This window comes from Styela clava, chromosome 6 (genome assembly GCF_964204865.1).
Source record: "Styela clava chromosome 6, kaStyClav1.hap1.2, whole genome shotgun sequence".
NCBI lineage: Eukaryota > Metazoa > Chordata > Ascidiacea > Stolidobranchia > Styelidae > Styela > Styela clava.
The window spans coordinates 17,972,503-18,090,354 of NC_135255.1; the positions used below are offsets into that span (position 1 = coordinate 17,972,503).

Consider the following 117,852-nt stretch of genomic DNA (forward strand, 5'->3'; position numbering starts at 1 on the left):
TTTGCACTTGTATCATATGTCACACTTCTGCCATGTGTCACAATAGTACAACGTGTTCCACTTGTCCCACGTTTCCCATTTGTATCACGTGTCCCAACAGTACCACGTGTTCCACTTGTTCATCGTTTCCCACTTTGCCCATATGACGTAATTTTCTCCCGTGTTGCACTTGTCTCACGTTTCCCACGTATCGCACTTGTGTCATATGTCGCCCTTGTCCCACGTGTTGCACTTGTCCCAAGTGTCCATTTGTACCACATATCCCACTTGTCCCATGTGTCGCACTTGCCCGACGTTTCCCACGTGCCGCACTTGTACATTCGTACCACTTGTCCCACGTATCCACGTGTGGCACGTTGCCCACGTATCCCAAGTATCCACTTATCTCACATGTCGCACTTATTCCACGTGGCCACATGTCGCCCTTGTCCCACGCGTTCCACTTGCTTCACTTGTCGTACTTGTCCCACCTGTCCTACTTTTCCCACTTGTCTCAATGGGACAAGGGACGAGTGTCATTTTTGAGACACCCCAATTTCTTTAGTGATTTCTTACGCACATAATCAAAGAAATTTTAAAATAAATACGTTGACTTATGAACATTGTACATATATTGGACGGCTCTAATGCAAAATGGTTTTACGGCGAGACTGACGCTTGATTATTACCTGATAAGGAACAAATAGAAACAAGCATTAAATAAACATTGTTGTGCAATTATCAAGAGTGACTCCGGTATTGTTGAACTATTTGATATCGAGGAAAAAGTTCAATCCGATCGAATATTTTAAACAAGGCGTAGGAATTCAGGAGGCCAGTTTGAATCTAAATCTATTTTTGCACCGCCCTTCAAAAACGCTTTGCTCAACTTAAAGGTCCAACTCAACTCTATAACGCAAGCGAATTCTAATGTTCAATATTGTTATAGATTAATTTTTCGTTTGTTGACTATCATTTTGCTCAAACTTATTTCATTTCATCATACCGTGTTCAACTTTAAGATAAGCAATTATGAACATATTGCCTCCAACAGTATAATATTGCACTGTTTGCTAATAAATTACGCCAGTGAACCTAACTATCGATATCCTCCGACTCAGACTATAGAAGACTATTATTGAAAATGTTTGATCTGGATAAATCTCAAATCGGTCGTTAACAGAATTCCCCGATTACATTGATAGGAAATAATGTCTCAAAAATGACACTTGTCCATTGAGACAAGTGGGAAAAGTAGGACAGGTGGGACAAGTACGACACGTGAGGCAAGTGGACTTGAGATACGTGGGACAAGTGCAACACGGGGGACAATTGCGACAAGGACAATTTCGACATGAGGGAGAAGTTGTAAACGAGGGACAAGTGGAAAACGTGGTATTATTGGGACTCTTTATACAAATGGGAAACGCGGGACAAGTGGAACATGTGGTGCTATTGGGACACGTGATAAATGTGCGACACGTGGGATACATGGGAAGAGTGGTATGAGTGGACAAGTGGGAAACGTTGGACACATGATACAAATGCGGTGCATGGGTTACGTGGGACAAGTGCGAGACGTGTGACAAGTGGGATACATTTGACAAGAGCAACACATGGGAAAAGTGAGACTTGTTGCACATGGGATAAGTGCCACCCGTGGGACAAGTAAAATATGAAGGGATACGTGGAACACGTGCGACATGTGTGACAAGTGGGATACATTGGAAAAGAGCAACACATGGGAAAAGTAAGGCATGTGCAGCACATGGGATACGTGAGACAAGTGTGACAAGTGGGATACGTCGAACAACTGCGGACCTTGGCAAAAGGGCGACACGTGGAATACTTGGGAAAAATGCGACACATGCGACAAGTGCGACACGTTGGACAAGTAGGATACGAGGGACAAGTGTGACACGTGGGATATGTCGGACGACCTCGGACCTTGGGAAAAGTGCGATACCTGGGACAAGTGCGACACGTGAGACAAGTGCGACATGTGAGACAAATGCGATACGTGGGACAAATGTTGCACGTGGGATACGTGGAAAAAATGCGACACATGGGACAAGTGCCACCCGTGGGATAAGTAAAATATGAAGGACAAGTGTGACACGTGGGGCAAGGGCAACATGTGATAAACGTATGAAAAGTTCGACACATGGGACAAGTGCAGCACGTGGGACAAGTCTGTAAACGTGGGGGATGTGCGACAAGTGGGAAACATGCGACACAGGCCACACGTGGATACGTGGGACAAGTGGTACGAATGTAAAAGTGAGGCACGTGGGATACGTCGGACAAGTGCGTCACGTGAGACAAGTGGAATATGTGGTACAAATGGACACTTGAGACAAGTGAAACACGTGGGACAAGGGCGACATATGGCACAAGTGTGACAAGTGGGAAACGTGAGACAAGTGCAACACGAAAGAAAATTACGTCATATGGGCAAAGTGGGAAACGATGAACAAATGGAACACGTGGTACTATTTGGACACGTGATACAAATGGGAAACGTGGGACAAGTGGAACATGTTGTACTATTGTGACACATGGCAGAAGTGTGACATATGATACAAGTGCAAAACGTGGGATACATGGGTCACGTGGGACAAGTGGGACAAGTGAGACAGATGGGACAAGTGAGACACGTGGGACAAGTGTAACACGTGGGCAAGTGTAACACGTGGGACAAGTGTAACACGTGGGGCAAGTGTAAGAACTGGGGCAAGTGCGACACGTGGGTAAAGTGGCACGTGCGACAAGTGCGGCACGTTGTAAACGTGGGTCAAGTGCGACATGTGGTATGAGTGGGAAAGTGTGACAACTGGGATAATTGCGAAACATGTGACACGTGCGAAACGTGGAACACGTTCGGCATATGTTAAAAGTGAGAAGAGTGCAATACGTGGTGGTATTGGTACATTTGGGACCAGAGGTGAAAAGTCTACGCTAGGTGACAGTACCGAACAACAAAATTCACCAATAAGGGTGATTGACATCTGATTATCAGGACATTTCATATAATTTCAACTCGACTCCGACTTTTCTTTTAGTGCATCAAATAATATTATACTAACTCAACACAACTACAACCTTTTTAATAGTACCGGTACATCAAATAATATTATGCAACTATCAACCCGCTAATTTTGTATTTTGTAGAACTTAACAGTAGCCACTATGTGGCAACAATGAGCAATATTCTTTCTGGTATCCATGGCGACTAAATTGTAATTTCCGGCTTAGATTTGCAGACAAACGTTTAGATTCTTAGCCTTAGAGATATAGCTTGAATTTACTAATATTTGAGGCTCTTGGTATACAACAACTTGATTTCATTGTAAAAAGAAAGTTATTATTAGGATATGATACAAGAGATTTTATATGTCGGGTGGTGAGGGAAGCAAATAACACAGCTTAATCATATGGCCAACCGCAGTCTATAGTCCAGTTATCAGTTCATGTCGGCTGTGGGATTAGTTAGCCAGTGGGAGGCGCGGCGGTGTGGCTCAACGGGCTAAGCGTTAGGAATACGCTCGCCACCGCACCTCTAATTACTCTGCGTGGGTTCGCAGGTTCGAATCCCATGCAGGGATGGTTATGTGCGAGAGGATTGCTGGACTCCTCGCCGTCGTTGGGTGGTTCACGTAACCGCTGGTCGGTTACGGCTTCCTCCACCACCAAGTCCATGCTTCCGAAAACAAACAATACAGTAAAAACTAATCCCATACCCGACTTGGAATGGTAACCGGACGAGAGGCCGTGGTTCGCCATATGGATAAGCCGTCTTATCGGCTTTCCTCTCCCCCGGGATAAATATGTAAATCCTATCCTATCCTATCCAGTTATTCGATTTGGGTGCATGGACTTGATGGTGGAGGTAGCCCCAATTGACCAGCAGTTACTTGAACCAACCTATGGTGGGAGTGAATCCAACAATACTCTCGCACATAATTATCCATCACAAAATTTAAACCTGCAAACCTACGCAAGGTAATCAGTGGTGCAGTTTCGTGCATATTTCTAATGCTTAGCATGATGTGTCATACCGCCGAGCCGATTAACCAATTACGGTTTGTGATTAATTTCCTTACATGTTTTTTTCGTGTTTTTCTCAAGTTAGATTCTGTGATTGTCCCACCTTTCTCTGTTTATCTTATTATCTCATTCCAACCCAATAAAAACAGAATCGAAGAAAATAAATAAAATAATGGTGGGGCAATATCAAAGTAATGGATAATGATTTTGAAATTAACCCAGAGTTTGACCCAAATGTTTGTGTTGAAACACTTGAGATCATCATTATTTATAATTTATTTAAAAGGAAATATTTATGTGTAAATATTCATTTCCACTTATCAGTGATTGCAAAAAGCCTTGTTTAGAGTGTAGCTGTAAACCCAAAACACCACTTAAATGTTCAAGTGCAAAATTGGTTTACATTCATTCTAAATCATTGTAATTGCAACAAATTCATTATGTACACAAAATTTTGAAGTTTATATTTGATATCCTTATAGTTCCAGATTAAAAATAGAAAATTTCCCAGGCAACAGTGAAAATTTTGATAAATATTTGACTTTGTATAAAACTCTTTTTGAGCCAAGTGGTTATGCTTCAACTATGTTGGCATTGCAGGTTAAAAATGTTGGGTTTAAATCATTCACACTTTTAAATCGGAAAAATTTTCAAACTTTGTTATTGTAAATATTGTAGCTACTTATATATCAGTAAAAGATTGTACAGATTCTAGTTCTGTGTGAAAGGTTAAAATTACTCAAACAATTTCTTTGATTATGTGCGTAAGAAATCACTAAAGAAATTGGGGTGTCTCAAAAATGACACTCGTCCCTTGTCCCATTGAGACAAGTGGGAAAAGTAGGACAGGTGGGACAAGTACGACAAGTGAAGCAAGTGGAACGCGTGGGACAAGGGCGACATGTGGCCACGTGGAATAAGTGCGACATGTGAGATAAGTGGATACTTGGGATACGTGGGCAACGTGCGACAAGTGCCACACGTGGATACGTGGGACAAGTGGTACGAATGTACAAGTGCGGCACGTGGGAAACGTCGGGCATTTACGTTTCGCACAGTCGCAACCTGGGTATCGGGGTCGTATTTCGTATTTGCAGTGACACGTTCTGTAAGGACGTTTAATATTGGATCCCTTAATAACTGGGATGCTGAGTTGGCATATCAAGCAAACCACTTTTGAAATGCGCAAGAAAGAAAAATGTTTTCCGTCCAAGCACTTCGGAATACTCGACCCGCAACGCAAACTTCTCTCCGTTCCCGGACATTTATCTATTTCAAAAATTAAAATAAACCATTTTAAAAATACAACCAACATCAAGTAAACGACATACAGTTGACGCTACAAATCCGCGCCATACAGTCGCATTTGTGGAGACTACAATAAATTTATAATCAATTTTTGTATTACGCATTCAAATTCGGGACGATCGAGGGCCGCAAAAATTAGTTCGCGGGCCTCATTTGGCCCACGGGCCGCAGTTTGCCGACCCCTGCTCTAAAGCGACCATGGCACTGAAAATGTTGTGAACCGCAGCTATTGGCTATCTTTGAACCTTTTAAATTTACCCATGTTGTATTAAAGAGTTGATTTCTATTTTATCTCCAGATAAATGCAAATCTTTATATTTTATTTCATCGTCTAGTACTTTCATTCTTGTTTTTTGTTTTAATACCTCATACAATTGCAAATTCAGCTTCAAATAAAGTAAACTTGCAGAGCTGTTGATAAAAGTAAATATTTTCAAACTGTCATTGTGTTTTCAGAAGTGACGTCCTGCTGACCGAAGAAGAAACACAACAATCAGATAAAAAAGTGACTGAAGAAGTTGTAAGGCCAACTCAGCATTGTAAGTCTGCCATCTCAATAGAATCAGGCATTATTAGTGTTGGGCTAGGCTAAATGCTTGTAATTAAGAGTAAACATTTTGTAAGAAAAAAGAGATAATCTCTCGATTAGAATGCAAACTTCCGCAATGTTTTTACACACACAGCTCGTTGACGTAATTTTCTCCGAACAAAGCACTATACAAGTAGCCACTGATATTCATCGATATGTACAAGGTGATATTTATTCTCTCCTGTCACTCAGAACCAGGCACTATACAAGCAACTACCAATATCTATCGATATGTAAGGAGCTTCTACTATTTGGAAGAAGTGCAATCTTCTCAGTTCTGCCTTGCCTACTCATTTTAGTACACTTTGGGAGAGTTGCTTCCACGAAATTTCATTCAATTCACCCATGTCGAATACAAATCATTGCAGCAAAAAAAAATTGAATTTATTACCATATACTCTGCTAGAAACAGTAATTTTCTAACAATAACATTGAAAAGGATTTATTTTAGGTGATAATGTTTTTGAAGTATTTTCAAAGACATGAGTTACATAAACTCAGTTTTATGATTTTAGAATAATGCTGTTATTACATTTAATACCTTCCAATTGTAGCTAATTAGCTCAAACTAACTCACTACTTTATTTTTAGCTTTGCCACAAATTGAAAATGTTTCATCTCAAAGAAGTGCATCCGACATTCTTTTGACTTGAAATGAAGTATCTGACAGCAACGTTCTGTACAACATAGAAATCTTCTGCGATGATATGAAACTCGGAGAGACTCACACTACAGAGGTTCACAAGTATAGAATGAAGTCACCTTCACTTGGTAAAACATATCGCTTCCAAGTCTGGGCCAATGATGAATGGGGAAACTCTGGCTTCAAGACTCAATCAAAGAATAGTATAAAAGGTAACCTTTTAGGATTATGTAGTTTCTCCCTTTTTATGTCATAGACATCTATGAATACCACACATATACCTAAAATGAGCCATAAAGGGCCATACACTATACTCATTGTAATAATTCATTCCAGTTTTGCCATCAATTATTTATTTATCAACTATAACATGATATTGAAATATCAGCAAAGTCAGTAATTACTATATGCACTGAATTTCTTACTTTTCGTGCTTGGGATTTCTAACAATTGATCTATAGAAAGAAACACTTCCCACATTCTGGCTAATTAATCCCAGGTGTGAAGAAAAGCATGTTTTATGACATTATTCGAACAAGGTTCTGTACAAACAGCAATGCAAAAATCTGCAAACTAGTCTTGGGACATCTTAATCATTCTGGTTCAACAAAGTTTCTGGCACCCGGGGTTAGGATTTGTATTTTTTCAACTCCCTTTTTTTCACTAAGGGCTATCTGGTGTAATCTGTGATGCGAACATTATTAGGTTCAACACTTAAACCACTATTATTACAGCACAATAATCATTGACAAAATCAAGGCTCAATCCTGACAACAATGTAGTTAGAACCATATGAGTATTCAAAATTCAAAAGATAGAATATAGTTCCAAAATTATATTTCTTGTTTGTTTATAAAAAAAGCAACATGACCTTGATGACTGAGTACTATACAGTCAAGTTGTGTGTATTTTCAATTTCAAAATACATAGTTTGACAAGATCTCTTATTTGCCTATTTGTTACCAGTAAAAATATTTTTACATTTTCAGTCAAAAACATTGGAGTTGAAGGGGATACAATGAATCTTAGCGAATGCAAAGTTATTTTTCCGGATGGAACATTCAATAAACAAACAAACGTTTGGATGTCAGTTGGATTGGACAATTCAATATGCCCATCACAATACGTCGCAATCACACCAACACTTAACATCAGTGCAGAATCAACATTACGCAAAAATGCAATTGTACAAATGAAGTCATGGCGTCTCGAGCTGAAGAAAGAGGACATCGACATAATTCACTTCATCAACGCCACTGACTGGGACATTATCGAACCTGATCTAGTCATGCATGACAGAACTATAGAATTCCGTTGTCAAGAGTTCAGTCCAGTAATTGCCGCTATAAAACAATGGTTCTACGGCTCTCCCCCACCCCCAGTTCTCAAAGAAAATTTTCTTTACATCATGGATCAAAATCGATTCTGCATCACATTTTTTAATCCAATTGAACCTGTTGAAAGAAGCATAATTACATATTACGAGAGCCGAGATGCACAACCGATACCAACAAGATTCAACCAAGTAATTTTAAGGCATGGTGACGAAATTCATGTCAAACTACGAATTGACGGAGGGCCCGAAAATTTGCGATTTAATGAACCCAATGGTCACAATTTTTCTGTAGATGATGACTTCCTAAGAGCACACAGACATGACTTTGAATTTGAACTTCTTCCTGAATCACAGCAATATCCAAAAATTCTCATCAAATGTGAATAGGAAAAGAATGAAGATGAAATTAATAGAAAAGTGATTAAATTTACTTTTCCACTGAAACCTCCAAGTGAGTGGGAATGTAACTGTTGTTTTTCTCTGTATGATGCCTCGAGCAAGTTACCTTCATTCCATGTCAACTATGAAAGGGTCTCTTTGTCACAATTTAGATTACACATTACATAATTGACTGGTCTTAAAATCCCATCATTTTAAATGAGAAGTTCGTGCCCTGACTTTTTGTTTAATATTCTTGCAAGTTGTGAGAAATGTTTTACATTGGATGCACATTATCTTGAGAAAGATAATATATTGACCTGTGAGCAGCGTTTGATAAATCACACCTTGATTGATATCTACTTTTTATAAGACCATATATCTTTTTTTGATTATACTGATTTGAAAACAATCATTGGAATAAAATGTTTTTCTAATTACATATCTTTTCATTCTTCAATCATAGAACCCAAAGGACCTCCACCTGTCAACTTTGCCGGAGCAAATATTGAGAATGTGAATTTACCGGAGAGAGAAAATCAGAATAATCAGCAAGTGGTGAGATATGATTATATTTTCTTCTCATTTGAATACTTTTGAAATTTGAATTTGTCAAGTCCATGCTCTCAAAAACTAATAACTGGCTAACTAATCTCATACCCAACATAGACTGGTAACCGGCGGAGAGGATGTTATTTGCCATATGATTAAGCTGTCTTATCAACTTTCCTCTCTCCAGGGATAAATATGTAAATCCTATCCTATCCTAATATTTGTAAAATTTCAGCATCTTCTGGCATCTCCTTTTATCAAGCCTTGTTAAGAGGAAATGAACGTGAAGTGACTTATCATATTGATAGCAGAAATCAAACTTGTCTAATTTATAATTAGTGAGCTTTGGAAATGTTTAACATGGAGTTGATTGACATAAAGTTCTATTTAATAGTTACATTTTATGCTGATAGCAATCCCCATAGTATCCTCCTTGTAACTGTGGGATATTGGAAAACTTTTCCATATGAAATATTCTATCTCCATATTAATCTGCACTTTAAAACACTGTCAATAAAGATACTGGTCTATGTTGGATAGTAAAATTCATTTTTAAGGGGCAAAATGAACAAAGAGAACCTGGTGCAGTAGGTGGAAACCAAGCAAGAGAACCACAACTGAATGAACCACTACATCATGAAAGTGATTACGGTACGTGAAATGTTATCACTAAATAATTTTTTTTAGCTTTACAAACTTTATATCAAATAGAGAATCTACTAAAAATCTTTGATATACTTGGAATAAGTCTTGGAGTCATTTTGGATGAAATTCTATTTTCGCTGTGTCTACTGCGCAATGAGCAGTGACCCCTGAAATGTTACTATTTTTGCTGAAAACTAACCAGGTTTTTCCACAAGTTCGTCTGTAACAAATGATATTCAAGATTTGTGATTGTTGCTAGTCTGATTTGTTTTCAATTTCATCTGAATGAGCAATTTTTTTTAGATTCCGATGATCTTCGCTGAAAACTCCTTCAAAAGATTAGATGTTTCCTACACTGAACACATGAGCCACTGCTAAAATGCGAATGTAGAATGGGCATTTTGCATAATGCTTGAAGAGTCGTATTTAAAATTCCATTCCTCCAATAACCTGACTGAATGCCAAGTTATTCTGCGATCCGAACCCCTTCTCCTGCAACACAACATGGACATCAGGACATGCACATAAACTAAAGCGATTGAATATTGAAAAAATTATCTCTCAAAGACTGTTCTCTAAATCATAGGTTCTCAAAGTGCTCCGTACGGAGCCCCAGGGCTCCGCGAGAGAAACCCAGGGGCTCCGCGAGCTATTGGATTACTTTTAAAAAATACTGACTAATTTTGTAACTGTTCAAAGAAGCAATAACAGCTTTGATAAAATCTGACAACAATATAACCTCGAAATATGGCAAAGAGGCGGAATTAAAAAATGATATTATTTATAAGCAGAAGCGCGGCCAGGAATCTTAAGAGAGAGGTGGTTCAAAATTGGAATCGGAAATTTCCGCGCAACATTCTTCGCGATTAAAAAAAAGGATAACGAGATTTCTTTTGTGTTGCGAGATTTCTTACTCACGTTTGATTCGAGATTACTAAAATGGAATAATACTATTCTAAAATAACATAAAATATGTGATGAACTGCCAACTATAAATAAATTGGAGTCGTATTTTTGCGATCTTGGGATTTGTCAAACTTGATTTGTTCTTTTGCACTTATGATTAGTTTTAAGCAAGATATCGCTGTTTAAAAAATTTCAATGTCTGGGCAAAAAACGAACAATTGAAATTTATTTTATTGCATTCGGCTCCGTCGGTAGTTTCAGAATGAAAAAAGGTACATCGCGGATCGCGCGCACAATTGATTGCGTGCGGCTCTGTCGGTAGTTTCAGAATGGTAAGAAAGGTACATCGCGCGCACAATTGACTGTGTTTCGATTTTGCAGTTACTACGAAGAAAACCTAACATAACACCAAATGTTGTGATTTACAATGTCTATAAAAGCGTTTTCAATCTGAGGTGAGTCTGCTGTAACCAAACGTGTGATCTTCCATTTTAAGTTTTAGTTTTATTATTTTAGAATGCCGCTTCTCAATCAAGAAATTTGAGTTGCGGATTTACCTTTTTATTAATTATTATTTTTAGCATTTCGTCGCCGATGACTATAATATGGTAACATGTTTTTCACATTGAACTCATAATTCCCCACAAGAACAAAAAAGCAATTAACGGCGTCATTGTGTAACAATACATGTATATGCCGAGGGAAATTTTTGATTTAGGGAGAATAAACACCGGCGTAACGAGGTTTAAAGGTTCAAAAACATGCCATGCTGACAAAAAAATTCGGCGATTGTAACAAAATACAATGGCGCACGTTATAAGCGGCCTTTCAAGTCTTCTAAAAATGTCAAAAGATAAAAAATTCGACCCCTAATTTATTAATATGTTGTGTCAGATTTACAGCTTTAGTATATATAATTTATGTTTGAAATTTAGAAATAATTATGACTTGTATTAACCCTATTAAAAAGGTTTAGCATTTAAATTAGGTAAAGTACTTTTAACTTACTCAGGAATATTAATCTGAAAGTAACAATTTTAACATTTCTTTTGGGGCAATGAAAATATCTGTAAAATGAGTCTTTTGGGGTAGCCACTACAACTAGTTAAAAGAATGTCATATTTGGAAAATATGTCACCAAATCTTGATTTGCATGTCTGTTCAGTTGTTTCATACAAGTTCTTGTTTTCCGATAAATTTTTCCCTATTATTTTTGAAAATCAGAGAGAGTGCTGCATTGATGTTTTGGTTTTTTATGCACTATTTTTGGTGAACAACAACAAACTCACTTTGAGCTTTTACAGAACTTATTGTGTGTATTGTTTTCAGATTTCGAAGTTTTTTTTAATGTACCGGTATGTCAATCTTTTGTATTTACATCACATTTTGAGTATTTTTAGTTTCTCATGATTGCCAACTACTTTACTTAATCGTGCTGTATTTAAATCGTCATTTTCATTGTATATAGGTTTCCTTTGCAACTTCACATATTTTGGAATATTAAAAAAATTGAAAAAAAAACAAAAAATAAAAAATTGATAAAATATTTTTTAAGTTTTTGAGTTTTTTTAGTTTCTCATGACTGACAAATACTGCACTTAATCTTGCTTTATTTGAATCGCCCCCTAATTCTTCTTACTGTATATAGGTTCACATTTTGCTCAAATTTTAAAAATATAAAATATCAAAAACAAACCTTTTTGCAATGCCTATTGTAAATTTGCAACTTTTGTCGAGTACAGCAGATTTTGAAATTTTTTTAATATTTCCTACTATATATAGGTTTTCTTTATGACTCTATGTATTACCCTAAAAATATGAAGAAAAAAAAATAAAATAGCAAAATATAGAAGAAAAAATTAAACTTTAGTAGTAATAAAAAAATTTTATGTACTCCCTAGATTTCGAATAATAAAAAAAAATTGAAAATAACAAAAAACGAAAAATAGGATAAAAAAAAAAATTTCGAAGTCCCTCAGAAATAAAGGAGACTAATCTATTAGCAATGCAATGAGTCAAAAGCTACTGAGCTTCTAAAGTATTATAGTGTAGAATTACATGTTGGTAATTACTGATCGGCGTGAGATTTGAAGTACCCAAGGGAGGATTTTATGGATTATTAGCTTTTATTTTGATTTAATCGCCTAGAAAAAATAATTCTTGTTTTCTTATGAAATTGCATTGTTGTTAACCCATATTGAATGGTTTTCTAATACTGACTAAAGTAAAATTTTGCAAAAACAGTAAAATCATTCACATTATAAAAGAGCTAAATTCCATATTCTGATATTTTTCGCTCTCAGTATATTATATATCTCTTAGATCAGGGGTGTACAATCTTTAACACAGGAGGGCCTGATAGAAATAACTGGGTGAAACCGCGGGCCGCATCTTCATTTAACATAGTCTATCTGGTAGTTGCATGCACAAACATTTTGGTTATTGATCTTGTGACATGCGTTGTTTACACGAGCTGCCTGTTAAGGCATTGTTAAGTCATTGATAATAAATTGGACTCTGGCATCGGCTTCACAACGCAAAGGGATACTCGCATGTACCAAATTGAATTAATTAAAGCCGGCTTAGGACTTTTCGACACACTTTCCCATAAGAATGGCTTGAACTGATTCCAACCTCGATCGACATTGCGACGACTTTGCGACTTAAAAACTGGTTTCGTGGGCTGCACGTCATTCAAAATTGGCACTTCTACCAGGGTCGCACAATTTTTCCTTGATGGCTGCATTTGGCGGGCCGTAGATTGCACACTTGTCTTGGATAGTAAAATTTGCTGTTCACATGCGAAGTCTTAAACCTGATTCATTTACAGTTTAATATTGATAGCAGCAATTTTTGGCTGAATAAAACAATTTAATAATCTGAATGCTTACAGACTAGTGGACTAGTACAGACTTATCTCTTATTTTCCCTCTTCGATTGGGACTTTTGAATATGACATTGCGGATAAGACACCCGTTAGAATTGTTATTTTCATGCAAAGCTGCTTTTCCAATCAGTCTCATTGTTTTCATATATAAAGCGAACAGTAACCCATGATGAAATTCATTATTGAAATTGTCATTGATTTCTATATTCAATTGCTTGATATGAAATTTTCATTAATGTGAAAGTGAAACATTCATTTCATCGAACAATTTATGCTTTTAGGAACTAAAATTGGCAACATACAGCCTAACATAACAATTTGGCTTGCATACTCTGATAAGTCTCTCTAGTAAAAATATTTTATGATTTTGATTTTCTTCAATTGTGTGTGATATTTTGTGTCAATGCAGAAGCATCTGTATGATAAATAAGCAGTGTGGTATTCCCGGGCTCCATGCCAAAGACCCTGATTGTCTACAACAAATTTTTTGCGATCTCTATGTCTGTGATGGAATCTCATGAAGTATGATTCTGTGTGAAGGAATGGCTGAATTCTGGTAGGGTGGTTGGTGGTGTTAGAAATGCAGTTTTTGGCAGTTCGCCATGTTGAAAATTATCCATCGACTCTTGAGCAGTAATGAAAGACGGATTATTTTCTTGAAGCTCATAACAATAAGCAACAACAATCTGTGTACTATAGTCCTGTCTTCTAAAAGTTAGGACAAACCTCATTAGGCAAGGCCAACATGGTCCAGTAATCAATAATCAAATTTTTCACTTGGATTTTGAATGTATAGTAGCAATGAAAATAAAGGTTTCAATCAGCTTATTTGCAACTAACTTTGTTAAGTAGTTCACATTATTTGCTAATGGACTGCAAAATAGGATTTTGAATGTATAGTAGCAATGAAAATAAAGGTTTCAATCAGCTTATTTGCAACTAACTTTGTTAAGTAGTTCACATTATTTGCTAATTGGACTGCAAAATAGATTATTCTGTGGGGAGGGGGCAAAGTAGACATGATTTTTTGAACTCTTGTGTCGATACGATGCTATGTATACACACTGTACATAAATTCAAATGCGGTTAAACATGCGATATAATAGTGGGGCCGTGTCACTTTGTGTCGTTGTGAGGTTTCGTTTTATAGGAAATGTGATAATGCATGAAGTATGTTACACATGCAAAGTAAAGGAAACGTAAAATATGAAAAAAAGTCAGGTCTAATCATATGTCATTTAACCACCCAGAGATGCGGCTGTGATGGCGACTAGTCTATATATTTGGTCATCAATGCAACACGAGAACCAGTTAATGCAACTGTGAACTTCTGGCCTTACTAAGCAAAAGTACTCCAGATATACACTAGGTGGCATAGGGAACAATAAAATTTGCAAATGTGGCCTTTGAACTATTGACCTCTGACCGCAAGAACAATTTTCATGATTTCAATCTTTTCGATATGCTAGGAATTGTTAGTGGAGTGAATTAAAAATAGTGATCTTTACCATTAAATAGAATATGAACTATCAAACATGAGTTAATCAACACGACCCGCGCTAACTTAATATTTTGTAAAACTTCGACAGCCACTTGGTGGCAACAAGCAGCGTATCCATGACGACAAAATTACAGTTTCGTGTCAATAGCAAGAAATTTTCACTTGTGCATTCCTGCTTGCTGTAGAGCGTTTCAAAGTCACGCCTACTGTGAATAGATTAAAAACTAATTGAGGAGAGCTTGAAGCAGATTTTCGATTTTGTTCAACTTCTCGAACATTACATATGCCAACCTAACGTGAAAGTAGGAGTGAAAAATTGGGTACCGGTACCCTACTTCCATAGTATGTGTACCTGTACCAGGTTAGGATTAGGCCATGATTTTATTCCTATTTTCCTTATTTTAGTTCTATTACGAGTTCGTGGACTGTCTGTTTTAGCCAAGAGAATACACCCCCTACCCATAGGTTTCTGTCCCTTCACACAACTTGATGTAAAATAGGCGAACAGAGTTAGTCACCTCCATGTTGGTACACATACTTCTGTAACGCCAAAAATCGCCGTTCAGTGTTAAATGTCCAGCTTTGAAAAGGCTAATGAGTCACATAAGCAGGCAATAGTTTTAAAACTATCTCAATACAATTGGAAAAAAGGAGAACACTATCTGATGTTTTTGATATGCTGTTTAGGTTAATTTATTCCCAAAATTTGCTTATGAGATTTTTATTGCCCCACCATTCATTTTTGATCTGTATTCTTTGTTTGTGTTTATCTTAAGTTTAGGTGTACTCGATGCACCATTTGCTAGTACTGAAGATCTTGCAGGTATTGATCATTCCGCTTATTTTTAGTTCAAAATCCATTATAACAATGTGTATTTAGGCCATATTTCAATAAGTGGCATGCTGCAGTAAATATTTGTTGAAAATTCAGAAATAATTTACATTTTGAGCCATTTCTATAATATTTGTAATAAAATATTGCGTGTTTACACTGTCAAAAAGCATGACGATATTGACAATAGTCGCCCTATTCCTGATCCAAGTAACTATGGCTATAAAGCATAAATATAGCAGTCATTCGCGAGGGGCTTGAGATTCCAGTCACCATTATCAGAGTGACTTCTGTCATCTAATTGAAGTGACTTTGACCTTTTTCAACTAATCACCAATCAGGCTTTTTAAATCTCATGACTCGGCACGGTTTTTTTTTTGACTTCTACCCAGTACTTTATATATAAACCTGTGAAGGATTGTGAACACACGAGAATATTATTTAATATTGTATTTCACCAATAAACAAGCACAAATACCATTAGAATCACGATATAGTCGAAATATACATATAATTAATAATAATAATAACAAGATAAATATAGAAAGTAAAAAGTGCTGGATAAATTATTATATACATTCAAAATGATATTTTTACACCACGATTTGATATTATTGTGTATATATGTTTCTATATATAACGAACCGTTGACACTGTGTATTTTACATGTCCATAAGCGCAATATAATAGTGCCGTCTCGCTTAATACGATTGAAAAAATGTACAAACTGAGATAAAATGAAGTCAAAATATGCTTCGCCATGAATGCACCACAGTTGGAACATCCGCTAGATGGAGCTCGTCACACATAATGCATGCAATTTTCAAAATCATATTTTGACTGAATGACAACTCTTATTAAAAACACAAACAATTTCGCAACATCGCTGTCGGTAATTGTATTGCGATCATCTTCAGAGACTTATTACCAAGCCGTGCTCTGCGGACTTATTACCAAGACCCAGAAAATAATAAATAAAGAACAGAAAAAATAAAATAAAAATAATAAAATGAAGAGGATACGTGCATATGATGAGAGGCAAGACTGTGAAATCAAAATAATAATCCGGATAAACATTGGAGTCCAATACCGAGGTGCCGGATAACCGGCAAACTTACCTTTGTCGGGTTAAAGCACCGTTTCATCAACCAAAATAACGCGAGCCGACAAATAGATTCTGTTTCTACATACACGACGTGTGTGGTTGACTGTGCAGGTTAAAGGATCTACTTGTTATAGCATTCCTTTCCGGTCGACAAGTAGCGATTTCAGATTTTGTTGCAAAGAGTCGCGTTTTTTAAGGGCATAATTTCGATAAAAGAGAACTTCGAGATTAAGTAATGAGTGAAAAGGTTACTGTAACATGACTTAGCAAAAAATACTTAACTCTTTATGACCAAACTAGTTATTGCGATGAGGGATTAGGTTTTTCGGAAGGAAAAGGGTTAAACTTAACATCGCTGGTTTGTGTGCTTTTGAAAAGTTAATCCTATTTTTTACTTGGTTTTGTTGAAAGACGATTATTATCAACAATTTAGTCTAATGTCAATATTGGATATCTGCGGGGGGGCGTGATGAAAAGCATTGTGACCTAATAATAAATATTCTAGGGTAATATTTGGTAATAAAGTGGACTAATATGTTATCCATCATCGAATAGATTGTACTATCTTTCATTTTGAATATGAAATTAACCCTTTATGATTTATGATGTTTGGATGATAATTAGCCTCTGTTGATTTACGTCATTGGCGTTGACAGGGTTAATTTCAGGTGAGGTATTTCCACGAAATGTTTTTCAAGCCGAAATGAAATAAAATTAACAAAAAATGAGAGATAAAATAAAAAGGAGAGAAATAATAACTTAAAAAAGAAACAAAAAATCATGCTCCGAGCACAGCACACCGCGCTATTATTCCCGCGCCTTTTCAGTTTTCTATTATGACGTTAGCTATCACGCTCTCTCCGCGTGATCGGTACTGTCAGGTACGATTAGAGAATCATTATCGCTGAATTATCTTATTTCGGTCCATTTCCAGTCACGTTTTTTGAGGCATCGCCGCCTTAGGCGAATTTCTCGATCGTGTAATTTGACTAAAAAAATTCCCAGTACCCTACGCTTTATTGGGTATGGCACAGAGATAATTTGTAGCCGAATAAAGAGAACTTATCGTATGATTATGCTTGAAATTTAGATTTTAGATGGAATAGAAAATTTTTGGTCCGCGAACTAAACTTGAGGTTATCCGTGTAATTTTTGACTGGTAAACAAGTCAACTTAAAAAATAATAGGAAATTAAATAAATGAAAAACAAAATCCCGCACCAATACCGATCTGCTATACGCGCTCCACAAAGCTGTATTTTTCCATTCCAACATTAATATTTTTCTTACTAGCGCAGAAAATGTAATCTAGTTTACAGAAAACGCAAAACTTTTAGTATTCCACATTTTTCAAAGAAAAAAAAATCGCGCCTTTCGCCGTATTTGCACTACAGTGGGTCATATTTTCGCCGCATTCGTTCAATGTTACCAAACAATGCTTTTCTCGCTTCGTAATATGTCAGAATAATGCCCGTGTCTTTGATGTTAAAAGTAAGCATGAGAACTGTATTTGTCGCTATGTCGCCGCTATTTGTCGCTATGTTCGGTTGATGTCGGTATTCTCCAGCTGTTAAAATTTACTTAATTTGGATAGTATCGCCTTTTGCCATATGCACGTAACTACATATCCATAGTCAAAAATTATCAGACACATATTGAAAAAAAACACAAATATACATCTGTATATATTTGCGTGTTTTTAGCGTTTCGATAATTTTTGACACGGAAAAGCGCTGCCTGTATACATACTGTACCAGACAACGCGCCATTAAATGATTATGAACCCCCATGGGGTAATGAAGCAGATCCATACTAGACCCACTAAGTTACCCCACAGAGGTTACACTTAAAACTTGACAATCACCAAATAAAGATTAGTAGACATTTTTGTTAGTTAGTAAACATAGCGAAAAAAGCAAAAAACATACTTAAAAGTTCGACACGTTAATTTCCTATTATAGGAAAACTTAAGGCGTAACCCAAACATTTAGGTTACGATTCTGACAAATAGAGCGATGCCGCCGACCGACTCTCCACTTCTACAGTCTTCAATGACGTCACGATGACGTCATAACCGGAAGCTTTGATGAGGAAGGCGGGCGCCTCGGAGTTCACCCGTAGTATGACGAGTTACTTTCCGAATCAGAAAGAAGCATTTCCTGAAAAAATAAAAAAATAATTCAATACTCGAAAATTAAAAAGCATTTTATAATTGTTATAAATAATTTTTTTTTAAATGTTTCTAATTATATTATAATTACAATGATTTTTAAATGTTTCAACTTACCATAGGTGTCATATGGCTATATTTTTTCATCCAATCCACGCTGCGTTCACCGTTGGCGAATCGTCTTTGATTTCTGCCGCTGAAGACACTGCGGGGCGGATGAGGAGTGATTGAGTATTGTAGTTGATAGGGCTTGGATTCCAAAGTGCAAGATGTGTTGATCTCTTGTAGAGGAGATCTGGAATCGATTTGGAAGGATTTTCTCGAGTATTTCGATTGTGGAGGGGAACATATAGATTGGTGTTGGTAGAGCTGCGACGACGCGTTGTTCGAGTAATGTTGAGGGGAAGTAAACTGAGTATCGTCGAGTTGATTCTCGTAAGATGTAATCAAATTTCTCAAGTCCGTATCGATTGGACCATTTGCTGAAGACGTCATACACTCGTTTGTTGAACTAGCGTAGCCAGAATGAGCTGGAGAAAAATTTCCATGAGATGATGCTGGTGACGTCAAAGCATACGTGTTTGCTGACGTCATCGGTGCACCGGAGCAATCGATTATGTTGTTCACGTCACAATAAAAACTGTCCTCTGGAGAATGATTCATGACGTCACACTTTTGAGGCGAGCTCATTGGTGAGGGGTTAACTGGGAGGGGTGGGGAATGGGCGTGGTTCAACCGTGGTGGCTCATTGTTGATGTATACAGGAGAGTGGGATGGACTGCCTTGGGTTGGAAACCTTTCGTTCGTCCTGAGAGGAGGCGGGGATTGTTTGAATTCTTGAATATTAGGTTGGTACATGGCGACGTTATTGTTTTGGTTTGATTGACGAAGCATTGGGGATTCCAATGTGCGAGGAGAAGACGACGAATACGCCTCTGTGTGCATGGGCAGATCAATTGGTCTTTGAGCAATTGTGGTGTATTCCCCTCTATAATGATGCTCGGGATGTATCAGCGCACTCGTGTCGTTCAACAACGGAGGAGGCGGCATGTACATTGGGTGATGGATGGTTTCATGGTATGCTGAAGGGTGGATTCCACCATGGTACATCCCCTGGCCTGCTGCCTGGTATAAGAGATCTCCAGCTGTGTGGCGCCTCATCATCATTTTATTTGGAGGGGGAAGATTGAAAATTTCCATTCCTGTTGCGTAAGAGCCTGGACTAAGCGCGGTTGGAGTTAGAGAACTATCCATGGAAACGCCAAGTTTTCTTTTCAATTGTCTTCGAAGTAAGGATTTCGTGTCCATGTTGTCAGCGAATTGGGATGCCATAAGCATATGAGACATACCAGCACCTGGGCTTTGTGGGTGGCGACCGGTAGGGGACCCCATTGAGCTTGGAGACGCCATGCCAACGTCACTGTTGAGAGCTGTTGCTAGGAGACTTGAATTCGCTGCCAAGTAGTGCCGCTTGACGTCGCTGTAGTGATCCGGGAAGGGGAGGAGATTGTGATGGAGGCGATAATATGGGACTTCGTCTTCCCTAGAAATGAAGAAATATGAAAAATTAATAATGCTGTATTTCAAAACGTATCCTATCTGAGAGAAAATGAGGGAATTTGCAGTCATTGAGCCCAATAATTCGAAATTAGAAAATATAGAGGACAGTATATATTAGCATTGGCGGTTTTTCTAAGATGCGGGAACATGTTATTAGTGAATACAATACGTAAGGAAGCCGTTCTACAAATTTTGAATCCCACACTAAGTATTGCCAACTAAATACAAAATATATTAGAATTAGTGAAGAATACTTACTCAATGACAATGTAATTGCAAACGAATGAATTCGAAATTGCTTCTTGAGATTTTTCAGCCGTGACATCTACCCACACGAGTTCGCCATTTTTGTGTATCATTCTGATGACGCAAGCAAAAGCTGAGCCGTCTTCTTTAACTGTGGAAAATGAAATTAATATTTTTTTTATTAAATTAACTTGAACTTAGTCGAATTGAGACGACGAAATTGCAACTAACGTGTGCTATTAATTGGGTTTCTTATTTTACATCTATTTGTGTGAAGGGACTGAAACCTGTGGACAGGGTTGCATTCACTTGGATAACACAGACAGTCCCCGAACTCGTAATAGAAGTAAAATAAGGAAAATCAGAATAAAATTATGGTCTAACCTCAACCTGGTACATATACTACGGGAGTACCGATAGTTAAATATAGAAATATTTTGATAAAACTTACCAAATTTCATGTGTTGCTGACGGGCTTGGTTTAAATCTTCTGGAAAGATCCACTGGTACCAACTGGTATTGACTAGTTCGTCTGGTTCATAACCAAGGAGTGTAGCTGCATGGTTTGGCACTTCCAAGAATTTCATGTCGGGAGAATGTACTGCTTTGAATTCTGTGGGACGAGGTGTTGGGTGGTGTCTGACGTCAGTAACTGGCTTTGATTCTATTGGTTCACAAACCGCGAAGAAGGCGGTATCCGACCAATCATTGCTCATTTCTGGTTTGTGGTATTTGCCGACGACATGAACAATCTAAAATAAGAGATTAGGAACATTTAAATTTAAAAAGAACGAAAATACGCGCATGGCCTATCCATTTCAACTGGCTAACTAATCCCATACCAGACATGGACTGGTAATCGAAGAGGCCGTTTTCATCATATTATTAGGCCATCTTATCGGATTTCCTCTCCCCCTAGATAAATATGTAATTCAATCCTATTACACCCCGTGTCTGCGGGTATGTTGTTTGAATCCGAGATGTACAATGCCGACATTCTTAAGCCAGACGGCAAATTTATTTGGAGTGGTGGTCTTCAACGCAAAAAAATTCGGTGCTCGCGAAGTAATCGTACAAAGATGGCGCACAACCTGAATATAGAATGTGTACCAGGTGAGGGTCCAGGTTGTGCGTCATCTTGGTACGAATACTTCCGGAGCGCAAAATTTATCCAGTTGATGTTTCAAACGAAAGGTCATTTTTGACTAAAAATATCAGATCAGATGCTTATTTTTAGAAGGATTCAAGATATGCAAATAAGCCTTTTGTGAGTTTATAATTTTCTTTGCTATAATTCATTCCGAAATAGCTTATAAAGTTCAACATAAATGCACGCCAAGTGGTGTGAACTGGGGGCATTTTAAATAAGTAAGTTATCGATTCGTTGATCTGAATATCAGACTAAAATGAAGCAGACAAAAATAGCTTTTAGTATCATTCGCTTTTTCGGTGAAGAACCGAGTTGCTCGCAGAAGACCGGAAACGTATTCGCCAATTATTTGCAAATAATTTATGAGAACAAAACAATTTTTACGTCATAATATTGCGTGAAAAGTTTTACGCGATAAATCTTATTGATATTATGACGTTTCAATGCGTCACAAATAAGCCTTAAATTAAACTTCAAAGAACACGAACGGGTTTGATTGACGATCCTGAACAAACCAATATGAACCTGAAACAACGCCAAGTATTTATAAAGGTACTCCGGTAGTATGTGAACCAAGGTGGCGGACGCCGGAATGTAGTATGTGTACCAGGTTAGGGTTAGGCCATAATTTCAGGTACAAATACTACGGGAGTCACTTGGCTAGTCTCTGAACTCGTAAAAGTACTAAATAAGGAAAATTGGAATATAATTATGGCCAGACCCTAACCTGGTTCACATACTAAGGGAGTACCTTCATAAATATAATAAATAAACAAACCTTATTTTTCCACGATCGCATTTGTGTCTTCATGTATCGAGAAGTCGACATTCGGCAAAAGAATGATAATCTTCTTGGCTCACCTACAAAAAGAAAAAATTAACGTTAAATTCCCCTCTCATCTAACTTTTTCTTCGGCAGTATTGAATTGAGAGATTTCAAGTCTTTTGTGATCTCTATCTTAGGAAATTCCTGTCGCAAGGAAAGTCCAAAGTCAAAATCCATTTTTATATCGTTAATCGCCCATTCCAACTCTTTCATCAGTGCACTTTTTAGGTTTAGTTTGGTGCTCAGGTAAAATATATCGCATAAAATAATTTGTCCTACATTTCGAATTTCGTGATGTCAAGTCACGATGGCAAACAGATGAAATAATCAAGTTTAGTATGTGTGGTTACCAACTTTTAATACCTTTATTAGACAATTCCACTATGCGACCGATTCAAATTAATTCAAACTGTTTAAATAGCTGCTAGGATTAGGATTTGTATAGAAATCAGTCCCGCATAGGATTAATATGCGTATAATACAATGTAATTTCTTGAATCGAAACGGAAAGGGGTAATTTTGTGTCGTCGTATATAATAGCTTTTATCAGAGTGTCTTGAGTACATATTGGATATTTACCTACTACGAATTCATATTATGATTCATTTTTTTTTTATTCTGAAAGTAATTTAAGCCGAATTTTGGTTTGTTTTTCGATTAAAAGTTGCGGTCGTATCAGTTTCATGGTATGTATACATTACAATTTTAACTCGTTTCAACGCTTTTCATATTATAGTTGGTGCAGAGTTCTTGGCTGCGGTACCATACAGTTAACAATGTCTGAAATGTACTCTACTAAGTACTGATTAACATTTTATGTATTTTATAAGTAAACATAATAATTAACAAGTTAAAAAATAACGTGAGGTGTAATGTAACGGGTTAATGTGCAAGCGACGGAAATATCGCGTGAGAAGACGACAATGCAGTCGAATTCCATTGTTCGGTCACAGTCTTCTGCGTCATCTAATATTCGCTAACAAAGGCAAAAAAGATCGCGCCCATTGCTCGTCTGCAAAACGATCTTTTAAGATGGGATAACAGAAAAGCCCTTAAGCTGATAACATAAAAGAATTCTGGTCGAAAATAGCGTGAGAGAGACTAAAAAAGTTAAAACTATTCGGGTTTTGAATATTATGTGAAGTTATTTACGGTCGAATAAAAAAAACGAGAAATTTTACCATTTATGCTAAAGTTATCTTTACTGTGTAATTCTTATAGACTATATCAAAAATTTAAAATTTCTTACCGTTCTCAGACTGCGGTTGCATTTCGAGTTGGGATCTGATCATTTCATGGTCTTCTTTATCTATGATGTCATAAATACTGTCACCTTGACTGGCAAGTTCGACCTTGAAAAGAAATTTAAAAAGCTTAGTTTTGCGCCAAATTTCACTATGTAATAATCTATAGCCGAAAACGTTTTTGGCTTTGGTGTTTGAGATGAATGTGATGAATAGTGTTGTATGCTTACCACGGTATGTCCCAAATAGTCAAGGATGTTGTCAGACGAAAATAAAATCTTTCCTTCGCGGTTGAAAACAAGCAAAAATCCGGAGAGAGAATTGGCGAAGTCGCTTACAAGGCCTGCACTGGGATTACTGCCGCTGCCAATGCACTCTAAATAAAAACAAAATTTGAATAACACCACGTCGCTAGCGTACCGTAAAATTTTCAAAAAATTGCAGAAGTCAAATTGTCTGAAAATCACGAAATTTCGGGTCCGGAAAATTTCAAGCAATCCTTCAATGTCAGCAATGTCGAATTTTTTTCTATTTGTGGTGTTATCATGACGTAAAAATCGACCAGACAATAAAGTTCACAGACGCTGATTTTCTATATTAAACATGCAAAATCTTAAAATATATTTCCATATTTTAGTAGGTTTCAAATTTATCTAGAGACACCTGTAACCAATCAATCATAAAGACTGATGACATTTTACCGTGAAATCAATTTATATCACAACATTGTGACGTATACAATAATTAATTATGGAAGTTCTGTTACGACATAATTTTGGTTTGTTTTCAATCAATCAAATCTGTCAATACCTTGTTTGAGATGACTGTTATTAATGATTTTTGGTAAAATCAAAACTACTTCAATCGAGTGTCTGCTACCAATGTATGTAACATTAAAATGTATGCAACGACTTTTTCTCGATTTTAAATTGTTTTGCCTCTAATATAAACGAAAAAGATATTGAAAAACCTTTTTTTGTACCTTTCTTAAAAAATGTTGCTTTTCTGATGAATGTGTTTGTCAAAGCAAGAATTCCAAGATACGAAAGTCTCTCCCGGGAGCTCTTTTTCAACGGGAGTAAGTTTTGCAGTTCCCGAATTTCTGCGTTGATCAGATCTCGCCTTTTCTTTGAGAGAATTCTCGGCTCTGGGCCGTCGTTATTAGCTTGAGACATCTGAGCTTGGGGAGCACCTGAAGCCGGAGTCCAACTGTGGAAAATAAGCAAAAAATAAATGGAAAAGTAAGGTATTTGCAACTCTGTGATTGTTTTAAATTGTAGCGGAAAACTTTTTCTGGTGGTGAGTTAATTTCCTGACCAGCCAATGTCCTTTTTTCATTCGGAATAGATAATTTATTAGTTAATAATTTAGTTATAAAATTCGTAAAAATTTTCCGTTTTTAGGACAAAAATTATCTATTTCGATAAAAACCAGATTAAGTCGATAAGGTGTTAGAATTCTTACCCGTTCATAACAGACTGTGAGAATAAAATGCACTCTTTTTTTACTTGTATATTCGATTCTTTTGTGTTCATGACCGGGGGCAGTAACGCCTGCTGTTGTTGCATTACGTAGCTCCTAGAATACAAGAAAATTTACTTTTATTTTCGACGGAAAATCGTTAAAAATTGGATTACACAGAATTAAATGAATAACATATTAATTATAGTTTCTCAAGTACCTATGCGAGACATATTTATGACGTAACTATGACTCATAAATTATACGAATAAATATGATTGTGATGTCATTATAATACCTTAATCTCATTTTGTATCGAAAAGTCAACACTTACTAATAATCAAAAATTCTATTTACCTTGGTAATAGTGAAAATAAATAATTTTATACAGAAATTCCTGTGTCTAAGTTTCATAAAACTAACCCCCAACCAATGCGAATATTTCACCACTTAACTCAGACGCTTCATGTTTAATGTTACGCCCAGCGATAGATTTCTGGTATAGTCAATGAGGCGGATAAAGTATCGATGATGGACGAGACTCGGTTATATTTACTGAAGGATTGAATAGACGAACGCACAATAGCGACACTCTTAAGCGCAAATAAAAAGGGTTTGGCTTGTTTTATTCGTTTTGGGGAACTTATCGCCATTACGAGTGCTTTGAAACGCGATTTATATCTTAAGGTAGAAAAAGTAATATTCCAGTTTAAACTGGTTTGATCTGGGTTTGGGGAATGTTTATTATATCCCACAAGGGTGAATTGGATTACAATGAATTTAGCGTAATAAAACAATAAACTTTAATATTTTTTAAATGTATTTGGCTTGGAAATCTTTATAAATGATATAATTATACAAAGTAAAGACGTTGAAATTTTAATCATTTCCTAAAATTTAATCAAAAAATAAAACCTTATTTTAATAAATGGTAATTTATACATAATAACCTTAATTTTCATTCTAACAAGAGTCCGATGGCGTACAAGGCGCCAGAAATTCTTCGATAATTTTAACGAAAAAGGCATGTAATTTGCGCACCATACCTCAGCCGCCTCCTTTAATTAAAGCTATCGCCCGCGGGCAGGTCTCAAAAATAAGCTGACATCGAAAATTACTAAAAATTGCCTCGAAAACAAGCCCGGATCTAACGAAAAATAGGTTAAAAATCTATATTGAAATATTAAAACAAAATAATAAAATCAGAATAAGTCGGTCAATAACAACCTATGCTAAGTACGGCGTTGAAATTTTAAATTAAATTGAAGTCGATTTTTCTAGGTAAATAAAATGAAAATTCTAACAATAATCTTAAAAATACTTATACATATAACAATATTTCACAAGCAAATGAGTATCATGAAACTACAACTAATTCAGTAAATACAAGGTGTCCATAAAATCTTAAATTTATTTTAAATGGCAAAGGAAATTTATCCATTTCATATATTGTTTTCGCCCTCACAGATGTATTAAATGAAGCAAAAATACTTCAACAATTACTGAATAAAAAACAACAAATCAGGTTAAGATATATCGAGAACTGACTTCATAACAAAATTCAAATTGTAAAAGAATTCATGGACACCCTGTACTGTAAAACCGCCTAAGATCGTCGAGGGTGCATATAGCATATGCGGTGGTACAACGAGCCCTTTTACGAAAAAAATACCGGACTCCTTTTTTGCTCAGAAAAAAAATTATATCTTACCGTGGTTTACTATTTGGTGCCATGGTGTTTGGTACAGAACAACTTCCACGCAAAAATATAGACTCGTAAATATAAATAACTTAGTTTATCAATATTAATCTAAACAGCAGATCAATAAATATATAAATGAATGTTTCCTTATCAACTGTACTACAACTGTACTAATATATATCACTATATGAATAAGCTTCCCAAATCAGATCAATTGATCTGTATCACAAAGCGCTCGAGAAAACAGCACAACCGCGCCGCTAGAAGTTATTGTTGAAGTGCGGCGCCTAACTCCGTACGTATGATATTTAATTCCCTATTTTTTCGTCACTTCGGAGAACATCTCTCATACCCGACCGCTTTTTTATATTTTTTTATTAAACTGAAGATTTCAGTGAAACGTTATCGCTCGCTATTCGTTGGTTTATAGGTCGCCGGTACCTCGATAGCGTTTTTCTTTTTTTCTCTCGTTTTGACAACGCTCTCTCGTTTTGTTTTAAAATAAATTTTATGTCATCTGTGTTGAATAGTCTTTTTTCTATAAAATTTCCGCCTTTATGCCGACAAACTTGTTTTAAAATTTGTTAGCTTCTGATAAAACATACTCATAAAAGAGTAAACCTTATATTTTAGCTTAAGTACTATACACTATTGTTATAGAACTTCCAGTTGCTGGCATGACTCGGGACGCTCATTATCACTAAAGACAAAAAGTGACTCCGAACATATAAACCTCAAACTAACCACTAGTGTACTCAACGAAGTGATTGACTCGATTAAAGACTCGAACGACCCGCGACTCGATTTCAGTCGCGACCACCGCCATTTTAATTTTAGGCTGGGTTAGATTTCTTATTGCCCCGCCTTTCATTCCTTATCTTAGCAAGTGTTATAACTTTTTTGGAAAATACGGCGCTCCAGAAGTATTCGTACCAAGATGACGCACAACCTGACCAACCCTATCCTGGTACACATACTAGGTTCAGGTTGTGCGCCATCTTGGTACGAATACTGCGGGAGCACCTAAAAAACACTCTAAACAGATGAAGACGGTGCAATAATCCCAATCTAACTTATCGTATTCTAGTCCATTCGCGATGGAACAATAACATGCTGGTGCCCAGATCTCATTAAATATTTCGCTTGCGACACTAACAGCAAAAAATCACTTATGTACCTTAGTACCGTGGCTCCTATATTAGTCAAAATTTAAGGCGCTCCAGAAGTGTGTGTAGCGATATGGAGGTAACTAATTTCGTTCGCCTATTTTACATCAAGTTGTGTAAAGGCACTGAAACCTATGAACAGGGGGTTTATTCACTTGGCTAATACAGACAGTCCCCGAACTCGTAATAAAATTAAAATAATAAAAATTGGAGAATAAATTATGACTTAACCCTAACCTGGTACAGACACTACCAAATTTAAAGTTTAGCCGTCACTGCAATTATAGCTAACTTTAATTAAAATAAAACTACATTCCTCCGCGTAAATCCTGCTTATTACAATTAAATACAGAAATTAAAATATCATATATTTATACAAAAAACAATAGTATTCATAATTTATTTCAAATTTGCGATTTAGAGACTTGATTAGTTACGTCAGTTGTCCTCAATTTTCAAATTAGATGTAATTTTAGGAAAATAAATAGTTACTCATGATGTCACAAAAAATTTGAAAAATTCAGTTTGATTATATGACGCAAAAATGGGAAAATTTTCTAATCAAGGTATTCAGATTTTACAGCTAACAATTTCCTTATGATATTCTTTAACGTCTTTCAATTTATGTGTTTATCGTACAATAAATCCGAGCATGGAACTAATATTATAAAGTCTATTTGTGAGCGCGATGGTTTTAAGTTCCCACATGCTCACAATCATACACGGGGTGCTATAAAGTAGGGGCGTGCAACCTGCATCCCGCGGGCCAAATGCTGCCCGCGGAGAAGTGTCAATATCAAAAGGTGTGCGGTCCACGAAACGACTTTAATCTGGCAAGGCGAGTGATTTCAATCCCTTTGCATCGCAAAGGTTATACCTGAGTCCAATTTATTAGCTATTCAAAAGATGTTACCTCCAGAAGTATGCGCACCAAGATGGCGCACAACCTGAACATAGTATGTGTGTACCGGTTAGGATTCAGGTTGTGCGACATCTTGGTGCGCATACTTCTGGAGCACAAAAAGATCTTACAATGCCCTAACGACTAACTTGTGCCATGCTTCATAAAAGATACACAATATACTTGTTTATGTAGGGCGTAAATATATATAAACATTTAGCGATGCTTGATATACCTGCGTATATATGCGTAATCGACATTTTTATAATTGCCGTTTTAGTTTTTTATATTAGGACGGGATGATTTGAAAAAATTCATTGTTAGCTGAGAACTACGTAATTATACATCCGTAATTCGATTCCGTTTGGCGTGATTTCAACTTGAATAACCTGATAAGGGTTCAAACTGCGCGGGATTTTTGGGTTCCGGGGTTATTTCCCGCTTTGCATGCGCTTTTGCTTGTGTCGTCACAAAGTAATCAAAGTGTACCTTCCAGGTAACTTGTAGCAACTTTGTCGTGATCTCTGTGGTCACGGATTCAAATATGTTTCGATTTTTAGTGTTTCTTATATTATGACCTCATAGTTGGATGTTATGAATTTAAAACTTCCCGCCATTATTGCAAATCGATAAAACTTTACTGAGTTTGTATTAGGGGAATGCCACATACTTGACAGATTGTGAATTCTATATTTACTTGACCGTTCTAATTTTGTATAACTTAGTTTGAAATTTAAAAAGTACCAACGAAATTCGTAAAATTACCGGAAATATCGGATATATCAATTCCCACCACTGAAAATGTTTCATAAAAATGAACGCATATAAATGAAGCTTTTAAAATAGCAACAGGCAATACATGAGCTGTGGTACATGGAACCATGTGCTACTTCGTTTCAGCAGCAGAAAACATTATCAAAGGAGAAAACGTAAACTCAATAACGTTCAAATTCTAACCTAATTTACAAAATTTCGAACAGTTAATTTTGTTTCACTTTTACCTCGAAGTACTTTGACTGGAAAGACCTTGCAGTAAACGAAAGAATTTCACTTCTATTTAAAAAGTCTGTAATCACGAGTAAACACTTTAATTAAGACATTTTAATACAGAGTACGTTTCTACGAAGGCAAAATAATTTACGATGGAAAAGAATGTTCAAATTTTACTAAAATTTCTATGTTGCTAGAGATGAAAGCTGTTGGGAAATTAAAAGCCCGCTTCAAGGCTTTAATGAAATAACGACAATGAAAGTGAAGTCAAGATGCAAATCGCTATGGATTCTGAATTAAAAAATTAGCATTCGCGTGCATTCATCTTAGTGGGAACATTTGTCTCAGAGAGGGCATGGATTACCAAATGTTATACGGACACACAACATGAAATCCGATATGAAAATACCCTATCTATCTCTTATACATTGCGGGAAGAATATTGGCCGCTAAACCATAAGAATATATATTTCAATCTTGAGGTTAAAGGAATGTTTGAATTATTTCGTATGCCACCTGTGCTCTAACCACGTAGGAAAAAACGTCTTATCTGTCTTTTGTATTTCAAGAAGAAAAACGAGGATGGATAATAAGAATACATATTGCAATATCCAGGTTTGCTCGATAGAATGTTCCATGCTATTGCTATGATTTGGTTTAAAGGACAAGAATTTGTCGGTTTGACTTATCCCATGCAATTTTAATGCACCCCGATCCAAGCAACAAACATCCAGTTTACACGGGAGTTTTGTACCTTGCGACGCCAAGAAAGTTACACACCCAACCCGCCCAAAAAATTTTGTAACGGATTTTTGACATGGAAAAAATAGTATGCCAATAGCGACCATAAATATCATTCTTTTCAAGGCGCCACAGCAGATTTAAAACCAAAAAATTTACTAATACCTCAACATTGTCACTAATGATATAAGTAAGGGTTTTGAATGTTAAACGTTTGACGACCGCCGCAAATGGTAACATGCATCGCAGCTGACGTCTAACGTTACGCTTGGCGTCGAATCTATGTATATGATTCATGTGAAGCGTGCTATGTTTGATTAGCTTACGTAGTAACATGCATTAGTAAACATGACGTTAGAATTAGTCTCGTTACGTTCTTGCGATGTTCGGAACAAAAAAAAATTCTTAAAATTTTGAATTTCACCGCTGCTTATGACTCTTTCAATATCCAAATATTCTGAGAAAACGACTCAACAATGAGATAAATTATGACGTGAACAGTGGACCGATGACGCATGTTTACGCTAAATTAAATCACCTTGATCAATTAAACATGAACTTACGGTTTGGGAAAAATTTTGGCAATATTTTAAATACAAATGATTAATTAACTGACATGACATTGAAATTGTAATGAAATTTATTGAATTTGTCTAATAAAACATATTGTTTCCATATCGATGGATATATGGTCACAAGCACTGATTGAAGGGCGCCCCAGAAGTGTGCGGAGGTAACTAATTTTGTTCGCCTTCTTTATATCAAGTTGTGTAAAGGGACTGAAACCTATGGGCAGGGGGTCTATTTACTTGGCTAACACAGACAGACAGATTAAGGGATATTGTGATGTCATATAGACCGCAGATTTAATTTATTTCAAGAGCCACTACATAAGGTACTGCCGATCAAGTGCAATGTTTCAAGCGAAAACTTTTTTTGATAACTCAGGAATATCTCAAGAGTTGTATAACTATAGTAATAATGAGCAACGTTGCTTTGCATGGCATTAAAGGTGTTTTCCTAGTCTATCATGGAGCGTAAAGAAAATAGAAAAAGCACTTCAAATGAAGGCCAAAGAAAACTGAAATTCTTGTTTAATATTATTAACAGAAAAAACAGCAACAACGAGAAAACACTGCTCATATGAGCAAATAATAATCTTAGGATATTATAAGACAGAATTTAAATATTTATCCTGGGGGAGAAGAAACCCGATGAGACGGTTTAATGATATGGCGAACCACGGCCTCTCGTCCGGTTACCAGTCCGTGTCGGGTATGGGATTAGTTAGCCAGCTATTTGTTTCCTAATCTTATTCAGAAATCCGAATCTGACGTTACATGTTTTACAATGCTATGTAAAAGCAGCTACAAGTACGTAACGAGCGAGAAGTTTTAGATTTCCTTCGCAATTTTGACCAAACAGCGTATAACTATAGAAAAATATACATGGTGTCCATAAAGTCTCTTTACAATTTTGGGACTCTGAAGTATGCGTACCAAGATGGCGCACAACCTGAACTCAAGTTGTGTACCAGGTTAGGGTTCAGGTTATGCGACATCTTGGTTCGCATACTTCAGAAGCACCCAATTTTGTTATGAAGTCAGCTCTCAATATATCTTAACCAGGTTTGCTGTTTTTCATTCAGTTATTGTTCAAGTATTTTTACTTCACTTAAAATACATCTGTGAGGGCCAAAACAATATACGGTATCGATAAATTTCCTTTGCAACTTTAAAATTTTTTTCAAGACCTCATGGACGCCCTGTATTGCCAACCATATCAGATTCGATTATGGCCAATGTTGCAACATTAATAATAACTTATGATTTGCCAAGAAATTTAAAATGCGTCGATAGCTTCCGAATTGCCCTTTACTGGTTGTAATTAATGATAATAGTATGCAAATTAGGAAGAAATTTAATTTTGAACTAACTTGGCATTCAAATGGATAAATCATTTTGAATTATTGATTAATATACTCGACCGCCTGTCGCAGTATTTAAGATAATTTAAAATTAATTGAAAAGACTGATATTCTGTGGGAAAAAATATGGAAAAGTGCTACCGCGAATATGATAGGGCCAGTTTTGTATTAAAAAATTTGGATTTATACATGTTGTTCATAAAGTCCCGTTATAATTTCAATTTTGTTATGAAGTCAGTTCTCAATAAATCTTAACCAGGGCCATCTTGCCCGTTATTAAGTATTTAGCATTAGCGAATCGTTCATATCTAGACATGCTTATAAGCTAATGTCGTCAGCCGCACCTTCACCTGCCTAGATTTGTTTATCGATACGACCTTATTACGTCACAATATTTCGTATTTTTCAAACTTTTAATCGACAATGGATCTTCAACAGAACAACTGTGTATTGTTTCGCAATAAAGAGGGCTATCAGAACAATGAGATTAAAGTTCTTCCTGGAACAGGGCGTCGCTTGATAAACAAAGATTGATAAATTATCAAACAAATATCTGAGGCAAAATTTTGTTATCGGGAAAAAAATATGCAAAAAAAAATAGCAAAATTTATTATCGTGTGGTGTGAAACTTTAGATTTTTGATACTAAAAAGCTAGATTCTCAAAGTCACTTCCATACGCATGCCCTCAATTACCTTAAATCTTCATTTACAATAAACAATATGGGTATAGCTATAACCTGATCTGATATGTTGTCTTCTATACCAAGAGAACGATTAATCACTATTTAAATGCGATGTCCATGTTTGAAATGAACGGGACTCGAAATGGCGATATTCGGATCAGTACTTTGCTGCAGCGAGTCCAACTTTCTATGGACAGAACAAGGTTATCCACCGCATTGATATCTTTAGCACTAGTATTGACTATCAAATGGTTCGAATTTGTATTTAAACGACCATTACTAGGAAAGCTATTTCAGTAAGTATATATTGGTGATGCTATTTACACACGAAGTACGACTTTATTGCCAATTGATAAAAAAAAATATGAACATCTTGGCAAATATGACTCTTATATTTTGCGCAGAGCAATTTTATGTTTATATTATTTTCTTTGTATGTTAGATTGTTTTCATTTACTATTGAGCTAAATGGTCGTTAAGTGAATTTCTTCCGATTCTTCTGCTGATTTAAAATCGCTTGCAACAAGCAATGCAAGTTTACACATCATAAATGGCATTTGAAAATTTTGAAATTCCTATTCACCGCTTCATCTTTGTATCCGTGGGTTTAGTAGATGATTAGCATTAGTAAGAACTGTTAAATGTCTCTATTTGAATGACCGCCAAGGAGGATATTAAAGTCTGTCTGTAAATGGCATTTGCGCAGTACGACGTCCTTGCCGAATCAAGAAGCATATTTTGGACGTCTTGTAGCCATATATTTTGCGTGAAGCAGTATCTTCATTTTTATATTACGTTCTTTGTTTTTGAAGTCATTTCCACTTCCTTTTAGGTTAATAGTCGCTTCAAGTGATTTTCTTGCTCCGATTTAAAATCGTTTACAGCTATCAATGCAAGTTTATACATTATAAATGTCACTGCATCACATGCTGCCGTCACGAGACTTCGCGAGAAAATCCCGTCAATCTTTATCTCCGATAATTTTAGACTCAAATTTTCTTCCGTCGAAGATACGCCTAGAAATGTTATCACATGTTTTGCAGCCCGCAAATAAGGCAATTAAAGTGGCGCCTCGTTTTTCTACATTCAAGCATGATTCGTATATATTTCACATCTAACAACAGGGCCCGAGCATGGCCAATACAAAGTTAAAACGATGGTTTGATAGATAAAGGTTTAAGCAACTTGCCCTGGAGTTATATCTCGAACGTGTTTGCGAATTTTTAGTGCGAAAAACCACATTTTAAAAACAAACTACAGTAAAGGTATTAATTAAAGTAAATTTTAAGCCTTAACGATTATATTTTCCATTCTCCTATCAATCTTCGAAAGAGCAAACACTATTTTTACCAAGAATATGAACTTCATAAACAACAGTCGTAATAATCCTATTTGTGACGACATTTATCCAGATTTAGATTTCGTATACAATAAGGTACAATACGATAACATATTTTTCAAAAATGTATTCGTATGAATTAACTTAGCATTGAGTTTTCTTGGCGCATAACACGTTGAGAGGCTTAGAGGACAATATACGAAACCCCACTGATCACGAATATAAGCGTGTATATATATTATTATTGCTGGGTATTTTCGAATACCTGATGATTTCAGAAACTCATTGAATTTTTTTTTTTTCGAATCGAATTTTTGTGTATTTAAAAAAATAAATTATTTCCACGACTCGGAACATTCGATTGTCTTTGTGAAAGCACCTGCTGCCTATAATTTAATTTCAAAATGATGCCGTATTGAATGTCCACATATTGGATCAATTATAATTTTACATCCGTCAAAACAGAAAGTCGTTATAATTAACATTCATTTTCAGTTCAAAATTGTTTATTAATCAATTTTCAATACGGGTAAATAGATTGATATATAAGCATTTCGATTTATATGAATAATATGAATGCCAACCATCCAAAAAAATTTAGACCAGGGGTTTTCAAACTGTTATGAAGTCTGTGAAGAAGTTGAATATTATTTACGGAGCCCTGCAATAAATTTATAAAAATGGACATTATCCATTGGTACTTGTCATAATGTCATATTTTAATTACCGCCTTGTTGCCACATTTCGACGCTACCGTTGTAAATTTTAATAATGACCTTTTAATGCTTTTGTTGGACTTTAACAAAATAAGCCAAGTCAGTATTTTATTAAGTAAAAAAATAGAATTTTGTATGGTGCACTTCGAAAACTTATGACTTATGGCTTCAGGTAATGCCGAACTCGGAAGGATCTTGATCGTAAAAAACGTCGAATAAACAAAGTTTGTACAAAATCAATGAATAACTGCGAATTACTATATTATTTTCCGCATTTTTGAAAGTATTAAACTCCAAAGTTGCAAATTGTTTTAATATTTTGATAAATATTCTTTCAGAAATTTGACAGTTCAATTAATTGATCTTATGAATTGGGTTTTTCCCCATCTTAATGAGCGGCAGACAAGTTTCGATTTTTGCTTGCAAACATAAATTACCATGTTTATGAGTTTGTATAAATTATTGGCGCGGATTGCAAAAAGATTTATAATAATTAATATTAATAAAAAATAAAAATTGAGAAATTGGAACAAGTTTAAGATAAATTTCCAAGTTGGTGATTCCAAAAATTCGATTAAAAAAATTGTGCAATTGGAGCGGAATTCAAAAACAATTAAATCGCAGAATTCTGTTTTTTTTTGTGGGCGCGCGATGGACCATTGGCTAAAGCGTTACTAAAACAGAACGGTATAAAAATGATTGATTTCAATCAAAAAGCCATTGCAACTTTTTGGTTGAGCGTCACGGACAAATATGCATTGCTGTCAAAAAAAGCAATTAAAATGGTATTGCGTTTTATGTGCGGGGAAGCTTTTTCAGCTCTTACCAATATCCAATATGGTGACAAAATACAAGTGATAATTGCCGTAGAGTCGGACCTACGACTTTGCTTGTAACAAATTGCTCTAAAATGTAATAAATTGTGCAGTGAAAAGCAACCTCATCCCTCACATTAATGTCGTTTGTGTTGTAAGGTTGACGAGCAGTAAGGTTGTAAGCCTTTATGCATTATAAATTTGCTAAACGCGAAATCAATAAGAACTAATGAACTGGATGTTAACTCGAACATACGCTACAACACGTCACTATATTACCGCCGCACATGGAAAGCAGGTATTTTATTATAATTGCATGGCAAAATGCATGAAAATTGAAGAAAAATCGCTTTCTGTGTCGGTCAGTCTGGAAATAGGCCACAAAATAATGAAGGTTGGAAATCATTGATTCATAGATTTGAAGTCAGATTCATATTAAAATTGGTTGTTAGGGCTAAGATTTTTAATGGATACCCCCGTAGTATGTGTACCATGTTAAGCTATATTTTTATTTCGATTTTCCTTATTTTAGTTCTATTACGAGTTCGAGAACTGTCTGTGTTAGCAAAGTGAATATTTACCCCCTGTCCATAAGTTTCAGTTCTTTTATACAACTTGGTGTAAGTAGGCGAACAAACTTAGTTACCTCCACTTCTAGAGCGCCTAACGTTCTTTATTATTGTAATAATAACAGAGTGGAAAATCTTTATAAACGTATAACACCGCTCTGAAACCGTTTATTTGCGATATTGTACATTATCTAAACACATTGTCACGATCAATTGCGCGTTTGACAAGCGATTTACTGTTAAAAAAAAGGTTGAGTTTATATGGATTTGTACGTTCAATTATTTCTCTTAAATATATATATCGCGCTGTTTGGTTCAAATAATGTTGATATGGGGCCCATAGCAAGCCTTTATCATTAACTGACTGGATATTTTAATAAAATGTTAATATTACGTAAAATATCCCAAAATTGGTAAGAGAATCTGAAACTCTAAGATGAGGATGTTAGCAACGTTTATTCCCTTGTTAACCCGTTGGTAAATTTTGGGGGGTTATTTTAACAAATTTTAAAAGTTTAATTTACCCCAATTTTTGAATGAAAATTTGAGAAAATAATGCTTTGAACTGGACAGGCTCTTTCATTCTTAAAGCATAATAACGACTCTCACGCAACATATTACGTTACAACACTGACGTTGCAAATAACCTCCCAGAGGAGGGTGTGTGCAACATTTTTAGGCGATGGGCCATATAACCAACTTCACACATCTAGCTGGACCACACAAATTTAGTTTTTCCAAGTACACAACGATTTAAAAAAGTCAAGATTCAACGCAGCGACAAGAGCAAAAAAACATTATGTTAGCCTTTTTAAACATAAACTGTCGTATTAGCATTTCATGCCCAATAGGAAAAAAATCTGAGTGTTGACAAGGACCACACTAAATGGCACGGCGGGTCCAGTTGGGGCCCGCGGGCCGCCTGTTGCACAGAACTGATCTAGATGCTCATTTATCTTGAAGTACTAAAATTTTGAAATTCGTTTGTCCGTTTGTTACAAGAATCGATTTTTTCCACCACCCCAATAATAAGAATACCAACAATAAAAATCTAGTCAAACGATTCATAGGTTCACTTCGTGCCCAAATAAATCGCTGAAAGTCCATTGATCACGCAGGCATTTTCAACATATATGGTGCCCATAAAGTCTTGAAATTTTTTTTAAATTGCAAAGGGAATTTATCGATACCATATATTGTTTTGGCCCTCACAGATGTACTAAATTAGGTAAAAATACTTGAACAATTACTGATTAAAAACAACAATCCTGGTTGAGATATATTGAGAACTGACTTCATAACAAAATTGAAATTATGAACGGACTCTATGGGCCTGCATATCCAGCAATTGATAGTTCAGCTTCGGTATATTTTGTACACACAAATTACCCATAATTAAAAACGGGTCTGCAAATTTCATAAACTTCACTAATTGTTTAACAGCGTTAAACATGCAACAAACAACTCTAGATATTTGCTAATAACTGCATATCGACTCAAATTTCAACACGATTCCTGATCACAACACAGCAAGGTACTGTCACGATAAAAAGATTTGATTGTACTCATCGTACACAAACCTGGCATCATTAGAAAGTCTATTTTTAAATACAGTTCAATCATATAATTACAAATAGAATATTGTCGATTCATGTTTCATTCGAAATTAGGTCGATTCATCAGCCGAAGAATGCTACCTGCTATTATCACGATCTTTAATGATAGAATTATCTGTTCAGATTACGCGATACTAACTGCCAATCCTTCCTCAATAGCAGGAAGGCTGTAGCAGGAATAAACATGACCATACTATGCAAGTTTAGGCTCTGGGGTTCGGAATTTCAAGATAAGTATTCGAATTGAAATCGACATTGGATAAAACAGAAAGTGGATATTCGCCATAAACATACATATACTATTTTAATAACTGTCAGTTGGGGTTACGTGAAACTACCCCTCAATCCTTCCTCAGTGCATTAGCGCTAGTGGATCCTCATGTGTATAATGCAAGGCTGCTGTAGCAGAAATAAAAATGACCATAATATGCAATTCAAGAGTCCTGGTGCCCACGAACACAAACGTATTTCTGTATTTCTGTAATGCATTTGTGTTAGTGTGCAGCACGACTCTTGAATTTCATAGTTTACTGATAGAAATGCGTTTTGGAAAAACAAAAGTGATGTTTTATACTTACTGAAAACTTTTTTTAGGCGAAAGTAACAGAAAATGTGAATTCATACATTTTACAAATGTTTCACATTCATCTTACAATCTTTGTTACTATCTTTGATAATAGAAAAAATTTGTTTTTTAAAATAAAAAAAGTTGTTTTTGCTGGATTTTAGGGTGTATGGAACCTTTTTTATATGCGAAGTAACATAAATTGTGTCTTTCCTCAGATAAATTAATTTTTGGTGCGATGGTTTTAATTTATGCAAAATTTCACAGTTAACTTCTGCTGCTGGGTCAAGCAATTTAAAATATTAAGAATCGAAATCAACCACAAACTTAGCTATAGTCTGGAGATATAATAATATTCAGTTGAATTTTCAAACCAAGTTCGCAGACTTGGCAGATCACAGTGACTTGGCGTTTTATAGATTTCGTAAGCTACCTAAGTATGGGTCTAGACATACAGATTTCTGTAATATGAAGTTGTAGAAAGCCCACATCAAAAATCACCCCCAGCGTACAAAAAATAAATATAAATTATCCAGTTCAGTCTAGGAATGCAGATTGCGCTAGAAATTCAAATTTTCAGATCATTTCTAACCCGAATGGATAATTACTAATTTTTTTTTTTTAATTTTTTTTATCAAATCCTACATTTTTGCAATAGTGGCGGGGACTCTGTAGAAAAGATCGTCTAGAGTCTAGATAGGCTTTTATTTTAGTGTCGTAGGCTTATTTTTGACCCTTAGCTCAAATTTTCGAAGAAAAAACAAGATACAAGCCATGTTTTCCTTTTTCACCAAAATTGTGTGCTACTGTGGAAGTATATAGCATAGCGAAAAAATTTTGTCTAATCGGTGTCGCTCAGGCTCATTTGAAACTCAAGCCATATTGCAGCTTTTCAAATACTTAAGGCTAAATACTTAAAAAATACTGAAAAATACCAGTCGCGACGTACCGGAAGTTATGTCCGTATATGGTAACATGCGAATAATTTTTTGTCGGAAATTATCGCCCGAGGCAAAGTTCCTTCGCAAAATTGGATTGCTTTAACTTGTTTGCTAAGTTTTACTTCGATAGTTTAAATTATAAAACTGTTCCGAAGAAAAAAGAAAAAATATGTTGACGGAAATTGTAAAGTTATCTCGATCTGATAACTCGAAATATATTTTGTGAATCATATAATAAATTAACGAAAAAAGGGTGCGGTGCTCTAGTGCAATGGCTTGTGGCACCTTTCCGGATGCTTTTAGCACTCGTTGACCCCTGTTTATCCTTTAAAAAAAACTGAAAACTATTTTAAAATTCTAGAGTTAAAACATAATAGTAGTATTACCAAATTACAGACATTTTTCCACAAAACATCTGATACAAATGTATTAGTATGTCAATATTAAATTAATACCTCAATTTTTAAATAATATATAAGAACTCCTACTTACATTTCCATGGTATGTGTATTCCTCCCGTGAATATGCGGCGCAACGATAATTAGATAGATTCCAGACTCTATTTAATATAGAAACTAGCAAAATTCTAAATCCTATTGCTGAAAGAATCACCAGAAATATTCATTACAAATTAGCTAAGTTTGCGATAAGTGGGAGACTATACGGACACGCTATATTACTGGTATATTATTTATTACATCATAAAATGAAATTTCAAATAACCACTTAAATAGTCCAAAACTTAAAAAAAAAATCTGCAATTATTTTATATTAAGTCGACTTCTAGTCTCTAGCCAATCTATCTTAATTTTAAACTCATAACAACTGTTTTCGGGAACCTTTGAAGGACACTTGGTATTCTAGCTATTCACTTGATCGGAAAAACTTGAAACTACATCAATAAAACGAATCAACTTTAATTATTAAACTGAATATCACAATTATTTAACTGAAAGCACATATTCCAAAACCTAAATTTCTACATTTTTTCTGAAAATGCAAATGTTACACCTACACACAGTTTAGGAAGGTTCGTCTTATAATATACCTAAAGTTACGGTATTCAAATTTATTTAAATTAAAAGATCTTGAATCTAGAATCTAAATTAGGAAGTTTCGCTTAACCCAAACACAGTCACGTAGGTAGTTAAAATAAAAATCGAAGCGGATGTGTTGTCCATGTAAGGCCCGTACACGAAAAAAATTAAATAAAAAGTATAAACAAGTGTAACTGTTTCAGGGAATTCTCATGGGCTTTGTTATTGAAATATTCCAGAAAAGGATTTATTCGGGCAAATGAATAATGGATGTAAGACATTAATCTATAACACACGTTGAAATTGTCTCAGTCCAACTTGATCGAGCTGAATTGGTACTCCCGTAATATGTGAACCAGAGTAGGCCATAATTTTATTCCGATTTTCCTTATTTAAGTTCTATTACGAGTTCGGGGACTGCCTGTGTTAGCCAGGTGAATATACCCCCTGTCCATACATTTCAGTCCCTTTACACAACTTGATGTGAAGTAGGCGAACAAAATTAGTTACCTCTATATTGGTACACATACTTCTGAACGCTGCTAAATTAACCCGCTAATTCTTCTGATATATACCTTTTTCTTAATTTCACGTGCAGGGAAAATCCGAATTTCCAAATTGTTGCATTATTAATTAATATAGAACAAGGACAGAACGATTTTGCGTGAAAATAGAAGAAACAAAAATATTTTCAATTTCTTGAAATCAAAGTTATTTTCCTCAATTTCATGCACGAAAACGGTGAAGTGTTGAAGTAACTTGAGTTCAAACAATGGACAATGGAAAAAGGAACAATGTGACAAACAATTACAAACGTTGCAAATACCCATTATTGTACATGGTGTTCATAAAGTCTCTTTACAATTTCAATTTTGTGATGAAGTCAGTTCTCAATATATCTTAACGAGGTTTGTTGTTTATTAATCAGTAATTGTTCAAGGTTTTTTTTTCTTTTTCATTTAATACACAACCTAAACTATGTATGGTAATAATGGTATCGATAAATTCCCTTCCTAATTTTAAATTTATCCAAGACTTTATGGACACCCTCTATTATGAGTGGGGAGGGGGAGCCTAAAAATCGGAGTAAGGAAAAAGAGTAGCTATCATTTCTCTTCCAAAACATGCCGCGAGCTACCAAAAATGCCAGATTTCTACGATTGCCCTTGTTAGTATTTTTATATATTAGAGCTTATCTTCAGAATTCTTTTTTACCTATAAATACTATTGCTTCGACGCCACAAATTTCTACTTGAATAACGAACCACTTAGACAATTTTACCTAGACATATCCTAATAATGCGAGCAATATGCACGAATACTGAAGTTTAGCTGATGAACAATTTGCCCATTTATTTATGCATTGGAGTTGGTATAATTTGGATCGTGTCAATCCTCCCTCACCATGCACAATAACTCTGAATATACTTAGCTAATGGTACGCACAACTTGCACTCAGCAAAGTCAAATATGTCCATATCTAGGTATTACAAAAATAAGTAAGTGGTGCTACGGAAGTATGTGTACCAATATGGAAGTTACTAATTTTGTTTTTGCCCACTTTACATCAAGTTGTGTAAAGGGACTGAAACCTATGGGTGGAGGGTATATTCACTTCGCTAAATCAGACAGTCCACGAACTCGTAATAGATACTAAAATATAGAAAATCGGAATAAAATTATGCCCTGATCCTAGCCTGATACATACACTACAGGAGTACCAAATACGTTAGGAATAGTAGTAGAGCTTCATCGAATACAAAGTACTACACCTTATTTAACGATAACAACAAAGTCCTCCATGGTCGGGAAATTCTGTCCTGAGAGCTTCACTATACCAGTAATACAATGAACAATATGCGTTCACAATGTCTAGGAATTCATATATACCCGGGATGGAGTCTCCCATTCGCCTAGAAAACCGGTGTTTGGGGTTCATTGGAGCGAGAACCATTAATTTTGTGGCCATCACAAACTTAAAAAAAAACTGTTGTATTCACTCGTATCTAACTATCAATCGAGATAATGAATATTACATTAGCGCGTTATATTCTTTACAAGTAAGACTTGAATGTTAAGCCATCGTTGGCTGTTATGGCCAAGTGTATTCATCTATATAAGGATTTTAAAATACTATTACACGAAAATGCGAGTTGAACTTAACATTTTTTAGTAAAGGTAAATAATACTCTTATATTCAGTTGAATAAATTTAGCAAAAAAAATGTAAAAATAGATAGAATGAGTTTCAATACAAAACATTTCCGAATTAGAGAATTGAATTGTACACGTATAGGATTGACGTATGTTTTTTGTTTGCTTCGGAATGCGGGAGAAATTACGGAAACAATATGAAGAGGTTTATGATATTATTGTATTTAAATTTCGGCGTTAAGGCCTAGCTATTTAGCACATTAGATCACTGTGGCAATTTCAAGATCTGGGGTTCACACTAGAGACGACCGATGATGTATCGGTTATCGGTATTCTCAATATCGGCCATTTTTCCGGTATCGGTATTTGTATTGAATAAATGTAGATCAATATTTCCGGTCCATCCGGGTATTAATCTGATCCAGAATGTTTTAAAAAATAAGTTGGAATACGGACCGGTATCGGCAATTTCGGTTTGAGACTTGACCTACAGACCATTATCATGCAAAACCAACATAATAAGTCAAACGCTCTAATCAGCCATCGTGCCCATTTGAGGCGAAAATCGAAAAACAATCGTCATCTTACATACGATTTATTTTATATTCTGTAGACCAGTGGTTCCCAAAACGCGGTCCGTGGGCCAATTTCATCCCTCGAAACGATTTAAAATGGCCCGCCGAACTTAAGTAAAATAGTTTAAAACACTTTATGTTTTTACCTTTTTACGTTCTGAATACCGCCAATTGTCTTTATCACAGTTTAGGCACGTGTATATTTGTACCAATTCAATTATACCGGTATCTGAATTATGAGTACCGGTACCGGCATTGGCCCTTTCCGGGCGCCCGCGAATTTTCCTCCCCTTCTAATTTTAGCCCCAGGTCAATCAACTTTGGAAACTACTGCTGTAGACTATTGTTACTTTAAAAAATTATACCCTACTACAATATAAAAAATCGACAAAAGCATTCAGAAGAATAAGAAAAGACATTTAATATATAGTAATTTCGTCTCGTCAAACGTATATTTATTGGAAAATATGGAATAATATTACCAGAACACCAAAAATAACATTTTCTATATTCTCTAAAAATAGCGCTATCGGTAAACACCTGAAAGTAAGCCAAGCGGATAAGTTAGTCTAAAATTACATCGAAGCAATACAGGAGAATGGTAACTGACACGCAAGGTACTATTCTAAAAGTAAAAAAGAACTTGCAACGTGCGGTTGACAAATGCGGATTCTCCCTTCAAATATGCAGCGAGGAATGTTTGAAAATTTCAAAAAAAATTGTTGATTAGACAAGTTTTTCATAAAAAATTTTGTTTCTAAAAATAAACCCAAAATTATTTGTTTTATGTGTAAAACATGAAACGCCCAAAATTTTCGAAGTTTTCGCTGTGGCGTGGCAACGCAAGTTATTTGAAATTTTGTTAGAACTTCGTGCAAATCACTTTACCCAGGGTGCAATAAACTATGTAGGCAATACCGAATAAAAAAAAATTAAGATTATGTCAAAGGTATTTTACGAATTCAATCAAAATTACTGATTGAAAACGTATCTGATCTGGCGTCCTAACTCAATTTTCTTGCAATCTTGGTTAAGTTTATGTTATTATGAATTTGAATATTTAACCAATGACGTCATGGAGTGTGACGTCCTATATTTCAAATAAATCATAATACCAACGTCATCGATATTGTTTAAAAACCTTAATTTCCTTATAATTTCTCGCTATCTAGTTTGATTGTATATTCCCTAATTACCTCTAATTACCAAAAATTTATTAATTAACTCATTTGCAGGTAAAACTAAATTAGCCATCAGCGTAAAATCCCGACTCATAGTAACTAAAATATAATTACTGTGTATATTAAGCTTTACATCTTCCCAGATTATAAATTTGCATATAGTTGGCTTTTAGATTAATTCAGAATGCAGCTATTAAATGTAACAGTTTGATTATACAATGGCGGTTGCTTGTCGATTAATGTGGTGACTAATATCGATAATGCTTTAAAACGGCGGTACTAAAATTTTGCGAATACCTGAACATGAACCTCTATATTTTCACTTTTTCTTTTTTGAAAGACGTATAGATTCGTCAGTACTCCCGTAGTATGTGTACCAGTTTATGTTGAGGTCATAATTTCATTCCGATTTTCCTTATTTTAGTTCTATTACGAGCACGAATATAAAGACAGTGTTACAATGCATGAGTGCGAAACAGCTAAGATTAATCGCAATCTCAACAAATGTCTTCAGCTATTTTTCAACTGAATCATTAACATTTGGTTTCAGTTTGGTTATGGCAGCATCAGGCGGGCTATATTAAATGACCCGAAGGCCTGGATTTGGCCCACGGCCGTAGTTTGCATATAAGCCTGTGTTAGAAGATAATATTTTACATTTTGCATTTCACTTGTGAAGACCAAATGCACGAAAAGACCTGGCCTTGTTCAAATGAAAATATCTACGACCTTATGGGAGTCTTGTACGAAGAGTATAGAATGCCGAATAGCAAAACACTATTTTCATTACTTTAGTAGTGACTGATTTGTGCAATCATTGTTATCAATATGTTAGTTTCATTATTGGCGAATGCTACGCGATGCATAATTATAGCATTTTAGCAAAAACAAACGTTCCATCCTTAATAGAAATACAAATCCGACATAAAATATTTTGCTCCTTGAATTCAATTCTATACCATGTCAGACTGGCAAACTCTTAGTTGAAAGGTTCGCCACAAACTTTGATTGGCACATTTATTTTGATTGTGTCTAGTCTGCCGTCTCAGACAGAGGTCAGACTTCCTCAGTCCATTGAACATTTGAAGATATATTAGAATAGCTAATATATATAAAATACAGTAAGCTATGCTTGCAAGTCTGCACGTAGCTTCATAATTTACTGTGCGAATCGCCAGACGTTTCGAACTTTGCAATTTCACTTGGCCTGTTGCACTCTGAGTGTAGGTCGAACTTTGAACCCGGAATATCAAAATCAATATGTCGGAATAAAGTCAGTCTGATATCATAAAGCAATGCCGCAGCAAATCATGTGGCAAGTTTCATCACGACGAAATTTTAAAATGATTGGAAATGGGAAAGTACAACCTTAACCTGGTACACATACGACGTTCCGGTGCCCGCCATCTCGGTTCGCATACTACAGGAGTACCGATTTAAGACGCATGTGGTGTAAATCAATTCTGCGTGATATTTTCTTATCGCCGGGGATTTCAACCTGGATCAGACGCATTTTAGGCGTCTTACGAGTGGGATATTTATAGCACAAAACATAACTCGCAACTCTAACGAGTAATTGTTACCTGGCTTATTCAAAGGAAGACTAGCCCAACTAGAAGAAACATTATATCATAGCCAATGTTCTAATGTCCATTCACTTGAACTTTATCTAGGCGGCCTTATTAAGTTTGTCTAGAATATCATTGGATTATGCCAAAGGCATCCATATTGGGTATTAGTTTTGTGGATGCTTGAGCTACGGCCTTTTTTTGTAATAATACATTAAATGAAAACAATATATTTTTCAAAATCGTGGAAGATTTTGGGGATCCTAAAATGAATATATTTTTATCGGTTTCAACCCCAAAATGTTGATTAGCCAAAATCACTTTTGATCACGTATTTTGTTCGATTCTCTTTTTATGTTACACTTAAATTGAAGTTAAATTTCCGTTTTTTTTGTAAGGCGGTCTAAAATTAGCCGCGGCGGGTTCTCCTTTATGGCGCCAAACATTGATAAATAGGCAATTTCGTGCTCGCTGAATCGGTCGGAATGTTAGTTGGAGTCATATGCCCGCAGTCAAGTTTGCACTATATTCAAAAATTTTCGAATTTGGGAACAAATAGAACTAAACCAGAAACGGTACTTTTGTACACAACTAATTTTATGATCTGTCTTTTTCAATTGTGTTGTTTTTTAGGTTAGAACGTCAGGATAAATTATCACTGATACGAAAAAGGCAGGTCATACCTCACCAAACAAAATGCTTTATTTCACATTTCAAAAGGGGGCCCGACCCTTCAACCCGATACGCCCATGTATAACACTTCTTGCTACTCATTCTATCTTTAGGAACTAAAAAATAGTTTTTCATTTAATGAAATTTGCTAGAACCGAGGTCACACGCACTCACACGGGAACAAAGGGAACTGAATCTGAGTAGAAAAACGAGAAAGTCAATCCACAATAGATTATAGTGTAGATGTGAACAAAACTCATTTTTTTCGATATTTAAAAAAACAACTCGACAAATGGTACAATTGACACGAACACGCCACGGACAACCCATGCTGAGTTGTTCCGAGAAAGCTTAATCGACAAAACGAATTCATGAAAAACATTGTTCTAAAATTTGACGCGGATTCTTTTCCCCTTGTCAGTCAGATTTCTTTACAGATTATATATCCATTGACGCCGAAAACAATGAATCAGCAAATAATAATAACAATAAATCTCTCAACGAGATGAGATAGTAGATTGATACAACTTAAGATATGCAACTCGCGATACCCAAGTATTTTATTTACGATGTGTTTCTACGCTCTATGTCAAAACAATTCTCTAAACCAGGGGTGTGCAACCTGCGGCCCGCGGGCCAAATCCGGCCCACAAGGGTAAGTTGTGCGGCCCGCGAAACGATTTTTGAATTTAGTCTAGTCTGGCAAGTGCAAGTAATTCCAATCTCTTTGCGTTGGAAAGCCTATACCCGAGTCCAATTTATTATCTATGCCTATGACGTCACAATGCCCTAACAGCTAGGTTGAGCTAGGCGAAACCCATGTCATTTGCGCCTGCAACTACTAGAGAGCCTTTGTTAACTAAAGGTGTCCCCGCGGTTTTATCCAGTTATTTGTATTTGTATTTGTATACTCTGGGTTCTAGGTCTCCATGCGGGCATGGAGCGGTTCTCAAGGGAGCACAAACAAAATCCCTCAATAGGTACTATTTGCGATGGTTACATAAATTTAAAGTAAATGTAATGTAATTTATTCAAATCTTATTAAATAATTGCCAAACGCACAATCTTTATACTCTATTACCCACTCTTAACGAGGTTTTAAACAAGCATACTTTCAATAATGATTGAAAAAGTCAAATTGAACAGATTGCTGACTCTTGCAATGTCGTCGAATCTGTCTTTAACTAATTAACTGACAAAAGCACAGAAAATTCGGTACTCCTGTAGTATGTGAACCAAGATGGCGGACACCGGAACGTAGTATGTGTATCAGGTTATGGTTAGGCCATAATTTTATTCCAATTTTCCTTATTTTAGTTCTATTACGAGTCTGGGGACTAGCCAAGTGACTCATGTAGTATTTGTACCTAAAATTATGGCCTAACCCTACCCTGGTACACATACTACGTACCGGTGTCCGCCATCTTGGTTCACATACTACAGGGGTATCGAAAATTCATTTACTTTTCAATCTCACAATGGTCATTTGACGCAATGATAAATACTAGTAAAAGTTACTGAATATTTTTCATCGTGTAAGAAACAACGAATCCGTGATTGAGATAAAATCTAACAATGGATTATAAGATTATACATCGAAGATTTATTGGTAATCGTTGATAAATTGATAGATACCGTAGTCAAGTTTTGCGTCAAAACAATAAGACCTGACAGTGATATATGACATTCTATGCTTTGTGTTAGTGATTGAATAGGTTAAACATGTTGGTACCGCCTCACCAAAGGTGTAATGTATTACGTATGCAATGCGAACCGGAATGATTCTTGTCCTACCCCAAAAATCAATCCCCATCTCTCAGTAAGCCATAGCTGTAGTTTGCTTGTAAGCCTTTTTAGTCACATATCAAATTTAACTTCAAATAAGAAATTTCGGTACTGCCAAAGTATGTGAACCAAGATGGCGGACACTGAAACGTAGTATGTGTAACAGGTTAGGGTTAGGCCATAATTTTATTCCAATTCCCCTTAATTTAGTTTTATTACGAATTCGTGGACTAGCCAAGTTCCGGTGTCCGCCATCTTGGTTCACGACCTCGGGAGCCACGAAATTTCTAGATTTGAGTTTGAAACCAGGAATCGGAACTGTTCGAATATTTAGACTCTGACCCTGGAAGGTGCATCGAAGGCCAACTTTGCAGATCTGAAAAGCATTGTCTCTCCACTCAGCTATAAATTTGCGAGATCAAAACTTAATTAAAGGATGATCCCCCCAAAAATAACTAGAAAGTTTTTAAATTACTCCTACAAAAATGAAGAACATTTATTTAGCAATTCTGTTTGTGTATACAGATAGCCGAAAGTGTCATTAATTGGCGCTTTAGAAGTATGTGTACCAATATAGGAGTAACTAATTTTGTTCGCCTACTTTACTTTAATTAAGTTGTATAAAGGAACTGAAACCTATAGACAGGGCGTATGTTCACCTGGCTAACACAGACAGCCCCCGAATCGCAATAGAACTAAAATGTTATGTTATCTGTAGAATGTGACCTGGATTCTGTTTTTTCCAGGGGTCAATAATAATTTTGAAATATTTTATTCAGTTATCAGAATCGAGAATGTTTTTATTCTTTAAACAAATAACTAGATATCCGTGACTGAGATACTAATCAAACACTTATTGATACTGATAATTTGATAACGTTTGACGTCATACTGATTCTAACTCGTTAATGACAAATTGTGTAGAATTGCTCTTTCTGAATGTTTTGAAATTTTCAACTCAAAAAGCATTTAGTCTTTTTATTAATATAATTATGATCCATCGGATGTAAGATTTCGCTTTATTAAAATAAAATTTAAACAAGGAAAAGTTCTGGTGCTACTATAACGTAAGATCTATTTCAAGCTAGTCACCTCAAACTTTTTAGAATTTGTGAAGCCTCTCTAACAATAGGTTACAAATAACTGATAGTAAGGCAAAATTATGTTTGGAACGTAAATACTAGGATGAAACGTAAATATCCAAGATAAGGCGGGCAAGATCAAATCTGACAAATATTTTTATTTTTTTTTATCTTAACGCCGCCTCAAAATATTGTCTACGCCGCCTTTGTGTTACGAGTCCCATTGTTTGAGACCGACCAAGCTGGTACAATAGCGAAAAATCTACCGCACTATGGAGTGACATCTAACTCAAGCTAATACTATAGCGCAGGGGTCGGGAACCTGCGGCCCGCGGGCCAGATCCGGCCCGCGGAGTAACATAATCCGGCCCGCGACGCTTCACTGAATTATAGTAACAAAACAGCTGTTTTGACGATATTTTTCTCGTTTCACAAATTATTGTGAGACGCGTTTAGACTAAATTATATTATAATCTAACAAGTATAAAATTCACAATTACTCGTTTAATGAGCCTATAATTTAATTATAATTAGAAAAATGGCAACAAAACGCAGAAAGGGTTCAATGGCGCCGAAAATGCAATGCAATGAGGAAATAAACATATATTCTATTCGAGAGATGTATCACTGCTTCATTTTCAGTATAAAAAGTATCATCCGTTCGGTTTTCAACTTTCTAAAAATATGTGCGGCCCGCCAATGACTTGCAACCCTTATTTTGGCCCGCGAGCGACAAAGGGTTGCCGACCTCTGCATAGCGTCAGGTCTACCGCCACATTTTCCACCCCGAATGGATATCACTTATTTACAACTATAACCTGGATCGGTGACATATCGAGGTAGACCTTACGCTATAATTGCACAAGAGTTTGTAGTACAGGAACATTGAATTATTACGACAATTGAGCTTGTTTCATTGCACATTATTGATCATAACGCGTAGATATTTTCGATATCAAATTCTTAACGCATTTACCAACTTCTATACAATAACGACAAAAAATTTTTACCTCATTAACATGAATTTACGAGAAGGAAAACATTTATCAAATGCGACAATTGTGTTTGTTTTTGTGCATACAAACGAAAATAAGGCGGCTGAATAGACGTATTTCTTTCCTGACGAAGTTGAAGGTTACTACTGAAACGCCAGAGGTACTAAAGTCATATAGGATTGCGATGTTGCATTAGGTACCAGTAAAGATTAGGCGTTTGCTTCGAAGCTGTTGATCAGAAAAACAACTATTTAGTGAATTTCAAGTAACTGTAAATATCGGAAAAAATTATTTTGATTTAAACTAGACGGTACAAGACATGTGACAAGATGTAAAAATTAAGTTTCAAATTCCTTTTATTACGCAACAATAATTCTGTAATCCAAAATCCGAACTCTGAACATATGTCGCAATCGCAAAATTTCCCGACTATGGTATGATTTAAATCTGTTTACAGCAGAACAAGTAGGTCCTCAGAATTTTCGCAATGAAGTTACCATGACACATAAATTTTCGAAGATTAAATAAATTCAAAGTATGATCCTTTTGAAGGTCGTACTATAGAAGAAGCCATTAGAGCTGATATTTGTCTACAATTAGCTTGTGGAAGACATACATGGTGTCCATAAAGTTCCTTTACAATTTCAATTTTGTTATGAAGTCGACTACGGCATGATTTAATTTGTTAGACAGGCAGAGCATTAGGCCACAACGGGACATATTTTTAAAAAATGTACTCAATTTTGTTTACTACTTTCCGACTTAGATATAGTATAGATTTTGTGGGACGTATCAAAACAATAGCGTGTTGCAAAGTACAAATCACAGCGGAACCAGAAAAAATTCAAAATTTTCCGATTATTTTCAAACATACAATTCATGACTAATGCGATTTTACAGTTCACTCTCCATAGACAGACGATACCTTTAGCCCAATTTTTTCTTCAAAAACAAGGGCGTAACCTCGGGGATTTTTGAACTAAATTTACCTTCTTTAACCAGTCGTTAAGATATTACATGAATCACTAAAACGTCAATAAAAGAATTCAGAATTTTCAGATATTCCGAGAATGTGCGACGATTATTTAGAACGATTCCCTGTGCAAGCAGCAAATGATTATCAGCGAAAGGGTCTTTAGGAAAAATGGATCAACATGATATTCGGACAAAAATGAGGAAAATTGACAGGGTTGATAAGGAAATGCCGGGTGAATTGCAGCCACCATTTTTTTAGCACCAAAACAAAGGCGTTGGCTGGGGGATTTTCTGAGTGAAATTGTACAGATTTACTGGGTTTGGCAAAATAATATGAATCATTTAGACGTCAGTACAAAAGGTTGTAATTACCGACTTAAAGGGCGCAGCAATCAATGCAACCTTACAACTCTTTAAAAGCGCAAATTTGCAACACATATGAAGTTATATATTAATGCTGTCAATGTTATGCGGGCGTATGACGGAGTTGCACTTCATTTATTATATATTATATAAAATAATATTTCATTTAAGAATTGATACTCTCTAAAATGAGACTAATTAATTGTTATTGAAACAAAAGCGCGAAAATTTGCGGCACATATAAAGTTAGTTTTTGTGCCAGTCTTTTGGGCTAATAATGGTGGGATAGCTGTTCAATTATTATATATTATAACAGCAATAATTTATACAAGTATTTAGTACTATCATATCATTTTTTGAAACCATATATTGTTTTGGCCCTCACAGATGTATTAAATGAGGTAAAAATACTTGAACAATTACTGATTGAAAAAACAACAAACCTGGTTAGGATATGTTGAGAACTGACTTCATAACAAAATTGAATTTGTAATTGGACTTTATGGACACACTGTATACTGAAATCGTCAAAATTTGGAAGAATACTTTGTTACTCATAACGATACATAAAAAACGAATACACAAATATTATGGTTACTTTTAGCTCATAATATTTGCTTCACCTGGCCATGTTACGTATGCTACACATTTGAAGACAAAACAAAATTATTCTAGTATTACCTAATGCTTTCCCAGTAGGTTGTTTACAACTTCGCCGGGGGATTTTGTTTAAATTCAACGAAGCCCGTAAACAACACTTGATACGAACTCAACAAAGCATATGATTCGCTTGAGATCCATTTAAAAATTTTACAATAACACTTGTCTTATTTACAGCGCCGAGTATGGCCTATTAGTGGGAAATTGAATGAGGCGAGATTTAGCACCGGACTTGGATCTACAAGCATTACTCCTAAGCAATGTTTGACTGATCATTTCCCCTTAGACGGGCTTTGTAGGACTTTTAAATATTTGTCTTGTGCTAAAAATAAGGTGTTGTTCAATTTAGAGTAAACTGTAGGGATAATAGGAGATATTATGTCTTTCAATAATACTCGTTTTTATCAAAATATTTTCTTTTTTTCAGCCTTTCGCCTGGCGACAATAAAGTATTCCAACCGAACAGCCAATGGTTAGTGTTGTTTCTGACATATAGACCATATTCTGAAGATTTCTTCATCAGAAACTTTACACCTGCCAGTTGTACACAGATCTTGTGTTGGGCGAAAATTATTCCTAGATCCCACTCTACCAATATTTGGAAAAATATCTCTTAGAAAAATATTTGGTAAACTTTCCTTTAATTTAATCAGGCGTTGGGCCTAGCTATGTCGGCAACGTGAATTAAATATCTGGAAAAAAAAATGCCATGATGTAATAATTTGGTTTGGCAATGCCAGACCGAAAGTATTAGGTTTAAAAACAGGAATTGCGTACGTATAACGTATTAGTGTACACTTGACAATCACCTATTGAGTCCGAACACCTGAAACCGGTCGTTCTCTGCATACCAATATACAGGGTGTCCATAAAGTTCTTTACAAATCCTAATTTTGTTATGAAATCAGTTGCCAATATATCCTAACCAGGTTTGTTGTTTTTTAATAAGTATTTGTTTAAGTATTTTACTTCATTTAATTAATACATATGTGAGGGCTAAAACAATATATGGTATCGATGAATTTCCTTTGCAATTTTGAAAAAATTTGAGACTTTATGGACACCCCATATATGAGTGGTTACATGACAATGCCTTGTTCGGTGCAAAGGCGCAGAATGAGTTAAAACGGAAATATTCCTTCTAAAAGAAAAAATAGCTTCATACATATCAATACCGGGTTTTAAAGAGCGTTATTTAGAGCAGAGTGGTCCAAGGATGTCGGACTCGCGGGCCACAATATTATTTTTGTTTTGTTCGCGGGCCACAATAGTGCCAATAATAGGTAAACAGTGCAATATAAAACAAACATTTTTATTGTCCAAACACTTGATCATTATTTGTCATTTATCAAGCCCAAACATGCAAAATTCACTACAAAACTCACTAAAACCTGCATTTAGTGTAAGATTTCAAACTCTTCATAACGGAGAAAGTGTTACAGGGAGAAAATGTCGTTTTAGATTGTCACCAACAAAACTTGCAGGCATATCAAGCAAGCATTGTGGCACAAGTGGCCCGCGGGCCTGGGTTTGGACCTTGCTGATTTAGAGAGAAATAATTTATCAACTCAAAAAACAAATACTTTATTTATTGAAGTCTCTAAATGTCAACGGGAAAATTCTATTTATTGCAAATGGGGCGTTACAAGATGATGAGAAAATAAAACTCTTGAACTTGGAAGTGCACCGTGACTTTGCCTCAATAACAAGTTGTTTTTCGAATATACATCGGGCGGAAGTAATGCGGTAGCGAAAACCGCAATTCTGAGAAACTCAGATACAATCTTTATTCTACTAAAAATTGTTTGGTAAGCGTTTTTTATTACTCAATACAAGCAAAAGTATAGACCCTTTCTTTCCCACAATACTAGATAATTATAAAGTTACTTAAAAACTATACTAAATCTACCTAAATTCTATGCTTGTAAACCAAATATTTTGTTTATTTTTTGCCAACGTAATTTTTTTTTGTCTGGACCGAAGCCACGAATTTTGTTCGGTATGCAGATCTTGTTTACGGTCTCGTTAGAGGAATTTGCTTTGAAATGCATCAAATGCCACAAGATTGAAAGGTTATTGGACTTTCATGGATCCTTTTTGTTCAATTTTCTGAACAATACACTCGAGTTTAAAACAAAATGTGGGGCTCCCGAAGTATGCGAACCAAGATGGCGGACATCGGAATGTAATATGTGTACTAGGTTAGGGTTAGGCCATAATTTTAGGTATAAATACTACAGGAGGCTCTTGGCTAGTCTTCGAACTGATAATAGGACTAAAATAAAAAAAATTGAAAAAAAATTATCGCCTAACCCTAACCTGTTACCCATGTTACGTTCCGATGTCCGCCATCTTGGTTCGCATACTTCGGGAGCACCCAAAATGTTCTATTTTCTCATTCATACAAACATTGGGCACTATTTTGTTACTAATACCATAGCTTAAGGCAGCGTTCCCCCCAAACCAAGTATAACCCAGCATAATCGACGATCACTAGCTAAAATGCTAAGTTAACGCGGGTTAATCCTTCCTTTCAGTTCCTTAATATATAACCTAGCCCCACAGACGCCATTCTATCCACTAATTTTACACATGACTCGAAATCAGGGTACAGAGCGCATATTTTACGGTTCAACTTTAAACCTTTGGGGTATTTTAATCGCAGCTAATCTGGTAACGAATAGGCGTTTCATTAAATTATATACTTTCATCCTATTACCTCCTACTAAGGAGCCGGATTCTGAGAATAGTTAGGGAACTTAGTGTAGTCCCATATAGAATACAATTTTCCACTTCAAAAAAAAGTACTGAAAGATTTCCAGCTAAAATATATTTATAGTAATTTAAGTATACATACATTACACATACAGTGTAAATTTTTATACAAATTATTTCCCCAAATTTTGGACTTAAGAGTTAGGGGTTGCTAATATTAAAAGAAATTGTGATCTTAGTGTGGTCTAATAGGGTACAATTTTCTACTTTAATGATAAAAGAACTGAAAATCACCCCACTTTTAAAAATATATATATATATAGTAAATTAAGTATAGATATAACATTTTTATCTGAACTATTCCCCTCATAATTTCTAGTCGTAGAGTGAGGGTCACGCTATCAGCATAGGTTGCCAATACGAGAAGAAAACTTAAAATTTCTGTGGATTTACTGGGTACAATTTTTAAACTCCAATGAAAAAAGACTGAAAAACGTCCAACTTTCAATATATATAGTACATTTTAAGTATAGATATAAAATTTCCATCCCAATGATATTACATGTTTTAGATGATTTTACAATGATATTTATAGTTTTAGAGGATGGGATACCATTGGCATAGGTTGCCAATACGAGGAGAAAATGTAAAATGTCTGTGGTCTTACAGTGTACAATTTACTACCTCGACAGTAAAAAACTTCAAACTCAACGTTTGAGAATACATTTATAGTACATTAAGTATAGGTATAAAATTTATCCCAAATAATTTTGTTAGAGTTTGGTTACCATGTGCGTAAGTAGCCGGTACAAGAGGAAATTGTGACCTAAATGTGTGATCTTACAGGGTACAATTTGCTACTTCAATGAGAGAAGACTGAAAAATATACAGCTTCTAAAATATATTTATATATACCTATAAAATGTTATCTAAATTTTCGTCTCAGAGTTCGGGGTATGGGTTAACAAGAGCATAGGTTGACAAGATTAGAAGAAATTGTGATCTTAGTGTGGTCTCACATGGTACAGTTTTCTACTTCAGTGGAAAAAAATAAATGAAAAACATCCAACATCTGGATATATACATATAGTGCAATAAGTATAGATATAAAATTATATCTGAAAATATTTCCTCTAAATTTTAGTCTTAGAGTTTGGGTTAACATGGGTTTAGGTTGCTGATACAAGAAAAAGATTTATACTTTGGATGTGAAATAACAAGCGAACATTGTTAAAAGTTGGTGATCTGAAATGGATGTGATTCAATAAACACACATTTTGGGTTTTGGGTTCGGTCGTTTATAATAAACAGGCTTAACGTCAAATACAATTTAAATTTGAGGAAAAGATTTTTCTCATATATGACACTGAGTCGCTCTTTTCTATGCAAAAGCTTTTTAAATCTGGTTGCACACTTTTTTCTTAACAGTCCCAAGCCACAAATACCCAAACCAAAGTATACTTTGATTGAATCAAAGAGTTCTTGAGGGTTCACAGACTGTTTATGTAAAAACATGCGTTTAAGTAAAAATCGTCTCGCACGCTATGTGGGTGCGTATTTTCTAGAATTCTATTTTTTTTTCACTGTGGTGACATGCACCACATGACCATATATGTGTAGATACGTTTATTACGATTTCGATAATTCTAAACCAGATTCATTATCAAAATTTTCCATAAAAAAAGCGAATTTCGAAATTTCAAAGAAAAAAGGATTTGAACATATTACGAAGTAATAGAATCACTTTAAGCTGGTATTCAATCAAAGTTTGAAGCAATATTAAGAAAGAAAAAGAATTTAGAAAATAGAGAAACTTTAAAATCAGGAATATACCTTGATGTCATTTTTTCAAAACAGAGGGTTCGATAATCGCTTATACGCTCATTGCAGCTCGCTTGTACTCTTATGTTTTGAAAACCGTTAAAAGCTGACGATTTTGAAAGTAATACATTCGTAATTACTCGCGACTTAGCATGACATAATTCACAGAAATCGCGACGAGGGTGACAAAACATTCATTTTCGTCTGTTGTGAATTCCAAATTAGATTTTTACATCGATGACCAGATATTGTCATTGTCACAGCAGACGAAAACAGGAAATTAAGTATAGTTACGTCACAATCGTAAATAACAATTTCGATAATGAAACAATTAAACAAAAGACAGGGGATTTTGAAAAGACGCAACGTCACGTGACACACGTGTGTGGGTCATTGAAATACAAACGTATAGGGTTACAGCTACTCATAAAATGATATATACAATCGTATCGAATATAATCCGTGAATTTCCAAGAATGGAAATTATACCCGATTTTGCATATAACTCGTTTCTTCGAAGTAAAACCACGAATCTCCAATTGAACGTCCATACGAATAATTTCCTTTATTAAGTAAAATCGCGCTCGTGTATCGGGTTCGTAATAAAACTTTGCAAACTTCTGCTTAGTCAGAAATTGTATTTAATTACGGTTAAATACAAGTCATACTACTGTTTTTGTAAATGAATTCAAATAATAGAATTTGTGAATCCCTTCTCCTATTCACCGTTATAATTAAAATACATAGCTATAATTCGATTGTGACTTCATAGTAAACAGTTGTGACTGACGATCCCTTCACAATTACGCATCGGGGGTGTACGAATATAATCGACGAATGGCCCTTTAATGTTTATTTTAAGCTTTCACGTGACATAAGGCTCCAGACGAGGAATCAATGATAATATATAAAGAAAGAAAATTATTATAATTATATTAGTCAAATACTGGTATATTTTAGTAAAATTTACAGGTTTTAAAACAGCTTTGGCGGGGATATTTCACGCTGTTATAAGCGACTGTGCCATATTACACCTGAACGGTGCGCAAACAAAGTAATTATTTTCCTTTCTTTGGAAAAGGTGTTGTGATTCTGGAAAGGAATGTTTTCCAGTTGTACAATGACTCAGAAAGAATTTTCCTACTAAAAATAGGGCAATAAAACTAAGAAGCACTACGTCGGAACGATGGAAAAGTCCAGTTTGTCATTTTCTTATTCAGATTCAGATGTATATATTTGTTGTGCAACAAACATCGTACATATGAACCAAAATTAAAAATGAAACGAACCCATTGAAAAAATCGTACAATGTGAGAAAAGGGGTCGTGGAAAGAATATTAAAGTCATCGAGTCAGCGACACCATTTTGAGCAGCAGATGACGTCAAACAATTACGAAAGTATCAGCCGGCATGTGCATTGGTGTTGAACTCTTGTCTGGAAATCTTCAATACATTATTTATTACACGGCAATTTTCAAACAAAAATATTATTACGTCATAAAAGTAACCTTCTCGATAAAACAACGAGTTCTTTCAGAATTCCTCGTTAGGAGAATTAACCCAGCAGACCCAAGTGGTTTTGTTTTATCAGACGTATCTGTTCATCCGTGAACAATTCCAAGACTAAAAACACAAAATTGAGAAAGTTTTGTGACGTATGGAAAACGTCACTATGTAAATATTATGATCGAAAGGAATGTGCGATTTAGTCGACATTTGTTTTTAATGGACGCGAGGGTCCAGTGGTTGAAGCGTTGGACATAGCCCTGATGGCATCGCAGATTAACAAACTCGTGTCCAAATCCTGGACCTACCACTTAACACCCAAGATGTAATCAAATCGGGTAGACAAAGTCGAACCGGAAGGATTCCGCTTTTTTGAAGTAAAGCAGCCCTTTACATGTACCAGTTAAGATTTCGGTGTTCCAAAATATTGCAGGTCATTACAGGCAAAATTGTTAGCCTTCACTGATTTTACTTATTCGGAATAAAACTCAAATGAACGAGTCGAATAAAAAAAATAGAACACAAATCGTTTCTACATATTTGAAAATAAAAAGGATTGCATTATATTTAATAATTTGTTTTCATCACATTCCTCGTGTTATTTCGTGCGTTCTCAGGTCATCTGAATTACATTTTAATAATCTACGCCTAACAAGGTTTTGTTTTGTGACGAAACAATAGGTTATATTTGAAAGTAAACATATTGTTCGCAGCGAGAAAAACATTATTCAAAGGCAATTATGCATTAAGAAAAAATTTCGCAATCAAAAACTATTTCCCTAGAGCGTAAACTCACGTATTTTGCGTAAAACTTGCTATTTTTAACGTCGTTGTTTTGACAAAACATTACTTTGCGTCGATGCGTAAAAACGTGGGCATTTTCTCTTGTACGCGTTACTGCATTATGCATTCTCCCACAATATAAATTAAGCCCTCGCAATTTTCTGCATATTTTCACCTAATCACATGAAAATACACCAATGAGAAACAAGTTTTGGGATGTTTTTGCTCTGACTAATTATCTAGACAATCCCACTTTTAAATCTACTGAGATACTTTGAATTTGAGGAAAACGATTGTTTTTTTCTGTAAGTTTATTTTGAAAGCCTGCGCCAGGGTGTAATAAATTAGTTACGTTACCACCGGACAGCAGCGATTTTTTCATTTTAATTTGAAAATTTCATACGTGGCTGCTTGTGTGAAGCATTGCTCAGAGCGAACAATTGAGGGTATTATGATATTATTGGTCAACGCCATTGCCGAATTGTTTGTTCTCAAGTTGGGTCAGGATAAGTTACATTAGATAGGGTTTTAAAATAGAAAAAATGTGGCAATGACCAAATTCATCATAACCTAAATCAGGACTGAGCAACTTGCCGCCCGCGGGCCAAATGCGGCCTACAAGAAAAATTTGTGCGGCCCGCGCAGAAGTGTCAAGTTTGATTGACGTATGGCCCGCAAAACAAGTTTTCAATTTATTTTATTCAGGTACGTGCGAGTGACGTAATAATATGATATTGTTCGCAATTGTATATAGATATAGTAATAAACCTACGACCGGAATGGCGCTCGAGAAAAAGTTGCACCAATAACGTTTAACTTTCAAAAAAACAAGATTTTGAAGATTACGAAAGGGTGAAATAAACTCTATGTGGGTGGATTGTGGGCGGGTAATGTTTTATGAGCAAACAAAGCAATATAAAACTTTTAGGCCGTAATTTTAAAGATATAATTTTTAAGATTACAAAAAAAATTTCCGCTCCACCTACCAATAGGATACGTCTTGAATAAATGACAAATAATAGAATAGTAAAATAAATGATTTTTTCTCCTTCATGTATGAATATTATAATAATATACGCTCCATGCTGTATGGATAGCTTACTAACGCGATATAAAAATAAAAAAAGCAAAAAATAAAAAAAGTCTACCAAACTATGCACAAATGGTGACGCGGTCAAAAATCTAATGCAGTCCGCCTCGGCGTTCCTTGGTCAGTTTTGGGGTTGAAATTCTATGAACCAGGGGTGTAAAATTATTAATACAGAAACGCTAAATACAAATATCGAGGTCAGGGCTACTCAACTATTTTCATCAAAGATCCGCAAACAAAACTTCAAAATTATTGGGTCCGGTCTTTCCAGAAATTATATTTCGGCATCCTTATTTGCACACTTCCTCGACCGGCTAATGATTATTACCTAATCAAGATTGTTTATTATGGTGTTATAGTTTTTTACATATATATTCAAAACTATTAAAGTCATTTTTTAAAAGGTAACTTCAAAAGTGGGGCTGATGTTTCAAAATAAAGAATTAGGTGCGGCCCGAATCAAATACTCGAAAGGGTCGGATTCGGACCGCGGTCCGCCAGTTGAGTAGCCCTGATTTAGGTGGAAACGCGGGCCGCATTTTCATTTAACACAGGCTTGGAATTGGAATTACTTGCATGTAACATATCAAACTAAATTAAAAACCCGTTTCGAGGGCCGCACACCATTCAAAATTGGCACTCTTCAGTGGGCCTCACAATGTGGGCCGCATTTGCCCAGCGGGCCGCAGGCTGCACACCCCTGCTACAGACTGTTTGATTCGGGACTATTCAAGCATTCGTCTTGTGATTACCTCAAGTTTTTCAATTGAAATTTAATTTAATTACAGAATTGAATTAAAACTCGAAGTACAATTTCTCAAATATTGAAAGAGACATTTAATAATCTTCTATAAGTGAGAAAAGTTGACTAGCGGAACCCGTGCGCTTTTCTCAAGAGACAGTGGCCTCAAGTTACCGATATTCAATTAAGATTAGCTTCATACGATTAAATTGCGGATACGATGTAGCCTATCTGCTGGCACTTTTGCGGAAATTAAGTTCACAAAGAAAAGCGTAGGCGACGTAAATGAAAAGTTCCAAACCAATCGGATATACAGGATGTTCATAAATGCCCTTTACAATTTCAATTATGTTATGGAATCAGTTCTCAATATATCTTAACCAGGTTTGTTGTTTTTTAATTAAGAATTGTTCAAGTATTTTCACTTCATTTGATCTGTGAGGGCCAAAACAATACGTGATATCGATAAATTCAATATTAAAAATTCAACAATATATAGCATTTGTGTGTTTAGGATAGTAATAGGACCCATCTTCGCGAATATTTCTTTATAAGGCAAAAATAAAATAGTAAACCATACCGGGTCAGTAATGTTTGTTTATATACAGATCATTGGTGAAGTGACGATTCGTCGAGACAACAGTCCACGTTAAAATACAGGAAAAAAAACAATGTGGGCGTTTCCTGGGTCGCGGGGGCGTGTGACATTCTAATTTTAGCGCCAAATGGTCGATGAGTCGAACAGGAGAAACAATATGGAGTGAGATATTCCACACGGCAAAAATCCAAAACAAATTTTAGGTTTTTTAACGCTATTATTGTGAATTTTATTGGTGTCGTAAATGGATTAACAGGAAACCATGTCTATGTCGCAATATGACGTCATTTCCGCCATAAAGTGAATTATTTTTAAATTTCCTCAACAGATAGTATGCTCACAATACGATGTGATTTGTATTCCTACAATTAAGTCACTAGACAAGCATTGTCCTAAACGTTGTGGGTGCCAATGTACATATTTTGTCATTTACCAACGGGTCCGGCTTGTAGAACCAAATAGGGGCGTAAGGTGGGTGTGTCGGAAACTTATTTCCATAATACAAATAATTTGGTTCGCTTGTGAAGCTGAACTCACCTTTAAAAAACTTCTTGGTGGAGTTCGCTGAGAGCAAGGTCTCGTGCACTCTAAGGTTTACAAGGTTGCAATCAAGTGTCAAGAGCTTCGGAGACTATAAAGATTCTCTTGTGTAGAATTGCGCGCTCGCAAATACCAATTGACGAGAGACGTCCTATTTCAGGAAAAATTCGGTTTCACTTAAAAATATTCCAATAAAAGATGCCGTAATAAATACGTAATAAGGACGATAAGCCCGAACAAGATTAAGTGTACATTTCAATTTAATATTATGCGGTATAATAACAGCTCTAATAGTACTATTGCGTCAGCAACCTATTTCTATGACATAATAATCATTTTCATTATATACTATTATGATTGAACAATACCGACAGCGGAAGGAATTCAGATCATAATCTTCTATTATTACTTGTAACAAAAACGCAAAGTTAGGAAGATTCAACTGTTATTATACATACATATATTTTCATAATGATAAAATTGGGTTATAGAGAGAATAAAGCTAAGCCAGTTACTTCAGTTCGTCTAAGAATCTAACGGGAGCTATTATCCTATTTGTAACTGCTTTTGCAGAGCTTTATTCAGAGCGAAAAGATGTCGTATAAAAACCAGACATCTCTTGGTCTCAGAATTGAATAAGCGTAAAAATTTAATTATAATAAGGGAGAATTACTGGCTAAAATTTTAAACAAATTCTTTATAAGATGTCGTATAAAATGACTCGTCTCTGGGTCACAAGTTGTACACAAACAATTTCCAAATTGGATAAGAAGATATATTTTAAAACTAAATAATTCAAATACGCGATGCCGAAATTTGAAAACAAATGTACGAAATACAAGCCCCATTTTTATTATACTTTACAATAACAAAAGTTTAGGATGCCTGGATTTTAATCGCGTGTTCTTATCCAGTGAGTCACCCCTAATCCGGTCAACTATCCGCGTAATTTTAAACCTTACGTAACGTACGTGGGTGGGAACGCTTTACGCACGTTTTGACGCAAGGGATTCCCGATTATGAGGAATTCGGTGCAATATTACATTTTTATCAAAACAAAGCATAAATTAGGTAGTTTTGTAAAATTAAATAAGCAGAAGTCTATATGGTCTCTTTCAATAACACGTTGTGAGTAGGGTTAGGCCATAATTTCAGGTACAAATACTACGGGAGTCACTTGGCTAGTCCCCAAATTGGTAATAGAACTAAAATAAAGAAAACTAGTATAAAATTATGGTCTAAGCCTAACCTGGTACACATCTACTTTTCGTCTAAGTCACAAACATTGGTATTTATTACGCTTCGGCTCCCATCCCGGAATAATAGGCAAGATATCGACATGAATCACTTTGTTGTTTTGAACAAATGATTAAAAATTTTCTGAACGATCTTTCATGTTATTGCGAAATCGTAAAATTTGTTTATACTAATGGTTTCCAAACTGGGGGTGGTTTCTTCAATCCTGGCAACTTCTTTCGGCAATTTATCGTTTGACATCGCAGAAACAGTACCACCCTTCTTACTGAAATTGAATCCAGACATTGTTCTTGGGTTCACGGATTCTTATGTGCTTGTTGTTGGTATTAAATTTGATGAATTGCGCAATGACAATTTTATTTTAATGGAAGGGGTAATTGAGCTTATGGTAATTCAATGTAGGGGTAATGATATTAAAAGGTTTTGAAACCACTGGTTTATACGAATGCCCAGAACTAACAATAGAATTAACTTCATTTCCGCTTAAAACTAGCAGAATAGAGTCCAACCTTGCAGCATTTATAATTAATATAAATTATAAACAAATATTCCAATAAATGACCTTTAGAAAATTTAAAAAAAAATGTATCATTGTGATTTATGGACATAATTTTCAATTAATTAATGCTAATCTTAGAATGCGTCGTGATGCGTCCAGTGCGTCGAAACCAAATGATAAAAATTCAGTAAACTTAAGTGACATTCACAAGTAATTACACGACAAAGAAACGGAATAAGGACTCCACAATTACGTACGCGCAATCGCTGGCTAACATTTATTTTAAAACGACCCGATTTTGGTATTAAAAGTAATGTATACATGTTGAATAAACCTAAAATGCTAGTTAAATTTTCATGCGTGTAATGCGTCTACACGCAAACTTACGTACGCAGACAGACTCACTTCCGACGCATTTTGTTACGTTTTTTGAATAATGACTCATGGAACATAATTTTATAATTGCAAATCATTGAATAATAGTACTTTCTAAACTTTGTTGAAAAATGCTTATTTCTTTTTGTTACTGCCCACGTGGGCATGGCTCAGTGCAGGGGTGGGCAACAGTTTTATTTTATGTATGGGTCGCATTCAGAAAATCTTTTTAACAAAGGGCCGCATTTGACGTCACAGGTACTGTTCCCATTCGCATGAATTTTTTTGTTCAACTGAACCTTTAGAAAGTGCACAATGGCTATGGGTAGCACAAGAGTAAAGAGCGCTTCTATACAAGTTGATGCAAAAAAAACTTGTTTATGAATTTAATTATTCAATGAAAAATGTTAGTTTTCCCTCTGATGTTTGGGGGCATCATTGCTCACAGATTCTTTACACATCCGTGACTGCTTGTACTGGGTCTTGTTTGAAGTGAATGTGCAAAATACCTAATAAATATTTTGCTATATATAAACTTCCGCTTATTTTTCCAAGTTTCAGAGAAAACGAGATGTTAAATAGTTAAATAGTCTGTTTCACAGATGTTAAATATTAGGTTTTTCAATTGCAAAGTTATTAACTATTACATTTTTGTGACTTTGAAATTATGGAAATGGACAATATCTCACATCTTTCTGAAATAATTCTGAAAAAAAAGAAAAATTTTATCCAAAACAATAATCTGTTAAAAGGTTAAATCACAAAAGTTTTAGGAATCATTAATAATTAAATTAATTTAAAAAAAAATTCTAAGAATGAACTGCATGCAGCGTCAAACACATTGGCGTGGAATTGTTTAAAAATGAATGAACATTTTGATGAAATATTTCGAGAAAAAAGAGCCAACCAACTAAATATATCCTAAATTTTCCAATAAAGGTACACATACGATGCATTAAACAATAAATAAAGATCTCAGCCAACTGCGCGTCAGAATTTGAACTCAACACGTATTATGCGTCAACGCAACGACGCAACAACGGGGACGACGTGGGTATTTATTTAATGCTCTATGCGAGCAGTCACTACTACGTACATAGCTACTATAAATAACAAATGTGTTAACAATTTATAGTTTTGCTGTATTGATTTTTAAAAAACGTTCCAGGAGTGGAAAGATCTTGGAACATTCACAAAATTATATTTACCCGGAATTGTTTGAAATTGTAAATAATAAACATTTTGATGAATTATTTCAAGAAAAACGACACAACACAATCTAACTAAAAATATCTTACTTTTTTTTTCAATAAAGGTGAGTACGATGCATTTTACGATGAATTAAAATCTCAGCCAATTAAGCGTCAGAATTTGAACCATGCATACGTAGCTATGCGTCGACGCAGCGACGCAAGAACGTGAACGATGCAACAAGGTATTACGACGCAGCGTATGGACATAAATAACTTAATTATATGTCAAATAATTTGTATTTTCATCGGAAATTAATAGTTTTATTAAGTTTTAACAATGCTCTATCCTTAGAAAACGTATGAGTAATAATATTGACACGCAAGTTACGCAAACCGGCGTAATAAAATTTAAAATACTAATAAAAAAGGTCACGTCAAAATCGGCCACGTACGGGTCCCAGAAAAAGAGAAAAGTTAGGAATAGCTCCGCGCTTGATCGTGTAAAATGTCAATAATAAAATCTGGCAACTGGTTTAAACTACCGGACGTCTTAAATTATCTTCCAGGAACGTAAAAATATATTTGAATTTCATTCCAAATGCCGGATGCGTATAATGGATAGTAAATTAATAAAAAGCTATAAATAGGCTGCGTAACTCGGGCTAGGCCACTACGCAATTATGTAGAAATGGGAAAATAGTTAAATAAATAAAACTTTGGAAATTTTAGTTTTCTATAAAGAGGTTTCAAATCATTAGAATCAAATTGAGATTTATGAATATTATGACATAATAATCGAGTCGATAATGGCGGGAAACTCGGCCTACATGGTTGAATTTATGAGACTCGGCTTGGTCAAAGTCAATATATTTGACGCCGACGACTGAATTTCTTTGGGAGCAAATACATGCCATATTTCTGTGCATTTGCCTTAGTAGATCCTTACGCACGTAATGTGAGATTCAATAGTTTTGCTGATTACTAACACAAATATATTTCAACGTTTCGTCTGACCAATGTTAGACTTCCTCAGACTTACATAACTCAACTACCTAACCTCAGACGAAACGTAACAAAAATATAATTGTCTTGGTATGCATAAAAACTCGTGAATAAAATGTATTTGTTGAAGTTTTCCTTCATAAAATAAGAAATCAAAGAAGTCTCAATATATCTTACGGTAATTATCCATGGTTTTTACTTCATTTAATACACCCTTTAATGTCCATCTCGAGTTGCATCAGAGCATTTTTATTCAATTTAATACAGGACTCGATTAACATTTTGTCCATTTTTATTCAAAGAATTTTTGTCCATTTTTATTCAAAGCATTTTTATTCAATTTAATACAGGACTCGATTACCGTTTTGTCCATTTTCATTCATAATTAGATATTATTACACCATAAACACATAATAATACCACTAATGTATATTACATTATATTTATAGTTCGCGGTCAGACAAGACGACGGATCGAAATTTGAATACGAGACAATAATTATTAAGCATTCGATTTTGTAGAATCGGCAATTTTGCAACGCTTAACGCGTTTAGTTACTGTCTATGAGTGCATGGCTTAGTTCAAAGGGTGGGCAGGAGTTTTTTTTTAATTTTTTGCTGGGGCTTCGTACAGGAAAGATTTTTTTACAAAAGGCCGCATTTGACGTCACAATTACTATTCCCATTCGCTATGACAGTGTCGAATTTGAGGGCGGCTGACATTGTTATGAAAAAAATAACATTAATATTATTCTACTAATTCACAGAGTTAATATGTATTTTAAAAAAAAGTTCAAGAGCAGAGGTGGGGGCTGCATGCGGCGCGGGTTGTTGGCCCATACCTGGCTTAGTGGATAGAAATATTGATTTTATTTTTTTATTTTTTCGAAAAAACGTTCGAATACGCCGTATAATAGAGTAACTTAAGTAACATTTTTAGTGACATAACTTTCGGAAGAACGAATTGGTACATTATTTTTCCGGGTTCAATCCCGGTTATTGAGGAAAAGTTCAAACTCAGTTTCGTGTTCTCCCAACATTTCAGGGTATAGCATACGGATGGTGACAGCACATTTGAACCCAGGTACATTTGAACCCATGTGTATATGTGCGGGTTCAATCTATATGCGGGTGCTAAAATCCATGGGTTAGGGTTAGTATGGGTTCAAATATCCGTAAGTGCAAATTTCCATAGGTGCAATAGTATGCAGGTGCAATTGTCGTGGGTTCAAATGTAATGGAACCCATACGGATACCTCTTATTTTGACCCTTTTTCTACATTATTTATTCTTTTTGAATAAAAAAAATCGTTTAAACTCCAAATTTGCGACAAATTATAATACTAACATCAACAAATAATATTACTGAATTAGCGAAATTAATGATAGATATAATCTTATCTAACAACTAATAAAACAAACTAAAATAAATATCGCTTCCGTAACTGACATGATCGTGACATTGTGGTCATGGTCGTTAACGTAAACACGGTTAAGTGGTAAATTGTCGCAAAAATTAAAGAAAAAACGGTTAAATACTAGAATTTTCATGTAAATAAAGTTGTATTCACAAAAAGCGACAAAGAGGAGTTATCCTTATTTGACTAGAAATAATACAGGGCCATACAGAAAACCTCCCACATTTTAAATTCGTTTTGCCTCGCCCTGTGTAATTCTAGTTCTAATTACTTACAAATGCTGGTTATTTTACAAATATCTCTATCAGTGTTGTATATTGCTGATTGTAGGATTTTATAAATTAAGAAAATAAGCTTTAACCCGGAAACGCCTATTCTGCGAAAAACTAAGTCAAAACAAGATGAAAAAAGTTTCGCATCCTGCTGAACTAAACCAAGCCATGGTTTACCCAAGCTGTGGCCAACTTTGAATTTAAAATACGACGACATTGAAATAATAATGATGTCATAGTCAGAAAATAAACAAGGGTGTTGTTATGAGCTTGGAGTGTTTTTATGGTAAATTACTCACTAAAAAAAGGACAAAAGTATTCAGTACTCATAGAGTGAGAATGGTCGTAAATATTGCGCGAAAACTTATAATTATGATATAAACGCGAAAAAAAGTGGGTGAATCGAGCTAGAAAATCCACAATTGAATGAAACTCCATGAAAGTCCATGTTATAGGTAATTGATAATAGGCTGATAACATGGTCCAAGTCGACAAATTAAATGTGCCCTGCTTGAAGCCCTGCTTCTAACTGCATAGCCCAATAGGTTTGATTTTTAAGGCGAAATCTGGTCGTAAAAGCATCAATTCTAGCAAAAACACAAATGCACCCAAACACTTTATGTATACACAGAAATAAACCATAGGACACAATTACGATTCGCGTAACGATCCGTTGAGTGAAATTGTTCAACAATTTATGTTTTTACTTTTTTGTGATTTAGATATCGCCAATTGTAAGGTCATTATCACAGTTTAAACACGTGTATATCCGTAACAATTCAATTATACCGGTATCTCTACATCACCGGTATCATACGTAACGGTACCAGTACCGGCTCCTTGCGGGCGCTCCCCTCCCCCGGTCCGCGAATATCCTTCCGCTTCTAATTATGACCCCCGGTCAGTCAACTTTGGGAACCACTGCCCCAAGAGCACGAATGAATATAAGCAATCTATAATAAAGTGTATATGAACAGCTCAAATTCAGCTTTTTCTAAACTTTTCAAATTTTGTCAATAATACATCTTCGGTTCCATTACATTTGAACCCACGTACTATTGAACCCATGACAATTCCACCTGCATACTATTGCACCTATGGAATTTTTTTTCTCGTTTTACAGATATTTGAACTCATACTAACCCTAACTCATGGGGTTTAGCACTTGCCTATAGATTGAACCGGCGGATATACACTTGGGTTCAAATGTACAGTCACCTACATCTACACCAACGTAAAATCACACAGTCATCTAAATCTGCAACAGACAATTCGACTTCGATTTTTAGGCTCCTATGAATTGTATAAATGAATATTTAGCCTATAATAAACATGCGAACGTTTTTGCAAAGCATGCCAGCCTCATACATATACTCGAAATGCATAGTTGTACATTAAAGTTGTAAAAACTACGTAAAAATACACATTACTTGATTTTTAACAATAGTTGAACGAATAAAACAGTGTATTGTAGACGAATCTGTCTAGGTTAATATAACCCTCCGAGCACCTCGCATATGCTCAACAAAACGTAGAAAGTTATGACATTTTTATACACCATTTAAAATGAATACAGTTAACAAATTAGCATGGGGTATTTCAGAAGGACATCTGAGTTTCGTCGTTATCTGCACGTTTTGAACATTATGTTTTTTCCAAACGACATAAACGACGAACTCCAATAAAATAATGTTTATGACTTTTCAGTTTCCTTTTGAATAAAAACAAACTAACGAAGAGATTGTGACGAACAATATAAATAAGGTATTTGACACATCCATTATGATGTCACTAAAAAAATCTTCCGCAGGCGACGAATTCTCCCTCACAACCGCATGTATTGCATCACAATGGTGCAAAATAATCGTCGTCATTACAGTAAAACAAAAAAAAAAGTTAAACAGAGTTTTGATAAACATTTAAATTCGAAATAAACGATTACGAAGGGCGCGTATCTTTCCTATTCGGTTTCAAGTTTTCGAATTATTGATTTTAATTTACTGGTGATCGCAAATATACTGTCTGAATTAACCTTGCAAATCGGGTCAATCGTGCATAAGTGCTGCAAGTACTTGGCAATGTACCTATGTGTGATTTGGTTATAGAAAAATAGAACCCTAAAATAGTATTTAAAAAACTGATTTCTTTTTATAAGTTTGTTGGAATTTGGTAAATCACTTTCAGTAGAAATAGTCGATGTTAGGAAGCAAATAATGAGTTTTGGGAAATGCCGGATTAGAACCGCAATATTACAACATTTCTTATGACTATGAGATGGTTGGTGACTTTCACGAAAAAATAAATAACAGTCATATTTTTTTTCTAATTCGTGAGCTGTTTTAACAAGACTCTAGACCTGACATTGGCGAACTACGACCCGCGGACCAAGGGGCCAAAAATTTTGTCCACTTAGAATGGCTGGCCACGTAAATGTGACGTAAAAAGTTATATTTTATAGACAATATTTACAGTGTTACAAAAGCAAAAATGGAAAGCAATAAGCCTCGTGCTAAAAATAAAATTCCTTGAGCTATGCTAAAACATCAAAATTTGGCTTTGGTTTGGCTATGGCAGCATCAGGCGCGCCAGACTGAATTACCCAACGGACCGTAGTTTGCACATGGCAGCTCCAGTAATGAAGTAGGTGGCAGAAAACCTTTGGCATTTACCACAAAATCCGACGTAAAATCAGTCCATACCCGAACTTAGTCCGCGCAGATTTATAAAGTGTCTCGCACTTTAACAAATTTGCATTAACACCTTGGATATAATGAAGCGGTTCCATTACATTTGAACCCACGTACATTTGAATCCACGACAATTGCACCTATGGATTTTTTTTGTTTTACGTATATTTGAACGCATACTAACCCTAACCCATGGATTTTAGCACCCGCATATAGATTGGAGCCGCGGATATACACATGGGTTCAAATGTACGGTCACCTAATGAAGCATATCAAATCTTAGATCAAATAAGCACAAACTCAGTTTATACAAGGCAAATAAATTTTTAGTAACACTTTAGTAAGCATTTCTACCCAGACCCGAGACTAACCAACCAGTGTGCCAAAGAATGGCTGAAAAACATCGTAGACACTGCCAAATGAAAAATATATATTTGGCAAAATAATATAATATTAACGACGGGTTTTTTCCAACCACAAGATATCCGAGGAAATTTTACATCCAAATATATTAAAGGAGCGCAAAATTATTATAAATCAATCGTTATAGATAAAACAAAGGCTGTTGGTTGTTATGCCACATACACAATCTCATATCCATTGTGAGGTCATATTAACGCGACTTGCGAGTTTTATTGTAAAAAATAGGGTACTTCCGAAGTATGTGAACAAAGATGGCGGACACTGGAACGTAGTATGTGCACCAGGTTAGGGTTAGACCATATTTTTTTCTGATTTTCCTTATTTTAGTTTTATTACGAGTCCCGTAAGTAAAGTGACTCCCGTAGTATTTGTACCTGGAATGATGGCCTAATCCTAACCTGGTACACATACTACGTTCCGGTGTCCGCCATCTTGCTTCACTAAATTCGGGAACGCCAAAAATTGTAAACAGGAATGACTGTAAATTATCCTAAATTTTTTCGATTTTCCATGTTATTTAAATTTTCCTGAAATGTAAATTACCGCTAAAAACCGCAACCAAAATAAGATGAATCATACGACAAAACAGAAATAGATGTGATAAACATATCGGTCTGGTGATAGCTGAAAGGTAGAAGAATTTCATATTTATCATACAGAGGAGAAAGTCGATAAGGCTTACCAAAATGTAAGCTAATCCTCTCTGGAGGATCCCTCATATGAAATTAGGATTGCCTCTTCCATATATTATTACAATAAATACAGCAAGTTGTGATCAGGTTTGAATATATATAGTATAGTATAGTATGAATATTGTAATAATAATAAAGAACTAAAGAATAATAAAAATACTACAGCAAATACAAAAAAAAACTCCCCAGAAACTACAAAATCTTCCCTGTTTGGAAAACGCTGGGTTCATGTTGCCATAAATGAGTTCTGCTGTGTCAGCATTAACAGGACAAGGCTCTTCTCGCAAATTTAAAACATGACATTTTAATTATTTTCAATTTTTATATTATGTCTTAGAAATGAAACAGAAAACGACAGCAAGCGAAACATATAATGATTGGAATTCAAGAGTCAAAACAAAATTTAAACAATTTTCGTTCATTACTCTTAAAACGATCCAGCAAAATCAACGTGATTTACACAGTTAATCAATATCGAATCTGACAAGGTGTCCAAAACATGAACGCATTCCTAGTAGTCAAATAACGTAACTTCTATCAGCGGGATTTTGATTAAAATAACGTAACGACTCATTGCTAAAAGAGATTAATCTGGCGTTTTTTTACAGTGTATCAAAATATCTGAATCACCTGAAAATTCCATTTAATTTTACCTAATTTTTCTAAAATTTTCCAAATTATCACCACCGATTTTCTGAAGTGTTAAAATAAACATATTCACTCGAAACAAGTTTTCTAAAGACAGTAAAATGATAATTAACATGATAACTAAACGCTATTAGTTAGATTTCACTTTCATTTGTCCAAGATACCATCAAAAAAGTAGAGTAAAAAAATTGTTGAAGTATTTAATTGATTATACTTCGTCGAGTTTTATAATGCTGATGCGCGGTACACCGATTCAGTTGCAATGCATACAAATGCTTATCTGAACCGTTTTTATAGAATATTGTAATATTTGGAGGATATTTTGTAAAAAGCCCCCCCCCTCCCCCCCCCCCCCCCCCCCCAAAGAAAACTCGCTACCGCTCAAAAAAAATAGTAATTTTCCAATTAGGGTTGGGATGAAGGCTGGGAATGCATGTCGCACTGGAAATTTGATTTTTCGCTTATGCGAGATGAAGCGAATGGTTTCAAAATTTCAAACATTTTTGACTTCAAAAGTTCACGTATTTTTTTAAATTAATTACAAAACGAATCCTGGAGATTACGAAAACCAGGTGCTTCATTATCCTATTTAATCCCCCATCATTCAACTAGTTAACGGATATTAAAAGTCATTTGACAGCGCCACTGTTTATAGAACACTATAACAATAGAATAATAGCCGCCACACCTTTGTCAGACAAGACTTCACCAACTATGGCGCGCAAATGAAAACCATTCGATGGCGCACGTCAGCTTTGATCCAAACTTGGCCGCGAGCAAGTATCAATTTATTTGAGAAATGGATTTTTATTGCTAAAAGGCGGTTTATATATAAACTTTTGACACCTTATAGAAAGAACGCTTTTATTGCTTATGGCGATGATGAATAATTACACAAGACGAAAGATTATTATTAAAAATGAGGCATAAAAATGGAATTTTTGGGTTATTTCATACGAGTACAACAAATTTAAATTAGTTTAAAGACACATGAGTAGATGAAATGTGCGATTATTTTGCGTCGTCATCCCGTTCAAATACTTAAAATGGTACTGGTAAAATAAGATATAAAAAAGGAAGTTTGGGGTTATTGATTCTAGTTACCGTTATTCAAATTTATATACAATTAAATAAACTTTGCTCATCCTCTTGGTCAAATTGGATGACGGGTGAGGGGGGGGGGGGGGTATCTGATTGTTATTATATTCCCGACAGTTTTATGAGGAACTATTATAAACAACCAAGGCTTATGAAGGCAGGTGAATATATAATGTAAATCAATCCATCTTTCATAAAGTATTAAAAACACAAATAAACTACTTTACAAAGACGATTATTGAGTGGGTTCGACGGGATTATGGTTTCAACTTTGTCACGACAAAATACCACGGAGGCTTAAATATCAGCGGGTATCTTACGATAAATAATATCCTTCCGGTACTATTGTTCCGCAAACGCTTTGTCATGTTATAATCTAACCCACTGATTTTTACCCGGGGTTCGCACTTTAGGGTTCCCATTTAAATCAGACATGGGCAAACTACAACTCGCGGGCCAAATCCGGCCTGTTGGGTAATTCAATCTGACCCGCCTAATGCTGCCACAACCAAACTAAAACCAAATTTTGATGTTAACCTATGAAATAGCGGAAGAAATTTGTTGTGATTGTGAATAAATTTAGTTTTATTACAAGGCTCATTGTTTTTCACTTAGGCTTTTGTAACACTGTAAATATTTTTCATAAAATGTAACTTTTACGTCACACTTACATGGTCCGCCAGTCCAGATGGGCAAAATTTTCGGCCCCTGGTTCAAAAACCGTGCCCCCCCCCCCCCCCCCGATTTAAATCCTGGAGTGTTCATTGATATATCTATACTGTATAAAGATAATCGAATACCCTATTACCTGTTACACTTTGAATATCATTTTCGCTGGTATTAGGTTTGCTTTTATGTATACAGTACTTATAGTTCATACAATTCAGACATTAAAAGATAGTCAAAATATAGCACAGGGAATACGCTCCACCGAAAAGGTTTGTCAAGATGGAAAATTGCAATTTCAATTGTTTTAGTTAGACCTGTTTTATAGCGTGTTATCGTCACCACGTATATTCATGTTGAGATTTCAATGACGATAATTTTGTGTATCGTACTGAAATATAACCTATATATATTGTTATCGAACTACGAGTTCCCATATTGATAGTTTGGGCGATTTACTATGTTATATTCATACTGGGGAATAAAGTTAATATATCAATTAGGATTGGGCTTTGGACAATCTGCAACAAGATTATATACCGTATGTCCTTGCCGTGCGCACTATATTTTCCGTTTGTAAATCTTACTATACAACACTATACTAAAGATAAAGTTACATTATGAAGTTAAGTTATAAAGATAGAAAGATATTAAAAAAAATATACAAATATTTATAAAATGTATCTGAATAACAGCGTGATTCTGATTTATTTTATTCCATTTAGTATTAGTATCATTTGATTAACTATCCGTAACAAACAGCGTTTAATTGATGTCACTTTGGTGTCTTGATGGGAAATCATAAAAAGCATTAACTACCATCTATCAGTAATTAGCATTTTTTCGCTGTATTTTGTATGTCCCTCCCCGAATAGATCGTTTTTACTATGAATTTCATGTCAATGTCGAATATGCAAAAATATATTCTGCAAATTATTCTATCTAAATATTAATTCGAAATGAGTCATAAGTTTCAATATATCTAAATCCGGAAATGTATCGAAATACATTACATCATGGTATTTGCATTGCACCACGATGACCCAGAATTTTTAGAGTATACTTATCAAAAATGTAAAAAATCAAGGAAATCACAAAGTAAATCAAAATGAGCTTTTTTAAGTTCCAGTAATGAGCCATGATTTTGGGAGATTGAAGTTGATACAATATGAATAAGTGTAAGCAATTATCATTTCATACATATTAAATTTCTGTTTGTATTTTTCGTAGTATGTACGGTTGTGTGGCTATAATTACTATACTATATATATTAAACTTCTGATATTTTTCATAGTGTATACGGTTGCCACGCTCATTGAATAAATTTTTAAAATGACAATTTGATCGATCTACTCTGAGATCAAGTCTTCAAATAAAACATTTTATTGACCAGTGTGGAGACTCATATTCAGTGATAACATCTAATTGCGAAATTGCCGGCGCGTTGAACTGATTTGGGAAATACGCGAGAATTTGGGAGCGCGATCGCCATGCGATTGGTCAAGCAACATGTTAAATAACTTGGGTTCAAACCCCGTGACCACCATCTCACCCAAAGTGCAATAAATTGTGTGAGCAATAACGAAAATGTTCTATCGAGTTTTTCTAGTGATTTGAGGAGTGCTTCTATCAACCTTTTTGGTGTAGCGGAACCCCCAGTAAACATTCCAGTGGGTCAAGGAACCCCTGCGCGTATGATTATGCGATTATTTTTTTTTATTATAAAACATCCCAATTTGGAAATGTGTTCCTAGGATTCCGAAGTCTGATCGAAATCGGCTGGGCAACACGCATATCTATGTTAATTTATTTTCTTTCCGGCTAGTTTATCGCCATCTTGTCTGTTCTCTGTTTAATCTCAATTGAGTAAGTTAAACTGGCCCTCTTTAGCATCGTTTTATGAAAATATTACTGAAACCTTAACTAAGATAATCGGTGGTGGGGCGAGAACAGGATAGTTACACTGTCTTAACATTGACAGTAACATTGACAAGATACATGGAAATTAACCCACAATTTAACGTTTTTGTGATAAGCATTTTTATATATCACAAATAATGATGGATGACTTCACTCAAAGATTGGATGCAAGAAAAGGTCGCGATATTAAACGCTGACGCTCATATATCAATGCCATGAATTAGTAATTGGATATCGATGAGAAGATATATCAGTGATTGTGGAACATTTAAAGTCCATGGCGTTCTTATAAATCAGTGGTCCCCAAACTGCGACCCGTTGAACGATTCAATATGGCCCACCTTGAGTGAGATAGTTCAAAATCTTATATTTTTATCTTTTGCGTTTTAGATACCGCCGATTGTTACGTCATTCAGTTTCACCAGTATCTTATTTATCCTAATACGTACCGGTACCGGCCCCCCGCGGACGCTCCCCTATCCCAGCCCGCGAATATTCTTCCGTTTCTAATTTTGTCCCCCGGTTAAGCAACTTTAAGAGCCACTGTTAATCCAAAGTACTCTCAACGATTCTATTCTTTTATAAAAATACCTCGTATTGTTTTACAGCGTTCCCCTTCATGCGCCTCGTTTAATGGTACAAAAGACAACAAAAATGAATAAATGCATCAGAGTCAAAGAGTTATAGTCAATTTACTGTAAATAATAAAGCCATCGCGACTGGTATACCTAGAGAAGCCTTTGGTCATGTTCCCAAAGAACCACCCCTTACCCCCTGATGCGGGCCACAACCTGCGGCCCGCAGTACAAACGCGGCCCAGAGGGAAAGGTTGTGCGGCCCGCGTAGAAGTGCCAATTTTGAATCAATTTCCAGAACCAATTTTAAATAGTGCAGGGCCCGCGAAACGAGTTTTTTAATTCAGATTAATCTGGTGCGTGCGAGTAATTCTAGTAACCAAGTAGATTGTAACTGGCCCTCCTGTGTTAAAGGTTGCACTCCACTGCCCAACCATAATACACAGGTCATTTTATTCTGTGTTTTCGCGTAGTTTTACTACTATCCTTTACTATTATATAATTATTAAGTTTGCCTGAGTGGACACTGAAAATTGATTTTTGTCTAAATATTAAGCTCAAACTTTCACGTGGGAATATTTCTGCCGTTAAAAATTAAATTGATACTTTGTAAAGATACGTGGATAACTCTAAGCCAAATGATCTTCGATAGAATAAAATGATATTTTAATATAGAATATGATAACTCTAAACGCAATAAATTTTCAATCTCAAAACCACATTAATAACCTAAAAAATGTCATCTCCCATTTGTCCTGATCGCACGATACTTGCCCTGTTAAGAAACACAGTCCTTCGACAGGCTCGTTAGTGCATTTTTCCCATTTAGTGATAATATATTTACATAATTTTTATACGAATTAACCGAATCATGCTGCAATTTTTTAATTAAGAAGAGGCCAGCAATTTCTCGAACGTACGGTCCTATTTTTGGTAAGTTTGAATATTTAATTTTTATTACACCTTGAGCCTTGTATATAACACATCACACAACCAACGTTGATATTAAATTGTGTAACCGCGTCAATTGGTTCCGCATATTTTGGGTTCAAATAAATCAGAAATCAGGAAAATTGGCAAATAATATAGAATTCCAATGTAATTGTGGGATTTATACAACACTAACATACGTAGACTATTGGTGAAGAAGCAAATTAGCTATAGTAAACTTAATTTCATTGTGAAATTTTGATATATTTTGCTTTGTTGTTTACAGTAACTGTGAAACTAGTATCTAGCAAAAGCTCGACTAAACCAGTTTTATCCGGTTTTAACTGGAAATATACAACACACGCTTTTAATGTAAACAAAGACCTGTCAAGGATGGAAAAATAAACACGTTGAACTGCTGAAATGCGCCTATGTCTCGAATTGAGATTATTTTGGATTGTAAACAATGCGAGCACGTCATTTATTCCATTCTTGTGTAGAACAGCCTAATACAAACATAATATTCCTAAATATATTGAAATTGGGATGCTTTGTACAAAGTCACCTCCAAAAAAAAAAAATTCCGCCACCACTCAAAATAAGAAAATTAGTAATTATACAGTAAGGGTTAGGAATGCAGATTGCTCTAATAAATTCAAATCACGTGTAACCATCACTCTAACTAGATAATTACTAATTTTCTATTTATAAACGTGGCGGGGTATATTCTCAAATCTCGCATTTTTTGCATTAGTGGCGGGGGCTTTGTACAAAAGATCTTGAAATTGCAAGAGGGTTTGCAATTTTTGTGATTTACTAGTAATTTTCCGAGCAAGCCTAAGCACAAGAATCCAAATATACGCAAAAGGTAGGCTTGTCCCGCCGTTCCGACAAGTCAGCCAAAAGTCCCGCCTTTGCGTTCAGCCATCCAGCATAATACACGAACATGTTCTCGTTACTGTTGTTGCTGGTGTAGCGCAACGCTATCGTACTTACTGAAGGTGAATGCGTTATTTTGTTTGTTTCGTTGTTTCCCGCTAACATTGTTAGCGAACGTATCACATGTAAAATCAATTCTAATTGGTCCTGTTCGGACGTTCATGTGAACAACGTTTTTTTAAAGGTGTTATCTACAGAGAAGCATGCTTGGGCGAATAAGCAAATTCTCAATGCCTGAAAACGGCAGACTATTCCATTATTCTTTATTCCTTTTGCTGTACAAAAAATTTAAACTTGTATTGTTAGCGTCTATTCCTTTCTATTTTTCGAACTGAACCCGATATTTAGGCAGAGAATATGCGCATGAACTCTCGATGACAATATGGTCAATGAAGACAGCCGGGATGGCTTAAGTGTAAGCCTATGTAGTAAAATCGGAAACTGTAAAGTTACAGGAGGCGTCCCGCTTTGAAGTGAAAAAAATATGATAACCCTAGCAAAGAGTCACTTTGATTTGAAAGGGTCTGTATCTTTCTGGCAGAATTTCCCAGCCAATTCATTACATTGTGGCAGTGGCGGAGCTAGAAATTAGCCAAGGGGTCTTGAATTTCCAATTGCCAAGTTAGGCTGTAACAGCTACCGGGTCCCGTGGGTGTTTGTGAGTCTTGAGAGGCTAAAATGCGTTTCATGCTGCAAAAAATTTCGATGTATGATACAGATTTTTTTTATTTTAAAAAGGGAGAGGTGGAGGGTTCCGATCCTTTTTAAAATTGATATACTTCTATTTATTTTAGCCTAAAAAAATGAAATATTATATATTGGGACAATGATATACTCGATAATTTGCATCGAACATCCCAATCCCTCATTTAACTATTCAATATACTCCCAAATGGAAGTCAACATCATTGTCGATTGCTATCCGATGCAGCACAACAAGATAGGGGTAACTCGAAAATTAATTACTGGCCGTCGAGGATTTGGCTTATATCCAGATCCAAAGGCTAGACTAAAATTAAAATTTTCGTATTTCTTACAAATTTGACATTTTTAAGAAATCGTGATGCCTCGACCATCGGAAGTTGGGAGCGTGACCCAATGAAAAGCAAGTCCATCGATTAAAAAAAAAATCAAATTACTAATTTTTCATGGTTAATTAACAAGAATCTTTACAACGATGTTGTGTTGGACTCGCATGTTACACACCTCGTGTTCAAAGGGTGTAATAAACTGGGTATAGCCCCAGGGCTCCATGAGAGAAACCTAGGAGCTCCGCGAGCTATTCGTTAACTCATTAAAATACTGATTTGGCTGATTTTGTAACTACCCAAGCAATAACAATTAGCAAAATTTGGCAACGGCAATTTGAATATTTTTAAATACAAAGCAGCAAATACATCCGAGTCACAATGAGGTGATATTAATTTACTCATAAAGAGTCATCGGCGAGTAACAATGTCTTCTTTTGTTTTTATTTTTATATGATCCCTGTGGGCTCTATAAATAATAGTCAAACTTTTTCACGGGATCCATGACACCAACAGTTTGAGAACCCTTGGGATGAACAATCACAACCTGAAAGGATTCTGATTCTTTCAGAAGCACTAGTTTCTTATATATCGTTAGATATCAGTGGCTGCTTGCTTGTACAATGCCTCGTTCGGAGCGAAATGCGTGAATTACGTTGGTATAATAATCGGTACTCCCGTAGTGTGTGTACCAGGTTAGGTTTAGACCATAATTTTATTCCAATTTTCCTTATTTTAGTTCTATTACGGGGCGGGGACTGTCTGTGTTAGCCAATTGAATATAACCCCTGTCCATAGGCTTCCGTCCCTTCAAACAACTCGATGTAAGTAAGCGAACAAACTTATTCACCTCCATATTGGTACATTGGATCGGGATGTAATTACAAAAATTTTGTTCGGAAAGTCAAAAATCAAAACAAAATGTTGGCAGTTAATGAGCCTAAATGTTTAGAATATAGTCCCGATCTTAATAATTTCAAAGTTGTCGAATTCCAAAAGTCGCTATTACTGTTAAATGCCAGTTAACTTCTTGATATTGTCAATTGTGTGATTAATTGCTATAGTTGGCATAGAAATATGAAGTGCGTCGTCTGAGTTTAAATGTCAAATGAAAATGAAGAAAAGAACTTGGCTTTGGAACTTGAACTGTTATGGCAATTAGAATGTCATAATTTGAATTGTCTGATTTGACCTGAGTTACGAGCCAAATCCAGCCACGGGTCATCCAAGTTCGAGTTCAAAGTCGATTCAAATCATTGAGCTAACAGTCACTGGCAGTAAGTAGAGAACGAGGCAGAGTCATTTCATTTACTTCAAAGTCCTTATCAAAGAAGGAAGGTTCAGGAATTTTCAAGTGTTCTTAACAGGTAGCGCGGTTAGCTAACGTAGGTTTTCAGGAGTTTTGAAAGTCTAGAAAAGCGTTTCAAACTACGAAAAATTGCTATCTATCATACAGATTTTTTTCACATTAAAAAGTTTTCGACCCTCAACGTTTCATCCCTTGAGTACACCCCTGTGTTTTGAAGAGTCCAACTCAAGTCGTGGTGATGAGTTGAGGTTCTCTAACACTAGTTTAACCCGCATTAATGGAAATTCTTATTCGGAAGGTTCATCTTCTTTTATGCGCTTCAATTTGAGATTCCTTTCTTGAAAAAAAGTTCTTCTGTCTTACTTTAAGCGCACCACCAAGCAGAGGTTTCATCTTTATTTGGCTACACAATGCGTATGTAATGAATTCAATTGAAAGTACAAAAGTACATGATCTTCCGCAAAAATAGATTAAATACTAAGATATGCAAATAAGCTTCCCGCCAAATAGGTTTCGATTTCGTAAAATGGATGATTCATCGAATATTTAAAAACTCTTGTTGATAACGTGTATTTACATGACAAGGAGACCTTGATTTTTCTATGGTTTTTTGGTGGTTTTTCACTGTTTCTGCACGTTTTTAATGTTTTTTCGTGGTTTTTGCACGTTTTGGAAGGTTTTCGACAGTTTTTGCACGTTTTTGCATGATTTTTGGTAGTTTTCACTGTTTTTGCACGTTTTGCAGGATATTTTGGTAGTTTTTCACGGTTACATATTTTTGTACAAGAGTTAATGTTGTCTGAGAATGCGAAAGAAGATACTATTTTTGGAATGAACAGAGTTTTTTGATTCAGCATCACCTACCCCAATGGTCAGTGGCGTAGCCAGGGGGGTGGTTTTGCGGGTCGAACCCCCCCTCCCCCCTTTCAAAATGTACAGAAAATAAAATCATTTTTCTGTATCATAGATAGAAATTTTCCGTGGCTTGAAGTGCTTTTTAAACCCCCGAGCTGTTTCGATCTAACTTAGCAAATAAAAATTTCTGAAAATTTTTGGCTACGCCCCTGCCAATGGTTCTCAACCGGGGGCTCGTGGCCCACCAAGAAGGCACAGAGCAGTAGGAGGGAGTCACAATGCCAGACGCAAAACTGATTTTACTTTTACTTTTACTAGAAAACCCCCACGTTTTTCCTAGTTTTATTGCTTGATAAGGTTGTTTAACAAGGTGTTTTGCCATTGCTGATCATAAATTGTTTGACCATGATAGGATTTTTTATTTTACCATTCAAAGTAACGCTAAAAATGCCACTGGCATAAAAAAGCGGACCATAAGTGCTGAAGGACCCCGGAAGAATACCATAGGATAAAAAAAGGTTGGGAACCACTGGCATACCCGATTAATTCACCATGGGCGAGGTGGCGTAAAAGGTGACCGTACATTTGAACCCACGTACATTTGAACCCATGTCTATATCCGCGGGTTCAATCAATATGCGGGTGCTGAAACCCATGGGTTAGGGTTAGGATGGGTTCAACTATCCGTACAACAAAAAAATTTCCATAGGTGCAATAGTATGCAGGTGCAATTGTCATTGGTTCAAATGTACGTGGGTTCAAATGTAATGGAACCGGCGTAAAAATCATACCCGGACTTGTAACCTACGATACCAATGTAGCTAAGTCTTGGCGCTTCAGCAGTGTATGTACCAATATGGAGGTAACTAAATTTGTTCGCCTACTTTACATCAAGGTGTATGAAGCGACTGAAACCTATGGGCAGGGATATATTTAACTGGCTAACACAGACAGTCGCCGAACTCGGAATGAAACTGAAATAAGGAAAAATTGGAATAAAGTTATGACCTAACCCTAACCAGGTACACACACTACGGGAGTACCTAATAATTTAATCACTACGCCATCGCGTCCAGTTTAAAACGTTGTTGATTTTAAGCGTATACGATTTACGATGATTCATCTATGAGAGTTATATCGGAATACTTACGTAATTTAGAAAAGATAATCATAGATGAGGGCCATGACGTATTTCGATTGAGAGATTAGCCGATTTCTAAATTATTCATCGAGTTGACGAAACGAAAGTTCGCATACGAGTCCGCAGGCAGTACAAACTTTCTAAACCGTATAATATACAAAATAGTCGAAGCTGATTTGACTATTATTTTTGTTTTTTTTTACGGGGCATTTTCATATCTCTACTCCGAACAAGGCTATGTTCAAGAAATATTTATTAGGTACAGAATGACCGAGATCTTTACTTTACGATTCAGCATGGTCTGCCGGGTAGACATAGGAACTCAAGATAGACGTAGACTCTACCCGATGGTTTGGACCCGAGATAAAAGTTTGGCGCTCATGTAGTATTTGAACTAAAATGACGGACACCGGAACGTAGTATGTGTACTAGGCTAGGGTTGGGCCATAATTTTATTCCAATATTCCTTATTTTAGTTTCATGACGAGTTCAAGGAATAGCCAAGTGACTCCCGTAGTATTTGTACTTGAAATTATGGACTAACCCTAACCTGGTTCACATACTACGTTCCCGTGTCAGCCATCTTCGCTCACATACTAGATACTACGGGAGTACCTAAAGTTTTCTATGAGGCATTTTAATACCTCCACTGATTATGAGTGTGGGTAGAGTCTATGAAGTGGGTAGAGCAGCGCTTTCTAGTCGGGAGGAATTCTCGACAATCAGATTCTTACCTGAGAAGGAATCCCTGCCCGATTGGAAAACGTGACGAGGCGCGAATAACGTTTAGACAGATTTGATGTATACAGTGGCTCATCGTCACCACCCAGTGGGCAAGTTAGAGATTTTGCCGCCGAATCATGGACCAACGAGTATCACCTTAGGAACAGAGTTCACTCATGATTTCAAAGCCGTTTGAAGATATGAAATGTACCAGAGGATTCGAAATAATACATGAATAGGTGAAATACATAATAAGTATACAATAGTTTATCAAGTCATTATATACCAGAAATTTAGTAACAACTAGAAGTAATAAGCTACTAGCGAAAAATCTTTGCAATTTCAAAGCAATTGGTCCATTAGTGAATGAAAAAAAAAGATTTTTTTATAACAACAAGTAGAAGAATACCAACAAGAACAACAACAATATAATAGCAAAACGGATCCATAGGCCCACTCGTGTGCAAACCATAGTTAATGTTGCTTTTCCTCGAAGAACACGCCGTATTCAATAATATTTTATTTTTAAAAATGAGACAAATGTCGGAATATAAAGCGCCAGTAATCAAACACAGATGGCGCTATGGAGCCATGAATCATTATTCCTGATTAAACTGCAATTGGGCTCACGTGCTGATGGCGAACCCTTTGACACTACTAATACGCATTATCATTGTTTGTAGCTTTTGAAGGCTTCGTTTCTCCCTCATCGTACTGATGGATTCATACAAGTGCAAGCTACCCTATATATCCTCGCATGTAAGCCGAGTTTTGAAACTCAAAAAATAATGCCAAACTCATGGGTCGAATTATACGCGCTTGACCCTGGCATCACTTCAAATTCATCATTTTCATCAATTCACTTCTGCAACCATTGCTGTGATAGGTATGTACGGCGTGTTACGATTTGTACGGTCGGCTTAGATTTATGGGAACTCCTGAAGTATGCGCACCAAGATGGCGCAAAACCTGAATTCAGGTTGTGTACCAGGTTAGGGTTCAGGTTGTGACATCTTGGTGCGCATACTTCAGGAGTTCCCATAAATCTAAGCCCACCGTACAAATCGTAACACGCCGTACACATGTATCCTCCACCGAAGCGTATATGAACTGCGATATATGCACCCAGATATAAGAAGGTCCAGGAATATTTTCGCATCGTTTCGAAGTCCGTATCATCGAAACTTAGCCAGAGACTATAAACTTATCAGAGAGTTAGTCATGCTGGTTAATTATCCCATTCAACATTAACGACAATGAAAAGCACCCAAAAAGGCGCGAGTTCATTATGACGCAGCTGTTAAGTCACTTCCGGGAGAAGCTTGCCACTTATTTATCTTTTATATTTTAAAGTTCTGATGGCTAATTGACCGAAACCGTAGCCCGGGATTACTAATAAAAATAATCAGAAGTATTCATTGAATTCAACCGTTATTCGTCAGTATTTCGAATATCGCAGTCAACTCTTTACGGCATAGATACTTTGCTAATAACCCTTTTTAGTTCGCGACCCATTTTCAATGCCATTTTTTTTCTGTGCGACTCACAATGAGATGTTAACATATGAGATACAAAAAAAATGTATGCAATGCAATACTATATTGGTATCCTATGAAATTTACTACTAATGCAAAACTTGCATATTGAATATTTTCATATCATATATGATAACGACGCATAATTCTAATTGTTACATAGTTTTATAAATGTTACGTAATGATAATGTCACAATTTCCCGATCTAATCGAAAACTGTAGGTAACATTCGAAAATACTTTTGCGACCCACGTTAATGGCCTTGTGACACACTAGTAGAGAAGCACTAATATAGACAACTTCTATAGTAGAAAGTCGAAAGTGAACTCAAATGATTGGCTATATCGGGCTATTCTAAGAGTAACGAAAACTGCGAAATCTTTTGCCAATAGATGACGCATAGTTATTTCTATAAGCCATTCTCTATCTGATTATATATTTATACAGTATATCTGTCATTGTCTTTCAGAAACTTGAAGATGAACAGAAGAAAGTAGCTGGCGCTATTCCGAACGTAACAAAAACTGGGCATTGGAATAAAGTTAATCTTAACGTAAGGTAATAGAGAAAGCGACACTGTTTCGCCTGCATGGTATTCTTGCTTAGTTTCGGTGTTAGCGAATTCTTAGAACTGAAATGTTTCAAAAGTCCCGTTTTCCCTATTTCTAAGACCTAATATGACATCCATTCGCCAAAAGAATTTGTAGAATTTTTCTTATGAACATCGCTCTACGTGCATATATACCTATATATTCATCTACCCGTCTTTTTGTCTCTTTGCGCACCATCCCTTTCTCGTTCCTCCGACCTCTCGTGTTCTATCCTCGGCCTCCGAAGGGCTTCTTGCCATTCTAAATGTAACGAGGATTAGGCCGGAATTAACGCATCGTTTCGTCTAGCTCAGTTTCGCAGGAGCAAATTCTCAGAACTGAAATGTCTGGCTAATTTTTTTTTATAGTTACTAAATCTCGAAGCAAAATCCCAGGCCAAGAGAATTCGCAGAAATGCTAAAGGTGATGTCTACGAGTGAAACGAGTTTAAAATTTACCGGATTCCAACTGTTGCCTATGCTTTGCCGCATAGTTGCTCAAAGTAAGGTCACGGAAACTTATTCAGAAATTGAAGAGAACGATCTATGAGCGAAGGTACGGGCGACCATAAAAATACCAAAAGCCACAGTATGATATAAAGCTACATATGAAATCCCAAGCCAAAAGAATTCGCAGAATTGTTGAAGGTGATGTCTGCGGGTGAACCAACGCTCTAGTTCAAAATTTACCGGATTCAAATTGTTTCCTATGCTTTGCCGCATAGTTGCTTAAAAGTAAGGTCACGGAAACTTATTCAGAAATTGAAGAGAACGATCTATGAGCAAAAGTACGGCGACCACAAAAATCTAAGAGCTACTTGGATTATAAATCTGACATGTGCAAACCACGGCCTGCGGGCCAAATCCCGCTCTTTGGGTACTTCAATCTGGCCCGCCTGATGCTGCCACAACCAAACTAAAACCAAATTTTGATGTTTAAGCTAAATAAATAGCTCAAGGAATTTGTTGAGATTGCGATTAAATTTAGTTTTAAAACGAGGCTTTTTGTTTTCCCCTTTCACTTTTGTAACACTGTAAATATTGTTCATAAAATGTAACTTTTCACGTCACACTTACATGGCCCGCTAGTCTAGATTGGCAAAATTTTTGGCCCCTGGTAATAAATAATATAAATACAAGCGATCACTAAAATTTTGAGTAATATAAATAAGCAATACAGTAATGTAAATTCACTACTCAAAAGTTTTCTTTAGATCTTGTTGAAATCATAAGTTTTTTATGTTTTATTTTTCTTTGACTTCTCTGTCTACAGTGAGACTATTTGAATAACCTCAAAGCGGTCGCTAAAATAACGGAAAATTTATCAAACAGCTAATTATTTTTACAAAGAATAACTTTTACAGAGTTTTTAAAAACATGTGTTATATTACACCCATAGGCAGTGTTCCCTCTAAGGTGTGCGCGTGTGCGCGCGCACACAGCTTTCAGAGGCTGCGCACACGCATAGATTTACTGCGCACAGACGTATTTCGATGTAATGTAACAATGTGCTCGGTTGGCAGGTTGAGAAAGTTTGTTGTTGGCCCCTCTATTACCCGGTTAGAACGCCAAAATTTCTTCATTGGTTTTTGCACAAATATTGGTCATTTCCAAAAAAGTGCGCACACACCAAAATTTCTGCGCACACATACTACAAACAATTAGAGGGAACATTGCCCATAGGTGCTCAAAATGTCGTCCGTGCACTTCAGAGTGGTGTCTTCATCTAGAAGTCCAAGCTCGTTTTACTTGTGGGATGTCGTTCCGAGCTCGTTTTCAAATCATCATTTGTAAAAATAAATATCTGTTTGACAAATTTTTGTTTTTCTAGCAAGCACCCTTGATAATACTAAAATTTGGAGAGATTTTTACAAACTATCGTCCGAATAACAGTAAAAAGTAAGTTGAATATCCGACTGTTTTTAACAGCCTAAATCCTTGAGCAATGAAAAAGTCAAAGAGATCGATTACTTCGGTGTAATTTCATGTTAATTTATTATAACGTCTTACCGGAAGTAAAAACACAAGCGGACAACAGGAAGACCCTTAATGACGTACAGGTGATGTCACTTCCACGTAACACACTCCCAGTTGAGAAGTGATTATAATAAATAGACATTTTAAAGTAATTGTACCTCTACTGGGATAAAGCAGTAAAAGGTTTACCAAGCGGGTAAAAAACTTTGTCGTTCTTATCGATAAATTTTGCTTTGTATTTGCTGTCGTATGCTGTAGAGTGCCGAATTCGAGCTGATACAAAAATTTGAAAAATTCAAATGCTCGGACAGCACACATCAAAGCCAGCTGTAATTTGTAGGTTCGTCTGGGCGATATCCGCTTAACCCAAGCTTTTCAGACGAATAGAGATCCCCCCTTAATACCTTATTGTTACTATAATTATTATACTGGACATGAACACAATATTAACTACTTGAACTGTATAAACAGGAGCCAGACTTACATTAGCTGAGAATCTATTAAATATTGAACAAAATAATGTAGGTTATGCAAAGTGAGGGAGGTGATAAGAGCTCAAAAATAGGCGAATGAAAAAATTCAACAAAATAACTTCGGAACATCTGCGGCTAAACGGCGTTGTATTTATTGATCCGCCTATTTGAACATGAAAACCGTGAGCATTTTCGGGATGGTAACCTGAACCAGAAAAAATTTGCCGATAAAAAAGCGTCAACCTTCCAAAAAGTCTGGAAATTATGCAGTCAAAGTGCGTCAAACGAACTAAGGTGATGCAAATTAAACATGAAAAGACGAAGTTTGGATTTTGCAAGCGTGATCTAGATCAGTGGTTTCCAACCTTTTTTCAAGCGACCTAATTTCGTAAAAAAAAAGTTTGCAAAATCTTGCGAGGATATGCGCAAATACCAGGCGACCTGTAATGCTTATGACTCGAATGGTCACAAAATTAACTGACTGACTGATAACAGCAGATGCCAAGTTTTTACGCTGCGATACTTCCCATATACAATTACTATTAAACAACACCTCAATACAAATCTCGTATAGGTGCAAAACACCGTATAATCAAACGTACAATTGTTTTTATGCATGCACGCCACCTGTATACGTGCATGATGTTAAACAAAAATGCTCCAAGTCAACAATTTTCTCTCAAAGAAACATTGAAAAAAACACAAAATAAAACAAAAGCAACTTTCTCACCACAAACCATACTATCACCAAATACAGGGCGTCCATAAAGTATTTTTACAATCTCAATTTTGAAGTCAGTTCTCACTATATCTTAATAACCAAGTTTGTTGTTATTTAATTAAACAGTATTTGTTCAAGTATTTTCACTTCATTTAAGACATCTGTGAGGGCCAAAACGATATATGGTATCGATAAATTCCCTTTGCAATTTCGAAAAAATTTAAGACTTCATTGACACCCTATATATCCTTCTCAGAGTATATTCATAAAATGCACATTATATCAAAGATACTGTCGTACATTCTTACCATACCTAAATCTATCTTTCTCTAGCTACGAATCTAACCGCAAAGACGCCAGCGCAAAAACGAATCCAGAAAATAACAAAGAACCGCCATTTTGCAACAGTCATGAACTATGACATTATTTAGTTACAAAAATGTCTTCGTATTTCGTGCTATTCGTAACCGACTTTTGATTTTCTCAAACCAATACCAAACAGTAATCCAACGAGTCATACCATAATGCGCAAAACATTTTAAACGCGCGAATACTCATTTAAAAATCATGCATTTACTTGTAGAATAATGTCAGCTCATTAATATGAGTTTAAAAAAAGGCGGGTGTCCGAAATACATTATATGCTGTAGTTTTTTTCAAATAAATCATCCAGCGCTTCTAGAAAAACCGGATATTTCCGGTTCAATCGGGTGCCCGCGAAGTCTGGACACATAGGATACAGTATTTAAATATTTTTAGTGTCAAAATGAAACTTATATTATTTTTGCTATGTAATTTTATTTAAATCACATCTTCAATATTATTTCCAACACTTTCAACCCAAATGGTAATTTCTTCGGGATATGCTGAAGGAGAAAATATACTCAACAAAAATTACAGACGCATCAACATTTGCATTGCAAATGTCCCGATTCAGGGATGGATATATAGAACTTTAGCTGTCATATACCCAGTGGTTCCCAACCGCCTGTCCGCGAAACTTTTTTGCCGGTCCGCGAGAAATTTTGTTGTTTTGTTGTTTTGCTTTGCCGAAGACGAGGCTGTGTTTGTGTATTGCGCAATTTCTCTTCCGCCGTCATATTGCGACATCTTGTGCCTTTTTTGTCTAGAAGCACATTGAGTGCCCGACATTACATTATATTACGCAAATATATGTTATTTTTTTCTGTTCCGCTCATTTCAATTTTTTGCCGGTACGCGAGTACATTTAATTTAATTTTACCGGTCCGCCAGGGTAGAAAGGTTGGGAACCACTGATATAGACAGCCGGTCTGCTTTTTGATGTATACAAAGCTACTGCACAAGATGTGCACCGCAATCCACATCATAGCGTCTAAATATATTTTTTATTAATTAAACTGCAAATTGCACGCCTCAAATACCCTAGCAAACAAATTTAAATAAACCTTTACCATATACGCTCTAAGCAGTCAAACAAGGACGTCGCAAGCATTTCTTTGTCAACTTTCGCGCCAGCCTAACGTCTCGCCTCGTCTAGTCAACTTACAAATCTTATTATCAATAAACTAAATAAAACTAGCAATACTTACAACTACTTTGCTAGACGTCTTCTCGTGTTGGACGACTGTGACTATAAATGTAGTTTCCAGGGATGAATGTATTGAGCGAGACAATGCACGTTATAGACAAATCGCTAGTCCAACTAAAAAAGGAAAATTTCAGAAATTTAAATTTACATATTTTTATTCATAATAAAAGTCAAGCAAGGGCTTTAAAGGATGTTTCTATTGATGACAATAATTTGAATCTGTGAGTCGTAATTTGATTAAATTATTATTGTGTGATATGCATTACAGCTTTACAGCTGTCCAATGTGTTTACGTTGATTTGAATTTTCGTTGATAAAAATTTTTGAATTTGAAATATTGAATGGCATTAGATGACACTAAACAGTCCAATTCAAATTTGCAAAATGAAAACACATACGGAGAACCGGTGGTTATGGTTTATTGGTTTACCGACTTCAACTGTTCATTGCAGCTATCCAATATGTTTACATTGATTTAAATTTTCGAAAAAATTTGAGATAATATTGAATGTCAATAGATATATGACATTGCACAATGTAATTCAAATTTGTAAAAAGAAGGTAGATACGGTGAACCGATGGTTATGGTTTATTGGTTTACCGACTTTAACTGTTCATTACAGCTATCCAATATGTTTACATTGATTTAAATTTTCGAAAAAATTTGAGATAATATTGAATGTCAATAGATATATGACATTGCACAATGTAATTCAAATTTGTAAAAAGAAGGTAGATGCGGTGAACCGATGGTTATGGTTTATTGGTTTACCGACTTTAACTGTTCATTACAACTGTCCAATATATTTACGTTGATTTAAATTTTTGTTAAAAAAAATTTTGAATCAATTTTGAATGCCATTAGATGACACTGGTAACCCGGTGGTTATGGTTTATTGGTTTTCTTCAGTTTTTTATTATAACTATAATACTTAATCATTAAAACATATTACAATCTACTTAATTAAACTGTGCAAAAACGAGAGTGCACATGTACATAACACTATTAACAAATCGATTAAAAATTGAACAAATAAAATAGTTTTTATGTAGAGAGAGGAAGGAATAAAGAGTTCAAAATTAGGCAAAGGGTAGAATTTAACAAAGAAAGTTGGGAACCGCTGATGTAAACAATGGTGGGCAAGAGAGATTCCCACTCAAAAAAAAAGTTGGTTTCAAGTACCGATAATTGCTTGTTTATAGCCTTGTTCGGAGTGACAATCAAACCCAGGATCCTAATTATTCTTACATAGATAGATTCTTTTGAAACTCCATATCACACACAATTTAATGCGCTCCAGAAGTATGTGTACCAATATGGAGGTAACTAATTTTGTTCGCCTATTTTGCATCGAGTTGTGTAAAGGGACTGAAACCTATGGGTAGGGGGTATATTCACTTGGCTAACACAGACAGTTCTCGAACTTAGAACTGAAATAAATGAAATCAAAATAAAAGTATGGCCTAACCCCAACCTGGTACACATACTACGGGCGTACCCAAATTAAAAATGGAGAATTCTGGAGAGCGAGCAAAACCTTTAACAAAATTTTAAACATGATAAATACCATGTGCTTGCTCACCAGTACACACTCACAAAAACACGAACCCTGTTAAACAAAGCTTGGGCTAAAAATAAACACACAAAAAACACGCGAATGTATTGAACTTTCTGGCTATTGTACTTTTGAAATACTTATCAAAGTTATCTTTAAGTTAGTTGGTTCCAGGCACCGTTGTCAGATTGTTCACAGCATTGCTTGGAGTGAAAATCAAAACATGATCTTTATTTTCGTTACATAATATTAGATGTCAGTGGCTGCTTGCACGTGCCCATGTTCGAAGCGAAAGGTGTGTATTAGCGAATACGATTACCTCATGCATCTGCAATTCGATATAACTCGCGTAAGCAAAAGGACATCGCAATGACCCGCCATTTTGTATCAGTAGTTAGCTCGATGCTCGTTACGTGCAAGTTCGTGCGATGCTATCACACGTTTTTAGCTGTACTTAATCTTATAATTCGTGATTTTCTGCAATTTTTTTCCAAACCAAACAATAGCTAAATACTGTTAAAAAAAAAACAGAAAAAGGTATTATTTTTCAGTAACTTGTAATCGGTGATTTCACTCCTTTATTCCGAGTTGGAATACCTGTGCGACTATTTTAGGAAGAACTGTAATCTCTCAAGTTAGGCTTTGCCCACAAAATTCATTACAAGCAGGGTGGGGTGGCTGTCATGGGCTTTGAACCCGATACCTTAAAACTAACTCTAGCATAATTAAGTTAGACATTCTAACAACCAGGCTATCGCTCACGCTCGTCTGAGTGTGCAGAATCAAGCCTAAATGTGCGTTATCTCTGCGGATAAAAAAAAATATGATCTAATAGTATTTGAAATAACAATTTCAAAACATCAATTGAAAAAAAAATAAGAAAACGATTACTTAAAAAATGCATATGACCCAAAATAATCCCTTCAAATACATATTCCTTTGGGAAACTGTCAAATTTTGGAATTTTCCTGACTTTGAATTAGTTTTAAATACCGAATAATTTTGAATGTACATGTAAGTTTATGGTAGCCATTTATTTGAATTAGAACTTTTATTCCATGGACGGAAATATCATACCAATATTTCGAAGGAAAAAAAAATATTTGAAGCTAAATGAAGAGTGGTAATTAATTTTTTTTTCAAATTATTATAAGAAATACAAATCACTTTGCAAAATAGCATTTCGTGCTAAACTTTAAAAAATATGTCACACAAATGTGATGAAAAGAGGGCTTAATATTATCCTATTTTAGTAAAATTGCACACACTAAACCAATTCCGATTTTACCAATTCGCTAAATTATTTTGGCGACGATAAGAGTAATATAAACGGCGCTCCAAAAGTGTATGTGCCAATATAGAGGTAACTAATTTTGTTCGCCCATTTTACAAGTTGTGTAATAGGACTGAAACCTATGGGCAGGGAGTATATTCACTTGGCTAACACAGACAGTCCATGAACTCGTAATAAAACTAAAATGAAGAAAATCGGAATAAAATTATGGCCTAACCCTAACCTGGTACATACACTACGGGAGTACCTGAATGTCACTATAGGGCGCACTGTAACCCTGGAGTTTGAACTCTTTAGTTCTTTTTAAAAGTTGACTCAAAACAAAGTCTGGCAACGATAAACATTGCTACCGGAAATATCAAGCCAAGTATAAACAAATTCGGATCAAAGTACGAGCAGATTTACAAGATGTTTCTTGGGATATCGGATGCAAGATTTGAATAATCAAGGCGAAAATAAGAATTTAAAATAATTTTGGAGGGAGCACAAATTTTCAAACTCTCATAAGATATACTTTGTTGGTTTCGGATTAGCAATTCATTTATTACAGACAATTGAACGCAAGACCCACAATCTTATAGGTTTGACATGGGCGAACTACGATCCGCGGGCCAAATCCGGCCCGTTGGGTAATTCAATCTGGCCCGTCTGATGCTGCCACAGTCACCTCAAACCAAATTTTGATGTTTTAGCTGAAAAATTGCTCAAAGAATTTGTTGATTAAATTTAGTTTTGGACACGAGGCGTATTGTATTCCGCATTTACTTTTGTAACACCGTAAATATTGTTCATAAAGTATAACTATTTACGTCACACTTATATGACCCGCCAGTCCAGCTGGCAAACTTTTTGGCCCTTGAGGACCTTCTCTGTTAGAGGCTTTCCTCTCCCTGTGGATAAAATATGTGAATCCTATGTCAAGATGGACATGATTTCAAATATAGACAAATATTATGTATACGTACAATACACAAAATGTAGACAACCTATCTTAGAAAATATATCATTCGGCGACGAAATATCATTCAGAAATATCTCTTTCAAATATGCGACAATTTCCAATTATTCCCCAAAGTGCAACTTCGTGACTTATATTCAGTTGCTCATACTTCAGTCGGACAATATATTTAATTTACCAGTAGGATTTGGACAGTGGAGTATATGCTATCCATTCAAGCTGGGCAAATTAAATAAAATGTCAAGTCATTTAATCGCCGCAAGAAATATACTTGGGGGCTGATGAAAAATGCAATGCAGCATGGTGTTTCAAGTTATTTCCTGTTTTCAACCCAGTTTAGCAATTTTGTTGATTTATTTATATAATCGAATAATCTTAAAAATTTGAATCGAAAAATCGAAATTGAATTCCATAAATAAAATTATTTAGGAAATAAAATTATTTCGATTTCGTTTTGTTACGCGAGAACCACATTCGGCGTTTATTTTGATCCCAAATTGAATTTAGTTTGGTTGTAGCAACATCAGACGGGCCAGATTGAATTACCCAACGGGTCGGATTTGGCCCGCGGGCCATAGCTTTCCCATGTTTGCTCAATAACAATCGAAATTACGTTATGAAGTTAGTTCTCAATACATCTTAAACAGGTTAGTTTTATTTCAATCAGTGTTCATTTAAGTTTTTCAATTGATTCAATACACCTTTATATGCTCAATATTATTTAGCGCTTCGAGGTTCTACTACATAACTTTTTACATGACTTTATTAACACCCTTTATATACCAGCGCTTTCGAAACGCATTTTTGTCAATTCACTTTTGTAATAACACAATATGGAAGAACTCGAAGTGTTGTCGACACGGACATATGTTTCTACAAGTTATATTCAAGGAGCTGTAATGTTTATGCTTAAAGCAGGCTGGTATGATAAAGAGAAAAGGAAATAGCACCTCGGAGAGTAAAATAAAGAGAGAAAGAAACCGCTCTTTGCAGAAGTGTGAGATAGGAAAAGGAAATGGCTTGGTTGTCAGCTTGCACGAATCTTCAAGCTTGGTATTGATTACTGCAGCAGATAAGCAAAGTCGCTTTCTAACGAGCGCGTGTGCAAAAAAATGGCGCGTTTTATCCCCTGCTCAGGCCCGGCCAGAAGTAAATTTCTGTGACAAATAAAGCCTTACTAATACCATATTTAAAATCGTCAGATTACTTCACTAAACGAAATTTGGGTACTCCCGTAGTACCAGGTTAATGCAAGGCCATAATTTTATTCCGATTTTCCTTATTTTAGTTCTATTACTAGTTCGAGAACTGTCTGTTTTAGCCAAGTGAATATACCCCTGCCCATAGGCTTCAGTGCCTTTACACAACTTGATATAAAGTAAGCGAACAAAATTAGCCGCATCCAAATTGATACACACACTTCTGGTGCGCCCAAAATTTTTAGGCTACGTTAAGCGCAAACTCCATAGCTTACAACCACACACAAAACCTAAAGCATTACAAATTCTTAACCCTCTGTTGTAAATCGAAACTAGAGTTGATTTATTATGAACAAAATCAGTAAGCCAGTAATTAAAGGGTTAAACTCAAGAACTAACTATATACAAACCATGGAATAACGCCAAGTTTTCGTTTGCAAATTGCATTGAGTTGGACTTTAGCCCGATTACAATTGTTTTGAAAGCTTGCGCAAGACAAAACCAGGATCATTCTCTCATACGCAAAGGAATTTGCTTGAAAACGAATTCGTAAACTTTCGTGATAAAAGTGTAGGCAATGTCATCCCTGACCTCCATTCTTACGCAACCTTTTATTATTAAGGTTGGTCGGGTAATATTTGTTTAAAAGGTTGATATAATGTAGTCGTGGAAACAGTTGCTATAGCTGCAAGCTGAAAACTTGCCCAAAGCAAAGTCGTGATGGTCATTCCTTTAACTTGATCAAAAACGAATTCGTGAACTTTTGCGATACCGAAAATGTCAGCTCTAACTGCCATTTTTCCCCCAATAATGTTGGTCATCCAAACAAATGGGTAAGGTATATATATTGAAGGGGTTGCAATAACACTATAATATAGTGACGTGCAACAGGAGGCCTGCGAGCCATAACCTGGCCCGCCAAGTCATTTAGTATGGCCCTTGTCAACACTCAGATTTCCCCCAGCAAGCATAGAATTTGAATCTGACAGTTTATGTTTAAAAAGTCACCCATGCGGGTAAAAAAAAATTAATTTCATTACAAATTAATTTTCAATGAAAAAGAATTATCCGTACAATTAATTTAAATATTGCATAATGTCCGTTGAACTATTTCAATCAGTCAAATTAAAATAAATTGTTTTTAAAATGAATAAGTTGTATAGTTTGATATTTAAAATTTAAAAAATTTGGCAAGATTCCCATTTACGCATGTGCTTCGGCTGTTATCCACTCAGACAAAATTAATCAAAAAAATGTCAAAATTACCAGAATATCAAAGTAAATATTTAGCTATTTCGAGAAATTTCGCATAAATACGAAATGTCGATAAAGCGCACGGCGAAACAATATACCATATTTGAAAAAAGGGCGTTTTTGGATTGGATTAGAAATATATTAACGTGAAAAATGTTATTTATATTACTGAAAATTATTAGATTTTTTATAAGGGACTTTTGCGAAATAAATTTTAGCGTTGTGTCTGGCTTTATTTCCTGGCAAAAGTTATCCAAACTCAAATTAATAACAATTGAAACTGTTCATGCAATTTCCTGTCAAATTTGTGAATGGTTGTTTTAATAATGAACTTTTTATAATTAATAACCGCTCAGAGTAAACTTAAAATCACACACAACAAAGTAAACAACCTCATTTAGGAGTATAGTTACATGTACTGATGTACAAATACATACCCATGGTGTCTTATATCATAAGTAACAAAATATGTTGTTATTTCAAATAAAATGGCCAATATTAGTTAGCTGATCCCATATTTCTAGGAATTAGGGTTGGGGTTATAGAGAAAAATGCAGAATGCGCTGGAAAAATTTTCAAATCATTCATAACCCCAACCCTAACTAGATAATTTCTAGATTTTGGCATTAGCGGCGGGGACGTTGTATAGGCTACAAAAGATCTGACACATCTACATAGGATTGCTATTAATAAGGATCAGTCTAGAAACTACAATAGCAATTTCCTCACGAAATTATGAATGAAATGTAACCCGATACTCTCGAGAACATGGGAAGTTATTTAAAACAAATCGCAAGTTGACTTGAATCTCTGTGTGAATGGGTGCCGTCTAATTTGGTATTATATTCTGTTATTTTCCAATAACTAACTCACTTTAATTTAATTGGTTTTTTGAGGGTTAGGTTAAGAAAAGTTATAGATATGCAAGATGCGTTATCTCCCCAATCTCTAAGTATCTCATATGGTGTTTAATATACTAGTTAACTTTCCCCAACCTAAGACAAATAGAATAAAGAAAGCCAAATCAGAAAATTAGTAATTTATGGGTAGTATTTCACTGTTTTTGCACATTTTTGCGAGGTTTGGTGGTTATTCACTGTTTTTACACGTATATTATTGTTTTTGGATAAGACTATCGCCCTTATTTTATTAATATGCTCATATTAGGGTGTAATTAACTTCAAAATTGATACTAATTTAGCAGGGTATATCACACAGTATTACGCCGATGTTCCGTGAACAAAGTAAGAGGAGGTCACGACTTGCCTGACAATGACTTCAAATCAGGCAAACAAATTGCCATTCCGTGCTATATATTCGTTCTACGTAGCGTGAGAATTCGCTAAAAATGATCGGCACGATCCACTAATGCTTGGAACGTTTCTACATCACGAAAAATATAAACGATATTACGCCTTATTGTATTTCTTAGGGGAAAACCAGGGGACTTTTTGTCAAGTTCGATTTTCTTTTCTGAGCTAAGGTAAACAAGCATTTTTACGGGCTGGATTTTGGCGGGTTAAATATACAGCATTGAGAATGTTAATTCAAGCGCTACAAAACCTAATACAACGCCAAGCCCAACTTAAAATTATATATGACTACATATACAGGGTGTCTATAAAGTCCCTTTACAGTATCAAATTTGTTATGAAGTCAGTTCGCAGTATATGTTAACCAGGTTTGTTGTTTTTAATCAGTAATTTGAGTATTTTTACTTCATTCAATACGTGTGTGAGGGCCTAAAACATGATGTCGATAAATTCCCTTTGCAATTTTAAGGAAATTTAAGACTTTACGGACACCCTATACATTAATAGACACACTAGTAAATATGCTGTAGTGCTGTAATTCAGACGCTAAGGACGACCGCTGAAACCCGCCCGCGTACGCTCTACAAAATGGCGGGCGGGGTAAAACGGTCGCGGTTCTATCAATAAGTCTCCTGCTGAACGTGTTATTTTGTGAAAGCCATACATTACGTTTTAGACACTAACTTGAACTTTCTCCGATTATTTTAAACTTATATATAACAAAACGGTGAATTATTGGGTATATTACCAATATTTTCGCGAGGATTATGTCATTTCGCAGTGTTCAGCATTTGCTTTTTTATTTTCACTGTAAATAGGGCTATAGGCAAGCTGTACTTGTGAAAAACGAACAATAGCATGGGGATATGAAAAAAGTGACTAGGCGACGAGCTCCATATTATTTCAAATGGACTTTTTAATGCGGTATCTTCATTTAACGCCAAAATATAACTTAATATTGGGATATTTTTATGTTGACTATGCGCACTTGTATTGTGTTTTATCAAAGTTTATTCCATCCGTTATCCTAAGGACGTGCGAAACAAAAAAGCTGAAAAGTGGCAAACTATAAGGTAAAATAAAGGTTAACATTAGACATTCAGATGTCAATGCAACATTTACAAACGTTGCAACAATTAAACTAAACGACATTTGATACGTCGCGATGAAAATGTTATATGCGACAAATTCAGGGATAACTTGTCTCGAGCCGGATACAGCTGTTACTACCTCAAATTACAAACGGCAAAGTATGACTTTACGACCATGTACTAGACCAAAAATATCAAAATTTAAAAGTGATACGTGCTTATATGTAGTTTTCATATCTAAATATATTGTCATGCTTGGGTTCTTAGCGAGGGGTTAGAGATAAAATAATATTGATATGTGTTTCAACTGTAGTTATGTGAATCAACGCAATCATTTTAAACGGTTCACATCCACAATTCTACATTAAAATTCCCTTTGTTGTTGTCCTTTTTGCGCTTTAGGTTATTATAGAAATTTGCAAACGTGAAAATATGAAAAATATTGAAGGTGAAATTTACTTTTGAAATTTGTAAAGTTTGAATGAGAGAATAATGGTCGACAACCTCTGTCTTTAAACGAAAAATTAATTTGCCGCTGCTGCGCGGAATTTCTATTGGTGCCTGAAGCACATAATATTATATTATGTAATTCGTAACAATTTGAGTTAAATTTCGCAAACTTGCAAATTGAAACCATAATAATCCTTTTAAACATGTTTGAAAGCGAAAGATTAGATTGTCTATATATCAAACACTGTGACTGCGTGACAGTTATTTTGGGTGTCGCATGGGGCACGAACATCTAACTAAAAAGGACTTCAAAATTTGACAAGTAGACGACTTATCAAACAAATAAAACGATTAAATAAACTCACCGGAATTTCTCTTTATTTCTTATATTCTTCAGAACCCGCAAATGTCTTCAAAATTTTTCTAAATTGTAACTTCCGACGATGTACGCTGACAGATAGCAAGCTTCGAAGAGTGCCGGCTAAAACAGCCGAGGAAAGACTCGATTGATTATCTAGTGCTGTATGACGTCAGAAAACAAGATTGTTGATACGATGCCAGATTTGAAAGTAGTTTACTGTTACAAAATACCTCGAAATTCGTGAAATTTCTGTATTAATTTGATTTAGATTACAATTTTAAGTTTATTTTATAATTCTATGATAATAAAATGACTTATTTTCTTGGAATATACGCATAAATTGAATTTGGCATTAATCATAAACTATATCACTCACAACCAAACAGATGATTACTCGGAAAAGTGCCTGGATTTACTGATTTATAATCAAATTGTTACTGAACTCTCCATTGCTTCTAAACTCTCCGAAATTAGCGAAAGTGCTATAGTTAGCAATACTAGGTAGTCGCCGCCATGTTACCTGGAAAACGAACCATCTAAATATAAAATGTGAGACTGTCATATTCAATACGAATACCGGGTACCAGAAATGACGATATTATACGAAAAAAATTATGAAAGAATCTTCTGCGAAGCAGTTATATAATCTGAAACTTGGAACTTTGTCTAATAAAGTCGCACTTCGCGGGATTAAACTTTTTACCGTCGCTCCATGCCCGAGTTACGCATTAATGCTTAAACCAGACAATATCTCGCCATCTGGATTTAGTTTAAAAATCGTTTCAACATATATGCTCGAATATGTAGATTTTGCGTTATTTTTCAGCGCAATCAGTGTATATGGTCCGTGATTGGCCAGCGCATCAGCTCAAATTTGAAGTATTGCTTCTACAAGTTGTGCACCTAGCACACTAGTTGCAATTAATTTAACAAATAATTATCGTTTAATATATTTTGCCTACAACAATTACATTAAGTCCCTTTAAAGCCGAAATACAAACTTTCAAGACAATTCCAATAAAATGGTTAGTTGCGCAACGCGTACACTGATAACACCGCGTTAATTAAAGTTAAAACTAATTCATCAATCTTTCCAGATAGACAGCATTAAATGATTATCGAATCTCTCAAGTAAATTTGCATACTAAGGGCACTTAAAAATGTCCAATACTAACTTATTATCTGTTGAAATGCCGCGACATTTTCAAGACATGGACATCCAAGTCGTCACACATTTGGATAAAATATCATACCATTCGAAATGAAGTTGGTAATTATATTTATATTAAATCGATATTTTTTAATCATACCGTTGGTATTTGCTGTTGTGATTACAAAAAATTACTGTATTACCATATTTAATTCAGTTTTGCGAATGGATAAGTTTCAATAAATATCAGGTGACCAAGCTTTATGTTAAATTTATGCAAAAAATTCGCCAATTCCTAAGTTATTGCCATTGTATATCCCATACGGCGCAGGATGTCAACAGTTAACACCGTCATGGATAGCTGCCAATTTTTGGCTAATGAGTATTGCCAAAAAACAATAAAACACTAATTAGCGAAAATTAAATCATTCATGATATGAAATGTATTCATAATCATGCACTGAGGGCGCTACTGATCCTCAATCTAACTTAGGCTCATTTTCTGAAACGTATACATGGCTGAACATATTTATCTCACAAATAAATTTCCACAGACTAACTTTTGATCAACGCATGCGCTGCCCTACAGCTTGCGTGGGAATTAGTCAACTAAAATTTGACGCCATATTTTGGAAGACGCTGCATTAAATCAAAGTTGCGTCCCCGGAAGCGAAAGCTATCTCCGCTTATTGATAGCCAAACATATGCAACGATTAAGCCACAGCAGTTATGTGCAAGGAAAGGGCTGACACTGTCAAAAATAGACATAAAATGGCAAAATATTACGAGTAATTTTACCCAAGGCACATAAAGCCCAGCTAGTCGCAAGCAAAGTGAAAGTCACTTTGGTCGCAAGGAAAGGGCTGCTACTGTCAAAAATAAACATAAAATGAAATAAAATTACGAGTAACTTTATCCAATGCACAAAAAGTTCAAAAATTTAAACTGTAAATTAGAGCAACACTCTATAATAGAAGTAATGCTAATTGATTTAAATTAAAAGTGTTGGGTAATTAAGGAAAGTCACAAAATGCCGACTTTAATCAACACTTGAATGATTTAGGCCAGCGTTTCTCATACTGTGTTCTGCGGAACGCTGCTCTACTTTCGAAATTGCGACTAGATTGGTTGCCCTGGCCATCTAAGTCGTACTTCGTAAACTCTGGGTCGTAAATTTGTCTCCCAACAAGCGGACAGGCCTTGCTATCTAAACAGGAAGACAAGCCTCGTGCTAGCCTGGAAAGCATGGGTTTTCGTTAACCGTTCAATATCGTTAACCGTCGGTCTGATTTTTTAATTGTCAAGTTTACAGCAAACTTTTTAATTTTACTACAGGCTAAATTTTTTGGAAACCATCCATCAATTTTACCTTCTAATTTCATGATGTACCGCGAGGCGGGATAAAAATAGTAAGTGTTACGAGGCTACAGAGTTTGAGAAACTCTGCTTTTAGGCTTTCCAGCTTGATCCAGACGCTTGGCAAGATTGAAAGGGACTTCAAGTAAGGAGAAATTTGAATGTGTCAATCAAACCTAACTGAGGAAGTAAAATCCATCTCCGTGTAAACAAACGCAAATGATTGGTTGGCGTCCGGAAGTGGGTCAAACATAGGCTTACGTTCCGCTTTAGGCGGGACAGTCCCGTTTTTTAGCGTCCTGTCCCGTCGCCCCGACAAGTCAGCTAAATGTCCCGCTTTTGCGTTCAGCCAACCAGCATAATAAACGAACATGTTGCTGTGTAGCGCAACGCTAGCCTACTACCTGAAGGGGAATGCGTTATTTTGTTTGTTTCGTTGTTTTCCGCTAACATTGTTAGCGAACGTATCACATGTAAAATCAATTCTTATTGGTCCTGTTCGGACGTTCACGTGAATGTAACATTGAGCAACGCCTTTCGAAAGTGTTATGCACAGAAAAGCATGCTTGGGCGAATAAGTAAATTCTCAATGCTTGAAAACGGCAGACTATTTCATTGATCTAAATTCGGATCATTTGTATCGTTAGCGTCTATTTCTTTTTATTTTACGAACTGAACCCGATATTTAGACAGAGAATATGCGCATGAACTCTCGATGACAATATGGTCAATGAAGACAGCCGGGATGACTTCAAATGTAGGCCTATGTAGTAAAATCGGAAACTGTAAAGTTACAGGATCACAGCTAAGGGGTGGTCGTGTATTTGGAGGCATCCCGCTTTGAAGTCAAAAAATATGATAACTCAGGGGACAGCGGTTGAGATAAACACCAATAAAGTTATAGCATATTTTGTGTAGCTGCCTAAAAATCAAATATGGTAGCCCAAGTACCCATTAATTCTCTAATTAGGAGACCATTCAAGTGGCCATTGAGACCATATCCAGGTATCCCTCTTCCTGACCTGCTGTCCATATTGAGGTCAAATAACCATACGAAAGAGGGTGATCAAATGAATATAGGAAATTATAGTATATTATCTATATCAGGGTTTCTCAAACTGGGGTCCGTGACGACTACACAGGGGGTCCGCAGCGGTATTGAGAGTCTGAAATATATGCATTTAACGCATATCCACTGTTACATAGATATTCATAAACGAGATAAAGTCGTAAGTTAACGCAATCGCAAATGGTAATTGTTACGAGACCTTAACAATGGGAGCGAAAAAGTTGTAAATGTAGACGATCGTTGTTTTCAGCGTTTGTGAGGTAGATCTCTGCCACAGAGCTACGTTGTCGGTACTAATTGATTGTGTCCGTTATTGAGTTATCACAAGTCGAGAACTTGTGCAACTTTGCCATGGTCATTTGAGCCCCGTTGATGCAAGAAAGCGGCGTGAAACACAGTTATGTTAATTGTGAGAGACTATCCAAGTATACACATTTAAATTAGTTTGTTGTCGTAGAGTTGGGCCTGCGAGTTTGCTTGTCACGAATTGATACGTCACATTAATGCCGTGTGTGTTGTTGTGTTCTAAATCCAAATGAAACATTACCCTTCTTCTTGGCACATAAATTGGTATAGGCCATAGGTAGGCTCACCATCAGTGTTAACTCTAAGCAAATTATGAGTGCGAAAGTGCTTCGCAGTCCAAAAAAAAAGTGCGAAAGTGCTTTTGCCGATTTTAACAAGTTAGGTGCCCTAGCCTTTCATATAACCCATTTAAAAACCGCATAGATACTCGAAAAAGCGCTCCTCCGGTTAATATTATGAATTAAAGAGAAGCCTTTTCGTTAACCGAGTTCTCTTTAAGCGAATTCATGTTTATTTAAAACAAGCGAATTCATCGGCAACGAAATGACATCTGCTAACACCTGCCGCGGACAAAACTTTCATGCAATGTATCACGGTGTCAGTTGCTTACTCGCGTAAACAGCAAAGACTTTCACATTTGTTACTCCTTCCATCTAACAGACACGAGGCCGGCTGGAAACCATATTACCGGTAGTTACAGGGTGGATCGTTTGTACAAATCCGGTGCAAAATAACCCCCCCCCCCCCCCCAAATATAATTAGCAATCAACTAACTAGGGTTAGGTGCGCTGGAAATTCAACTTTTCGATTCATCCCTAAACCTAATCTGATAATTATTAATTTGTGATTTTGAACCACTTTGAAAGTCGCCACCGGCTGTTTTAAAAGATAGGTTAACCTACGTTCCCTCCGAAATATTATGCAGGATACTCCCCTGTTTTAGGAGATAGGTTGACCTACTTTCCTTTCAAACTTTTTTCTCCGAAATATTACACAAGATCACTTTGAAAATCCTCCCGTTTCGTGAGCTAGCATGACCTAATTTCTCATTTACATTTATATTATACTATTTCAGAGCTTACCCAAAGACAAGTAATTTTTAAATGTCCACATGCCTTGGTTTGCGTGCGAGTTAGTTTAAATCGGGCAGAAAACATCATATATTGGCAAAATGTTTAGTAATGTCATGTACTTTCAGCATTCATAAATAGCACTCTTTGTAATGCTGCTGACCTAGTATCAAATATTCGCATCACAATGCCACTTGCGAGGTTTCCATATATTTCAATTACACTAATAGGAACGATGACATCAAAGAGTTTTCTTTTGCGAAGGTACACTAAATATAACGAGGGTGATTCTTGAGAAAAACATGAATATAAAAAATAAACGAATGATATGATAATGGATCCCAAATAATTTTGAGAGTGTCCCGAAATACCAATCCATTTGATAAATAATTTTTATTCGACCAGATGAACGCTGATATCCTGAAAATTAATGTTGAAAGAGAATTACGCATTCTCGGATATCGGACATCCAGTCGCAATATTCAATCGTTCATATGCACAAATCTCACATTAATAGTAATTGCTACCCAAGTTTGTAAAGTTTAGAAACCAACAAATAGAAAATAACTAACCTAAAACACAATTAAAATTCAGTCGGCAATAAATTCGTCGCCAAGACGATGCCATACAAAACAAAGAAGATTTGGTCGCGAGAGTTACGTGAGATGACTGACGTTGTTTTTTAGGCAGAATGTAAAAAAATTTATAAATAATAAACGGGAGTTACGACGCCCTTTACACATCGTGTGTATTAAACTTCCCTGGTAGGTACCTTGGTAAGTACTATTATTATTGTACCTATACACCTGTTGGAGTATTTCGGACAATTTCGAATTTAAAATAAATGAAAACCAGACATATAATAAAGACGCAAAAGTAAAATGAACATTTATTGAAAAAGTTATTATTTAAGAAAGACAACATGATCGTACAATTCCGCCAAAACCTCGATGTTCGCAAGTGAGATGATAAATAAATACTTCCCTGTATTCGATCAATTAACTTTAGCGTATCGTTGTTCTGCCAACAAACAGCCGGGTGCAAAATATTTCCCCCTGTGATATGCTCACAAATATTCTCGATATTAATATCATACCCTCGCGTATGTACTTTCTATTAGCTCTTTAGTGATCCCTTCCATCCTTGGCCAAGTCATGTTTCGAATATGTGAACATTTTATTCGACCATACATGGCCGGCGGGATGTTAAAATTGTAAACAAGAGAGAGGTAAAATCAATCGCGAATTTCGTTATAACGGCTCGTTTACGAATTGTTGCGCCTGTTATCGTCGAAAATGATTACATTTGTTGTATTTTGAGGCATTTAAGCAGTAATAATAAGGGCATGACATCATCAAAATCGTCAAGTGAGATCTTGAAATTGCAATTCCGTAAATAAAATTGCGAATTATTCGGTAACGAATTCAGCTTTAATGACCGTCGGGGTATTGTTTTGTTGAAAATTATTATTAATTTGAGAGCGCCAAAAACATACAGTCCATACCGATGCGACTGCAATTTATATGGTCGCAATTGGTGTGGCGCGTTTATTATTAGTGTAAAATAAATTTAACGAATATCAATTATAACCAAGCCTGTCAGCGTGTTTATTTTCTGTGGGCAGGAATCGTAAAATACCATCTTGAGACAAATTCACTTCTATTATAAAATCTTAATTTTCAGTTATTATCGTTATACAAATAACGTGTGGCAACTTTTTAATTTATCGTCGATCAAAAAACCACCCCACACTCGTCCAAACGTGTGTTGAGCTTGAACCACAGGAACAGATTCGAGGACCTTAATTAGGGAAAATATGTATTTTATTGGGAATGCAAAATAAATGTAACAAAACGCATTTATGTGATATAACTTTGTATTTTCGGAAACGGGATGCCGTGAAAGGTAAAATTTGATCTAAATTAATTGCAAAAATGTCTTATTTTAAATGTAACAAAACACATTTTGCGATATAACCTTGTATTTTCGAAAACGGGTGTCCTGAAAAGTAAAATATGATCTAAATTAATCGCAAAAATGTTTTATTTTAAATGTAACAAAACACATTTTCGCGATATAACCTTATATTTTCGGAAACGGGTGTCGTGAAAAGCAAAATATGATCTAAATTAATCGCAAAAATGTTTTATTTTAAATGTAACAAAACACATTTTTCGAGATACAACTGTATTTTCGGATACCGGGTATCATGGAGAGTAAAATGTGATCTGAATTCACCGTAAATAATGTTTCATTCCAAATGTATCATAACGCATTTTTTTGCGATATAACTTTGTATTTTCGAAAACCGGGCGTCACGAAAATTATTAATTTAATGTTTTATCTATCCTCTAACTAACGTCTGGAACACATCATTTTCGGGGAGAACTCTAGCCCGCGAAACGTCATTTAATTTAAAATAGAGAATGTTTCACGCATTTCAAAACGGAAAATCACCAGTAAGTGGACAGGGATTCAACCCTCCGGATTCAGTATTCTATATCCCCCGTGTCAGAACTTTCTGAAGAATGGAACAAAGAACCCGTCAAACCGCCGCGGAAGAAGGGGAGTATTTTTTGCACTCATAATTAGGGCGTGACAATATCAAAATCGTCAAGAAACTGGTGAATTTGCAAATTCCATAAATAAAATTGTGAATTGCTCGGTAACATTTTAGCTATAATTATCGCCGGGGTATTGTTTTGTTGAAACACGTTGAAACTTGAGGGAATTAGTTACAATTAGCTCCTGACCTCTATTAGGCACTCGAGCACTCGAAAAAAAAAGCACTCAAGCCCAATCTTTTTAGCATTGGGTCGCATACGTAAAATATCCTGTAAAAGAAGTGCTGTTCATTAACGTCGTCTCGTCTTATGACCACGCAGAAATGCTTTTATAGCCGAATTATTCAATCACTATTTCAAATCAACATTCAGGATTGGCACAATTTCAGATTTGCGAAGTTTATCACCATAGAAATACACGAGAAAGTTAATTATCGTCTTAATAAATGTCTGCATCACGGTATGGACAATAATATTACCAATCGCATAAAATTGGGACGGTAACTTTACAAATCTTGATAGGTAATATTAAAGCCAGCGCAAATGTTAATTTGAGTCCTCAATGTCTTCAACAGCTGTTGCCGATGTGAACAAACGGGTAAACCCGAAATATAAAACTTCGATGTCCGCCGACCCACAAGAATTCATATTTGTAAAAAAGAGAGGGCGGGAATATAGATTACCCAAAGCCTGGATATCGCCGCCAAAACGATCGGTGACAAGAACAATTAGCGATTACAACGGAATTAACCAGTAAAAAGGCTTTGTTGCCGATTTTTAATGTTTCCACCACGTTTATTCGGTACTCCTTAAAAATATTCGATTTAAAAAAATATTGAATTTTGCCCACCCCTCCTCGCATATCAATGAGAAATAGTTGTGTAAATATCGCAAAATTCCGGAAAATGCCACGTCCTTTCAACATTGTGATTACAATAAAATGGCACTTAATGGTATTTTGTGAATTTGTTGATTTTGCAAATCTGTGACATGCTGCTAAAAGTTTCGTCTGATTTGAAAATCGTGCAGTTTGGTCACAATTCATCCAAAGTGACTAAAACACCTTACTAACACTTTTTATAGTCATTTTGAATTCATCGATATCATTGATAGTCACATGACCACTCTTGTTCAAAGAAACGCCCGGGGAGCGTTTTTTGCGGGAGAAGCGGAATCCGTGTGCTTGTATAATAATCATATTATAAACAAGAATTTTGCCGTTAATGCAAAAGCTTTATCTCCTATGTCTGCATCTCATAGGTTAGAATTACGGTAAATATCGTTATGATATGCAGAATTGAGTTACAAAAGTACCAGTATGTTACTTATTTGTCAACTTAATACTCGAAAATATTTGTTAACTTTGAATTTTTATTCCATTCAAAATCGGAAAAAAGTGCTATTTCTCTTCAAAATCGGAAAAAAGTGCTATTTCGCAGTCCCTAAAAAAAGTTGCGAAAGTGCTTCGCAATTTTCGCAAAAAAGTGCGCTAATAGTGAACACTGCTCACCATACGTCCCGCTTTAGGCGGGACAGTCCCGCATTTCAGCGTTTTGTCCCGCCGTCCCGATAAGTCAGCCAAAAGTCCCGCTTTTCCAGAATAATACACAAACATGTTCTCGTTACTGTTGTTTCTGTGTAGCGCAGCGCTAGCCTACTTACTGAAGGTGAATGCGTTCGTTTCCCGCTGATTCCCATTGATGGCAGACGTATCGCATGTAAAACCAATACTAATTAGTCTAAATTCGAATTATTTGTACCGGTATCGTTAACGTAAATTCCTTCCTATTTTTCGAACTGAACCCGATATTTTGACAAAGAATATGAGCATGAAATTTCGATAACAATATGGTCAATAAAGACAGCTTTAAATGTAGGCATGTAGGCATATGTAGTAAAATCGGAAAATGTGAAGTTATAAAATCACAGCTAAGGGGTCGTTGTCGAGGCGTCCCGATTTGAAGTCACAGAAACATGGTAACCCTAGCCATAGGGGGTCCGTAATAAACAATATTCATAAACAGGGGTTCGCGGCCCAAAAAGTTTGGGAAACTTTGATCTATATTATTAACTTCCCTGGCAATATGAAAAACGGCCAACTGCGAGCGGGCATAGCTGAGTATTGTGTCCAATTTACTATTGTTGCCCGGCATCTCATGACAAAAATTTTACAGCAAGCGTTCACGGCTATGGACTCAGCCAGAAACGAGGTTATATTATTAATTAATCAAATAATATTTTACGGGGGGTTGAGACCATATCACCACCCTTGCTGCTCTTAAAGGCTGCATATAAGGCGGCCTAATAGACTTCTGCAGAAGAGTCTATTCGAATGCGATTGGTGCAATATGTCAGACCCTATTTTCCAGCTTATCGGTTAGTTTTAAATTTATAAGTTTGTATAAAACCAGGCCACGTAGACTACCTCATAAGTATCATATCATCAATTTATAAGTATCGCCCATAAATTATCTACGAACAAGATACTGGCAACCATAGACGTAGCCATAGCTTTTATCAAGGCTTGTTTGGACCAAAGGGCACGAGTAAGCGTCGTATTATGTTATTATACAAGAAAAAAATTTAACGTGACGCAGCAGTAAATGTTGATAACTTATTAAATTGCTTTGGAAAAGCAGACAAAAGTAAATTATTTCCGATAGCCATTCTAAAATGATTTTAATACCTAACTCTTATTCCAGTGTCTTGCATACTATGGGAAATCGAAATCTAGTTTTTCCAAACTTTATCGACAACCAAACTTGGTACTGTAAATCTAATCAGACCTATTTTGTCTGCGTACATAACAAACAATGGAGAATACAGAGCGTTAGTTCAAATCGTGAGCCACGCATGCAATCAAACATAGCCATACTGGCACAATTGTAATGAGAAACAGCACGTTTATTTTGTAACTAGTAACACTTATAGGCAATGAAAACTACATAGTGAAAATTTAAATAAAATTCGGTTTAAGGAAGGGTGGATACTCATAAGTGATTTACATAAGACAAAGATACCAATCGACATTTAAATGACCTTCTATTTTTGTATTCGTACGTGGCCCTCACTATGCTATGTGGCCCTCATTGGTATGTTGTACTTAGCATACAATCTGGCACTTACTGGAGGCAAAAATCCACGAGTGATTTTAGTAATAAACAGGAATATGGATGGATATATCGTTTTAATCGCCATTTGTTTGTTTTTTGTGTATGTTGCCCTTACTACGCCAAATGATCATCATAACTACCGTACTGCTGAGCTCGATTTTGATTAGATCGATCACGATAAACTTTGACTAATTTGTACAGTAATTCACAATGCCAGGTTACATTTATATATTTATTTTCCCATAATCAACGATCGCTCTAAACATGTCCTCTTATATGATTTCACTCAGACATATTTGCGCTTATCATAATCCACTTGAAATATATTTTGGACTTTATTCGTTAACTAAAATACCTTCAAAACTACTAGCATTTATGGCCAGCAATCTATCTATTTTTACATTATACACGCTCGCTCTAAACACATATTTGCAAAAGCAATGGTCCTCGTCTTTCTAGTATTCTCAAATAATGCACATGAACCACATTTCGGAAAGACTTTAACCGTCAGGTGAGGAACAAAATATCACCAAAAAACTACCACTAGCAATCAAATCGACTCTATATTTATGTATAGCAACCCGAAAAATTGCGTCCATGCTACCCGTACAGAAATAAATCATTCAAAATTATCTGCTGTCATATATGTCAGACGCATTCATCGACACCCTAATAGCTGTAATGCGACGCGCAACAGATGCACAATAACCGATAACCGTAGGAACATCCTCTTTCCATCAAAACGATAATAACTTTCCAATTACCTACTTTGTCAAAAATAAGCGGTAAAATATGTTGCATTTTAGGGTATTTATCAAAAGTAAAACCCAAAACGAACTTTTTATGGCGATATTAGGCACGAAAATGGGCTCAGTTAGTCCGGAATTTTTATTTTTATCTACCCCATACTCAGCAATAACTTTCCAATTACCTACACCGTGAAAAATAAACAGTAAAATTTGTTGCATTTTCAAGTTATTTAGTAAAAGTAAAACGATATAAGAAGTCGAATCGAACTTTATAGGGCCATATTAGGCATATACATAATTTCGAACCTGGAATTTGATTTTTATATGTTCCATGCTTAATCATTACCATTGTCAGTGACCTATTTCATATTGAATTACTCATAAAAGGAGAAATCTGGCAACGCTGTAAAACAATAAATTACATATAGGGACGGAAGCCTCATCATTGGGAAGTATGATATAAAAATCAATGGTGACAAAGTTTATTGCACATAGAAAATAAAAATATCAAATTTTGCAGGATGTGACACGATACAAAGAGTTGAATATCAAAAAGTGGTTAAAATTCTGAAAATTATTTTAATATATTTTTTTGATGACAGCCATACGGGATGCAAATATGGAAGTGCACATACAGGATATGCCCTATTATATCAACGGAATTTGAACTAATTTACGCACAAAAAACATTCGGTAACCTAAAGAGAATGGTTGTCTATGGCAAGGGTTGTCAAACTTTTGGTTATGGAGCCCATGAAGGGGTTGACCATTATTTACGGAGTCCCGCAATAGATTTATAAAAATTATAGATTGTGTCATATTTGAATTACAACCTTGTTGCCATATTTCGACTGTACCTTCGTCAAATTTTATTAATACAGTTATTGCTTGTTAAAAGTTACAAAATGATAAGTAAACGAATAGCATGCGGAGCCTTTAAGTCTCTTTCAGTACTTTCAGAACCTGTGGTCTATGGCGGAGGGTGGCCAACACGTCGATCGCGATCGACCACCACGTCTCCAGCAGTCAATCGCGTCTGATGCTGAGTGAAATAAATAATCTTGCTTCAGATCTGAATCGTATTACTGTATTTGAATAAATCTTAAATATTACTCTGGGTACAGTTAAATAATCAAATTAACAATGGGACATAAAAAATACAAATTTTGTGTCGATTTTAATAAGAATGCTCCCACAAAGCCGATCTTATTGGCAGCGATAGAATTTTTTGTGCGAGTGTGTGCAAGTATCCGCATATTCAGGACCCATTTGTTTTTGTGTATGACCTTATTACCTGATCAGTCGATCGCAAGCTATTCTGAAGGTGTTGGTCGATCGCGGTCGAAAGCAGGTTGACCATCAATGGCACTCATTCCGCAAAATTATGTCTTGGTGTACCAGGCATGCAGTATGCCAACGCAATATTTAAAAGCATTGAGCTATGCGATTAGTTGACTTTTTTCCAAAATAAGTTTTTCAGCTTTGGCCCAGGTCTAATGCGGGGAGGACGCTAGTGGGGACGCTGTTGTAATAACAGGACGTCAAAATTTTATTCCGTGATGCTAGAGACATTAGGTTAGTGGTTCCTAACCGGGGACTGTGCCCCCCCCTTGCTTCACTGGCCCCCTTAGATAGATTAGATAGATGCCCACCAGTTGACGGGGTGCCACCATGCTAGGCACAACACTGATTTCACGGGGTGTTTTCATTTTGTTGAGCATGAATTGTTTGAGGATAATGGAATTGGCAATCTGCCAATCAAAATACCACTGGAATGATGAACAAGGGACCATGCGTGCTAAAAGCTTTCGAAAGGGGACCGCGAACCCTAAAAAGTTGTCCGATTCGCTTCTTTATTTCGGATCCCGGCTGTTTTGGGTTTCATTTTATTCGGAATTGATGAGATAATATCCTATTATGTATTAAAAAAAACGAGAGAGCAATGTTCAAAATACGGACACGACAGCCAAAACTTCGTTACCTCATAATTCTGTTCTGGGACGCCAGGCATGCCACCGTGCCGGTTCCACTATAGAGAATACAATATTGGTGTGGGGTACCGCGCTACTCACTCGAGACTATCAGACTTTGCTCCATATTGCACATGGCAGGTTATGACGATCTTTCCATCGCATGAGCTGACTACACTTTGTTTACGCAAGATGTCCATATTTTCGGATCGTGATCTTACTGTCCTACCCTTCTAGTATATTAATTATTAATGAGATTTACTAAAAATATCATTGACTGTTGACAAAATCTCTGACTAAAATCACTGCAAGACTCAGGCCATCTGACGCAGGACATTTAGAGTGAGTACGTACACGACGGGCAGATGCTTCATGCTTTTAATCAGGGATTCTCAAACTTCTGGTGTTATGGAGCCCGTGATAAGGTTGACCATTACTTACGAAGCTTCACAATAAATTTATGAAGATAAAAACAAAAGAGCACATTGTTACTCGCCGATAAATCTTCCTCAGTAAATTAAAATCACTTCATTTAATGACTCAATGTTTTTGCTGCTTTGTTAAAATTAAAAATATTCAAATTGCAGTTGTCAAATTTTTCTCATTGTTATTACTTGGGCAGTCACAAAATCAGCCAAGTCAGTATTTTATTAAGTAAACGAACAGTTTGCGGCATCACTATGTTTCTCTCACGGAGCCCTGCGGCTCCGTGTGGAGCACTTTGAGAATCACAACATTAAGAGAAAATCTGATGCTCCCGACGTATGCGAACCAAGATGGCGGACATCGGAACGTAACATGGGTAACAGGTTAGGGTTAGGCCATAATTTTTTTCCAATTTTCCTTATTTTAGTCCTATTATCAGTTCGAAGACTAGCCAAGAGCCTCCCGTAGTATTTATAGCTAAAATTATGGCCTAACCTAGTACACAAATTACATTCCGATGTCCGCCATCTCGGTTCGCATACTTCGGGAGCCCCGAAAATCTCGCCAGCTTGCTATTTGCTTCAAAAACTATAGGGTGTGCATAACGTCTTAACATTTTTTTAAATTGCAAAGGAAATTTATCGATACCATATATTGATTTGGCCGTAACGGATGTATTAAATGAAGCCAAAATACTCAATTACCGACAATTACTGATTAAAATCAACAAACCTGATTAAATTTGATCGGGAACTGACTTCATAACAAATTTGAAATTGAAAAGGGACTTTATGGACACCTTGTATATCGGATCGAAGATGAAAAAAAAGTATTCGAGTACTTAACAGTCTTTTGAGTATTTGAATAAACAACAATTACAGGCAGGGCTTTCGTGCCGTTCTTATTTTGTTTTCGGGACTTGTTCCTACAAAAAGCAGTTGTCCTAGTATTCAAGTAAGCGCCGATGGCAAAGTTTAAAAATTCGACCTCTTGATCGTTGGTTAGCAATTTTTAACGACTGTTGAATTCGGTTACTTGTTTATTATTATTTAAGTAACAACAAACAACAAAAGTTTCAAGTATTTCCAATTGAAAGAGCTCAATGGAAATCATGGTAATATCTTTTTCGACACAAACTCAAGTTATAACAAAATATCGATTAAAATTTGAAAGCCCCCCCCCCCCCCCCCCCCCTGACAAAAAAGTCCGAGCAACTTTATTCTCCATTTATCATTAGTATAATGTGAAGGTTGAGCCTAGTGAAATACCACCAGCTTTATAATATCTGGCTTCATAACAGTTAAAAACAGTCTCGAATCTTGTCTCGACACTCTCTTGATATGTGAACGTGCGGTCACTGCACTATATATACGCTCTACTCAGAATGAGCTGGCAAGGGCGATAAAAAACTTTTGACCCAATCTCACAAGTGAAGAACTTTCAATTTGATGGAATACCGAATAACTGAACATGGGATTGAAACTATAAACCTAAGGATAGTGGTGCATTTTCGCTTCTGGAAGTTTAGGGTTATCTATAAAACGGGAAAAAAAATTTCTAACTATCTCCGAAAAAATTATTTAATGTTATCTGCGCTTGAACTTCTGTTTGCGTATGAATATACTGAGGAATTTTGCAAAATTTCCAACCATTCACCTAGTTTTTTGCTGAAGCGCACATTCTGCTGGCAGGACATGAGTTCAAACGGTTAATTCAGAACATTACGTGGTTGTGCCAAGAAAAATCTGGACATGGCTTGAGGGATTGATAGGGGTGACTCGCAGTGGTTCCAGGCCAGCATGATGAGGCGACCCCATACATCAAATCAGACGCTTGCTTTCTGGGGATAAAAGTCAAACACAATGACATCCAGTGGGCACTTTTATTATCGGACTGAAACCTCTCAGATTTTGATATGTAGCGTGTTCGAAAGACAATCCTCAAACAATTGGTGAACTCAAGGCTGCAATTGCAGAAATAAAATGGAGAAATAACCATTTGAGAGTGATTGAAAATGTTGCAGAAAAAATAATGCAATTCTTTCTTCAATGTTGAGGAGAGCATTGGCAACATATTCTAGAAACGATATGATTTTTGTTTTTGAACGTCATAAATTTTCCGACACTATTGGGTACAAACATACGCAAACCGAAGTTCAAGTGAAGACAAATTTAAATAATTCAATTCATTTTCATTGAAGTAATTCAGAAATTGATGGTTCCGTTTTTTGAGGACCCCGCTGTATAATACTGTTTTTAATATGAATCAGTTAATCCTATCTGGCGTACGTCAGTTCAATCAGATGCCCAGCTCTCACGTGTTGCTCTTAACAAAACCAAAATTATAACATAAAGGTGTTGTAGACTACTTACACTACCGCTTCAAAGCACCATAGAACCCGACAGTAAAATGAAGCTGTTTTAATACAGTACTACGAAACGTGAAGTGCATGGTAAAGAACGCGTATGCCGTATGAGCTAGACTAGAATTATTATGAAACAATACGGATTTAAAAAAGTCATAATACCTATTCTATTTTAAGCGAGAAATTCCCAACACCGAAATCACAAGCAAACTAGTTTGGGACCTCCTGAAGTATGCGCACCAAGATGGCGCACAACCTGAACTCAGGTTGGGTACCAGGTTAGGGTTCAAGTTATGCGACATTTTGGTGTGCATACTTCGGGAGTACCCTAGTACGAACCAAAACATAGGAGTGAATGGCATAAAATATCATACTTTTTGTGAATTCCCGTATTGACAGCCAGCGACCCCCAATGGCCCAAATCGCCATCAGCGTTCCTCCAAGTTATCGCAAATAATTGTTAGTTTCTCTAATCCAATAGTTTCCGACGTTTTATGGTTTGTGGCCCCCTTGCGGAGGCTTTCAGCACTCACCCCCCCCCCACCCCCGTTTGTAATCACAGCAGTATTTATAGCGGCCTCTTTATTGGTAGGATCCAAATCTTATTAGGTTCAAGCAATCATGCATAACAAGATGAAAACATCCTGTGATGAAGCCTTGTTAATCAATAAAACTGAAAAGACGGGAGGTTCCCATGTTAAAGAAAAAGTAAAATCAGTTTGCGCCTAGCATTGTTCTCCCTCCCTGCAACTGCTCTTTAGCCCCCTTGCTTTAATTAGTCACGCACATGCTTACGACGCAACTTGATGGGTTCCATTACATTTGAACCCCCGACAATTGCACCTGC

At 35.7% G+C, this 117,852-nt stretch overlaps 2 protein-coding genes across 5 annotated transcripts; one reads left to right on the plus strand and one right to left on the minus strand.

Moving 5' to 3' along the window:
• The first annotated feature begins 3,832 nt into the window (after positions 1-3,832).
• Positions 3,833-10,052, plus strand: LOC120331847 (uncharacterized). Of its 2 annotated transcripts, XM_039399016.2 has the most exons (7): positions 3,833-4,955; positions 5,791-5,873; positions 6,515-6,778; positions 7,556-8,353; positions 8,747-8,838; positions 9,390-9,483; positions 9,781-10,052. In XM_039399016.2, exons 3-4 carry the CDS (start codon positions 6,631-6,633, stop codon positions 8,287-8,289), a joined length of 882 nt encoding a protein of 293 aa, XP_039254950.2. In that variant the 5' UTR covers positions 3,833-4,955; positions 5,791-5,873; positions 6,515-6,630; the 3' UTR covers positions 8,290-8,353; positions 8,747-8,838; positions 9,390-9,483; positions 9,781-10,052. The 2 variants fall into 2 exon arrangements, with proteins under 2 accessions (XP_039254950.2, XP_077970008.1); XM_078113882.1 differs by having other exon boundaries at positions 3,833-5,873.
• Positions 10,053-16,038: 5,986 nt separating this feature from the next.
• On the minus strand, positions 16,039-101,030 carry LOC120331835 (uncharacterized). Of its 3 annotated transcripts, XM_039398998.2 has the most exons (11): positions 100,872-101,030; positions 91,393-91,505; positions 25,368-25,481; positions 24,886-25,112; positions 24,134-24,279; positions 23,909-24,011; positions 22,612-22,694; positions 21,135-21,435; positions 20,696-20,834; positions 18,995-20,420; positions 16,039-18,866 (listed from the first exon to the last, which is right to left on the minus strand). In XM_039398998.2, the coding sequence occupies exons 3-11, from the start codon at positions 25,469-25,471 to the stop codon at positions 18,819-18,821; spliced, it is 2,577 nt and encodes an 858-aa protein (XP_039254932.2). In that variant the 5' UTR covers positions 25,472-25,481; positions 91,393-91,505; positions 100,872-101,030; the 3' UTR covers positions 16,039-18,818. The 3 variants fall into 3 exon arrangements, with proteins under 3 accessions (XP_039254932.2, XP_039254930.2, XP_039254929.2); XM_039398996.2 differs by lacking the exons at positions 91,393-91,505; positions 100,872-101,030 and adding an exon at positions 40,529-40,640; XM_039398995.2 differs by lacking the exons at positions 91,393-91,505; positions 100,872-101,030 and adding an exon at positions 27,076-27,235.
• Between the last annotated feature and the right edge of the window lie 16,822 nt (positions 101,031-117,852).

Coding starts and splice junctions, on each gene's coding strand:
- LOC120331847 (XM_078113882.1), top strand. CDS start 6,631: ATGAAACTCGGAGAGACTCACACTACAGAGGTTCACAAGTATAGAATG. Junction 6,779..7,555: donor ATCAAAGAATAGTATAAAAG/GTAACCTTTTAG, acceptor TTACATTTTCAG/TCAAAAACATTGGAGTTGAA.
- LOC120331835 (XM_039398995.2), bottom strand. CDS start 27,098: ATGGCACCAAATAGTAAACCACG. Junction 20,835..21,134: donor TCAGCAACACATGAAATTTG/GTAAGTTTTATC, acceptor CATTTTCCACAG/TTAAAGAAGACGGCTCAGCT. Junction 20,421..20,695: donor TGCAATTACATTGTCATTGA/GTAAGTATTCTT, acceptor CTTCATTTCTAG/GGAAGACGAAGTCCCATATT.